This window comes from Zosterops lateralis (genome assembly GCF_965231275.1).
Source record: "Zosterops lateralis genome assembly, chromosome: 2".
NCBI classification, from domain to species: Eukaryota; Metazoa; Chordata; class Aves; order Passeriformes; family Zosteropidae; genus Zosterops; species Zosterops lateralis.
This window is the reverse complement of record NC_139763.1, coordinates 38,542,659-38,686,837: the sequence shown is the minus strand read 5'-3', so window position 1 is coordinate 38,686,837 and position 144,179 is coordinate 38,542,659. Positions and strand designations below refer to the sequence as shown.

The window sequence follows — 144,179 nt, the reverse complement described above, 5'->3', positions numbered from 1 at the left end:
ATGGCCTGTAAAAATGTTACTCAGTATATTTTAAAACCTAAAAGAATGACCTTTTTAATTGCTGATGAAATTGGCTTTCTCCCCAGGAAGTCCAGTTTTGATGCAGCTACAAAGGAATTAACTGTTTTGTGACAGAAAATAAAAAATGCATAACATGTATTTCCAGGAAATACCACAGATGAAAAAAGAAACTTAGAAATATGATGTGTCTTTTAATTATATATTTTTTAATATTCATAATGAGAAAAAGTAGAAATCAAAGTTACCACAAGCCACCATTATAAGCATTAATTCAACTGATTAAAAATTATATTAATAATTTAACCAGTTTTAATAATAGAATAACAGACTAAGTTTGATGAGCTAATAATACAAAGATTAATCTACAGACAGAAACACATTATGCACAGGGTACATCATTTCTCATATTCATAGAAGATCCTTTTCTTTTATAATGAAAATATTGTAAGATTTCATCTACTGAAGCATCATAGGATACCACAGTGTGACTGATGTAAACCTATCAGGGGAGCTATGCCAGACATGTTGATTCGTATCTTATTTTAACCCTGTTACTTTTCAAATAGTCATTTGTACAGCATGACATGGGGCTCAATGCTACTTCTTTAAAACCTTTTTTCTTTTATTAAACACCATAAAAGCATTTTCTTGTGAAGAAATCATAGCTCATTTAACATTTCTCTTAACAGCATTTACTTAACGACTTCACCACTTCGGAGTTACAGCTGGGACTGACTCATAAGATATTTATATAAAGGACTATTTTATCTTGTAGCTAAATTCCCATATACAGACAAACGCTAACCATAGATAGAGCAGGACAAGATTGGTACCAAGGAATGTGGATTTATATTTAGGATTGCTGAAGATTCAATTTTACAAAAAGCCTCTGAAGTGGTCCCACTATTTATTCATTTCCTAATAGACTAACCTGAGCTTATTTCCAAGCCAAAAGTGCCTGTGAATCTTGCAAAAAGAAGCAGCTTTTACAATCCATCTGCTGCCCTCTTCTACCCAGAACATGTGGGCAGTTGCACAGCTGTATTGATTTGTTCCTATCATGGTATGCTCAAGGAGGCCTCTCAGTTATTTCCTAACAGAGCTAACTGACAAGTGTTGGTTCTTTTCAGACAAGCTCTCTGTTTAAATTGAAGTCACATTTTTTTATTTATCCCTGAAAAACAAAACAAGAACATTTAATGCTTTGACAAGATGCCTTTTCTTCCCCACAGTTTTTCCAGTGAAGTAAATAAAAAAAGATAACAATAATTATAAATGACTGAAAACCCCAAATGGTAGTAAAGACAGCCTTAGAAGTGAAAGGCTGAGAAAAGAAAAAGTAATTTTGCAGGGAAAAAAAGGATGGTTTTTAGTATAAAATAGTCTGGAAGTTTTGAACATTCCCTGCTGCTAAATCAGGGGAGACAGACCTGTGCTAGTATCTGATATTCAGTATAACTGAAGCCATTACTCTTAACAGAGGCAGACTGCTACAATTATCCATTGACCGCCCAGCCATATGCTCACTCTGAGGGCTCTGGGGTCAGCCTGGCTGGGCACCTGCTGAGGCTCCCAGCCCCATGGGGCAGGGGTATGCTTGATCACAGCCTTTGCAGGGAGACAGCCCCATTCTTTGAGGCGCCTCACCCACTGCTGAGGATGGTGCCCATGGTCAACCACTCTCAAATTCCACTGACTTGTGGTGTTATGAGTTTATTCATTCTCATGGGCTTGGAGAAGGATTGGGATTTCCTCAGCTCTTGGGAGACCCTCACATGCTCCCTTTCAGTTCCATCACCTGCCTTTGAATGGCTGTTTTCAGTAACTCTTTCTCCATCCATGTCTATGTGTCCCTGTAGACCCCATTCATGCAAACTCACACACAGGAGACTTTTATGACAAACTGGATTTTATTTTTGACAGCAGGAAAAAGAAGGGAGGAATGGCCCTCCTAACCTACAATCTTAAAATGATAGTTGTATTTTTCTCCTTTGCAAAAGCAGCTCTGGTTCTCTGCTTGATCTTGTTCACCACTGAGTTGCTGTGGAAAATGTTGTTTTATGAATGTCTCAGATATTATGGTAGATACGTGCTTTTATTTGTAGTAGTTGGAAAGGCTTGAAGAAAGCCAGCCAATAAACTTGCAGATAGCACATCACTACAAAGGGAAGAGCAGCAGTCCCTCTGAGGTAGAGTTAGCTACCTCTCTTAGTAGCTAAAGCCCAGGGGTTATGTTACAGTTTTACTCTAAGTGTTACATTCATTATGCCCTCCTCCACCCTAGGCCATAGCCCATTCATATATATTAGCAACATACAGATGTGGCTGACTGCACAGATAACTGTTAAGCTATTTCTTGCAACTTGGAAAGGGAGAAGTCTCAATCACGTGGCATATCTGTGTTATTTCCTGGAAAAGAGGTGGGGGATCACATCAAAAATGACAGAATTTTCACACAGAAATCCCTAGATAACAGTGTGCAAGTATGGAACCCCATGACTTTTTCGTGTCCTTTTTCACCTGGTACCTTTCCACATTAGAACAAAGAGAGGAGATATTCTCCTCTATTTATTACACCAGAACCTGTTAGGAGATCCTCCTAGGAAAGATGAAGACAAACTTCCCTGGGTCTATCAGAGTGCACAGCCAAGGCTGTCCCACTCTGGAGCAAACATTTGCTCTGTTACTATCTATGTGATAGAAAAGTGGGGCAAACTGGCTGTAATTTTATTTTTTAAAAAGAGCTGGTCATGCTTTATTAGGTTGGTATCTTCAAAGAGGACTATGTGGAGTGGAATCTAAAGAGGCAAAGTCATTTAATATTTTAGTCTCTGTGTAACTAATGAAGAAAGATAAACATCTGACTTAGTGAGGTTGCATCTCCCTTCCACTGTCTTCAGAGACACCTACCCTGCACCATTAACTCTAAAGGAAATCCAGGCACTCTCTTTTCTCCTGCCAGGCCAAATACACATTAGACACATTGTGTTTTGCTTGCACAAACTCCCCTTCAACAGAACTTATTATAATAAGTACTTTAAAACTCCCATTGTAAAACCACTCTGTGTCACTTCAGATGGCATATATGTGTGTTTGTATATATATGTAAATATGCTTTCAGGATACAGTGAAATGATCCATTGACTTCCAAGGAATCAAGGAACCAACCTGACTGTCCACTACCTGTACTTTCTTTAGCCTGTTTGTACAGCACAAAGTAAATATAAAATGCTATCTACCAGACTCCCTAGCTTTTTTAAGCTAATGCTCAAAGAATTATAAGTGTCTGTGACATGGCAGTATTTTATTCAATGTTCTACCCGCTGTAGCTCAAAGGAGTCTCGGGCAGGGAGTGGAGTTCTGGGATGCTATGACTAATGGGATTGTATACGAGGGACTGTTTTTTAATCTCAAGATGTCTTTTTTTTTTTTGTTTACCCTGACTGAAAAGTCTATTCCAAGAGGATTTATTTTGGATCAAATTTTGAAAGCATGACCAAAAACAAGGAGTGGGGTTTTGGTCTTCTAGGAAAAGGGATGGAGAGCAATGCCTCAAGGTGAGGCTGTGGTTCATCCAGATAAAACAGGTCTTGTACAGTTCTGGGGAGAAGTGATAAAGCAGATCTCATTACCAATTGTTTAGTTTTCTGATACAGACATGCTAAAGGTGCTGGAGACCTCTTCCCTGTGTAAGAAGGATTGTTCCTGTGATTGCTTGTATCTTCTCCATTTATCTTTGCTTTATGAATGTATTTATAGCTTCTGGAAGCTCCTTTTCTTGGAACCATGAGGACAAGCACTCAGAGTCTCTTAGCTGCTGGGCTCTTACTTTCTTTTGTAGAATCAGAATATGTTGAGTTAAAAGGGATCCAGAAGGATCATTGAGTACAACTCCTGGCCCTGCACAGGACAAACAATCCCAAGATCCACACCATGTGCCTGAGAGCATTGTCCAACCACACTTCTTGAACTCTGTAAGGATTGGGGAGCCCAGTGCCCAACCACTCTGTGGGTGAAAATTCTTTTCCTAATATCCAACCTAAACCTCCCCTGGCACAGCTTTCTGCCGCTTAATTTGGTCCTGTCACTACAGTGAAGAGATCAGTGTCTGTCCCTCCTCTTCCCCCTTCAAGGAACTTGCAGACTGCAATGTGGTCTCCCCTCAGTCTTCTCCAGGTTGGACAGACCAAGTGATCTCAACTGCTCCTCGAAAGGTTTTCCTTCAAGGCCCTTCACCACCTTTCTTGTCCTCCTCTGGATGCTCTCTAATAGTTTAATATCTTTCTTACATTGTGGCACCCAAAACTGCACACAATATTCAAGCTGAGGCTGCCCCAGTGCAGAGCAGGGTGGGACAATCCCCCCGGTGCTGTGCCTGATGCTCCCAGGACACACTTGGCCCTCCTGGCTGCCACAGCACTGCTGACTCGTGTTCAACTTGCCACTGACCAGGACCCCCAGGTCCCTTTCCATGGCACTGCTTTCCAACATCTCATTCTCCTCTCTGTACTGTATGTCCAGGGTTGCCCCATCCCAGGTGGCTGGTGGTTGCCCAACCCTTGACTATTTCAAGGTCTCTCTGCAGAGCCCCTCTGCCTTCAGAGGAGTCAGAAGCTCCTCCCAATTTCGTATCATAGACAAACTTAGTAAGTCCCATAAGATGTGACACTCTTTTCATGGTCATAGCTAAGACTCTAAATCCTTTGGCTTCTGGTGGAGATACCAGTTTTGGGATGATTCTGAGATCTTGTATGCTATCTCCAGATGTTGTAGAAGTCATGCATGGCTTAGTGAACCAGTTCCCTGCACCTGGCTGAGAGACCCACTGATGAGGAAGAAGAGAAGCTCTGCCCATCCATGGTGGCAGGGTGCACAGATTGAAAGAAGATGGGATTAAGAAGGGCCCAAAAGGCTCTCAGTAAGCAAAAACATTTAGGATAACAAATGACACGAGATGGCTGAATTTGATGCTGTATTTATGAGGGAGATCAATTAAGAGAAGTAGTGATTTCACCATTTCATGGAGTATGTCATCTTCAGAGGCCAGAGATGACTGTTAAATTACTTAAACTGACTTCTCATGTATTAAAGGCTTGTAAATGTCACCCACACATTCCATTCTGAACACAATGACTTCAATTAGACTTAAATATTTCAATCCTCAAGCAACTAAATGCTTTTTTACCACCGAGTGGGAACAGACAAGATTGAGGCATCAGTCTACAGCAAAGGGAATCTACTACAACTGAAAGGACCTCTCTTTTACTTAAATTGCAAAAAGTGCCACGAGTCTTTTCAGTATGAATATATTTTTCTTCCCAGAAGCATTTCTTTATAATCCCAAATCAGATGTTCAGTTTGACTTTAAGTAAATGTCAATCATCCATCTTTTGACAGGTGCATTTCAGAATGCCAGTTCATCTGTTGTCCTGCTCCAGTCAAAGTCTGATGTCTTAGAATAAGGGAGGAAAATGGAGAAAACAAAATTTGATGAAAATTTGAAATGAGGAGCCTTGGGAACAGATTACAGTAATATATTGCAGACCTGCCATTTCTGTGGCACTGCACAGGCAGGACTGTTGTACCTTCCTTGCCCTAGGAATATGTGGCTGGGAGTAGATGGCAGAGTGGTATTTAAAGCCACAAGATCCCAGGCAAGAAGGACCACAACCTCTGAGGCTTACTTTGGTACCTGCCTGTGCTATCTTCACCCTCTCAGAAGCTGGATCGAATCCTATCTTTAGGACAGCAACTAACGTCACCTTCCAATTATAGTGACTGCACCACCCTCCAAAATCAGTGTTAATTTATCATCTTCCCTGTTAGAAAACTGCATCATATGTCAAGGTGAATTTGCCTGACTTCTGCTCATTGGATCTGGTTGTCTCATGTTATATAATACTGAATCGACTTCCAGTTTTACTTTCTTTCCTAAAAGCCAGAACTACACACTTGTAAGATCTTTTTTTTTTCCCCTACATGTATGAGTAGCTACGCAAGATCTTATCTCAGTCTCCTTTTTATAAACTGAATAGGAACAGCTTCTCATCTGAAGAGTTATTTTTAGCAATTTCATTTTATGACTCTTCCTCTGGAAGCGAGGATAGCAGAGCTGCTATGGTAGTCCAGCATATTACAGTAGCACAGCACATTGCTGCAGCACAGAACCACAGCTATTGTAGAACTATTACTGTGGCGTGTTGCTCCTTTGTGCAAAGGCAATATTGAATCTCTCCTCTGCACTTTGATGCTCCCTCTTTTTTCCTCAGTCAAGGAGGAACATCACCTTGATCAAGGGTGATGCTGATATCTCTAAGGGCAGTGTGACACTGAAAGCTGAAAGGAAGGTGATGAAGATGGCCATTGAGTAAGCAAAAAAAAACCCCATTTGTTTCTGAGTTCTGGAAAAAGATTTCTTGAAATATTTGGGGGGGTTGGAAGAAATTCCATTTGTAGTCATTGTGAAAGTGGAGAATTAGGGTGCTTTTATATTATATTTTAAAAAGAAACCAGAATGAACTACATAACTGATACCTGTCATTGTGAACCTATTGCAGCTTCTCCAAAAAGAAATTACAACATTTTAAGATTCAAGGACAGGTCAAGGAAAAAATCAAACAGAGAAGAAATATGGACTGCCTCACTTTTCTTCTTAGAGAGAGGCTCAGAACCAAAAGGAAGAAAAAAGCTGAATACATGCCATGTTTGATAGCAAAGATTTTGCCAGAGGTAGTTTCGAAAACACATTTGAAACCTGTAAAGTGCACTACTTACAGGGAAATGTGTTTAGCTCTCTGACAAAGTAGGTGACTTAAAATTTAGATGCAAAGCTCAAAAAAGTTCCAGTGTGTCCAAAACATATCTCATCAAATTGGTTTGAAGAAAAACAGATTTATGTTGCTAGAGATATTTCTCAAGATTATTTATAAAATTATAGTTTTATAATAATATTATGTCAGATTAGAGTAAAATATTTTTAAAAGCATGTAGTTAACAAAGCAAGCTTATCTGAGCTATGTGATAAACTGGATATATTTTACTATATCACAGAAAATAATTGGACATTGCTTCTCCAGGAAGGAAGAAATATTAAAACTCAAAGACAGCCATTTATGATAGATATTTCAGAACCTATTTATCATCACTTCATTAACACCTATATGAAATGTAAAGAACATGTTTTTCCTCCTTTAATAATCATCAGCAACTACATGAAAGGAATACTTCCAGATTTAAAAATTCATATAGTCATATATATAATTTGCAACCATTTCAGGTTTCAGTACAATATGCTTGCCTAAGTAGATCATGAAATTGTTCATCTATGCTGGCAAATTGAATAACTGAATATTCACTGAAGACGAAAATTTCAGAAGATACAAATGCTAGTTAGACACATGATTTCCACCATCTCTCTAGAGAAAATAGGTCCTTAAATGATTTTTGCACACTTAAAAATCTTTCCTGCCATCATATTATCTTAAAAGGGTGGGGTTTTTTTTAGAAGAATACATATTCTTTCTACCAAGCTATCAGTGGGGAGTGTAGCTCCACAGGATTTTGTATTTCTGATGATTTTTTTCAGTTCTAAATGATGTGTCCCTACCAGAAACTCTCAGAATGAAAACTTATCATCTCAAAAGGATCTGATCTCTGAAACCAAATAAAAGCAAGACAAACCAAAATGACAGAGTTGTCTCTACCACTCAAATTTGAAGCTGAAGTATTATAATTGTATTCTGACTTTATTTGAGGAAGTTAAACCAAAAGTCATAGAATTGCAGAATCTGACAGAATGGTTTGGGTTGGAAAGAACTTTTAAAGATCTTTGAGTCCAACCTCACTGCCATGGGCAGGGACCCCTTCTAGTAGATCTGGAGTCAAAGTCTCATCCAGCTTGGCCTCAAAAACTTCCAGGAATGGGGTCACCACTTCTCTGCCAAAGCCTAAGGAATAAAGTAACCCAGGTAATTAATATTAGAGAAAGTATCTATCTATGGATGCTGAGAGTTGAAACACTGCTGTGAGTCGATTGTGACTAAGCTGGACCTGGATGACACATGGGATTGCTCAGGAACAGGATTCTCTTCCCTGTGACTTCAGTGTTCTGAGCTTATTGAGTATGGTCCTTTAAAGTGGGTTTACCTTTGAAATTTTCCAGTCTTCATAGCACTATTACTCTTGATTCTTTCTGTTTTGCATTCCCCAGAAGCACCTGTCACAGGCTCTGTCAATGTCCTGACACTGTAGCCGTTCTCATAAATTGAGTTTCTTCTTATTATGTAGGAATCTAAAAACTGGTGGCGAACTAGACTGCATAATTAAATGTATTTATTCTTATGACAAATTCTAACACCATTTAGCCACACATTTTTCCAAACACATGAATTTTGTGCAGTTCTACTTCAGAGAAACTAAATTGATTTTTTTCTTCATGGTCACTTGGATAAGCAGCAAAAAGATATATGACAGCAGCCTGTGTTTTAGCCATGGAGACAATCTCCTGTGGTATCAGCAAATCTGACAAGCCTGACCCTGAAGGTTACTCCAGTCCCAGCAGACCCTAGAGAAGGTCGATGTGCTATCTTTGGCCTTCAGCTAGTGCCAGGGAGACAAGCTACTGTTTACCAATCTGGTATCTTACAGAAGAAAAAACAGGTCAGAAACTCAATTTTCGTCTGTCTATGCTCTATTTTTGTCTCGATAAAGAATGCTATTCTCCTCTTTCTTATCTTCTCCTTGCTTTTGTGCAGGGACTTCTCTGTCTCAGCCAGTTCTGACACAGTAGGGACCTATACAAGAGTAACTGAAAATAAGTATCTTCAGTGTTCCTTGAGCTGCAAAAAAATTCCTCTAGTTCATCTTTCTGAGAAGCTCAAGAAATAGAATTAAATTTTAATTTTTAAATTACTGAAGTGTATACTTTTGTGCAATGGTTCCTTTAGAAGTTGAGCTCAGAGATAAATCCAGAAAACCCTTAGTACTTAGTTTTGGTTCAAACTTGCCTTTTCTCTGGTCATCTTTCCACTTGAGAAGTGTGTATTTCAGTGGAGGAATCTGCCCTGACTGCCTCCACCTTCTTGCTTCTTTCACTACAGATTCTCCACTCCTGACCCTTTGCTTCTACTCAAAAAAACCTTTTTCCTTGAACGGTTTTCCAGATTCTTTCTGAAAATTGAGTTTGTTTCTGTTGCATGCTGCTGTGCCATATGGACACCAGGAAATGTTCAGAGTAGCTCTGTTTCTAAGAGCCTAAAGGTATTCTGGCTTATGCTGTTAAATCATCTGCTGGTAGTGTCTAGGATTTGCTTGGGGAAAACGGTATGTACAGTCCCACAGATGAAACTCATGCACCATTTGTTCCTCTGCTACTGGTGCGGAAGTGCAATTTAAGAAACTACAGGCTACAGAACTTCTGAATCTGTTCTGCAGGGTTTTGGACCTCTTCAGCCCTCCACCAGCTTCCAAGGAGTGAAAATTGATGTTGATAAAATGAGGTAATGGTGCTGTTGCAAGAAATCTCACTTGATCATGTGGATTTTCTTTTCTTCTTGCAGGACTGTTGGCTTGAATTGACTAACACAGGTGGGTGTAGTGAATTGCCATGTGTCACTCCAGCTGGGTACTATTTGATCCTTTCCATTCTTAACTTCTCTGATAGCCAGTTCAACAAGCATTAGCAAGATGTAAACTGAGTGGAATAAAAATTGTGAGTATTTTCATATTTACATGTGTTTCTTTATTTAAACAGTAGTTGAAATGAAAAGAAGATCAATTTAGGAAGGCTGGAGCTTAAACAAAATACAATGAAGGAGTTATAAATAGCTTAAATAAAACTAATGGCATTCATGACCAGCAGGAAATCACGTTTCCTGTGAATGAATGAATTCTGACTGCTTCTCAGTTTTTGCCTTTGCACTCAATGTGTGTGTGTGTGTGTGTGTGCATGTGTGTATTTGGGAATGACACCATCTCGCCTGTTAAAGTTACTTGCAGTAGCACCAAGTCACACCTTTCCATGAATTTAACAGAAGTGACAACACCAATTGTTACGTGACACTCCCAAGGTGGATGAAGGTATAGGAGAAGGCAAAGTAGTAGGACACAGGTTAGTGTTTTGGTTTATTTTGCTAATTAAAACTACATTTCTTCTTCATAGATGCTCTTTATCCAGGGAGGAATGGAAATTCGCTGTTTTGAAATGTGATTATCATCTGCCTCTAGTGGAATTAGCACGGCGAGTTGAGTCTTCCAATGACTGTGGCTAACATTAATTATTTTCTAATTTGTTCTTATATTGAATATTCATTCATCCTCCTTTTGTATATTCTTTGAAAAATAAAGTAAGTCCCCACATGTTTGATATTGATGTTGGGTCAGACTTCAGGTTTTGATATTTATCATTTGTTCAATGAAACAGAACTTTTTAAAGACAGTTAATAAATTACTTTGTCAGCTGAAAAGTGAACCACCAAAAATAGAATGGAAGTAGTAAAAAGGCTTTTTAAAATATCTTACACATATTCTGTAACTTCCTGTGAAAACTGTGGGAGGAACCTTTTCAGTGAGTTTCCTTCAGTCCATTCCTGATTGCCCCCTGAAATTTTTTTTTCATGCAGGGTCTAGCATGAATACATATGTGCACATGCCAAGGTGAAAGATTAATGTAGCTCTTTTTTCTCACTGTTTCGTCTGGATAAATTCAGTATATTGTAATGTAAATACCTGCAGGAGCTGCAGCTCACCTCTACAGGCTGGTGTGAAAAGATATATATCAGAAACTACCAGAACCAATGTGGCATTTCTAACAATAGACTAACACCAACAATTGATCAGTGACATTCTCAGTGAGGTAATTTAATGCCCATTTCACTTGAACATTTTTCTAAATGACAGACAGTTCAAAGCATGAAGTTACATGATTTGTGCAGTATGAAGAAAGGGAGCTTCCCTGGGATGGGCAGAGCTCATCTGGGGCATGTGGGCAGATGATGGAATGCCACCAGGACAAGGGTGGTCCAGGACCCCTGAGCTGAGGGGTACAACTTCATCCTTTCATCTGGGCATATCCTCATTCTTGCATGGTCAACTCTGAGGACTTCTACACCACCCAGTGTGAATTGAACCTTTACTTAAAGCTTAAATACAGACTCCACTACCTCATGTGTGAATTTGCTCAATTTCTGCTTACAAAATAATTATACAGTAATCCAACAGTGAATCATGAAAACCTTGAAAACTTTTTTTTTAAATTTGCATCTCTTCTTCATGTAAAATACCTTATCTGTGAAAGGGTTTAGTGTGAATTCAATATTATTGGTTAAATTTCCATATATTATTAAAAAAAATGAAAGTTCAACAGATGTAGAAAATTCAGAGGCTGGAGTGTCTTTAATGACTGTTACTAACAGAAATAATTATATTCTGCAGCAAAGTCAATTTATTCAACATTTGCTGTATTGGACAACAGGTATCTTTTATGCATGTCAGTGAGTGACAGAGTATAGCACCTTAAATATTCAATTCTTTTATATGAGTGACTGTTATGGAGCACGTGATTGAGTGTGGTATTCATGTCACCAATTTTCAGCTATTTTCTCCAAAGCCTGGTGATTGTTATTTTGTAACAGCCAAAAAAGCAATTTCACTTTACTGGAATCTGTCAATGGACTGCTTTGACAATTACAGGATGTCCAACACATGCAAGATAAGGACAGGACAAAATTAGAACTGCTGCCCTTCTTTCAATTGTGCTGTCATCAATATTTAGGACTTCAGGCAGTGGGACATTGTGGTTTGCATGGTTCTTATGTTTAAATGCCTTCATAAAGCCAGAACTGAAGATTTAAAATCTAAAGGAGAGATGATATATATAACCAACATGAGGAACCTGTTAAGATGTTATCAATGCACTCTTGACTGACAATGTTACCCTAATCATAGCAGATTAACTCCACTTATATGTGCTACTTCAAGAAGCTGTTTCTGACCATAACAAGCAGCAATTGGTCAGCTAGTGTTCTTGAAATGTGGGGCCTAAAGCCATCCTGGCAGAGGTGTGTGTGTGTTTCATTCCTTTGAGGAAAGGATTGCAGAAGAATGTAGATGCTCATAGTCTAATTCTCATTTATAACAGCACTCACACTGGCCTAGATGTTCATACAGGGACTTCAGAGCTTGATGAAGGTACAGCCACACTTTTTTTTATTCTCTCATACCATGAAAATGGAATTTACAGATTCTTGCCCTGATGGGCCAATGATGGCAAATAGTGTTCACCTTGCTTGCACAACTAGCCTCATTGTCTCTATACGGCTTCAACCCATGACTAAAGAGAAAGGATGGCTTTTAAATTGCACTGAATACAATATAAAGGACTCTGTAGAGGATAAAACTCAGGGTTCTGATCCTGCAAACATTTTCTCCTTTGGGGACAAATTATTTTTCCTCTTTTATTTCTCCTTTGCTAAACCATCTTCTAGAGTCAACCATTAATCTCTCATGGGAAGCGCAGCATCCCTACCAAGACCTTGGTTTTGGGGTTGCCCATCTCTCACATCCTCCCATAAAATGAGCCTTGACAGACATCTAGTTTTATCTCTCTCAAAGGTCCTTGAGAAAGAAAAGTAATGAGCAATTCTGCTCACTTATAAAATATGATTCTTATTCTCTGCATTTTTTTCTTTCTTTCCATGTTCCCCCCTATTTATTACCAATGAGGTTCATTGATTAGTTATGTCAAGTAAGGATGTAAGCTCTCCCAAGCATGTGCCATCCTTTGTGTTTGTGTAACACCTGATTCCAGGATGCCAATTGCAATGGATGCCAAATACATATTAGGGCTGCTCCTACTTGCCACTGCCTTACAGACAATAACAACATTCCCAGTAGTCATAAGAACATATGATTAGTGTTGCATTCTTGTGTGTATAACCACAAATTACTTGACTGTGTGTTTTTTCTATGAAAAAAGTCCTCTGATTTCAGCAGCAGTGTAGGCTGATTTCATGAGCTGGTAGTACAAGAAAAATTTATCTCTAAATTCTGATCATCCAGCAAACCTTTTGCTTTTGATTCTCATAACACGATTCCTTTGTGAGGATATGAATTCTCTGAATACTTATTTTAAAGGAATAACTCTTTTTACTGGGCTGCAGATGATGTGAAAATATAATAATACATTATTCCAACACAAAGCCTCAGTTAGGTTTTCAAGAGAGCTGTATAACCTTGATTTCAATTGCTTCAGTTCATTCTATATTTATTGAAGCTCTGTATTCTCCAAAATGCTTCCTCCAACCAATGAAGAATAAAACCATTTCCATTAGTTACTTTCTTCTCAAAAAACAGCAGCAGCCTTGGTAGTGTTCATGCTCTGCTATTAAGGGCTAAGAAACCTTTTCCTTAATTATATTTTTGCAGACAATGCCTTCATTTCACATTTCCCAAGGCAGATAATGCCATGCTGCAACATATCAAGTCCTGGCACACCAGCCATACACCTCATTATCCCAGGTCATGAGATGGAATACAACAAGCCTGGTACAAATGGATGTCATGAAGCACAATGTAGGATGTCAGGGATGAATCCTTGACATGCAGCTCTTCTCTGCAGAATGTAGCGTGATGAAAGAGTGCTTTCTCTTAACTCTCCAGTGGCCAATGGTAACAAACTGAAAGTGTGTACAAGAGCATAAAGAACTCCAGAGTTTGCTAAAATGCTCCTTTTAAAAATCTTCTAAGTAGAGGTGATTAACTAGTTAAAGTTGCAAGTAAAAATGTTTCAATACAACAGGATCTCATACAATAGGAGTCTCTTCCTGCTTTTCACTCAGGATCCAGGCAATTCAGCTCTGAGGGACAGCATCTCTCTCCCTCTGGAAATCATAAAAGTCAATGACACACCTTAATTGTCTATACAGGAAAATTTGGCACTTGCTTGAGAAGAATTGCCTTTGTTAGACACCGAAGATGTATGTACAAGCAAATTGCTAAATTAAGCTGACTTAATGCTCCCTTTTATTTCTTATATTAAGTACATTGGCCTCATTAATGGCTAATTTATTAAATGTATGGAAATAGTTTACTGTTAAGAAAATAATTACAACCTCTAAAAATTATTTTTATTGTGTAAGAACAGAATCCAATGATTTTAACAAACTAATCAAGGTATCTGGGTCAATCATTTATAAAAACATGTAGCTAAAACTTCCTGTAATCTGAATGAAAGCAGGAATTAATTTTGCAACCAGAATCCATTTTAAGCACCATACATCCTGTAACCAGTATGGGCGTGGTATGCATAACAGAGGGACTGAACTGTAATAAATGCAAATAGCTTATTCTTTGAGGGGAAAAAAAAAAAAATTAAAAAAAAAAAAATAAAAAAAAAGAAAATAGATCAGCTTTCCCAGGAAGTTAAAAAAAAAAATTTGAAAGAGCAGGGCTTCTCCATCTTATGTTCTATTCATCAGCCTTTCATTACCTCTGGCATTCTTGGGGCCTATTTCCATGGTGTTGTCTCCAGACTTGAAATGCATTGTAATATTTTGATGGCATGTGTAGTGTTCTGAATCCTGTAAGCAGCATTTGTTCTCTCAAGGTGATGCAGCTTGGAGGCAGGAGAGTTTGCTATTTGTAGCAGCAAAATTGAGGGAGAAAAGGATCACTCAGAGCAGTCTGCTCTGAGAGTTAAAGTATTTTGAGCAAGAACCCCCAAAATTGTCCTCTTTCAGCTTAAATAGGCCTTTATTTTTACAGGTTTCATTGTGTTTCACTGAAGCCTGAAGTACACAAATGGAAGCAAATTTTAAAACAGTTTTGCTTTCTGGGATTTTTTGTAGCTATTACATGAATTATTTAGATCTATCAGATAAAATGTGGTAGAGTGAAGAGAGTTCAATTGTTGTTCAGTGCTCTTCATTGAAAGGAGTTGAAACTCCCTCCCAAAACAAAAGCGCAATTCTTTTGAAGCTGTGTGACAGAGGAGTGTAAAGCTCTGTAAAATCTGAAGTTACATGTCCCTTTGCACGCTGTTTTCTTCTAAAAGAAAAATGTTTGCCCTACAGTTTTCAGCTTTATAAGCCTTCTTCACTTCTCAAGATCCAAATCATCCACTGATGCTCTTGTAAAACACCCTGCCTAGGCTGGTGCCACCATCTCCTCCTGCTCCGCATGCAGGCAGGGCGCTTGCCTTGGCTTCGCTCCCACCAGGCTCCTTTGTGGGGGCTGACCTGTGGTCAAAGTTGCTGTGAGAGCATCCCTGAGCATTAGAAGGCTCCTGAGCTCTCTCTACATGAAACACTGAGTCAGGCACTTCAGGATTATCAAGTATTATATCAATAGAAGAGGTCTGTGTGCACACAGTGTGAGTCTGTTTGTCTTCCCTAAAATTTACTGGTGTGACTCATGACTGGATTTCTTTTTGCTGTTAATGGCATAATTGAAATACTTTTATAGTGGTCAATTTAACATGCTTAAAACCCAACAGTAAAATGAGAGGAATGGCAATTACACTCCCACACACATTTTGTAATTTTTAATATCCATGGGCTGAGTAGAATATATTCTTGTTTGCTAAAGGTATGGCAGGTTGCTGGTGTGCACCACATCACTACACTCTCCTCATGGCTCATACAGTGTTTCAGTTGGCTATGGGCTGTGGCTGGAATGGGATCAAGTATGCCTGCATGTTCCTCAAGCCAAGATGGAACAAAGGTAAGGTAAAGCAAGGGTAAGGTAAGGTAAGGTAAGGTAAGGTAAGGTAAGGTAAGGTAAGGTAAGGTAAGGTAAGGTAAGGTACAGCAACAAAGTAATATGAAGGGACATGGGGAAGAAATGCTATTAATGACAAAGCAAGAGAAAAATACACAGAGAAAGTGCAGGATGACACTCCACTGATAGATGGAAAAGAGCTGATCCCATGCAGAGGGATAAATGAGGAGGACAGACAGCTGAAGTGAGAGATAGTGAAGTAAATTACTCAGGCCAGTACAGAGAAGGGATGCAGGAGTGTTGTGAAGCATTTGCTGTATGGAAATGAGAGACTGAAGGTGTCCCACTGCCTTTCCTTTCATTACATGACAGGATTTGCTGGTTGCAGAGGATCAGCCTCTCAGAGAGTGCAAGTATTTGTTCTCTCTCCAGAGCTGGCCAGCCCCAGGCAGAGTTGCAGGCATTTCACACAGCAGAACTCTACTCGTATTTGTCAGAGGTCTCAGCAGTCAGGTTTGTGGTGGTGACAATACACCCAGAGGTCAGACAGCCTTGTCACACAGGCAATGCTCCTGATGATTGAGCTGTTGGGTTTGGGCCTTGCTAAGAATATAAAAGTTGCAAACCATCACATTGGTTGTCTGAATAGTAACTCTTTCTCTTTGAGGCAATAACCTTTGTTTCTGCAGCAGGGACATGTCTGGGACACCATCTATGGCTGAAAACCTTTAGAATACACATATTTCAGGGGTGAATTCCCTTCCTGGGACTAAGTAAGTTACAAAAGCTGCAATATATAAAGTATTTTTCTGATGCAATTTGGTACAAGACTCTGCAAAATGAGAGACTTGAATTACACGTGATTCCTTAGGGTTGCTGGCAAATTAGCCAGTTCCGGGCTTCCCTTTTTCTGCAGTTTTTCAACATTGCTCAGTGCAATCACACACACAAGTGCTTGAGACCCTTCTCAAACTGTTGTTTGGGTGCAGATAATGGTAGTTTGTACTAGTGGGAGATGTGCTGGTATAGTCATACACCTTTAGTTTGCATGTGAGTCCATTCAGACCCAGATCCAGACTCTGTGTAGGACAAATTTTATTTGACTCTCAAAATTTCCTCCTGTGTCAGCAAGGTTCATGTGTAGGTATTAATGGGAGCTTTATACAGGAGCTTTGCTGGGTAAAGAACTTCACTTAGGGATATGGAAGCTTCTTAGTTATATATTAAAATAAGGACAGAAGATTTTAAAAAGTGAATATTAATATACTTTGAAATATATTGGAAAGTATTTTTTTATAGCTAGATGGAGTGATTATAGCACTTTAAAAATCAATCACTGCTCTCTTTTTAAAAGGTTCTTTGCATTTACCAAACTGATGAATAGCCTAATTAAATTCAAAGGAGTTAAAAAAAACAAGTTCATAAACTGAAGCAGGCTGAAGTGCTATTTTGGGGAATACAAAATATGACTATGTCAAAACCCTGTTTGGTGAAGCAGCATGTGATGAAAACTGTCTTACTCAATTGCTCCCTTTCTGTCTCTGATAAAGGCCTTGAATGAAGAATGGCAGTGCTGTTCTTTGAGCATCAGAGTTGCTGTTTCAACCTCACCTTTTTCACTTCCAGTAGTGATGTAAAACAGGAGGAAATAATAAATGCAGTACTGTCGATTACTGCTCTCCATTTTTATTCTGTGTGGAATTATGGAGGCCTAATCATTTTATTTCTTATTTTAGTGTCCAGGCACAGCAGAATTCTGTTGCATGAGGCATTGTGCAAGCATAAAGTGGGACAAGTGTAAAACAGCCATGAAAATTTAAAAAAAATAAAATCTCTCTTGAATTGGGAGATTTAAGGGATAGGACTGCATTGCTATAACTAATATATTTAAAATTTTGTATGTTTAGCTATATAACTGATGTATAGCTAATTATTATGTATTTATACTTGCTTTTTTATCAATTTACGATCTATATTGAATTTATGTCTTCCTTTTTCCTAAAACTTCAGCAGAGTAAAGCAACAGAGGACTGCTACAGACATTTATGTTTGCTTGTTCTACATTTCTACTGAAGCCTTTTTGGTTTCTCAGGCTCATTTAGTTTTCAAATACAACATCAGGAGTCAAAATCTCCTTAAAAATGGTCAGCAGATCTCCTATATGAGAACTTAGCTAATCCAGCACTTGGATACTGAAGAAACAAACTTCTTTTCTGGTCATGGATTGGTTGTTTCCCCACCTAACAGGCAACACTTGTAGGAACCTGCTGTCTTCAAAATGTTGAACAGTTTTCTCAATTTAGATTAGGTGAAATAAACAAATGGGAGAAAGAGTATTAGGGGTATTGTTTTTTTCCCAAGTTTGAAAAGACTGGCTGCAAAAGAAGAGCTTTGGTAGAGAAAATGTTAGAGAAGAAAATATGATTGCAATTAGAAAAGGTGTACCATGCAGGAAATAGAGACAAGGTCCAGAAAAAAACTCAATGGGTAGGTGAAAGATAAAGTTGGACTACGGCTGGGACTGACACTCAGCACAAAAGACAGAAGCGGTGCAGCAAGGGAGGAAAGTCAAAAGACTGAAAGAAATGAGAACTGCAGACAAAGTGCCAAGTGTAAGCAATATCGAGAAGGAAAGAGAGCAAAGAGCTTATTAGACCAGTCTAGTGAGGGAGATAGGAAGACATAGTAGGCATGGCAGAGTAACATACAGCCCTGTGTTGATCTTAAGTGTGGAGTACCACAGTTCTGAACAACGGTCAGGTGTCAGCTAATGGGAGGAAAGGGACAGAGCACTTTGCTACAGTGATAGATTTGTGGGTTTTAAACACTGTGCTCAGTGAGATGTGAGTTGGCTTTTCTTCAGACTGTCAGCTTTTGAGGCATGTTCAAGATTACCATTTTTCTTGGTGGAGTGGGAACAAGAGCTTACTCTGATTTTCTAGTTGTAACTCAATGATTTAACAAAATAAATAGAACTTCAAGTGAAAAGAAAACTACCAGTAGCTTCTTTTCTTGTTTGGATTTCGTTTTGCTAGCACATACTGGATTTTGACATTACTTTTTCTTTGCTTCTAGATGCATTAGCACACACTATTCTCCAAGAATAGTGTCACTGTCAGGTTTGGATTGACTTCTGCCACTGACTGACTTAAAAAGTGAGGCTTTCTGGAGGAGATAAGCTTATAAGTAGCTCCATAAAATTTTTACTTTTCTCATTTTTTATATTGTGCGGAGGTTATCTGGCAGCTAAAGTTCAGTCACTTTCAAGTGCAGTTCATGGCTCAGGAATATACAGGTGCCAGAAGAGTTTATTGCAGAGAGTGGCACAGTCTGATTTCAGCATGTGAACGGTCCCTCTGATGAAAGCACATCGAATCTGGACTTTCCAAGAAGAAAGTCTTTCTTCTCACAATGAAGAGCTGAAACCTGTGATAAACTTTATGGTGTTTGCTAATTTTCTGCTTTTGTAAAATTCATTTGTCTGGAAAAAATCAATCTCCTAACCATTTTATTTAGACATTGAAGCTGTTAGTCAAATCCTCAATTTCTTCTTCTTTTTTCTCTTCTTTTCTTCACAATTTACATTTGCAGTTCAGTAGACTAGTGCTAGCATCTAGGGCTATCTAGGTCTAGTATGAGCAATTGCTGCAGCCAGTAGCTCCTGGCAAATAGCTGATGTGTCTCCATTGAGTACAGTTGCACATTTGGTCAGCTAAATTTCAGAAATTTGTAAAGTCTTTTTTCATGTATGCTACGCCATATTTGCAAAGCTGTGTGAGGGTACTCACGTTAACAGAATGATTCTTGTTCTCTGCTGCTGCTTTGTGCTGATCCCACAGAGTGTCCAGGCAATATCTATGTACAAACAAGGCAGAGATTATTGTTAAGATCTGAATAGTGAAAGATGCCTCTGCCCAAATTAAGGTGCAAATGAGACCATATGATGAAATCAGTAGTACAGATCTTATTTAAAAATAGATGAGAGGTAGAGGGATAGAGGGAAATTAAAGAGAGAGAGGATGGAGAGAGATGAAAGAGAGAGAAGAAGAAAAAGAGGAAGAAGGAGAAGGAGGAGAAGAAGAAGGAAAAAAGTTGCCACCCATGGATCCAGTGGCATCCCATTGGGGTTTTTTTGCCCTGGGCTTCTTGATGCTGGGCCATCCAATGTCACTCAAAATTTTTTGCTATTTATATGATTTAATAAACAGAGGAACTAATGCACATTGAGTGCATAGTTCTTTTATTCTAGTTGTTAAATGATTCCCTCACTTCTAATGCTAATTCTCTCATTCTAATGCTAATTAGTCCACACACTCAGTCTTTCTCGTCTTTTGGGTTGTTTCTTGGGTTGTGGGCTGTGAGTCACTGGTCACAATCTCCCACAGAATTACATTTTACCCATAAGAACTTATTTTAGCACAGTTCCTGAGTTGGCTTTCTTTGTGGCCCATAAATTCTGAAATCTTTGTGTCCATTATCAGTGACAGATTCTTCTTCCCAAGCTCCCCATTACTCTGAGTCAATACCCGGACAATAGTACCACGTATTTCTTATCTCAAGCTCTTGCTGTGGCTTAATTTGCAGTCTGAGGTCCAGGTATCCACAGAAGCATATTCTGGGGGGCTTTGGTGGTCATTGGTGGTTGCAGATGTCATCTACCTGTCCCATAACTTGGGGTGATCTTTATTTGAATGGTGATATGTGTATGAGCCAGTGCTTCTTTACATATTTTGCCACAGTGGGATTTTTTGTCCAGGTGTGTTAATCAGGATGAGCTAACCAGATCTCACCTCCACCAGGCCTGGAGGTAAGCCATCCTGTCACTCCATTCTCTGCTTATCTCATGGCAAACTCATTCTGTGGCCTTAACAGTGTTTGAGAGAGGCAACTGTGCTGTTTAAGTCCTTAGAATTAATGTTTTTCCATATTTGACTTTAAGAGGTATGTGCTGTTTGACAAAACTGCTTCTGTGTTCCTGTATTTTTCTTTCGGCTTGCTTCACTTGTAAAGCCTATGCTCTTTCTGTGTCTATAAGGTTTAAATGATCTCTAACTTTAGTTTCAGATATCTGAAGATCCCCTGCAAGGTGCCCAGTTTCATCAGAGCACTTTCATTATTCAGCTCTTGTGTGGAAAGAGCCTCAATCTCTCTTGACTCTCCCAAACTCCACACTTCTGGGAGAAGCAGCAGTGACCTGCAAGACCAATGGTAAGTTTCATTGGATAGTTGCCTGGATATTTGGACTTCTGGTATGTTTGGTACTACTTTCTCTTGTGTAAATGCTTGTTTTAGTCTTTTTCTAAATCTAGGTTGCATTTAAAGTTCATTATGGCTGCCAACCAACCATCTCAATGTGGGTGGGAGAGTTTATGTGCTCATGGTATGTGCTGCTATTTACATCAGACCACAGTCTTTGCCAGGAAACAACCAGGATAGGTGCTGCCCTCGCAGGCAGGGAGCTGGTGGCAGTGAGGCAGGACTGTGACCCACCTGGTAGAGACCCATGGCGCTCACAGAGGAGCAGAGCAAGTCCAGGAATAGTCACCCAGGTCAGACCAGTGTTCAGATGGCCAGGACAGTTCACTGCAACAAGGCAGGATCAAAGTCCATCTAGGAAGATAAGTCAGCACAGCAAGGCCAGGCCTTATGTGGTACCAGAGTGAGCACTGCCTTTCCCATTGTGTAGATCAGTCACAAGCATAAGGTCTTAACACTTATAACCCCTTATAACCCCAGGCTTAAAAGGGTTAAGCGTAAGGTTCAGTTAACCGTGGGCTTAAAAGCAAAGACCAAGTTAAGGGGTGGGTAAGACCACTCTCTGTGACCTACCTCCTTCCCAGCCATCTTCTCCCAGATGACAGAGCTGGGCAGCACCGCAAACAGCTTGAGCATGTAGAGCCAAATTCAAGGTAGATGAGAAGAGAAAGTGGAAAAGGTTTCAGAGTCTATTTGCGCATGCAGGGACATGAAGCAGATAATGATTCAGAGAAGTTCCCAATTCTGCTTCCTGATCATCACATCAAACTACTGACTATCCTATGGTTCTTACCCTGACTTTTCTTCTACAGAAAATGACCCTGTGGGCAGGGAATGGAGGAAACACAGAGAGAGATCTTATCTTAATGCAAAGGCCAGACACAGCTGGATATGAATCTGCCACCTGGAGCTGGAGGGAAATCTGGTCTTTATTGCTTTGGCATAGACATCTAGGGGTAAAGTGGTATCAGCACTACTGATTTTGGTGCTCAGTCTGACAAAATCTGATTATGGTATTTCAAAATTGTTACCATTTTGCAGCCCATGACATGCAGGTATTGCAGCCAGCTTCATAAAAGTTAATGTGAGATACTATTGAAACAAGTCTGGAGTGCTAGCCAGAGAAGCATCACAGTGCTTGTTTTGGGTTCTCAAACTCTTTCTAAAGTGAAGCCACAACACTCATTTGTGGGATGCAGAGAACCCCTTAGATCCCTCTATCCAGTGCATTGTACAGGTAACATCTTCAGCCACAGCAATGATAAAATTTGATTGCCTTACTACCAAACAAAGCATGTTTGGTGATTTTCTAAATGTTTAAATTTGTATAGATCCTTATGGGAGAGAAAACACACTCTGCCAATAAACTTGAAGGTACTTCTTTACAGTGTAGGAGCATTAATAAACTCTTCACAAATATCATTTTAATAGCAGAAAGACAAAGATCATGTCTCTAGGGTCATTCTTACATAAAATCTTGTAAGAAACTGTAAATTCACAGCCTGGGGGAAAAAAATTAGTCCAGAACTTTGGTTAATCTTTGGTAAAATTTTAAGTAACTGGAAACAGACTCTTCTAAAGGAATGTGTCAGGAAAATTGAACTGTAGGAGGGAGTGTCAGCTATGCCTACAATTCCTTATATACATCTCCTGTTGGTGATAACCCTATATAAAAATCTTAAAATGGTTAGTACGAGCACTGCACTTTCCTGATAATTTTCCTTATTTGAGTCTGATAATTGTCCATTAGATCACTGTTACTGCAGTTAATCATACCCACATTTCTTGGCAAGGTTTGCTTTCTTGGGAGTTAAGTTTTACCTCAACTTACAGCTCTTTTTAGTATCTCCTTTAAGGTCTGGAAGCAGCCTACTCTTTGTTTCTTGCATCTGGGTACATGCAGATAATATTTATGTCTTGACCTAAATCCTGGAGGAAATGCAATTTAGACCTTTTGACACTACCTGACTGACCCTTCTGCACATGTCTAGATTTTGAGTGTCAGAATTTAGGCAAAATTAATCCCATCCCAACTAGAGTTATTCACTATTACCCTCCTCACTCTCAGATGAAGGGCAAAGAAACACAAGCAGTTCCAAAAATATTCACCTTCATTCGCAGGTGTCATCTGACACTTTAATGTCATTCTCCAAGAATAATGAGGATACAATACTGAATCTGAATTCATAGTAGGCAAATCCGAACCTGTGCAAACAACTAAACAAAAGGTTAATAGTCCGTTCACATCTGCCAACTCTGTGGACTGGGCTAAAATTTTCTCATTTTTCACATTTTGTATAAAACTGATTCAAAACAAAGCTCTTATTGGTCTGAGGGAATATCAGTGTAACACATGGATTCTTAAAAAGCTGTTGGCTTTTTTCAATGCTGGAGAAACCCTTCATTTGCATTTTTCAGTAAGAGTCTGATAAATAAGAGAAAGTCCTTCTGTCCCATCAACTCTCCCAACTGCTTCAAGCCAGATGGAGCGTTCTCTTTCTGCTTCTCCCACCTTTGGTTTTGGAAATGCAAAACTATTTATTGTTCAGCAGGAAGCCACAGCTTGTCTTTCTCTTCTCATCCTATTTTGTATCTCCTGGTGCTGTAAATAGTTCCAGACTGTGACTCTTCTTCAAAGCTCCTCCAAGCTTATGGAGGATGATTCTGACCCAAGTTTTCTCAGTTGTCCCCAGGGATCCCGGCATTGCCACTGTCCACAGCAATCCTGGCAGCACCAATTCATCTATTCTAAAATAGACATCTAGGACACATATAAGCGTCAAGGACCTCATCCAACCATAACACTTGGGAAATCTGGAAGTTGCAACACAAGCACAGGCAGCTGTGTGCTTGTAACCTTAAGGAAGACAGCATTGCTCTGGTCATTCTTGCTTCATGTAAAGAGAGTTTTCATCTAAATTACACAGACTTGAGCCTGTTTATTTCCATACTGATATTTAAATAAAGTTGAAATTCTGCAGAATTTGATAACACTTGTTTGGAAGAATTGAGGTTAGAGAGGAGCTGTTTCGTCAAGTCTTACATATTTAGTAGCTGACATCTTCTACTATATTTAGCTTGTGTACTGAAGAGCAGATAGCTGATTATGCAACAAATTGAACTTTTTCCGGCCTCTTTGCAATGAGCAGGGCATTTAGCAACCTGATTACAACTGTAAACAGTTAATAATTATTGTAATAAGGACTGTTAGAATAAATTTAGCATTAAACTTCTGATATTTTCAAAGCATTTTACAAAATCCTGGAGACTTGTAACATTCCTGTGAGTTAATTAAGACCTGACATTCTTCTTGTTCTACGAGGGATCTCAGGATTAAGGGTCCCATCTGGAATGAAATGGAGATGATATTGACTCAGGTTTCAGTTTTAACATAAATAATACTGATAACATTTAATTGAGTGTTTAAGCTCATGTAACTTGTATGCCTTAATACAGAAACTGCAAAGTTATACTAAGCTACTGCTGGCTCAACTTTTCCAGAAGTTTCTCTCACTAGTTATAACGAAGCTACAATTAAGCCCTCTGTTAATGAACTTACAAATCCTGCTACTGTAACATTTGTTAAATGTGTGAGGAAAAAGAGGAAGTCTGCAAGAAAACTCACGCAGCAGAAAGCCATTCCTTTTTTTTTAATCCCCAGCTAATGGTGAATCAACTCTGTAAGTATCAGACATAAGGAATTTTTTTTAAGAACAGTATTTTTGTCAGTGTTTAATTTCATGTAGTTGGCACTTTCCAAAGATTACTGAGGAAATGGGTGGCATCAAGACTTCGAGATATGAAGAAATTTCCCCAAATATCCAGGCCCTTCAACTCTCAGTAATCTCTAAAAATTAAATCCTCATCCATCAATGAAAGAATGAAACAGATTTCTGAAGCATCATTACTGCACTTTATAACTCCACAACTAAATCAGAGAAGATGCTTCACAAGAAACAAACATCTCAAACACTTTGGTTTCTCACAAAGTGCTAACTATCAGTACTATGCTGTATTACTCTTTTTGTGATCAATTTTCTAATTATTTAATAAAATACCATGATAAAAGGATGACTTTGACAGGTTAACTGTGCAGTAAATTGGCTGTTATTATTCAGCAACATTTCATAATATTATGTTTGTGCCTATAGCTGTAGGTAAATTGTCAAAGTAATATAACACGTCAATAAGGAAACCTGCAGTTTTTCTTCCTAATTTCACCAAAAAAAAATTCATGTTTGACATAAAAAAAACCCCAAACCCAAACAAAAACAAACAAACAAAAACCCAAACACCCACTTTCATAGCTGATTTTATTGACTTACTGTTGCTTGATTCATTCATGCTGATGCAAGGTCTAGCCATGGTAAGCCTTCTGATACTCACCCATTTAGAGACCACAAAAGTCGTGTTGGTTAAGTAATGTACATTTCACCATCTGCTAAAGTTTCAGCCCTGGGGAGAGAGATGAATTCACATTCTGTATTCCCTAAGGAACCACACATTACCTGTGCAATACCACACAGTGGAGACAGCAAGGCAGATTGGTTTTATCTGGAACAACCTGTATCTACCAAGATAGCAGTATTTTGCGTTTATATTAATATATGCTTGTGTATTACTGCATGCAAAATTAATAGATTACTTTTGGTTTTCTTCTGATAAAGCCACAAAGTCTCACTTTCCATCTCTGATTTATTGACATTTTGATGTAAATTTTAATATGCTATCTTTTATGTTCTTTCCCCTTTTAGTAAATCAACTGCCCTTATATTTTGACATTCTGATTAACCATGACAAAAAGTAACCACAGATTCAGTTGAACTTCAATTATTCTCCTTTAAACATTGATATTCCATGATTTTGTGCAAGCCACTCTTCCAAAGGAAAATATATCAGATCTAGAGAGGCAAATAGAATTACCCATTTTTCATGTCATACCATCCTATGTTAACCATTTAATAGCACCTATCAGGCTGTAAGGAGGCAAAAGCATGGCCCTCCAAATTAATGATAAAACACTACAAAATTCCTGTCCCTTCAGCTTTCCAGTCTCATTCAGCCTCACAGGAAAAATAATTTTTTTGCTCTTCTCTTTTTCCATCCATAGATTTGTAGAGTTTTGTAGGCTTGTTGGGGGTATTTTTCCCCTAATAGCAACTCTTGGGATTTGAAGAGTAATTAACTAATTCGTGGATAAGTTTCCTGAATTTTAACATTTTTTCTGACTAGATACAATGGCTGATGTCCTGTGTGCTTTGTGACATTAACTGGGAAGCTGTCACAACCATCAGCTCAGACTAGAAGCAAATGTGGAAGTGTCAGTGCCCCAGCTCAGACACAGCCACTATAACAGCCAGGTGGCTGAGCTGATACACGTGCCCCAGCTCAAGACAAGTGCCATGCAGTAGTATTCAATGTAGCCCACTGTGAGGAAGGATAGCAGCAAGGGGCTTCCTGCACATTGCCATGGAATGTGGGCATCCAGGAATGTGTGCACCAGTGTCTCTGGCTTCCCAGCAGACAGGTACTAATGTTGTACCCTGCAGCAGTCTGGTCATGTATCTGAGCCTCGTGCAGGAGGCAGTGAAGAAAGGGCCAGCTTAGAAAAGCTCAGCTACATGTTGCTGGCAAAGGAGGAGAGAGTATTTTGTCCTAGTCACAATGTGATTGAAGAGTCACAATAGGACATGAAATAAAGATGCTTGACTCCAGTCAGAGGCAGTAGAAATCAGAAGGCTTTATTTACAATTCATTCAGCCCTTTCATAATGTGCTTCACTAAGAAGACACGTTATTGGTCCATGGGACTGACACCTCTCCCATTGGCCAAGAAACAGCAAACAACACCTGTTGTTATGGGAAAAGAATATTGTTAAGACAAGGTTGTTTTGGGAAAAAGAAAAACTATTGAAAACTTTTCCTTGAGAAGACCTAGCTCTTTTCAAGCTCAGAAAATATCGAGTCCACAATTGAAGTATTGTTAGAGGTGTTTATCATACCATATTTGGCTTCTGATCTCTACACTCCCAATTGTGTTCAAAGTTTTGATTAAAGACTTTTATTTAAATTACTGAGCATTAGGAGAGTTCAAAATTTTCTGGGTGACAACTCTATAACTTATGACAGAGTGCTTAGTTATTGGTTAGTGAAAATATAATATTTATATGACACCAGTGTATAAATTATCTAGAAGACCATGGATCCACTTGGGAAGTCACTATCTCAGAAGCTTGCTGAGATTAAAACTCAGCTCTGCAATATTATCTGATAAATAAACACCAACAGGTCCAGGAAGTTTACTCCTTTTGGGATCACTGTAACTAGTCAATTTTTGGTTTCTTATGAGGACCTCAACACATGTTAACCAACACAGATTAGTACAGTTTAGTATCTTCTTGTTCATCATTCCATTTTTCAGCCAGTATGTTGGTTATGAAAAGTGCTATATTACTTTTCATCTCTTGTGCTATTTTAACCTAGCACAACCCACTGCCTTTTGTTCACATATGTAGCAGAATGTCACTATGGTAATAACTGTGCTATTTTTTTCGGCTGTTTTAATGGTATGATAATATTTGTTGGAAGCTAGAGATTTGCTGGGGTACTATTTCTCACATCTGGAGAATATTGCCTACTGAGGTTTGTTCTGTTGATTCAATTTCTGATTATAATTCCATTTTAAATAAATTTTATTTGTTCTCCTTAGCTTCCACTCAATGATCTAAATTTGTGGGTTTTTATTCTTTATGTGTAATTTTCCTTAAGACATCCTGTGAAAATCTCTATTCAAGCACAATTCGTGCTGCATGATGTTATTAAGTATTCTCTTTTGAGTTGTACAGTGAAAGAACTGTATAATTCATTTTGTTGTAGCTTCCCAAAGAAATATATTTAGCTAAAATATTTTTGATTAAAAATTGATGTGTCATTTAGTTACTTCCCACTGATTTTAGTGAACACAAATGGGATAGACTGGAGATTTTTTGAAAGGTGTGTTGATCTCATGTATTTTCTTCAGGATGAATCTAAAAAGGCTTCCACTGATAAAATACTATTTCAAAGCTATCACACCTAATTTCTTATGACAATGTTCCTATGGAGGTCAAGACTTTAGAGTAAAATAATCAATAACATATGTACTTCATAGTTAAGGCCTCTCCTTTCCTTACTCTTTGAATTTTAGTATTACAGATCATAGCATGGAGTACCATGGTATGCAGTATTGCTTAAAATATTCTGCTGGTGAGAAGGCAATGTGAGAACTGCTATTATAAATTTAAAAATCCCATTTTTACGTCAGAGCAGGATGTGATTATACACTGCTACTTTGCAGTTCACCATAACAGTAGTGAATAGTGAAAACTGCTGTGAAAACATGGTAGACTGACTTTCTCAACAGATTTTAACCAAACTGCACTTCCGCAGGAACCATCTCTGATGCATTAGTTTTCTAACAGGTTTTTTTGTGGGGAAAAAAAAATCTTGCTTCCTTTAGAGAACAGTTCTTATAGAAGTTGTCTTTGATGATTTGCAGAGGGGTAGCTTTGTCTACAGAACTGCAAACAAATTTTACTCTCTAATCTAAATGATCAGCTTGCATTTATCTTCATAGTATTGACAAATGTATACATGAACTGATCAAATTGATTGTAAGTGCTATAGCTTACACTGACAAAATAAGCTCCATTTCAAATAAATCCTATACATCCCCTTCTTTAATAAGCATTAAATGTGAATCAAAATGCCATAAAAAATTATGAATATCTCCAGATGTCAATATGCACTGGAGTTCCACTCAAAGTAATAATGCTACCGAATCAAATCCAAATGGAAATAACCTTCAAAGTGGGCAAGGGAAATTTAGAACTGGATCTGAGTTTATGTGACTCAAACCTGTCTTTAACAGTTGAATTACTAAGGTACAACCATTTTTTGCTTAACTGATATATCTAGGGCACCAAAAAAACTTGGGATCCTCTGTTAAGCTCTACTGAAGTCAAATTTTGACTTGTTTTTGAAGGTATTGTCATTCTTCTGGGTAACTGAGGTACAAAAGTATCTCTTTCTGCTCTTGCCACTGACTCTTTTCATCATCTTCTCCCTGTTTCATCATTCCTCAATGTCATATCCTCTCTGCTCTGCAGTCTTTCTATTCCTCGGTCAGATTATTGCTGGCATATATTTTTGATTTTTCTTCTTTAGTGGAATCTTGCTTCATAGACCTATGTCTACTCCACTGCCCAAATATTGGGGGGAAGAGGAGTGGAACGAGGTACACAGATCTAGACTGAATAAGTCAGAAACCAGGTTTGTGCCTCAATTTTTTGCTCCTAGCTCATCAGTTCTTCTAAATTGTATATCTCTCGTATATCTAGTGGAGTGAAGAGTGTACTTTTAAAAGCCTTCAGGAGGAGGGCCTATGTGCCTAAATTTTAAGTGCAAGATAAAAGCCAGCATTAGTACGTGGTTTGTCATACTCTGTGACCCTCATGATGGAGACATGGGAATATTGTTTAAGCCTGTATTTCCTTAGCTTAAGACAACTGAAACTGAATTTTCTTTCTTCCTCTCTCTCTTTTATGTAATTGTCACTGGCTTTCAGATGTATTTCCAGTAATTTAAATTACCAGCTGTACAGTTCTCTGACCTGTCTTAGGCTTCTCATGGTCAACTTTACTTTTCTTTACACCTCCACCAGCAAAACTTCATGAACATTTTTAGTTATTTTGGGGTTTTTTTTGAGTTTACAGTCTCTAGTCTCTCTCACTGAACATTTTCTTCTTTCAATTGTTCAGCTTGAAACATTCATTCAATTCTACCCCAAACTACAGTTAACATGAGATCTGATATCCTTGACTGAGTCCTTATCTCTTGCAAGATAAAGCATTAACTCTGCTCTCTCCTTTCGAGAGAAGCAAAACCAAGTTTCTGTGTAACTGTCAGTCTTCTCCTCATTCAAGAGCCCATCTGGCTTGTATTCCCTTTCTGTTGCTCTCCATCCATTTTCATACTTTGTTCATTTCTCTGCCTTTCTCCCCCTTTTGGGAGTTTTTAATGTAGCTCTTAGATTAAGGAATGGAGGTGTGAACAATGCAGAATACACAATGGCATGTTCCTGTTCCCAGCTGGCCTGGAAGGACCCTCTTCCTCTCTCCATTGACTATGGAAGGAAGCAAAGACAGCTACCACTGTTGGGCCAGCCACCTACTGTGTTTCCTTCTATACTCTTCCCTCTGCTTCATGATTTTCTTAGAGTGCCTTAAGGAACATGTGTCCCTATAACTCCAGCCTTCCAGTCCAATAAGGATTCCCTGGGTCATTTCCTAGTGGACAGGAGCCATAAAATTTTTAGGTTGCATTGCTGTGGAGAGCAATTTGTCCTTTTAAATCTGAAGGATATTGATAATTCTAGCACTTGTACGAGATGGTTTCTGTGTTTGCTTCAAATTTGTTTGATACAAATTGTATTTTTTCATATAGCTTTTATTTCTACAAGATTTATTTTTAATATCAAAACATTCATGTCATGAGATGATTTTTAACCTTCCTTGGTTCTATGTTTAAACTTCAGTGAGAATAATATTGTGATTAAAATATTTGTCTTAGACTTAAATGACAGAGCAAATAATAATGAGTGGTTCTGCACCACAAGAGCTGCAGAGAATGAAACAATCTTTACAAAACACATTTTTTTCCTGCTCACTTAAACACCGAATGACTATTCTACCTTCCTGAGAACAGCACTTTTTGTCCTAATTGTACTTTTAGTTCTCAGGAGGGAGTCATACAGGACAGAAGACACCCATCCATTTTAGCACTTGTCTGTTCTAGTGGACTTCCACTCCACATGAAATAGATTGAGCTGATCAGTCGTTTTCCCACACAAGCTCACTGCAATTCCATGCATCTACTACCATGTCTCACTGACCAAAACTTCTGGCCTCATCAAATTTGTATTCTGTCTGGAATACTATTGATGGCAAAAAGCAATAGATTTTAGTCACCAGCATCTTCCTTTTAATTCACAAAAAGTCACCTCTCTTTCTTCACTTTCTCAATATGGGGAGAGGGGTCCGTCTAGTATTTATATTCTAGGTTAAATATGAATAAAGAATTACAAGGTTTACTATATGATCTTTTCATCTTATTTTTCTGCCACTGCAGAACTTTATTGCTGCCACACAAAACTTGTGGTGCTTGCACTGTCTGACTTCATATGATGGATTACTGAGAATGAAAAATTATTCAGTGGTAACACCTCACATCACTCCAGTGCAATCTCACATGATGATAAATGCTTCAAGTTCTCTGAGCTCAGACTTGTAGAAGGGAAAGATTGAGGATGTTCAACAAAAACAAAAGCCAACATGAATGGGCTTTCAAGGAAAGATGAGAGAGCATGTATAAAGTAAGATGTTACAGAGCTCTGATAGAGGGGACAAAGCCACATTTGTGTCTGATTGGTTATTCTTGTAGTCTGGAAATGAAAGGAGAAGAAACTTGACCATAAGACAATTTTACTTGAGGAGTGAAGTGAAGTAAAGTAAAACTAAATATTAGATATCCAGTTCCCTGGCAGAGACTAACAGGACTGACATAAATCAACTTCCTCAAGATCTTCTCAGCACTGAAAGTTTCCTTTATATAAATAGCTTCTAATAGAGACATTTCATGTTTGCTCCACTGGTGTCAAAAGTCTTGGCCTTACAAACAAGTAACTGAGTCTAGAATTTACATCTCCTGTGGTCTGTTCTACTTCACTGACTGGTCTGGGACATCTCAATGGTAGACAGGGTATAAAGCAATAAATCTGGCTCAGTTTTATGCAGTGTTTCCATACTGACATCAGGTGATAGCCTAGAGGTCTCTCTCAGAAATGCATAAGCAAAGACGGAAAGTAGGTTGCCGGAGTCAGAAAACTCTGTATCCCAAAAAGCTGTCTGAAAGCGAACACTCAGAAGTTGTTTCTTCTCCAAACATCTCTTTGCACACAGAAGTTTCCTAGATTTAGCAGCTTACATGTGTCTAAAAGGAACTAGAATTTGGCACAGGCTGTGAGCACGTATAGACACAGGAGTGTCTGAACACTCCATTGATGGGAGAGCTTCCTTGCACAAACAGCACCACAGACTCCATCCATGACTCCACAATGCCTGCAAAGGTTTCACTCAGCTGTGAGCTAGGAGGTGAGGAGATCTTTGAAGACATCCCAGACAGAGAGTGGGAAAACCTTGAGTGATCAATAATTAGGAGCACTGTTCATACTGCTGTTTTGTCATGGGATCTCTCTGACCCCATATGAGGCACCTCCATGGAGCTTTCCCCATATGAAGAGAGGCCTTGCCTTCTATGACTTGGACTTTGCAGGGATTGAAGCATATGTGGAAGCTCAGCTGAAGGGCTGGAGAAGTCTGGCAGGTTGCCAAGGGGGCTAGTGCATGGTAGAAGTAGGGGATCTGAAAGTATCACATGCTGACTGTCCCTTGTGGGGCCATTCTGTGCATGCATCCCTCTCTGAACAATGTTTCTAACACATTTGACAATGTCCATCATGAGTGAGGCTTTAGCTGCTGTAGATGACTGGGTTGTCCAGCATCAAAATTTCTGTGCAGCAGGGAAGGGAAGGAGCCTTTCCTGGCAGTTTACTCTTTAATTAGCATCATTAGCACCCCGAAATGGAAAAGCTGCATCTTGTCCTTTGGCCATTTTAAAAAGATTCTGGCCATGAGGGTGTGGTGGGCCCTGAGCTACATCAGACTCCAGAAGTCCATGAGGACAACCTGTGGGTGTGGGAAGCTCCACGATATTGTGCAAGATAGCACAATAAGTTGTTGCAAGGACAGGAGGCAGGATCAGAGACCAGATGCCCAACTGTACAAAAGCAGCCACTTTTCAACACTCCTACCTCCACACAAGACAGTCTCTAGGCCAACACAGACTGCATGCCATCATGTTCTGAAGATGATCTTGGAAATTCTCCTACCAAATGTCACAGACACAGCCTATACAGTCTACCTCCAGTATTTCACATTTAAATAAATATCTTTCTCAACAGAAGCAAAATCTGAAAAGCATGTCTTTGTCTGCAGTCAATCAAAAAGAAAAAGAAATATGAAAAGGAAAGCAATAAATAACTTCTATTCCTGCCATGCAAGATTGTTTCAGGTGTCAAACAGCAATCAGTTACTGTTCTCCAGTTAGAGCACTTGTGGTTGAAGAAATTTTAACCTTAGATGTCATACTTAAAAAAATGAAAAGCCAACATTGCTATCTCAATTTAGTTTCACAACAAGTAAATTTTAAAATATCTAATCTGACAGTCAAAATTTGTTATATAGGGAACTGATGTCAGATTCAGCTATAGTCAAAATCTAACACTGACAGAAAAGTTTGTTATACTTGGATTTTATGACATGCTAGAGTAAACAGGATTTTTCCTGACAGCTTCTTGGGCAAGCAATCTTACCATTCTTTTATTGTGAAAAGCATGTTAGCAGTAGAGCAGTGTAAGGGGTATATGCCAATATGCAACAAAACCTGTGCAGAATTGTTGATGCCACTTGAAAATATGTGATGTAAAGACAGTGTCAGCTTTGTTTTCATGATGGACTTACAACAGCATTAAAAAAATCATATAAACCTGCTTAGAGTATGTAAATTCCTGAAACTGTAATAATATTTTCCTGAAGTGTTATATTTTCGTTATTTTTGCGAATTTTCAAGTTAGCAGATCTTTGATTTTGCAACATTTTTTTTTTGTCATAGAAGCATCATTGCTTTTTTCTGTTTTGTTGTCCCTCTTTGGATTGTTTGTGCTTCAGATACATCTAACAGTATATCTTAGTTATGATGAGAAGGCCAGAATTCATTCTAGTATTTATCTTAGGGACTTCCTAATATTCAATGGAATGCACTTTTTAATCCATACATTAAAGTTTTCCTTTAGAGAATAGCACTTACAGCTCCACATAGGTAAGTTAGGCTTGTCCCTGTACTGTACTTGGCAAAATGACAAATTGTTGGATGTCTCTATCCATCACCAAAGTGTCACTGCTCTAATACATAGGTTCTGTAGTTGAATGTAATTAAAGTATGCATTATTGATGTGTCTCTGCAAGAAAAGAAGCAGCTAAAATGTACTGTTTTCATCGGTGTAATTCTGAATACAATGGCATCTGTAGTTATTAGTTTTACCTAGAATCTTACAGGAGCAGTACTGTTTTAATTAACTGTCTGAGGTAGTTTTTTCCTCTGTTCATTAAACAGCTTTCTCTGGTTTCCCTATCAGAATAACTCTGTTCACTTTTCTCATTAATCTCCTTCCACATAATCTGATAGTAACTTTATTTTCTTTCCCTGGGTTACTCCAGTCTTTTCCCTCTTCATTTAAACTTAGCTCTGCTGACTATTTCTTTCCCCTTATTCATTCTTCTCCTATGAACTCCTAAATATAACTTCCTTAAAACCATGCTCCTGTTTTCCCAACTGCTACAACTTAGACACTTCCAAAATCTCTTCCTTGTGAAATATCTGGAGCATTAGGTCATTCAGTATTTGAGGGGCCCCATCTGTGAATGCTTTCTCTGCATTCTCAAGTGCTCCAGGGCTACCTAGAAGACTCTGCTGGGCTCAAGGCTCCTTGCAATGCATGATCCATTCTATGAGAAATATAAATGTCACAGTATTGAGGAGTACTGCCTTTCACTGAAGAGCTGAGGCCCTGAGATGACAGCCTGCCCGTGCAAGTTCATGGCAGAGTCTGGAGATAGTGGGCAATTTAATGTCTTTATTACCAAACCACCTCATCCTCGTCACTGGTAGAACTGAGTCATGGTTATCAGTCACAGATGAGTACAGATGATTCAGAGGTTCATTAATGAAGCACTCTTTGATGTTGTTCGAGGCTGAACTAATTAGGTTTGGAGATACAGCCAGAATATTCAAGAATCTTATTGTTTCCCTTTGTTTGCTTGTAATTGCTGTTCTGCAGTACAGCAGTTTTCTGTGCTAGGGGATTTATTTCTAATTTCTACAGAGTATTACATTACCCTTTAATGTAACTCCCTGGTGACATTTTTAAATGATTCATGCACACTTCATATGTACCAATTTATTTTTAAATGGAAGGTGCAGAGGAAAGCCTTAAAAGACACACATCTGCACAGGGAGCTTTGCTGAAGACTTCACATCCAAGGAGTCAGTGATCTTGGATAGGATTCATCTGCTCTGTTAGGGCTCATACTTAGGGCTTGAGAAGCCCCTGTGTTATTATTATAATATGCAACTTATAGCTTTGGAATAGGTAAATTCTGCATGGATCAAGGGGTCGTGTGCATTGAACCTAATCAGGAGAGCACTGCCCATTGAGGAGGGAGTGACCCACACCACACCTGAGCAGGCACAGGCCAGTATGCACTAGGCTAAATGTCCAGCATGGCCTCCAGGCCCTGTTGTGCCATCTACATCCACTGATGCAGGATGAGCTCCACCAGCTCATGGTACCAGAGGAGCCTGCAGGCAGCTCCCACCTGACTCTGCTGATCACAACACCTGCCTGGCCTTGACTTCATCTAAAAAAAGGGTAGAAAGAAGCTAATGTGCGAACCTCCTGTAGGAATACTTTAGTTTTCTTGCATACAGTACAATTATTGTTTTATACAATTGCTGAAATGGCTGACAAGGGAGACCTTCCCTCCACAGGCATGATCAGCTCTGCATAGCATGAAGAGGAAATTCCATTCAGTCTTAGCTCTGATGCTGTATGAAGACCTGTGCCCTCTCTCTGAAAGAATATAATACCTACTCACTACATATATTTATTTCTAGTCTATCTTATTAAAGCAATTATATTATTGATACTTTTGTTGTCAGGTCTTTTCATTGAGGTCCAGGAACAGCCCTGCATGGGCTTGTTCCCTCTCTTGCCCTCCCCCAGAATAACCTCTCCATCACTCTTAATCAGTACAAAGTCACTAAGGACCTTAAATAAACACTATTCTGATTTTAAAATGTAGCTGAAGAGGGAAAGCTGAAAGAAAAAGAAAAGTGAGGGAGTTTCTGGTAACCAAATTCAGGATTTGTCTCTGACTTATGAATTGTTTTTTGTGCTCACTCTTTATAAACAGAACATATTCATTCATGTAACTTAGTAATGGGGGACAAATCATCATAGGGGAGGAAATAAAATCCATTATATACTTATTTCTAAAGTATTATTCAGCACAGAAAACCAGCACCTGAGGACTTTTGATGTTTAGGCAAGAAACTTAGTGGGATTGCTCTACACTTACAATAATAGTTAAACTTCTCAGTCAGAAAGTCAGATGATGATATGATTAAATCATGGGAGCATAAATCAGGATTCACATCCAGGTGACTTTCATGAGAAACTTTAATTAAACTTTGATTAGGTATAGATTGGAGAGGAGAGGTATTTTTGTCTTGCCTATCCACCTCTGTGTTCACCTCTCCATTTGTTCACTAATAATTTTTGAAGCTACCAGTCAATTCATTATGACAGACTCGGTAAAGTCTTAAATATATCAGATACCAGGCAAACCAGAATCCAACAGTACTGCTGCTTGAAGAACTATTTACTATTTCCTTTTTTTTTTTTTTAATCTTTATGTTGTATAAGAGACGGAAATATTTCTGACCTTTTTGTTCAGTCCATAGAATCAGTTAGCCTGTATTCTATTTCTAGCAGTAACTGGAACAAGAAAAGCACTTGTAAAACTACAGAATCACCTGTCCACAATGGAGTGGTTCTCCATAGTGGTATCTCTATTCCCATGTCCTCTCAGTTAATAGCTGTAATTTGGCCTGAACAGGATTTTATATCTCTTCCCTTTTCTAGGTTGGCTTTCTCAAGGCCAAAAAAATTTAGTTTTTCTGCCTACCTGCTTGTGCATCCAGGTGTGTCTCATACCCACCACAAACCAATGAACCCACTGGGCATTTTTAGCAAAATCTGAAACAATAAGAGAAGTCTAGTAAACCATATGAAAATTGGTGGTTCTGGAAAGAGGCTTATATTCATTTTCATTTTCCCACTAAAAAAATGTCTGGCAAAATTCAACTGCAATACACTTGGTTTGGTGATAGCTTGGGAGCCAACCTTCAGACAGAGACCTGCCGAGTTGCGTCTGGCAAGCGAGCATTGAGAGCTGGGGAATGAGAGCTAGGACATATGAGGGAAAGCAGATGAGGGGACAAGGCATCCAATAAATCGGTTGGATTAGTGTTTACAGACAACTTGCTTCAGACACTGTTGCTTTTGTAATAAGAAAAAAAGGTACAAAACGATTACAGTTTTCACATCAGTCTCTTCATGTTGTTCTGGAGGAAAGAAAAAAAAAGGTCCCTGCAACCATGAAAAAGTTATACAGTGTTTGCAGGGAGTGACTCCATTGTACAAGTAAATTTAACTGAGTGAAGTGTTTATGAATTTTTTAATCCATGTAAACCAGAGTAGTTTAATTACATATAAAAAAAAGGATTGCATAACCTCTGTAAGGTGTTGAATATTTCATGTCAGCCTAAGGATGCAGCATGTTCCATTAGTTGAAAAAGCCCTTGAGGATGTGTGAAAGCACTGGATGAGTGTATCTCCATGTTAGATAGGAAAGCATGCATACATCTATGTGTATATCCATAGGGGAGCAGAGAAAATAGCTATGGGCAATGTACTATTGTGAGCAGTATGTTGTATCTCATTGAGAGGAAGCAGGTATTATATAGAAAGATACAAGCATATTTCATTATAAAATCCTATTTTATTAGTGTAATAATTTTGACTTGAAGCACCATTTTGCTTTGAGACGTGCCTTTGATTTCCTTCAAAGAGAAAAGAGAATGCTTATGTAAAGTCTGAATCACGTTCATATACTCTTATCTGAGTATCAGGATGTTAAATGATACCTTGTTTGTAATATTTGGCATTTGTCTAATGTGTCTTTGTTTTTATGCAGTCAGCTTGCTGCTGAATATTCACACTCCTTGTGGCTATTTGAAGAAAATAAGATTTAATTTAGCAAGGTATTTATTGTTAATTTGTTAGATAATTTGGTCTCCACTGACATAAAGAGACTTGATTCATTCAGTCATTTATTTTGCTCATAGCTTCAGCAGAAGCACACCATAAAACGTACGAATTCCCTTAATTGCAGTTCCGAGATGGTGTACCAGCTCAGGTTCACACCTTCTGAAGAGCAGAGATCTGCAATGAGCTCAGCATCTGTAGTGGATAGATGTAAGTTTTGCTATGCAGCCCTGCTTCATTAAACAAGAACATCTCTCTCTATGTAGATACTGAAAACGGCAGCTAAAACTTGTTTTATTTATCTGTTCTTGCCATGTCTCCTAGATTAACCCATTAATAGCATGTAACAGTTTAGAGTTACATGCTCACTCTCCCACTGAGGGAAGGGGAAGACAATCAGAAGAGTAGAAGTGAGAAATAATTTAATGGGTAAAAGAAAAGCCACCAACACAAGCAGAATAAAACAAGAAATCCATTCATTGTCCATTGCATGGGCAGGCAGGTGTTCAGCCATACCCAGGAAAGATGGGCTCCATCATGTGCAATGTGACTTGGAAAGACAAACACCATCACTCCGAACTTCCCCCTTACCTTCTTGCCCCAGTTTGGTATCCTGAGCGCAATGCCCTATGGTATGGGATATCCCTGTGGTCTGTTGGGATCAGCTGTCCTGGCTGTGTCCCATCCCAACTCCTTGTGCACCCCCAACTTACTCCCTGATGGGGTGAGAGGCAGAAAAGGCCTTGACTGTGTGCAAGCACTGCTCAGCAACAGCTAAAACATCCCTGAATTGTCAATACTTTTTCCAGGACAAAGCAAAGCCAGCCCCTACCAGACACTGTGAAGAGCACTATCTCTATCCCAGCCCAAACCAGCACACAGTGCCATGAGATGGAGATTGCATTGGGCTATTCCCCAGGAAGGCCTGGATGGACCATTCTGCTCTGTGTCCATGTGACCCTTCCTCCAGTGGTGAGATGATCAGCAAACCCATCTAAGCCCACCAAGTCTGTACCTTTAATGCTGCAGGAAAGGCAAAGCCCATGCTGAGGGGCTGCAGGGGTCTGGGCCTTCCCCTTTAACAAGTCCCAAAGCTACTTAAAACCCTAAGCCTTCAAGTCACATTGGGTTGTTGCAGGTGCCAGACAAGCTTGGGTCCAAAAGGATGAGGGCCTTAAGTGTCAATTTAATTTTTTCGATCAGGATAACCTCAGAGTCTTATTCCATTTGAAAAGTTTAAACAAGGTTTTTAATGAACCTTGGCATAGGACTCAATCACAGAGGCAAGCTTTTCTGACATAAGCCTGGGAAATGACATCAGTGTGCACACATGACAGAAACTCTCTCTTCTCTCTTCATGAAGGGTTGGGAGTTGGAGGTCTCAGTGCTCCCAGTCAGCATCTGCCATTTCAACACACTCAGCAACAACTATGTCTCACTGGACTTCATGGGTTCATCCCCCCTCCACAGACACTGCCCCCATTAATGGCTTCTCACCACCAAAATGTTGGTGGATTTGCTGTTCTGTCCTGCTCCCTTCCCATAATAAAAGAGAACAAACCCCAAACAAACAACAAGCAAGCAAACCAACAAAAGAAAAGTCCTGTTTGCTTTGTGCTGCTGTAGCAAAACAAATTTGTTTTCAAAAGCTCAGCAGGAGTAGCACACATGCTGGAAAAGGCAACAAGGCAGACTGAAAAAGAAGCAAGACTTCTCAGTCAGCAGTGGTGGCTTTAAATCCGTTCACCCCATCCTGTGAAAACTAAGTTGAGAGTGTGGATAGTGACTGGCTTCCAGCCAGTGGCTTTAATACCTAACTGAAATTCAAGGCAATTTAGCCACAGCAATTCAGTGCATTCATTTAAAAAACTAATTGCAGAGAGATGCTTCTTGAGATTGCTCAAGGCAAAGTTCATCCATGTTTTAGCATTGCTTTGACAGAGCTTCACCCAGTCCACATAAGGAAGACCCCAAATCCCGTTTCTCCAAAATGATTTTAACTCTTATTTTTGTCTTTGAAAAGTGTCTTTATCTCCTGGTTATCACCTGGAAGATGTAATTTCACTCAATGGATTTTTACTGTTCCCACAACTCCTCCAGGCATATTTCAAGAGACGTCTCAGCTTTAATTCTCTCACTGTCCTCTTTCCCCTAATAATTTTCCTTAATGCCATATAATCAGGCAGAACATGATCAGTTAGTCAAATTAGAGGACAGATGACATGCCATGAGCCAGAAGGAAGGAGAGGGATTAAAGGCTGGTTCAGACACATGGCAATATCTAATTAGTTGACATCTTGTGAAATCCTGTGAGATTTTTGGAGAGTGGTGGTAGGCAGCAGAAGAGTTGCTAATAGGTGATGGTGATAATTTTTCCCATACTGTCCAAAGGAAGTGATTGATTACTCTGAATATTTTGAAAATTGTAAATTTTTTTGACAATTAGAGCATTTTTCTACATCTAAACAATTCACTTGAGCCTTTTAATACTGTCCACCAATGGGAAGGTGGGTCATTTACAGTAGGACTTCAAAGAGTTTGGTCACAGGAATGAGAAAAACTATGGGGATGCTGAGATTTTAGACATTGCTCTTGCCGGCATTAAAGGGAAAAAATCCCAAACTGGTGACTGAGCAGACTTCACAGCACACAAGGCTGGAAGATCCTCAATGGGATACTTGGAACTTTAAGCTACCCAAAGGGAGATGAAAGGTAACCTTCCCTGCAAGCTCTCTTACTACAGGCTCAAAACCATGTCAGAAATAGAACCCAGTATTTTGGTGTTTGAAGCCCAGGGACTGCTAATAAAGTTTGAAACTTGTAATAAAGCTGTAGTGAAACTAGCACCAAGAAAGTTCATCTCTCATAGCGGTGAGAAAAATGAGATCAACATTTGGTTTATATTTTCCCTCTGTTTTCATTAACTAACCTGTTACACTAGCAATTACTAACCTGTCATTAACACTAGCCTGTCACAACCTGTTACAGTAATTTATACCTGCAGTACTAATGTGAAAAAACTCCAGTTGTACTTCATTTTATACCAAATTACATAAGGGACAAAAAAAAATATCTTTCAGTTTGGACCTCAGGAAGAATTTCTTCACTGAAAGGTTTGTCAGGCATTAAAATGGACTGTCCAGGAAAGTGGTGGAGTCAACATTCTTGGGAGTGTTCAAGAAACAACTGGATGTGGCTCTTTGTGCTATGGTTTAGGTGGCAAAATGGCGTTTGGTCCAACGTTGGACCCCAGGATCTTGGAGGTCTTTTCCAGCTTTTATGATCCTACTATTCTATTCTATTCTATTCTATTCTATTCTATTCTATTCTATTCTATTCTAGCATAATTTTTAACCGGCAAAGAAAAACAAACATATCTCTTAAATCAAAAACTGGGGCAAACATGAGTGTTTCTCATGAGAAAAAATGTCTCTTTGTTGATAAAATAACATAGGTTTTGATATTTGGCTTGTATTTTAATCTGGAAAAACTGAAATACAAGATGATTATGAGACAAAAAACCCCAATAGCAATAACATCTCACAAAAATCTGAAATGGAGTGACTCTCTTAGGAGAGCAGACAATAAAAGTTCTGAAATGTAAGGACATGCAGAGGTAAAGATAATACTGCAAAAAATTTAAGACAAAGAAACAAAAATAGTGTGAACATGTGGAATATTTATTTTTAAAGGACAATTCGAACCTCCTAAGAAAAATATATAAATTCTTTGTCTGCAGTGCAAACACTAAAAAGGACGAACTGGATCAAAGAGTCTTTCCAACTGATAGACCAAACTTAATCATATTTGTAGCTCTTCTCTGAAGCTTCTTCCACTTCTGTCTTCTTATTTCTCCCCCATGAACATTTTCCCTTTTTGAGATGAAGCAAGCAGAATTGTATGTAATGAACCATACAGCTATGGCATAATGACATTCTGCCTCACTCTCTGTACCTGCTAATGATTTAATATTTAGGTTTTTTCACCTCTGTCAGGCATTGATTTAATGTTTTCATCAATGCATCCAGAACTTCTCAAAATGGCACTTCTGAGCAGATATACATACATATATGTACAATGCTGCATTTTATATATGATACACTTTTTCTTTGCCCTCATTGCCCTGAAGGATTTATGTATGATACACTCTTCCTTCATTTCCCTCAAGGATCAAGCATTATCTGAAAACTCTTACTTTGCCACTTCCCTTCTCCAGGTGCATGTACATGTTTCACACAAATCCATGCAGAAGTCACTTATGAATTCCTAAAATCCAAACAGCTGAGAACTTATTCCTATGCTGTGTTTCTTTTTCCAACCAATTACTTGAACAGGAACCACCAGCATTCCCTGGCAGCAGAGACTACCAAAGGCATATGGGGCTGCATCCCTGAAGCATAGCCAGGAGATCAGGGAGGCACTGGTTGTCCCCTTCTGCTCAGCACTCACTAGCTACATCTAGATAATGTTCTCCAACACAGGAAAGACACCAATAAACTGCAGCAAGTTCAGTTATGGTCAGGGCTGGAGCAGTGTCCCCGGGACAGGGGGCTTGTCCAGCCTGGGGCAGAGATGGCTTTGGGAACACTACACAGCTACCCCAGTATCTATAGGAAGCTTGAGGAGATGGGAGTCAGGCTATCCAATGTGATGTGCAGTGGGAGGATAAGAGATAATAGGCATGAATTTAATCTTCTTTGAAGATTCACCTTTGCTGTTAACAAAAAATATTTTAAAATCTGTGGACAGTCTGGACTGACCTAAAAATCAACATGTAATGCTTATCCCTCACAATCTCTTAAAACTCAGGTAAAGTACCTCCTTTATTTCTGAGGATTTTAAAGTTTTTGAGTCCCATTCTGTACTGGTTTTTACCTCACAATGATTTACAATTTTCCTTTGTGATTACACTTTGCTGACCATACATGTATTCCCCACTAATTCATGGGCAGGAATAAATAGAAGACTGACTCCAGGAGACATTTTGGGCTCGTTATCTAGGAAGGAAAAATAGGCATCTCATTGGTTTGATGGGAAAAAAAATTTAAATTATTGAATGTATTTTTAATTAGCTCTAAGGGTTATTTTGGAGTCAGAGGAAATAATTTGGCATATGAAGAGACATGTTTTTCACTTTTCAGTTATATCTAAACTGTAAAATATTTTGAGCATCTAACCAAACCAAAGAATAAAAAACAATCTAGCAGATCTTCCATGCAAAAATCTACAAATTGATTAACCAGTTTATTTTTCTAGAAATAATATTTTTCTTCTTATATAAAGATCTAATTATATAAGGCTTCAAAATAATAAAATGATGTGTTTTCCTTGCCTTAAAAATTCTAAGGTGCAGTTGTTAAGAGAAATTATGAATGCTCAATGTATAACATTAAGGACAGAGCACTAGAAAGCCGTAGAATTATACCACGGATTTTTTTAGGACACTACGATTTAGAGCAGTGATGCTTCAGCCATGCATATACAGAGCAACATTGACATCTAGTGGCCATAAGGTTAATTATTTCTATATACGTTGCCTGGCTTATCTCAGAGACATTTTTTATATTGAGCATTAAATGCTATTATTTTCGAATTACATTGTAGGCACATCGATAAAATTTGAAATATCCATATAAGAAAGGCACACATATATCAGTGCAAAAATCAATACTTTTTGATTCTGAATTATGTTAGAGCAAAAAATGCTACAACACAAGTACAGGTAAGAAAAAACGGTCAGAAAGCACTTAAAATACTCATACGGGTAAAGAAAGTATACCATTTTTGCATGGTATAGTGCCATGCATTAATCTAGTCAACTGTAACACGTAAAATGGTAATATAGCTGGAACAATCAAAGATCTGAGGTTTTTATCTCCTTGAAAGCAGAATCTTGCTATATATTACAGCAAGCAGACACATACAACATTTCCTTAAATTAAATCTTCAGGGCATGTTAGAGAACAGAGACAAAAATCTTGATAAGTCGTTCTTCTTGCAAAAGAGGGATCTACCTAGACAAGGAAAGGGAAAAAGAAACCTTTTTTCACACAGCACAGGGGCCCCATGGCCAGCATTCTGAAGGATTTCATGGAGGCAATACTGATTTCCCCAGCTTCCAGCACAGTCATCTACCACAGCACCTGGCTTTCTGACAGCTCCAGGGCCATCAGTGCCTTAATTTCCAATGAAGAATGACCAGCAGCATCCAGTCTTTGAGTAGCTCAACAAAAGAGAGTGTATAGCACTCTGTACGGACAAGGGATGGTGCAGATCCCCAGTCCAGCCCTGTGCAGGAGGAAGGGATGATCCATCCAATCCTGATCCTGCCCTTGGCCTCTCTTCCAGGCATAGGCAGGAGAGGGCTCCATATGATGGAGGCTCGTCTCTCTAACCAGCCTAGATGCAGCTCACCCTGCACACCATATAGAATAACCTGCAAGGTCAGGGCTCCTTCACCAGCCTGCACGGACATGGACACCCACTGTCTTTCACTTCATTCACAAGTTTTATTCCTCTGGCCTACATGATATTCCTTTGAGATCTTTTTTCCCTGATTTTCTCTGTGTTATCATGAACTCTTCAATATCATAATGAATGAGGAATTCAAATACATGTAACCTACTTGGGAATTTGAGGTATGGGATTTCGGTAACACATCCAGAGTATACGTTCTTGCTACAAGACTGCAAGTAAGGACCCCTTGAGAGTGTGGTTTGGTACAAACCAGAAATACCACACTGAGAATGATATCCAGCTTTCCTGGGAGCTGGAAGTAAGCCAAAGAACAAGCAGAGGAGAATCAAACTCCTTTCATAATTCCCAGGATCTCTGTATCACTCTCCAAGTTTAAAGAGCATTATGTTTTTTAACACCTGAAGTAAATTCAAGGGAAGCAGGTCATTCTTGGCTCAGGCATATATTCTGGGTCAAAAGCAAAGAGAAGTTCTGAAACAGAGTTATTAATAAAATCTAGGCAATGATAAAGTGAGACATACCAATGGGTATTTGTAGCATTGCCAGTAGTAAAGGTTACACTTAAACTTCTCTCATTTAACTTTTTATCTAACTTCATTCAAAGACTACACAGAATTCACACTTATTTTCAGTGCATTAGTTCAAAGTATCAATTTATTAACTGATGAATGAGGAAAGAAAGACTATTTCTTTACATTTGCCTTGAATTTGCCTATGACATTTGAGTTTCCACAATGAAGTTGGTGCAGCACATTGACCTGTTACAAGAAGTAACAAGTGTTGTGTTGAGGTGCAGAAATACTTCCTGAAACCTATCACAGGCTTACTGACCACTGCAATAATTTTTATTTACTTGTTTTGCAGTAGGAGACCTCACTGAAACACACAAGAAATAAATAGGCAAACCCACAACATATGTTAGTAGTTTTTGCTGTTTGGTTGGTAGTTGTTCCCTTTTCTCTGTTTGGTGATATTGTACTGTGTCCATGATAAAGACACAGTAAACAGAACATAGCTACAGGTGTCATTCTTCTTGGGTGGGCATATGTGAATATGTTCATGAATCATCAGAGATGTCCAAGTGTGGTGGTGCTTAAATGAAGTCTTATTGTCAGTCCGAGTTGTGTGGTTTGTTTTCTAGAATGTTCTTTGTTACACGCTATGTTCCTTGTACCCCTCTCCTGTTCTTCCCTTTTGGTTTCTCCATTAGCTGTTTTCTCTGCAGGTGTTCCTCATCAATCATTTGTTGTACAACCCCCTGGTCCTGTCCATCACTCCAGGGCCTCTCCCTGCACCCAGAAGGTTCCAGGAGAGGCATCGAGTGATTGGACAGGACCCAGGAATCCCCTTCCCAATTCTTTATGATTAGTTGTTATGTTTGTCTATTATGATAAGAGCCACTTGCTGTTTGCTGTTCATTGGATGTTCACTGTACCCTACCCTGAGATCCTCCCCCCTTTATAAGCTGCGTCCCTCAGGTGCTCAGGGTCTCTTCTGAGGCAGGCCCTGAGGTGAGGATCCCCTGTGATCCAATAAACCCAGTTGCTTTCACCCTCACAGGAGTCCTGTCCTTTCTTTCCTCTCGTCTTTGCCGGGCTGCTGCTCCCGGCTAACCAAGAACCGCCGTGTTGCCGTGGTGCCAGGGCTGGCCGAGCCGAGCAGCACAGGAGCACCACGACATCCAAGGCACCTTGAGCTTCTCACACCAACTTCAGTCAAGCTCCATTATTATGAAGTCATGTTGAAAAGCTCCTTTTAAACTTTATGACAATAACTGGTTTTGGATTGCTATCAGCTTTAGAGGAGAGGTAGGTGAAGCGAGAGAGGAGTGCATTACAGAGTAAATTACTGTACATTACAGATTTACACTACTGTAAATTACAGAGTGTTTTGATTGTACTGGAATGGATGATGATGAAGATGACAAGGCTGAGTGCATATGGGAAAAGATCATGGGAGAAGTTCAGGAGGACATATATCATGGTGGGAGTCTGTTATAGACCACCCAACCATGATGAACAGGCTCATGAGGCATTCTATAAGTGCCTGGCAGAAATCTCATGATTACTGGCCCTGGTGTCACAGAAACACATTTGCCAAATATCTACTGAGAATACAGCACACCAGAGAGGAAGTAGTCTAAGAGGTTCCTAGGGTGTATGGGAACCAATTTCCTAACACAACTGATGAAGGAGCCAACTGCTAGACCTTTGTTTGTGAACAAAGAAGGACTAGTGGGTGATGTGCTGGTCAGTGGGCATCTTGGACATAATGACCATGAAATATAAGTGTTTTCTATAAGGGGTGAAATAAGGAGAAGCACCAGCAGAAATTTCACTTTGGACCTCCAGCAGGCAGACTGTGGTCTGGTTAGGACATTGATTGACAGAGCCCTTTGGGACTCAGTCCTGAAGGGCAAAGGAGTTCAGGAAGGCTGGGTATACTTTTAAAAAAGAATTGTTCAATATTCAGGAGCAGGCCATCCCCATGTGTGGAAAGATAAGTCATTGGAGGAAAAGGCTGATCTAGTTTAACAGAGAACTTAGGCTGGAACTTATGGATGGTAGGGATGGGTTGACAGTTGGGCTTGATGATCTTAAGGGTCGTCTTAAGGCTTCTAGCCTTGATGATTCTATGATTTTATATGTTTCTTCTTGGTTACTTTTTTTCTCAGCTGGTTTATGAGGTGAAGCCTTGATTTCATACGCTGTGTTTTTCACTTGAACTTTCAGGCTTCGTAAAAGAATTGTAGAGCTGTAAGTGAATCTTTCTCTAAACCATGAGAAGCAAGAGACAAGCTAACTCTGGTCTGTTTCAGATCCAGGATATTCTTTATCACACCATTAAGAAACATGAGCGACTTTTAGTTCTGAATAGTTGCTGCCCTCAAGAGGAGAACTTTAACAAATATCTAATTTATGACATTACTCCAAAACAGTGAATTGAGAGGGTGTTGTTTTCATGTTTTGCAAAACAAAAACACATCCTAACCATTAAACCTTCCGATGACATTCTTGAAGAGATTGCAGTCTGAAAAACTTTGCTTTATTGATATTTTTTAATCAGGTACAAGTTAAAAATGCACACTAAATAGCTGTCACCTCACCACTGTTAACATATCATTTCAAGTCACAGACTTGACTCCTGATGACCCTGAACAGAGACAGAAATATCCCCACTGAGGACTAGTAATGTGTTCAAGTAGTCACTAAAAAAAATTAGGGAAATAACTTGCCAACGTGAAGTGTTGCTACATGTTGTAACTAGTTTGTATAAGGTTAGTGGCTTCTGCTTTAAAAGAGAGGTAAACTGGCACTGAGTATTTATACTACTGCATGGTGCACAACAAAGAAAGAATTAAGAAGTGCATAGGGAAACCACTATAATCAAGGAAAGAGCTGCTGCCATTTGGAGAGATTTCTCACAAAAGGCACCTCTTATATTACAGGGAATTCACAGTAATTTCTCTTACCATGATTCAGATTTCTTTTTCTTTTATTTCAGGGTATGTTGGTCCTTAAAGTACATTTGTTAATCTGACTACCAAAATCCAACAACTGCTGCCCACTTCCTATTTGAGTAAGCCAAAAAAAGACATTTGATATTCAAATTTATCCCTTAGAGATCAGAACTAGAACTTTAGATCTCAGATGATGTCTCCATTTCATTGTAGGCTCACTAGCTTAAAAACAATATAAAATACCAAAAATATTGCCAAAAAACATTGTAAAAGTGCTTACGGGAAAATCTGGAAATATTCCTAGCTGTCATATTGTGTAGTTTCTGACTAAGAAAACATAACTTCAAATGCCTCCTATATTTAGTTCCAAATGCATAAAGCATTTCTCAGACAAAAACTCCTGAGTTCCATTATAGGGAATATGAACATATTTCATATTTGTGATGCATTTTTTAGCCTTTCTAAGGTGGGGTTTTGGAGTTTAAACAGATGTAGGAAATCTTCAGAAAGAGCTTGTAAGCATTTATATTCCATCATAAATAAGCATTATTTGTTGTACTTAAATTTGTAAAAGTCTGTCGGTTTGGGCTGGGGTAGAATTAATTTTCATTTTAGTAGCTGCTATGGGGCTGTATTTTAGATCTGTGCTGAACACAGTGTTAATAACACAAAGATATATCAGCTACTGCTGAGCAGTGGTTGACAGTCAAGCCTTTTTTGGGAGAGGGGGGTTGTCCTGTGCAGGGTCAGAAGCTCAACTTGATGATTCTTGTGGATTCCATCCAACTTGGGAGATTCTATGAGTCTATAAGGCCTTTTCCTGCCTCTCACCCTACGCCACCAGTGAGCAGGAGGGGGGTGCACAAGAAGTTGGGAGGGGACACAGCCAGGACAGCTGATCCCAGCTGACCACAGGGATATCCCATACTGTCTGGTATCTTGCTCAGCATGCAAAGCCTGGGAAGAAGGAGGAAGTGAGGGACATTTGGAGTGATGGTGTTTTTTTTCCCAAGTCCCTCTTGTGTGTGATGCCCAGCTTTCACCTGCCTGCCCATGAGAAGTGGTGAATGAATGCTTCGTTCTCCTTTGCTTGTGTGCATGGCTTTTGCTTTACCTATTAAATTGTCTTTATCTCAACACACAAGCTTTCTCAACTTTACCTTTCTGATTCTTTCCCCATCCTAGCAGTGAGGAGTGAGTGAGAGTCTGTATATGGCTTAGCAGTCAGTTGGAGCCAAACCATGACATAATTTTGTCTGCATAATTGTGTTTGTATTTCATAAATTAAAAAAAAAAAAAAAAAGGCAATTGTGGTGTCTTATCCAACTAATTAAAAGCCTAAAAACCCCAAAGTGACTTTCATGTAACAGAACAGCACTTGAAATAATAACTGCTGTGGCAATACTATTAGTACAGTACTCCTGACACTGCAAAATTTTATAACAACAGAAATCAGTGTGAAACCAGCTGAAGGAAGAAGATGCTACCTATGTTAAACAAAACCAATTTTGATCATTTGTATTCATTATCTTATAGATTGTTCTCCTGCGTTCTCATGTTCACTTGCACCAAGATGTGTGTGTCCCAGTGGTCTGGCCAATTTCACTTATACATTACACAGGGACAAGGGATATTAGCTATCAACTTCCAATTAAACCTCTCATATTCCTCTTGCTAACAATGGGGTTTAGACACAGCTTTAATTCACTTTGTGAGTTAGTCACTATGGCATAAACTTATGCTTCAGAATCTTGTTTAAAGATTCCTTCATATACTTCTTGGAAGGTTGATATCCATGGACTGTGTATCCTCATTTAAGCATCTTTGTGGCTAAAACTTTGCTGTCATCCTCCTGTTAGCAGAGTTTGAGTTTTCTACTTAATTGTTGTTGTGCTGTGGCCCCATGAGAACTCAGGCCTTCTGGTCTTGCCACAAACAAGAGATTCCTTGTTGTTTACCCCTTTGAGTGATGTTAACTGTGTCCTTGGTTATCAGCATATGATGTTCTTTAACCTTTGTTTGATATTGTTTCTCTTGGTGCTTTTATATACACACAATTCCATCCATAATTCATTCTACTAATCTTTGTATTTCTATCATAAATCTCTGCAAGTTATACAAGGCCAAGTCTGAGAAAAAGACTGAACTCTGTTTTAAGCTTCAGAGAAACACAGAAAATGAATATGCATGATCAGCTCTAGAAATAACATGTATTTATATTCAGTAATTTCTTTGCTCATTTCTGCAGCATAGTTAAAGAGTGACTCTGTTCTCACAGAAATATGTGTTTAAAATGCAATCCTATTAACAACTCTGCCACAGAAAACCACTACATTTTCAAGTACTGAGCTGCAGATGCAGTTTTGCTGAGGCCAGTGCTATGAACGCTACCTTCTTGAATTTTCAGGACTAATAATTTCTTTGGGCAGCATTATTGAGAAAGTGTTTAAAGCAATATACCAAGTTATCTTTATTTTTATATCTTCTTATATCCTCTCCATATTGATATAATTTCAGACAACTTTAAACAAGTTTTTAAATGAAAACACACCCTAAAGACATTAGCTAGGCCTCAAGAGTCCATGACAGAGAACAATAAGAATTCATTCTGGTAACTCTGACAGGCATATTTGAGATATGATTATGTTGGAGAGTAATGCCAGCTGCTGCTTACTAATGATCTCACAATTTTATATGTATGCAATGATCTTTTCTTTTTATATTTATGAAGGGAAGGACATGACAAACTGATCTAACCAAATAAATAACTTCCTGAAGACAAAGCTGAAGATACATTGTCCATTAAGGAGGATTAGTTATCAAAATTAAAAGATAAGTAGATGTTTTCCTCTTTGTAAAGAAAGAACATCAAACAGTTCACTCTGCAGATTTAATACCGTTGTCCATGCTGAACTGTTCAGTAGTAAACAAAGAAAAAAGAGCTGGGATGGTGCCTTCTCTGAAAATATTTATTAAATAGATGCACACAAAATAATTATGCAGGCTCATAGCTCTCCAGGTGTTTCGTAGAAGTCTCAGTACAGGACCTGGTAAAAAAACCCAAGTTCTGTAAACCCAGTTTCCCTGACAGAGTGTGCTGTGGGCCACATGCAGTGGCCAAGTTCCCTCATGTAGTGCCTTAGCTCCATGGTGTGTTTAACTGAGGAGTGCTGTGCTGGATCCTCTCTACTCTGTACTAGCATAAGCATGGAAGGGGTGGTTCAGGAGCCTGTCTCAGGTATCAGCTCCCAGCTGCTTATGTGGGATAGTTTTCAGCCAGATTTATTCCTTTATCAGTTCCATCATGAAGCCACACTAGCACAAGTGACTGGGGAAGCAGAAGAATGAGAGTGAAGGGCCTAGGATCAGACTGGGAAGGAGTGGGAAACTGCTTCTTCTGGAGGATTAGTGTTGGTTTATGTTTACACAGCAAAAACAAGAGCCAATGGGAAAGGAAGGGAGACAGAAGGCAATGTCAGGAATTAAGTCAAATCTGGACATCCATCTCATTCAAAGATCATCTATCCCCATTATCCCCTGAAGCCAGTCCTCTCTCATAAAAGGGGAATAAGGAAAGGTCTCTACTGAGCACCTTGGTAATTAATGACCTCGCTCAGAACACTGAAGTGCCTGCCTTGCCTAATACAATTTGATCAAACACATCCTCTCATGGGCTAACTGGTAGGATGATTCCTCCTCTCCACATGTTGTAACTGAGGCAGGGTTGAAAGAAGGAGTGGGTGAAATCTGAAACATAGTGACTAAGGTAATTGCTGCAACTGAAATTTAAAGAGTTCGTGCGCAACTCTAATTGATACTTTGAATAGAATAATTTAACATTAATTAGAGAAAGAATGAACAGCGCAGTACTTCTACATTCATGTCAATGCCTGTACTAGAAAGATATTAGGTCATGTTGTTTTGGGTTAGCTTTGGGATGTTTCCATGCAAAACAGAACTGCCTCACTCAGAGAGAACCATGCAGCAGCTAGAGCATTTAATTTGCAGAAAGATGCATGCTCAGACAGAAAAGAGATTTGAGGCCCAGAATGGGACTTCTGGATGTAACATCAGGCAAAAGATGCAGCAGGTATCCTCAGCCTTCTCATCCACAGTGCATTAGGCTGCACATGAAACCAAAGGTGATTGCTGGCCAGTTCCACACCCTGACAGGCCTGACATATGAGCAATACGAGGAATCACTCATGGCTGTCAAGACCAGAACAGCTTTGCCAGGTCTCAGATGCAGACCTAGAAGCACATCCATATTGGGAGTATTCAGAGAAGAATCTGTGTGGAACATCACACGCCCATGGGAATCTAGCTAACTGGTCAGATGTTCATAGAATCATAGAATGGTTTGTGTTGGAAAAGACTTTAAAAGACTGTCTAATCCAATCTCCCTGCAATGAGCAGGGACATCTCCAACTAGATCAGGTTGCTCAAAGCCTCATCCAATCTAACCTTCAAGGTTTCCAGAGATGGGGCATCCACCACCTCCTGTGGGCAAGCTGTTATAATGTTTCCGCACTCTCATTGTAAAACAAACTTTTCTTGTATCTAGTCTGAATCTACCCTCTTTTAGTTGCCTTATTGCTACAGGTCCTGAGAAAAAGTTTTTTCCTATCTGGACTAGGCTGGCCATGATGGAAGTGGTTGAGTCACCATCCCTGGAAGCATTTGAATAGATGTAGATGTGGTGCTTAAAAACATGTTTTCGTGGAGGACTTGGGAGTGTTAGTCCAACTGTTAACCTAGCACACCAAACATAAGAAACCTGAGAAGAGCAGGATTAAGTTTAAAATTCCAAAATTCTCAGTATGCTCAGGATCTGCAGTCTCAGTAAGATGCACAACTTTATCCTCAGGCTACACTACAGTTGTAATTGTACAATTAATAAAATAGTTCCATTTTGAAGACTGCCACTGGAATTAGTTTTTTCTTTTTTTCAAGTCTGTTAAAAGTTGATTGGCACACCTTCCCCAAATCCTGGGTGTTCCTGTAGAACCTGCTCTGCTACTTGGCACTGCACACAATTTATACATATCTGAACAATATGTACCTGGTAATTAGATGAGTTGTTTGTGGTGTAGCTTTGAGACCAAGGCAACGGAAATTCTCAGGGCTAGTAATAAATGTTTCCAAAAAATAACATACAGCTTTTTCATTGAATGGGATGTGAAAAATTTTGAGAATTTGTTGTAGTTTAATGTCTCAAAGTATACTAGGAATAGGACAAATGAGACTTCTGTTCATGTTAACATGCTGCCAGAAATACAAGCTTCTCCCATTGAGATGCACTGGCAATGATTAACAAAAGGAAAACTAAACTCAAATGGGCAGAGAATTAGGTATTAAACAAGTGAACAACCATCCTGTCAGAATAATCCTCTCCACTGTGGTAATATCAGTCAAAGTTTTATGTAATTAAAACAAAAATCTTATTATGGCAGACAGACACCATCAGCATTCGAAGAAAGTTAAGCACATGGTATCTAGACATCAAAATGTAAAATTTTGATCTATGATTGAAAACCAAAGTGGTGAGCAGATTGAGTTACATACTACGTTCCTATAGTACAGCTTTCACTTATTTTTTAATACTGTGCCTTTTTAGGGCCGTGCTCTTCAGGTTGTTTTAGTACTTGCATAAAAATCATGTGGATCTCTAAGGCCATTAGTGAGCTGGAAGACAGTGCTGATGGTAGCTGACAAAATGGGAAAAAGAAATTAAATCCCCCTATTCCCACTTCTAGAGAAAGAACAAATGCCATCTCAATTTCAATGAAGATTAATGTCTGACAGACATCCTATAATAATCTCATCAGACTTGTGAAACACAAATACATACACAGAAAAACTTTCAGAAGTCAAAATCCCCATTGCTTTACAGTGAACATGTTAATTCACAAACACCTTTGTCTGCCAAGGTGACTCCAAATAGAAACTTGCCTGAAGAAAGCAAAGTGATCCCCCAGAAATCAACCAGGTTTACACATTTACCAGCTAAAATGGTTGAAGAGGCACATGTCAGCACTACAAATATGGCACCTTGCCAAAAGATATTCTATGTGTATGTTTTCTAGTACTCCAGAGTTCAAGTTCTTTTGCAAGTTTGTATGTGAGCATGAAAGCCAGAAAAACACCTTTGAAAACTCTGACCTCTGTTCAAAGTTGAGATTTTCCCTTAACAACTTCACCCAAATTTTTATTTGGAGCTCCCTATAGCCTTTAGCTAGTCTTTTTGGTTTGGGTTGGTTTTATTGGTTTTTTTTTTTCCTTTAGGTAGTTTTTTGTTGTTGTTGTTGTTGGGATTTTTTGTTTGTTTTATTGGAGTTTTTTTGTGTGCTTCCTTGGGGTTTGGTTGGTTGCTTGGTTGCTTCTTTCTGTGGGGTTGGGGTTTCATTTGTTTGGGGATTTTGGTTGGTGGGGTTTTGGTTTGGGAGTTTTTTTCTGCTCTTTGCCTAACAGTTGCACTGGTACTGCCACCACGGGACCTGTTTATCCCGAACAATGAATCCGCAGAAGAAGAAGAAAAAAGAAATCATTAAGTAAATGTTTGCACATGGGTTATTTGAGTAAAGGAGGCTCAGAGGTGACCCGACTGCTCGCTACAGCCTCCTGACAGGAGGGGTGGCCTCTCCTCGCAGGCCACCAGCGACAGCAGAGCAAACCACCTCCACACGAGCGCCAGACGAAGCTCGGTTCGGACACCAGGAAGAAATTCGTCCCAGAAGTGTGATTAGATATTGGAATGGGCTGCCCCAGGAGATAGCGGAGTCACCGTCGCTGGACGTGTTTAAGGAAAGGCTGGACTTGGCACTCAGTGCCGTGGTCTGGTTGACATGGTGGCGTTCGATCATAGCTAGGACTTGATGATCTCAGCGGTCGTCTCCAACCTAAGTGAGTCAGTGATCCCGTTTTCGATCCGGAGGACCCCGGGCTGCCGCGGGCAGACCCTCAGGGCGGGGAGCCCTGGGCGGGGCGGGGCGCGGAGGCCGCCGGGCCCCGCCCGCGGGGAGGGCGCTGGAAGGTGCCCTCGGCTCCCGCCGCCGCCGGACGTGGCCGCCACAACCCCGGCGCGTGGAACACGTCCCTCCCGTGATTGGCTGTCTCCACAGCAGGCCCCGCCCTCCTCGGCTCTCTATTGGTCGCTTTAGCTCCGGTGCTGCTCGCGCCGCGGGCCGCGAGGGGGTGCGCGTCCCCGCGGGCCGGTGGGGCGGCACCGCGCATGCGCCGCGCTCCCGTGGCCTCTCGCCGCCCGTCCCCCCCCCGCCCCACCGGCCCCGCGCCCCGGTCTCGCGTCATGGCGGCCGCCGCCGAGGAGCCGTTCCCGTTTCACGGGCTCCTGCCCAAAAAGGAGACCGGCGCCGCCGCCTTCCTCGCCCGCTTCCCCGACTTCGACGGGCGGGGGGTGCTGCTGGCCGTGCTGGACACCGGCGTGGACCCCGGGGCGCCCGGCATGCAGGTAGAGCTGGGCGGCGGCGGCCCCGTGTCACCAGCGCGGCCGGCGAGGAGCTCCCAGGGCCCGCCGGACCGACCCCGGGGGGACGGGGACGAGTGTGGGGGCGGCCGTGGCATTGGGGCGGCGAGGGCAGGGGAGGCCCCGGAGGGCTGCGGCGGGGACTGTCCCCGCGGCGGGGACGCGTGGCCGTGTGCTCGCTCCCCGTTCCCGCCCAGCCCGAGCGGGCCCGGTGCGGGAGGGCGGGGAGGTGCCGCAGCCGGGGGCTCCACCGGGCACTCCGGGCGCTGCTCTGAGGATCCTCCTCCTAAGCCGTCCACAGGCGTGTTATGGCACTTAAATCTCTTGGGCTGCCTTCTCTCGCGCAGAGCTCATTACAAAAGAACGCTTTGTGTTTTTGTTAAACCTTAGCATTACTTCGGCAGTAGGTAGCTCGAGGCTACGCACAACCGCCTAGGTCTTTTACATGAGAAGTGTATTTCTGGCACAATTTGCATACTCGTCTTTCTCTTTTTATTTCTCGTGCGTTTTATTGCCATAACAGCCTGTATCAAATTCGATTCTGCCGGCTCTTTTTTTTTTTTTTTTTTTTTTTTTTTTTTTTTTTTTTTTCCTGATCTGGCAACTTTGTGTCTCTGTGTCGGTTTTGTAAATTTCTGTGTGATATCAGTTTGGCATTTCTCAGCACTTACTTCTTTTAACCTTTGTCTCTTAGCATTTCCTTATCTTGTAAGTTTGCATGTGGCGTTTTGTGTCACTGCTGCCTTTGCCTTCTTGTCAACATGTTTTCTCTTGAGTGATGGCAGAAGAGTCCGTGGAAGAATGATTCTGAGTTGTATGCAGCTCACTTCGACGCTGAACCCTTTGTTTTGTTTTTTTGTTGTTGTTTGTTTTGTTTTGACTAAGCAGGGCTTGTGTTGGTTTCTACCCTTTCTTTGGTGTAGAATTAACTCCTAAATGACCTCATTCAGGGACCTGACCCGGGCAGATCTTTAGTTCCGTGTTCTGAAATGACTCCTTATGGGATTCGGTTAAACTAGAGGATGAGGTAGGAGGACAGGTTCAGTGGAAGGAAGGAATGGGCAGCTGTAACTTTGATTGATTTAAGCTGAAATGAAGCTGGTGCTTTTGGCAAGAAGTTGTGGGTATGTGGAAGAGTAATTGGTAAGCTTAATGAAAGCTAGCCAAAAGGAAAGCATGATAATACAGTGGGCAGAGCAGAAAGTAATGGAAGACAATTAGGAAGATGTGAGTATAAATTGAATGATGTGCATAGTTCTGAAGTGTCACATATGAAAGCAAAAACCCCTTAGTTTCTAGAGGTTATGAATGAGTAGTGGTCAACAGCAACAACAAAATCCCAATATGAATTTATTTGCAGTAGTGGGAAGCTTTGTTCTGATATAGGTAACCCAAGGCTCATAAGGGGTATTTATAAAGCATCATGATCTCCATGTTGACCATATCAGTTTTCTCCAACCTATTTTCTTTATGCACAGGATAAAATTTCAGGTAGCACAGTAAAAGATTTGTAAAAGAAGTAAGAGATTTGAAGGGCACAATGTGGAGTTCATGTTGCAGTGGTTGAGAGAAGTAAATTTGCAGGGTTGTTAGAAAAACATGTAAAGAAGTGTGATCTTTCCACACTTCCCACTTACTAGACTTGGCTTAAGGGTCTTTCTAAACTACAGCTTGGGGAGACTTACTGCACAGGGAGTTATAAAGGAGGCATAGACAGCACAGTCTAGAATAGCTTCGTAGATGTTTCTTCAGCAAGAGAATGTCCTCACTCTGTGGAGTATTTGCCAGTTTACATTTTGCCTGGATGCAATGAATCAGTGTCCTGGGTACAGGCAGTGACACAGCATAGCTGTACTGCAAGAAGTAGTTTCCAACCTTGGGCAAATTTCTGGAATTTTCTTTTTACACTCCTGTCTTTGCTGCTACTGATTTTTCTTACTGTCAGTCTTCTTGTCAGTTCCTGGTATGGCATAGAGTTAGATCTGTAAGAGTAGAATGAGTTGCTTAGAGGGAAGAGGAGACATCTGTAGCAAGGTTAATAGGTATTACAACTTTGAGTTCTGGTTAATGACAATAGTTATTACAGGCTAAAATGAGCTACCCTATTTTGAATATAGTGGTGTTCTTAGTCAAAACAAAGCAGTTAATTTCTTTGCTGCTTCCTAGTGTTTCATTCCTGGGTAGGGTTCCTTTGTTTGTTGATTCTGTGACCTGGTTTGTAAACATCGATAGCACTGTTTGTTCCCTTTCGAATGGACAGAAAGATTTGGGGACAGAGTTTAACAGGGAAACGTTTCTATTCTTGCCTGGGTGCTTGCTGCTATAGAGAGAATAGTTGTTAAGCTTAACAAAACTTATTAGATCTGTTGCCTGTTGGTTGGGGTTTTTTTGATACATAAAATGTTACTTTAGCTTGTACTAATTTTCCTTTTCTTTATGACTCTTTTGTAACCACTGCCCTCTAGAGAATTCCTTTCACCTCCTCTTCCATTGCTTTTCCACCTGTTGGGACCAATCGTAAAGTTTAATTTGTTTGCTTCTTCCATGTGAGTTTTTTTCCCTTTTCAGTCTTCATGGTCAAATGTATTTCCTACTGTCTGCTAAGTCATGGTTTGTAATTCCCCATTAAGGCACAGTGACTGATGGAATATAGGTGTGTTTAATGGAGTGTTGTGGTTGTATATGTATAGTCCTTGCTCAGCTCCACCCTGTCCTTTCTGTTCCTGTTGTGGCTTCTTATGTTTCATGATAGATAAGTCAGTTCATTTCACTTCTTGCAAATTTATTTTTTGAAGTGGCATTTGGAATTATTATTTATTTGCATTAACTTGTACTTTTATGCAGCAAATTTTAGCAGTAGTTTGGTTTTGCTTGCTTTTCAGTACTGAGTTGAAAAAAATTAGTTTGGAAATTATTTTATTTGTGATAATGATGATCAGCTGTCCCATGACCAAAGTGCTGAAGAACTTGTTCATCTCTTGTGGCTGCAGTAGCTGTCAGTTGGAGTCAGTAATTGTATGGGCCGGCAAAAACATGCTCAAATGCATCTGGCTTTCCTTTTTCTGTTGTGATTGTCATAGATACTGGTGCTCCTCTACTTCTGTTTTGACTGATGAGTTGCCAGGATTATGCACATAGGTTAATTTTAGTGTTTTCAGTCTAATTTACCTGCTTTACAAAGTCAGAACTAACATGTAAGTGGGATTTTCAGACTTCAAGCAGAAATGTATAAACAGCCAAGTAGTTTTAAACTAATAATTTGTTTTTCAAATGCCTATAGGTAAGCCATGATGATGAAGGCAGGATTGGAGATTTTTTCCTAAATACAGTATAAAATATTTTTAATTGTATAAAAATTCTCTTTTTTAAATTTTAATGCAAAAGGTACTAAAATGTACCTTCTCTCTGTAATCAATTCATTACTTCAGGACTCTTCTGTTCACACAAGGGCATCGATCAAGGTCACTTGATTATTTTTTATTATGATTTTAAACTCAGAATTACAAGATTGGCGAAAGAAAACTGAGCTGAACTCTTGAGTTTCAGTCTGGCGTTGCTGCTCGTGGGCAGTGTGCCGAGGAGCTGTTGTGGCAGCAGGAGCCGCCGTATCGGTTACTTGCTCTGAGTTACCGTGGACCTGCCTGGATTGCTGCTCTTGGGAATTGAACCTTAGACCAGCTGCAACTCTGAGTTTCTTGTGTCTGACTGAAACACTCTGATTTGTGGTTCTGGCAGTACGAACTCACGTGCATGTGTGGGCCTGCTAGGTTTCAGCTAGGAGGGAAAGAGCCATAGAGTGTAGGAGTTGCACCTTGTCTTTCAGGCTAGGAAACAACTTCTAAAACTACCCAAGCTTGCTGCACCATAAATCTGTGTTCTGGCCACCTGTTGCTGTATAACTTGCCTCCTTCAAACAAGTCACCTTGGATTACATTTTCGTTCTTGTTTTCTTGTACTTTGAGCACTGAATAGTTAACTTTGAGCAGAGGCACATTGAAAAATGTCCAGTGCTGCCAATCTCAGGTTTGGTTTGCAGTTGCTTTAGTATTGGAGCAGCTCTTGACTTTTGTGTGAATTGCAGCCAACATTGGAGGCATTAATTACAAATGCTTGAAAAGTATATGGTTTAGTGCCTACGCACTGTTCCCCAAGTAAATTGTCACTACTGTGTAACTGTTGTTCAGTCAGTGTTTCACCAGCTTAAGATACTCTAAAGATTTTCCTCTGTGAACTTGCATTTCTGTGAACAGAATAGAGTGTTGGTTTCTGTCATGAAAGTTTTTCCCTAGCAAGTCTATTCAAAAGCAGTATTTGTTACCTTCTGGGAAATGAAATTGATGCTGTTTTTATGGTTGATATGGGTTTAGAATATTTGAGGTTGGTTCTTTTTATTTTTTAAAAGCTCTTTAAGCATGTTTTCATTGGGGGTGTTGCTTGTCACTTGTCTGGGTTGGTGTCTTGCTGTTGAGTTTTTGGGAGGTTGTTTTTTGGGTTGTATGGGTTTTAGTTGGGTTTTTGTTTGGTTGGTTTTTTAAGCCATGAGAATTTGAGACCATGGGAGTAACCATCCTTGTGTGCTGAGATGTGATAAGAACCTGACTCTTGTCCTTTTGGCAGCATCAGAGTGACTTTTATGAAACAGTTTGAATGTGTTGATAGCTCCCAGTAGCTGAATCCACAATTCCAGAGCATTATTGGAACAAAACAACCTTCCACCCTTATGTCTAACATCAAAATTATCAATAAAGAATAAAGGCAACAATACCATATATATATAAAGGGTAGAAAAACCCAAATGTTGCTGCTTTTCTGAGTATGAAGCTTTTTTCATACATTAACTTTCAGTGGAGTTAATGTATAGGGGATACTCGAAGAGGATTGATTTATTATTTTTTTTTTTTTTAAATTAGTCTTTGATACAGAACTTGTAAAAATATGGATATGTGATCAATTCATACAATCATAGAATGGTTTGGTTGGAAGGGACCTTGAAAGGCCATCTTGTCCAACCTCCCTGCAATGAGCAGGGACAACTAGATCAGATTGTGCAGAACCCCATCCAGCCTGACCTCCTGACCTTGAATGTTTCCAGGGATGAGGCTTCTCTGGGCAACCTGTTCAGTGTTTCACTGTTCTCACAGTGAAAAATTGCTTCCTTATAACTAGTCCGATAGTCTCCTGTAGTTTAAAGCCGTTCTTTCTTGTCCTATCAAGACATGTGCCATGTAAAAAGTTGCTTCCAGGTTTCTTATAGGTGGAGGCTGCTATAACATCTTTCCAGATTCCTTATAGCCGTAGCTACTAACAGTTCATCAGTTTTAAAACACAAAGCAGAATCTTTGAAATAGGAAGAATAAGGTAATAGTAACTTATATTACCTTTGGGCTCAGTTCAGAGACTTCAGCTTGTGAGAGCTTGTACTTCAGCACCTTTCATTTTCTTACTTGTGCTCTCATTACTATAAAATTTGTCCAGAATGAGAGGTCAGAGCCACACAGCAAATAATATGAAAACAAATAGTAGTTCTTGCAAATACGTTTTTTGCAAATTTAGGCTTGGTTTTAAATTGAGGCTGTCTCCGCTTTGTTGATACATAGCATATATTTTTACTTGTTTCTCTTCTAAATCCTTATTTCTAATAAGTGGATTTGTATGAACCAGAAAGATGGACATGTTCGTCTTAGTTCTTTGAAAATTTGTCTTGATTTCAACTTGGTTTTATGTCCTTCAGTTAAGAGTTGGATGTCTGAGAAAGCTAGTTGATATTTTTTAACAGTGAAACTTTCCTGGTGTGCTAAAGGGTAATCAAGTACATTTTCAATTTTTCTGTGCTCATATTTTCAGATTACAACTGATGGGAAACCGAAGATAATTGATATAATTGACACTACAGGCAGTGGTGATGTAACTACGTGTACCATTGTGGAACCTAAAGATGGGGAAATTACTGGTCTTTCTGGAAGAAATTTAAAGGTGAGTATTTGGTGGTACAGAAACACCACTGGACATCATCTTCTTTGCTTAATTTAGCACCTGTTTTGGTTTTTGCAGAACTTACTTTCTTTTAACCAGATGTTGTGGTTTTAACCCAGCTGACAGCTAAGCCCCATAGAGCTTCTCAGCCTTCCCTTGGCAATATGGAGAGAAGAGAATCAGAAGGATGAAATTGAGAAAACTTGTACATTAAAATAAAGTCAGTTTAATAGGTAAAACAAAAGCCTTGCATGCAAGCAAAGGAAAACAGGGGATCCATTCACTGCTTCCCATGGGCAGGCAGGTGTTCAGCCATCTCCAGGAAATAACTTGACTATAAATGCCATCACTCTGAACAACCCCTCTTCTTCCTTCTTTCCCCAGCTTTATATGCTGACCATGATGCCATATGCTATGGATTGCAACTGTGCTCAATTGCAGTCAGTTGTCCCAGCTATGGCCCCTCCCAAATCCTTGTGCCTCTCCAGATGGTGCAGTGTTTGAGATGTGGGAGAGAAAAAGCCTGTAAGGGGAAAAAAGCTTTGACTCTGTGCAAGCACTGCCCAGCAACAGCTAAAACATCCCTGAGTTATTAAGAGTGTTCAGCACAAATCCAAAACAGCCCCATATCAGCTGCTGTGAAGAAAATCAACCCTAGTCCAACTGAAACCAGCAAACCAGATCTTACCCAAACCTAATGCTGCATTTGCTCATCTTCATGAAGATTGCTTAGTGTTTCTTACATTTTTATATGAGTTCCCTCTCCCTGCCATCCATGGATGCTCCTACAGTCTTGATATCTAATATTTTCTGTAGCTGAATAGGGGTGTGTACAGGACTTTTGAGGGGAGGGGTTGATAATAATTTAATTATTTGTTTGAAACAGTACCTGATATAGCTTTGGAAATGGGCTGAAGAAAACGTGCTACTATGTTTTGTAAATATCAGACACAGCTATGTCTTTAAAAGTGCTAGTATTTTCCACATTTGCATAGCTACAAGAGGAATTGCGTTAAGCTTGTGGTGAATAGATTTAGGGACTGAAAAATAGTGAGAGCCTAGTTGTAGACTCACTGAATTCTCACTATGCATAGAACAGCAATGGTGTAGGTTTTCAGAGCGGACACTAAATCTAGTAGAGGTCTTGGGTACACAGAACTGATGTTGCTAACATGTTCTTGATTTCCTGATTGTATTGATGATGTGCTATGGGGGCATCACATCTTTGGATCTTTCCATGCTGTCAGCTTTCTTCTTAATTTTACACAGAAGATGATTGTAAGGCTGAGTCTGTTGCTCTTTTCCTGTTGTTACTAGGATGAGCAGATCCCGATATACTGAGTCTAAATTGCCGCAAGACGTGAAATGAGATATTCAGATGTTTGTCATGACTTCCAGCCGTACTTTCCCATGTTAGGTTTCATTTATAGTACTATCATCTCCCCAGACCTCTGCCCTACTGTAAATTCAGAAAGCTGTAGCTTTGTATTTTAAAAGTAGACTATCAGAGGAACTAATGCTTAAAGATGTTCAGTGGCAATGTCACATGAACTGATACTGATTTTTTGGGAATTGGATTGAAAATGCCATGTCATGCTGTTAGAACAGTGCAGTAGTTACTGTTAATGAGACAGGGAATTAAATTGGCAGTATTTGCAGGTTTGTTCCGCTAAGCTCTCTTACAGGGTTGGGCTTTTTTATTTGTGGAGTTTTTTTAATGCCATTAGTTAACCTATTTGTAAATATACTTTCCTGTAGATTCCAGCAAATTGGGTAAATCCTTCAGGCAAATATCACATTGGCATAAAGAATGGCTATGATATTTATCCTAAAGCTCTTAAGGAGAGGATTCAGGTAAGGAGGAATTACCTCTTCTTTCTGGTATATAGTCATATTTTACAGTCCTGTTTCTTAATTTTGTTAGAACATCACAGCACGTGATTTGCTAACATCCTTAGGCTGCTAGCCAGCACCTGAGTGCTATTCTCTCTGATTTTTATTATTTACACGATCCCTTTCTTCTGTGTTTTTTTCAGAGCACAGGGAGTGGCTTAGTGCTCCTCCTCACAGTGATCCACTGAGGTGAAAAGTACAGAAATTACTGATACCCTTTTTTTTTTTCTATTGTGTGGCAATTTCTGCTTATTTATGCTATTATATGGAACTTTTTTAGCCATTGCCTCAAATCAGAATTTTCAAATTATCTTTATATACTTCATACTTTGAAATATATTTCTTAATATATTGAGGAACCTCTGTTTTATTTCACAGAAAGAGCGTAAGGAAAAGCTCTGGGATCCTGTTCACAGACTGGCTCTAGCAGAGGCCTGTAGGAAACAAGAGGAATTTGATGCTGCTCATAGCTCTCCCTCGCAGGTTTACATTAATTCTAAATTTATAAATTTGTTCTTCGCAACAAATTATTACTGGTTGACAGGATTAGAATGCTTCATTAGATGAGTGAAGGAAAGGTACTTGTGAGTATTTTGGCAGAAAACTTACCAGTGTATCTTCTCATTAATTTTATAAGGCTTTGCATGCATGGTTGTTCAGTTTTCTTAGTGTTGTTCACTTTTGAGAGTTGGTGTCAAATATGAAAATTATAGTACTTCAAAAAATTTGTTGGATATTTTCAGTAAGTTTTAATTTAATGTGCTATTTTTTGAGGCCACCATCTTTGCTGTGTTCAAAGATGGAATTTTCTAAACATATTCTTTCTTTTGTAAACTGTGTACTGTTTCAATGAAGTACCAGAAATGCCTCAGATACTACTTTATCATTTAACAGTCTTAAAGAAAATAATGGCTTTAAATGTTAAGTTTACAGAAATTAGACATAGTTGTACATAATAGGCCAAAAATGGATAGTGCGCTGTTGAAAGCCATTGAACTTCTAGATGTTTGTGACTCCTAGGATAGTCTAACATTCTTGACAAAGTAATGGAAAAGATGTATTTTACTAGAAAAGAATGTAGAAATACCTATCTTGTAATAATTTTGGAAATACTCTTACTGAATTTTGTTTGCCTTATTAGGTAAATAAACTAATAAAGGAAGAACTTCAAAATCAAGTGGAATTATTGAATTCTTTTGAGAAAAAATACAGTGACCCTGGCCCAGTATATGATTGTGTAGTGTGGAATGACGGTGAGACCTGGAGGTAAATGACTAAACTTGTCTGAAATATCGTCTTCTTTACATAAAACAATAGCTTGCATCGAAGACTTGTTACCTTTTATACCTGGCCTCTTTATAGAGGTTTTAAGTATTTTTCGCTCTAAAATAATCCTGCTGTATCAGTTGAGTTTCTCGACAAAATTCTGTTCCCAAGTGAAGATGGGGTGCAATAAAGTCTTACTGAAGACCGTATAAGTGTGTAAGCTTATGGGATCTTTCTTCTGAAGCTGAATAAAGCTGTTCTCACTACCCATTGGTGATAGGAAAAAAACCCAACAAAACAGGTGTATGTGCACAGACTTCAGGATGTAACATGGCACATTTCTTGACTGATAATGTGCAACAAACAAAGCAGTAAAGCTTCAAATATTTGTGTACCAGCACTGAACTTCTACCTTTAGTAAAATTTCTTCCTTGAACCTGAATGAATTTTCATACTCTTGCTTTTCAAATAGATCTCTATTTGAATTTAGTAGTGTTTGAAAATCAGTTTATTTAGATAACTTTGTAGTTTCTAAATCTAAAGTATAAACAACCAAGTTTTAAAGTAGATGCTTGAAGAACTATTTAAAGATACCATAAACACAGAACCAAACTTCTTGAAGTCTTTGTGCCATGCTCAGCTGGGGAGGGCAGGGAACCCAAGTTTGCAGAAGCTGGGACATTGCCTTTTTGTTTGTTCGTTTTTGTCAACAGAGCCTGCATAGATACAAGTGAGAGTGGTGACTTGGGTAACTGTACAGTGCTGAGAACCTACAAAGAGGCTCAGGAATATGGATCTTTTGGAACATCTGAGATGTTGAATTATTCTGTGAATATATATGATGATGGAAACCTCCTTTCCATTGTGACAAGTGGAGGTAAATGAAAGTAATCTAAAGAACATTTTGCTGCTAAGTAGTTATCATGAGAAGCAGTCATTTGTATTGGGTCTTGTTTCTGATACTTGGGATAGCTCGAGGCAGCTGTCGTAGTGCAGCATTTGTTTTAATGGCTTTTAAGACCAATACTCATATTTCCTGAACTAAATCTATGACAGCTCACTACCAAACTTGCTTCCATTTTTGTTTGAAGTATTGTCAACTTTATGTACTTAAACATGTATACATAGAATGTGCATACTAATGAGAACCTTCTTTCAAAAAACCTTTTTGGTTTTGTTTGTTAAATATAGAGTGATGATTGATTTTTAGTTGCTCTCTTTTGTACTTGTATACTTTACGAATCTTAAATATAATATCCATGAGAAAAATGGGTATTGATCTTAATTTATGTTTATGCAAACTTTTGTTGTGTCACTATTGCTGTAGCTCCAACCACTCTGAACCTGTTTTAGAGTATTCTTTAAATAATTAGAGTTTGTTTTGGAAGCAAACTGAGTGGTTAGAATAGTATGGATGCATTTGCTTTGAAAAATGCTCTTAATTCCTTTTGAAACTATCCCGTCTCAGTAGAGCTACATAAGCAGTTCAGATTTCTAACTAGATGGTAACTTTTTTGAGATGTTCCTTTCTATGTTTCTGTGCAGTTCTGTTTTCTGTTCTTAATCCCTGCTGAGTTGTTTCAGGTGTAGTATTCATAGCTTTGAGTAGGAAGTGTTGAGCCTTCAAAGTAACTTTTATTAGTGGAATTAAGTTAATACTTTGTTCCTGTCTTCCTGCTGCCTCCTCCCCTTTAAAAGCTGTTGGCTTTGTTGAACCTACGATTGGCCTCAGCCTATTGATCCAGCCTGTCCAGATCCCTTTGCAGAGCCTTCCTGTCCTCCAGCTGATCAGCACTCCTGCCCAGCCTGTTGTCTGCACAGACAACAATCTTTCAATCCCCTTGTCCAGATCACCAAAAAAATATTAAACAGAGCTGGCTCCACTGGCTGAGTCCTGGTGACCACTGTCACCCTTTCAGTATCAGCAACACTGGTGACTGGCCACTGACTGGGTTTGTGTGCTTACAGCTCAGTAAATGAAAATTAATTGAACTGTGGCATATTGAATTCTTATAAATGAAGTCCACTAAAAATACATACTTTTAATTTGCACAGGAGCACATGGAACACATGTGGCTAGTATTGCAGCTGGATACTTTCCAGAAGAACCAGAACGAAATGGTGTAGCTCCTGGAGCTCAGATTCTTGCAATCAAGATTGGTGATACAAGACTAAGTACAATGGAAACTGGCACTGGTCTAATAAGAGCTGTGGGTATTTCACTGAATAAATGATTAATCTCAGCAGTGTGACTTAAGTGTAGAATATTGTAAAACTTCATGCCCTACGTGTTTATAGGCTTTATTTTTATGGTTCTACAGTATTTCCAACAAAAATACCAAAATACCAAGTTAAAACAACCAGGCCACCCCCCCTCAGAAAAGAACCCCAAACCCTCAAGCAGAAATAACATATCAAAACCCCTAAAAACAATTAGAATGTATTTTAAAGCATATTGTAAGACTAGTGTGTTAATATAAAACAAGACTTTTGTTGCGTATAGCACTTAGTTTTTCCAGACTAACAGACTTGCAGTGTCTGACTAGTTTGATGCCTGAAAGAAGTTACTTGCATACTTGCTTAAAGTTCTTTGTGTTGTCAGTGTATCTTTTATAGTTACTGAGTTAAATATAAAAGACATATAAATCTAGAATAGAGACGAGTATCTACCTATGTTGCTGTATTTGTGTTAACTCTTTTTCTTAAGAATGAGGAAAAATATAATTCTTTTAATGATGAAAGACCTAACAGCTTTTCTGTATAATGAGTTGATAAGGAAAAATCTTGCACAAGAATCTGAAAATAGAAGACTATATATGTGGTCCATAGGATATTTTTGATGTAGCAACATGAACAATAACTTTTTTGCAACTTTTTGGAGTTTAACCAAAATGCACAGGAAAGAATTTTATGTTCTTGAGACAGTCCTGATGATGTCTGCTGTCTTCAGTTTTCTCTTTGGGTAATGTCTTAATTTATAGCTGGGGACATGGCAAGAAAAAGGCTTTTCAGGGAATAGGTTTCTTAAATTTTCTTTGTTCTTTAGGAAAATAGTACTTAACTGGCTGCAGTAAATTATTTTCTAGATTCAAGAGATTTATCTGTCTTTCTTAGATATGTAGCAAATCAATTTAAGCAGATGTTTTCTGTCATTTCTGAAGTCACTTACATTCTTTAACTAGTACAAATTTTGACTTCCATTTTTACTTTATCAGATGATAGAAACAATAAAATACAAATGTGATCTTGTCAACTACAGCTATGGAGAAGCAACACACTGGCCAAATTCTGGGTGAGTAGTACTGTCGTTAAAGAATTTCAATTTCCCAGAGGTGGAATTGTCTTTGTTGAGCTTTCTTTAAGTGGCTAAGAGTGAATCATCCAGGCCCATGTGATTCATATATTAGAAACCATGCAGTATAAATTTTAAATTGGCTTTGAAAGAAGTAAACCCATTAAAAAAGCTTTCAACTTGTGTATATATATATATATGTACACAAATATATAACACACAGATTTATAATACATATACAAATAGTATTTCAGCAAAATAAAGAACTTTTATGGTTGCAACACCACATGATCTGTGGGGTATCTTTTGAAGACCTAGGATCACTATGTAGTTGTCTCTCCTTTTTGAAACCAGAAGATACTTTTGTGGTCAGCTTCTGTGGTCAGCTGGAAACGCCTCTGCTAGGTGTGGGAAGCAGGCTGCATAATACTCCTTGTTTGGTGAATGGTTAGAGGTTGTACTAGAAATGGGAGCTTTGTCCTGTGGAAGAAAGCAGTATTGTTGAGTAAATGATTGATTTCTTTCTCTTACTTCAGGAGAATTTGTGAAGTGATTAATGAAGCAGTGTGGAAACACAATGTAATCTATGTTTCAAGTGCAGGAAATAATGGTCCTTGCCTTTCTACAGTTGGATGTCCTGGTGGAACTACCTCTAGTGTCATAGGTAAATAATTCATTTAGAAAAAAATCTGACAGTATTCAACTTTTGTCTTTTCAAACTTTGTACTTTTGTTACATGTTTGATTGCTGAATTTAATGTAAAAAATTGCCTGCTGGGCTACAAGGTTAATTCTGAGAGAGGCACTTGCTCTAGGCTTAGGTATACAAATTTAGATTGTTATCTTCTTACCATTCAAGACCTTACTGATGTAGAAAAGAGGTGGGAGGCAAATGGTCTTGATTTGATGTGGCTTTGAATAAAATTTACAAAAGAAATCTTTGGTCTGACTTATTTGATTATTTCAGGATTAGATTTTCAATTATAACTGTTTAAGCACACCGCTTTGCTCCAACCAATAGCAGCTGGTAAATGCAGCTTATAAAAATGTGATTGTGAATTGGATTTTAATAATTTTCTGAATTGTCAGAACTACAGTTTTGGGTCATCTATGTTCATCAGATACTCAGACTTTTATTTTTAGTGAAACAGATGTTTTTAATTTGGATATAAAATAATCCCATGTCAGGATCTAGACAAGTCCTTGTAGGGGAGGAATTTTTCCAGCTGCAGTGCCACTGATGTGCAAGTCTATTACTGTCATTAAAATTCTTTTTCTGGTGGACTAATATATGATTTTGATATTTTAGTGAAAGATTGAGTTATAAGATTTAGCATAGGGGTAACTTCCTTTGTCTAATTTTTATATAAATCCTTTATTGTCTCACTAGTGCATTACACAAGATGATTTTTAAGTCTCAGAATTCTTATGCAAGGAGACCAGTGTGTAAGGAGACTAGCATGAAGCCTTGGAAGCTGGAGAGCTGCTATTCCAGGGCAGCTAGTAGAATTAATGCTGATTACTTTCTGAAAGTTAATCTGCTATTAATTCACTACTGAGACTGGAACTAACAAGCTCTTTTCATGTCTGCACTAGCTTTGCTCTTACAGTGCATCTACTCTGTCAATTCAGTGATTATGCACTCCACATGCCAAGTAGCTTGCTCCTGTCCTCCATCTGGAGTGAACCAGATAGAGGTTTTTGTTTTTTGAGGGTAAAGCAAAATACATCTGACAGGTTGGCTTAGTTCACACAGACACAGACATGGGCCTTGCCAAATTTGTCAGCTTGGTACTATGGTAGTTCTGTACCACCCTGGGAATGCTTGTGCTGTGAACAAAGTGGAGTGTTACCATTTCAAATAGGTAGATGAGATAGTTGCAATATGCATCCTTGGCCTTCTCTTCTATTTCATCAGGCTTTGATGTAATCATTTACATACTCTATGCACTTGTAGCTGATACACAGTAAGGACTGTCTCCTGACTGTTTGAGATGTGTGGATGTAGTCATTTGCTCCAGGGGGTGCAGCTGGGAGCCACCTGAACATGAACTGATTCACATGGATTGCTCTGAAGTGCAGTTGTAGTTTGTGGCAGTGAAAACAAAGGAAAGGGTTAGAGAGAAGACATATACAATTACCTGTTGTGAAAGAAGGTTATGTTCCAGCTGAATAAAAGTGAAACCTGGAAGTTTGAATGATATTTACTATTATACAGTGGTCCTTCAGTATTGTTGCTGCATAACATGATGCTTTATGGTTGTCTTGCAAAAATATCTGGATTTAATGAGATGGAAAATGTGTGTTTCCATTTTAAATGTCAAGCAAGAATTCTTCTCATAAAGAATTTAAACCACTGAAGTATTTTACTTCAGTTTTTAATAAAAATTCATATTATATCTAAAATGTTTAATTTTTTTACAGGTGTTGGTGCCTATGTATCACCTGACATGATGGTTGCTGAATACTCTTTGAGAGAAAAACTGCCAGCAAATCAATACACTTGGTCATCCAGAGGGCCTAGGTAGGTTATATTCCAAGAACAGTTTGATTACTTTGAGATTTAGATGATATAATTCAATATCTAAAATTGGTCACGAATACCAAAATAAAAGTATTGCTTTCCTGTGAAAAGAACATAACTAGCATGCTGGTAACACCTTTGTATGTTTGGCTCTAGAACTCCTGGAGGGGAGGGAATGGCATGAAATTGCCTCAGCACAGTGTGTATTTTCCAGGAAGGTATTTGAATGCAGATCTATTCAAAGATGATAAAAGTTACTGAAAGGTTGTTTGGAAATTTGTTTTGAGGTTTTTTTTAATTTACTTTTTTCCGTAGCATTTATTTCATAAGGTTGATGTCGTGCAATTGAATGTGCTATAAGTGATAAAGATTAAAATAAATACTGTTACTCCAGTGGTGGTACTTCTGGCTTCAGTGACATTGCTGTGATGGCATAACTGAAGGGTTTTGTTTGAGTTCAGTAGAGGTGTGAGTAGGCAGAAAAAAATTGCTTTATTCCTTACACTACAGAAAAAATTCTGAAATATCTGTAAAAGAAATTTTAAGGGCAGTGTGAACTTCAGTTTCTATTTCGTGTCTCAGAAGCATCTGATAGTAATGTGATAGACAAACAGAAAAAAATAGTAACATCTTCTTGAGTTCTTGCTTGTGTTTATACTTTGGAATTGTTCTCTAGCTGTTACGGTCTTTGTATATTTACAGGTAAGTATATTGTTTCAAGGATCTTACTATGAAGAATTCTCATGTTTTGTGTAGGGAAAAGAGAAATGTGCTCTCTGCCTTCAGCTGAGAAAGGGAGCTAGAGTTGTAATTAATTTTGATAGACATATACACACACACACATATATGGATTTCTTTTTGTGTGCTTAGTTGCTGTGCCCTGGAAAATAGTCTGCTGGAAGGCCAAGTCTGGCCAAAGGAGGATTCTCCTTGTTTAGGGTCCAATATGCAGGTGACTGGAGGGTTCCTGAAGTTTGCTGCAGCAGTCTTGATGTAGGGACCAGTCTGTCCCTCTAAGCAGTAGAGGCTTTCAGGCAGACATTAGTTAGTATTGCTTGTCCAGAGGTGTTGGGATGCAGAACCTTTTTGTGGGTTTATATACAGCTGTCATAAAATACCTCCAAACATCACATTGCACTATCATATTTGGAATAGTCTGATTTCAGACAGATTTTAGACCTATGAAGCTGTTAGTGTAAGAAATAAGTACCCTAAAATACCTTGCCTCTCTACGGAATCTAATAGCTCAGGCACAGTGCTGTCCTTATTCAAGCAGTGCCATTTTTATCTGTCCAGAGCAAGAAAGATGGAGCATATCTGGCTCACAGAGTTGAAAACTAGATGCTAGTTTAACTGTGCCATAGGCACACAGTTGCTCTGTTCTTAAATATGCTTGTGAAAAAAAAAGTGGGGTATAGAGATCAGGCCCAGCTGATCCTGACCTACCTCTTGACATTACTTTCTATGTGTTCCCTTCTTGTCTCAGGCTTCTAAATCAAAACTTGACCTGCTAGTGAACTGTCAACATGCAAACTTAGAAGTCTAGTTTTGGATCTTTTCTAGCCTTCCTCCCCCTTTTATTCTTTTTCTTTAGAAGAAGTAACCATTGAATAGGCTATGTGGAATACTAATTTATTTTTTCAAGTGTTTAATAGGTTGGTTTGTGTGCATTTTGTAATTCAAATCCCAGAAAGCATTCTGCTGGCTAAACTGAACCCTACTGGAGGATATTGAAGGAGTGAAAATTTAGAAACCTCTCACTGTAAAACAGGCACAGCTGATGATTAACATGACATTTTAAATTGTTACTTGGTGGCATGCTTTTTCTTAGGTTTAATGGGTTAATGGATTTAATGAAGTAAAATGTAGTGAATATTCTCTAAAGCGAACCTTTTTTTAAATGTACTGACAACTTTATCTTAAGGCGTGCAAAAAAAAAAAGTTGATGTTTTAACCATTGCTTTTTATCATTAGCACTGATGGAGCCCTTGGAGTGAGCATCAGTGCCCCAGGAGGTGCTATTGCTTCTGTTCCCAACTGGACTCTGCGAGGAACACAACTCATGAATGGCACATCCATGTCTTCTCCCAATGCATGTGGAGGCATTGCGTTAGTATTGTCAGGTAAAGTGCTACGGATGTTAAACATAGATGCAGCATCTAAAAGATACTTTTTCGTCTTAGAAAAATTCTATTGCTTTCAAACTTTTTATTGTATCCAGTAACACCCTTATTTTTAATTTCAGGACTCAAAGCTAATAATGTTCATTACACTGTTCATTCTGTCCGAAGAGCATTAGAAAATACTGCAGTGAAAGCTGAAAACATAGAAGTATTTGCACAAGGACATGGTATTATTCAGGTACTTGCAAGCAAAAAAACCCCCTGTATAATATAAATAATTGCTGGTGAAAAACTAACTACAAGAAAAAAAAAAAAAAAAGGCAGCTTTTGAGGTGATCTCACACAGTTTGTTCCATGCTACTTGATTCTCAAATCTCACTAGGGGAGAGGAAGGGAATGTAGTGAGAGGGGAGGAGGAATGAGAAGGTTCTTCCAGTTTCAGCATGCAGTTACTGTAAAATAAATACTGTAAAATAACTGGATGCATTCTTAGACTGATCGAAAAGATACATGGACATAGAAGTGGAATGTGAGTTTTTATCACCCACATGTGGATTTGGGTGCCTAAATTTTGTCCTAACATCCAAGAATGTTTTGATGTATTGTCAGAGACAGCTAAACTTGTTCTTTCCAGATGAAAACTGGGACTGAGTTGTGGACGGTGAAAGCAGATACCCACACTGGTTCGCAAAGAAGTACAGCTGCAGTTGTACAGTGACTTTGCTGCAGGCCTGCACTAAACAGTCTGAGTGCTCATTGTTTCCTGTGGGCTTCAGAGTAGCTTGGAAATCTGTGATGTGGTCCTCTATATGATGAGGGCACACTGACTGAGTGTCTTCCTGTGCATAAGCTTATGTTCTTACAGAGCCGGGTCTGTTTTTTGCCTGCAGTCACTCCTGTCCTAGTCTAATAGAAGTACTAAGATTTTTTCTTGTGCTTTAGGATGCTGGATATTAAATGCTTAGCCCAAAACTGACATTGTGGAGATGCTAGAACCTAGTCGGTAATGCCTGTTAAGCCCATCTGTAATGCTGAGTTTGATACAGAAGGCAGCAGTGGTGATAGCCATATCAAATAAAAAATAAAATGCACTAATCATACTTGGTGTTTTAGTAGCCTGTGATTAAATCATGTGTTAAAATGTGATTAGAACTTACCTGAGAGATAAGATGTTGTATAGCCACTTTTCTCAAAGGAGAGCACCCTCATCTTCATTGGTGAAGGTGCCTTGCTGTCAAGTAGAAAAGAATTTAAGATTTTTATAGTCACTAAAATAACAATTGAGGTAGAAGGGTGTCTTTTTAAAACAAGAAGGTGAATTTGTCATGTGAGTTTATTATGACAACTCTTATAGTATAAAAGATTTAAATGTTTTAACTAGTGTTGCTCCACCTATGAACAGGTCACCTAAGTTAGAATAGTAGGTTTGGGCCTTGAAGTCCTCTTCTTCAAAGTCATCTCTGAATAGGAATCTTTTGATGGATTTATAGCAGAGGAGACTTGGCCTTGTTTGGGTTTTTTAAATGTTGTTGGCTTTCTGGGCTCTCTGTGGCCGTTGCAGACTGGTAAAATTGCCTCATTTTCTGTAATGAGTATCGTGCTGAGCATGTTGCTCAGGTACATGTGAGGTACTTCACTGTTGCTGTGCTTGCTCAACACTTCATATTGAAGAGAATATGCATAAATTGCTATTAAGTTGAAATTTAATTTAGAACTTGCTCTTTCTAACAGGTTGATAAAGCTTATGACTACCTCATTCAGAATTCATCATTCACAAGTAACATTGGCTTCACAGTTACTGTTGGCAGTAACCGTGGAATCTACCTCAGAGATCCAGCCCAGATAGCGGCACCATCTGATCATGGGGTTGGCATAGAACCTGTCTTTCCTGAGAATACAGGTAGGGAAGAGCTTCTGTAGGTGGAGATGCAGGGAAATACAAATGTCAACTTGAAACAAAAAGTCCTGATTATGAGGAGTGAGAGGAAGCTGTACTGTAAAAGGAGTCAGTGTAACCCTAAGTTTCATGGTAAAGGAAGATGTGCAAATAGACAACTTTTTCCATTCCAACCTTACAGTTACATCTGCAAGGTTTTCATATTGTTTGGGGAGACCGTTGTTTCATGCTTCCTCTCACAGAAAAAAAGATATCTCTCTTTGTTCTGTAGAAATTTAAAGTTGAGGGGCTCGGGAGAAACAGAACAATAATCATGGATCCCTCATGCTTCATAAAACTATAGAACTTCAGGGGTTTTGTTGTTGGTAACTTTCGGCAAAGATTGATACCCAAAAATTAGATAAACTCCAAATCTAGAATTTATAGTCTTTAAATAACTGAGAAACTAAGTTTTCACAACCTGAGAAAAATCTTCTTTAATGAATTAGACTTCCATTCAGTATCTAATAATTAATAAATATATCTAAAGGCAGTACAAGAATTTATATGGATTTTATTACTAAAAGGGTAAAAATAACTTGTGTAGATGAAAATGAGTCATCAAAATGACTTTTTTTTCCACGAACCTTTTTGTCCTGCTTTATTTAATAAATATTGGAACTCACTGAGACTGAATTATGTTGTATTCAAAAAGTGAGCAATGTGAGAATTTGTTACAGAGTTTATTCCTTTCTTAAAACCAGTGATCAGTAAGAAGGTTGGCATGTGACAAAGGGATGAGTTTATTCAGGGGCAGAAAGGGCATGAATTGGGGCAGGTTACTGACTCTGAGTATCTTAATTGATTGACAGCTTACTTTACAATCAGTGCATTTTAATTTTAACATGTGACACAAAATAATTATTCACTAGACTTCTGCAGAAAATAAGCAATCTAAAAACAATCAGGCATTTGCAATGGATGACTGGCACATAGTAGTTGTAGATGTTGTTTCCCTAGTTTTCCCTAGTACCTGTTTTCCCTAGTTATATTTGTGCTGTGCCTGGTGTCTTCAACTAGACTGAGTTTGAGAAACTGTAGATAAGAATTTAGGGAGGCTGATTGCTCGGTTTGTCTGTTGAAGCTCTCTTCAAGCTTTTATTGCTTCTCCTGTAGTAATAATAGTGTTCTTTTCTCTACTTAATCTAGATGTGATGAAATGTCTGAAAATTAAATTAAGGTTAACTAGGACTAAGAAACAGGAAAAAGAATTTTCAAATTGTCATTCATCTTTTGAGCAGGAGGAAGCTGCTAATAAGTAAAACATTTAAACTGCCCTGAATGCTTTTCTGGAAGCTGTGCTTTAATGCATAGCATTTTTGGCATAGAAGCTAATTTACAGAATATGCCAGATTGACTGTTTACAAAATCTGACTAGATTATCATAATAATTTTAGTTGACTTTACTTCTTGCTTACTATGCTTTATAATGTAGTTTGGTAATTAGCATAGCATTCAGAATCAATGTGATTGCTTTTTTATTGTATTTCTCTGCATTAGGCAGCACTTTCTCTATAGAAGGAGGTTTATAATTACTTTCAGACTATGTTGTGGGTAACTGAAGCATTGCTTACCAGCCTACCTTTGACTTTGTCAGGTTCGACTGTTTCAGGGGAGAGGAATTTCAAAGCTGGGTGCCACCTTTATTTTACTGCCCACTGCTGCTATTCTGTTTTTGTCAAGTTAAAAGAAGTAATATAGAACACTCCCTTCGTGCAGAATCAGATCCAGGCCCCTAAGGAATTGATTCCTATTATATTTTACCATTGTGTATATTTTAATGGGGAAAACTGTTACAGTGTGCATATATTTGTGTTACTGAATTGTTTTTATAATTTGTTTCCTGACAGAAAACACTGAAAGAATATCTCTCCAGCTTCATTTAGCTTTAACTTCAAATGCACCATGGGTCCAGTGTCCTAGTCATTTAGAACTCATGAACCAATGTCGACACATAAATATTCGTGTGGATCCACGTGGCCTGAGAGGAGGAGTACATTATACAGAGGTATGGAAGTACTGGTGTTCTTAGCAAGACTTTTTGCCCTTGTGTGCCCTTATGGGGTCTCTATCAACTTTATAGAAATAATTTTTTAAGAAATAAAATCTATGCGCTTTACAGACCAGAAAATTATGCCACACTGTATTTCACTATACAGACTGAAGCCAGGGTTCAGCAATAGTTGTGCTGTATGATGTCGTATAGCACATGCCTGTTGAACTTTTGAGTATCTGTGTTTGAAAAATAAAAGCATATAGAGAACATAAGCCAAATAAATAACTATTGATTAAGTTTTTTTCTTCTGGTGTAATGCGTCAAAATGGGACAAATACTTTTTCCCCTCAGTGATTGTTGGTGTTTCATCATTTCTACGGTGACAGTGCTCAAATGACTCTTTCTTCTCAGTGATAACTACAAAGATTCAAAATACTCTGCAACTATTTTAAGTTGAATGTTATCCTCTATAGTTTGATTTTGACCAAAGATTTTGAGTTGTTGTATTTAATTTGTTAGGTGTGTGGATATGATACAGCAATGCCTAATGCAGGCCCTCTGTTCAGAGTTCCAGTCACTGTTGTTATACCGACAAGGTGAGTAAATCCAGAACTCTGAGAGTTCCTGAACTTTTCTGCAAACACCTGAAAAGACTCTTCACAGCAGACTTGTGCAGCTGGGACATTTTTTATAGTTTTGGTCATGACAGCACTGTGTCCTGGTAGGCTCACAGTGGCAGCGGCTTCCTGGTCCATCACCATGCAGATGCCTTCTGGCTTGTTGCCAAAGTATCAATAAATGTACTGTTCTTGCGTGTTGGTCGGCTGGAGTTTGGTTTTTCATTTTTGTCTGATGAACTAGAGTTCATAGAGCCAGAGGGGCTTTATTTAGCCATTGTATACATTGGGATAAGCTTTGATCATGACTTCAGTACAATGTTGAATACCAGCTCTTCAGTAGTTGGTATTGCACCCATTGTTGGCTTAAACATAAGACTTAAGTGATGTTGATAAGGAAGGATAATGTTTTATTAAACCACTTTGGTGGACAATCTGTCCTGAGGGGGAAAGACAAAGTAATTGTTCTCTAAACTCGCTCATGGAAATACTGCTACTGCCATACCTTAGTTCACTTCAGTGGCAATTCACTCAGCCAGGAAAAGCAGATACACTGAAAATGAGGATTTTGTGATATTTCTATTTAGACACTGTAATTTCAGGGAAGTGGGGAAGGTGTTTACATAATGTGGTGGAGCTGATATTTTTAATCTTTTGGATGTATTGTACTGTCAGATTCTTTATTAGTAGGATTAAAATAATTGGTGTTAGAGACTAAGTATCCTCATTGTACACATTTTTAGAGTAGTTTTGTATTTTGAAATGCTTCAAAAAATGGCTTTACAGCTTGTTTGACTACTATTTGTGTTTTCCTTTTGGCATACAGAGTAGATGAATCATCAAGTTATGACCTGACATACACAGATGTTCATTTTAAACCTGGTCAGATCCGAAGGCACTTCATTGATGTTCCACAGGGAGCTACGTGGGCTGGTAAGGAAAATAACCATGTTAACTAAATAAAAAATAGCATCTGTCAGATGTGACAAAGTTTAAATAATTTTGAGTTTTGCCTGAATAAATCCTGAAGATTTTGGCCCATGAGTATGTAAATATTTGTTTGATTTTTAAGGTCTTAGATTAGTGATTTTGAGTTATTTCATGGTTTTTGTTGGAGTAGGATCTTGATTCTAAGTCTTAAAGAAACCAGCTAATAACAATCTGAAGTGGTTGTGTATACCTGGAGGAATGTCCCATGTTTATGGAAAAGTATCACTGTCTGAGGCTTACCTAGTTTATAAGGTATATGGATGTAGTGTTGAAAGAAATCATAACTGAAAAAAAAGTGATTTTCATAATGGGTAAAAAGGTCATAATTTTGCAAGAAGGAAAAAAAGAAGTGTTTTTCCTTGTCTTTCTTTGTGAGATTACTAAGCAATAATCCTTTCAAAAATCTTTCATTTAGACTGAAGTTAGTGGTAAGACTCTTAATTTGGAATTCAACACTCTGTCCTATACAGATGATACATCTGTACTCTCTGATTAATTTTGACCATTTAATTGAGACATATTTCTCTTCACCATCCTCTGAACTTAGCTGGTTTTCCTTTAACCTGAAAGGGCTTTTGAGATGAACTGATATATAAGCATTTTTCACATTACCCACTTGGGGTACTGCATAACTTCTTAAATTATGAATGACTTGTGTAAGTAGTGTTTCTCTGGTGAATCTCTGTTTCTAAGGTTCTTGTGTCTTCAGATTAAATTTCTTTTTCTTTAATCTAGAAGTGACAGTGTGTTCATGTTCAGCTGATGTGACTGCCAAGTTTGTACTTCATGCCGTTCAGCTCGTAAAACAAAAAGCCTACAGAAGTCATGAGTTCTACAAATTTTCATCCTTACCAGAAAAAGGCTCAGTGACTGAAGCATTTCCTGTCTTAGTAAGTTACCTCAGGGTGGGCTAAATAAAGTAATCTATCAGTGCAGTATAACATAGCTTATTTGGGTTTTTTTTCCCTGAGAAAAACCCGAAACTCAAGACATTGTGTGTTTGTTACAGTAGTCAACACATTGGATTTTCAGTTTTGAAAATATCTCTAATAGCTAATGTTTCTGAGCTATTTAGTAATACAATACATATTAATCTCTTCAATTTATTTGTATGTGTTTATACAAAGCAGTTTGTTTCCTTTTCAAATAGGAGCCATGACTTGTTGAGTAGTTGAGCATATTTTGCCTTTAGTGGTTAATGCAGTAGTCTGGGACATCTTCATTTTGAAGCCTGGGTAACCGACTGGCTCACATCGACACATCCTAGGTACAGGAGTCTTAGCTTGGATAGTGCTAACTCAAGAGTCCAAAACAGGGAATGAACTAGCAGTTCAGGGGTATGGATAACAGTCTCCTTCTCAGGTTTGTCCCCTGCTTTGCTCAGTTTATTTGTATAGCTCTTATGCCCAAAGAGTAGTTACAATTTCTGTGCATTTCAGTCCCTTACCCTCTGCGGAAATATCAGGTGGGGGGACCATAAGCTATGTTGGTCCCATTGATACACTATTTCATCATGTTATTTAAAAACTGAAACAAGAAAAACCCAGAAAACCCCACCAACCAGGCAAAACCAAAGCTAACCAAAACCTCTCAAGTTGTGTCCTCTTACTTAGGGAGAGAGTGAAATCTCTTTTACATGAAATCTCTAATACGTGATTTTTAGGGGACAAACATTAAACTGATCTATGAACTAACCTGTCTGCCTAGTTTGAGGGATAAGAATGGAAGACAGAACGTTTAAAAGCAGTACATTTCTGTGTAGGGTGTACCCTGGGACTCTTTGTTTTGAAGCATTTGTCAGTCATGCTGTTTTGTTGGAATTGTCTTGTGTTTTCTGAACCAAATAATGTTTTACTTGGTACTGTACAAATCTGTATAATTGCAGTTAACTGGACATAAAAGGTCTTTTTTGAGTTCTACTCTGATCTTTTTTTTAGCTCGGGTTTAGGGAGGCTGGGGTCAATAGAAAAGGAAGATGGGACCTGGAGTCTAACTTTGTGCTTTTGTTACCCAGGCTGGAAAAACCATTGAATTTTGTGTTGCTCGGTGGTGGGCAAGCCTTAGTGATGTTAGCATTAATTACACCATTTCTTTCCATGGTGTCCTTTGTGGTGCTCCTCAGCTAAATATGGTAAGTTTTCCAGAGTGCTTATGTTGAATTATTGTGAAATCCTATTATTTCTCAGAAAAAAAAAAAAAAACCAGCTTTCTTTCCTACTTGCCTGTATTTAGAAACAGTGAAAGTGTTTTTGTACATGAGACTTTCATGTTCTCTATTAAAAAATGTTAAATAGGAGTTCAGTACCAGAGAAATGCCAGTTACCATTATTTATGATTTTTCTTCTATATCTTTTTATTATAAACCAGTAGGGAAAAAAAACCCAAACAAAAAATGTGAACTCAGCACCAGTAGAAAAAACATGCTAAAAGGCTGAAAATATAAACGTACTTACAGTACCAAGTGTTTTATGTAAATAAACTTTGCTGGGACCACAGTTTTTGAACTTGAGTATCTAGACTACCATTGCTAAAACAACAGCACTCTCAATCCCATATTCAGAGTAAAATTTTGTTAAAATTTATTTTCTATTCAGTGTTCTGTTTAGATATGGTGATTGACTTGAGATTCATCACTTAGGGCAGTTGAAGGTACAGTGGGTGGGGCAGCATCATGATTCCTAATGGTCTGTGATACTAAAGGATTGAAAAACTTGCTTAAAATGTTAGTGTGATATCTACAGTACTTTTGTCTTGGTTCTGTGTTCTCTGCTGTCCTATGCAGCCTGGCTGGGCTTGTCACTGCCTCCCTCAGGAGAGAGCTCTTTGAGAGCTGGTACCTACAAGAAGCAGCACCATACTAATCTGTCTTGGCTCCTGCCCTTTTTCAGCTAAAGGCCAGAACCAACTGTAGCTGTCCTGTGGGTAAATTTGGATGTGTTCAGGCTCTAAGAGCTGAATAAACTGAAGAAGGAAGAGTGGGGGCAGTGTGTTAAGGTACCAGGTCTTGAACTGGTAGAACAGAAAAAGAAATAGCTGTTGGTGATGATGTGCACAGAAGCTGCCCCCAGCCCAGCAGGATTATACTGAATAAACAATGGACAGTGAAAAATAAGAGAATACAAATAGTCTTGCTGTTATTTTATGAGCACCAGTAACTCATGAAATAAATTTCAATAGCACTCATATACTAGTGTCTTTATCATGGGACACTGCTAGAAATAAACTTTTTGAATTATTTTGCCCATCACCAGGTCTATGTATGCAGTATTGTTTCTCTTTTGCAGAGTTAATCTATTTGGTAATAATAGTCCTAGGAAGCACCATAAAATACTTGTTTTAATATTCTATATTGTATATATTGAATTACATATTGAAAGTAAATCATCCTAAATGCACAAACAAATGCAATCCTGCCTGAAGTATGACTTACTAGTTCTGCACAAAGTATTTAAATTAGGAACAGAAGAAAATGAACACAACCGGAGCTTAAGTTTTATTTATATAAGTTTTGCAAGTCCCAGTATTACATGCTGTTATAAAATAGAGATGCATTTGTGACACTTTGAAAATTATTGTTAAAGTATAAACAATTACAGCTTATATTGTGTTTTGAGGGTTGTAACAGGTGGTCCCCATCTGATGTTGTAAGTGCACAGAAGTATAATTGTTCTGTACTCTTCTCGTAGCACGCTTCAGAAGGCATCGTGCGGTTTGATGTTCAGTCCCTGCTGAAATATGAAGATATTGCTCCGTGCATAAATCTGAAAAGCTGGGTTCAAACACTCAGGTAGAGTTTCCGGGGAACTGTTTGGGGAGACTGGGAAAACTCATATGTAGAGTTAAAACAGTAACACATTAGCAGTGAAATTCAGGATTACAAAAATATTCCTGTCAAATTCAAAGTAGCTTTGAAAACACCAATAATTTCTCAGCATTCTCTTCTTTACAGTTAATTTCCCAATACAAATTACTTTCCTTTAGCCAATTTGAAAGAAGAAGAATTTACGCAAATATTCCACTGCTTTCAAACACTTAGAGGCAAAAGATACTTAATATCTAAAGAAAAATACTGTAGAGTTACTGGGGTTATTACATGCTACTGTTTGTTACCTTGTTTTTTTCATTTTGTTTTGGTTTTTTTGAGGATTTTCTTGCCTAAGCAGCTGCTTGGGATCCTGCCAAATTTTGACCTGGGAAGACTGTGCTCTCTGTCTTGCTTGATTAAAAGTATTTCTGTAGAATCTGGTGCAGATTTATTTATTTTTTTATGCTGATTTGGAGTAAGAACTGTACTGGAAAATTTCTAATCAGTGCAGCAGTGATTAAAGTTGGTCACTTCAGAAGGACAGAGAAATGCCATGTGGTTCAAGTGGCACTTTTGAGATGTAGAACAGACAATTTCATAGTGGTCATTAATCCAAAATTTTCTATTATTTGGACCTGTCAGTGGAGACCTTGGTGTAACTGGAATTGAGGTTGCCAGGAGTTCAATGAACATATCACCTCATGTTAGATTCAGAAATAATCCGTTTGATGTACCCTAAATGAGGAAATAAAGCAGTCCTTTAATGCAACTTTGCCTCATTCTTGGTTGGAAGAATGGAAATACTCTTTGTTCTTTGTAAGGCACTCATTTGTTCATAGTAAATGAACTGCAATTAAGTAAACTATGGAGAAATATTTATGTATTTAAATTCAGGCAGGAATAGTGTCTCTTGAATGAAATAATGAGTCATAACATAGAGGGAAAATTACTGAATGGTTTTTCATTCTGTCTCTTATTTCAAATGCTAGGAGACAGGGTGAATGTTAGGGAAGCATATCATGTGTGGTATTACTCAGTTCTTAAGGCTTCTGTCAGCAGTCTATCTAGTGTCTGCTAGACAGGGAAACGTGGGTTAAATGGACTTGTGGTCTGAGCCAGCACCCGTATCTTACGGGGTGACTAGTCTGTGCCCTTGCTGATGGAAGAGCTGGCAGAACCTTAGAGACAAATTCTGATCATGCAGTTAGAGGTTATCTGATCTAATGAATGAAATGTAAACTTAAATGATACCAGACCACCCTGATTCTACTATTCTTTATTTCTGAAGCTTAGATTTTTCCTATATTATTATTTTGTTTGTATTCTTTGACATTTGAGGTCGAAGGTGTTTGGCTGCCCTGAACTTTGGCTACTTTTCCCAACTGTATCTCAGTTAACACAGACTTTCTGTAGTGTACATTCTTCTGTGTCAGAAATCTCAGATTTCTGTAAGGCTTTGTACATTCTCTTAAAATACAACCTTCTGTAACAAGGAATTATCAATTGTTCTGTCTTCTAATTGCGGTCCCATTAATCTTTCAGTTACGAATACAAGTACTGTTTTCAGCACGGGTATTAGAAGTGTAACCTGATTTTTTTTTTTTTTTTCCTTAAACATTAGCGGCCTTTAATTTGGAGCATTTGGGCATGCTTACTACATTGTCTTCTATTTTTTTTTGGCAGTGTCTGTAGTGCTGCTAAACCTTGTTTTTAGACTGACATAAATTTTAACTGAGGAATTTATGCTGCTTGGATAGTTAAACTAGATGAGATGTTATGGCATGTGCTGAATTCAGTTGTACCTCAGAACGTGTTTCTACTTAAGCAAGACAAATGTTGATAGAGGATACTTGTTTCTCAAGAGAACCTTTTTTTTTTTAACTGCAGACCAGTGAGTGCAAAAATAAAACCTTTGGGCTCCAGAGATGTTTTACCAAATAATCGTCAACTGTATGAGATGATTTTGACCTATAACTTCCATCAGGTAAGGGTTATTGTAGTTGGTTTTTTTAAGTTATTAATAAACACAGCATGTTTTCTAAAACCAGGCCTTAATTTAAACTAGCTTTCTCTCAGAAAGGAGGTCTAGAGTCACATTCTAGACTCTCTGTAGTTAAAATTCTGATTTGGTCCACTTTAAAAGTTACTGTTGTTTGAAACAGGCTACAATTCAGTTATCTTATTGAATATGCATGTAAGGACTGTACCTGTTCTAATCTGTAGTAGATTAAATGCCTTTACTTTTCTTTTAATAGCCTAAGAGTGGAGAAGTAACTCCAAGCTGTCCACTTCTTTGTGAATTGTTGTACGAATCTGAATTTGATAGCCAACTCTGGATTATTTTTGACCAGAATAAAAGACAAATGGGTTCAGGAGATGCCTATCCACACCAGGTACATAGTAATGTATTTATTTTACCTTTTGTTTACTGCGAACTGTGAAAGTATTGATTCTTTTTCACCTCCCAGGCCTCCTGTTGGCTCTTTACATTTTCTGACGCATAGTTTTCCTGTTCTTATATATTCACAGGAAGACATACAAGGTTCAATGGTGATGTATTTGTATCAAAAAAAGGCAGATTTGTGTCCATAAAATAGAACGTGATTTTTTTTTTCTTTCCTGAGGGAGGAGAAAAAGGAAAAGCTGTTAACTTCTGATTTCCTGTGATTTTGCCTTGTGCTTTTCAAGAAATGAATTTAAAACCGTGTTGTTCTTTGTTTCAGTTTTTTTACAAAGACAATAACTTAAACTTCTCTGTGCAGGGTGGAAAGGATCCATTATTTTTCCTGTAGTTTGACTTGTGTGCTGATAGAATAGAGGCTTCTGTAGTCCTGAATGCTGTCCTCTGTGCTGTTGATATCTTCAAACAGCCTCTTTCATGCTTCAGCTTTGTTTGCTTCCTGTTGCCATCTTTGAAAGGGAGTTTTTTGCCCAACACTTGTGGGTACTCTATCCTTTATGGGAATCTCTTTCTGTCTTAACAGACTGTGTGTCTGGATCATGGAGGAAGTAGAAAGAAATTTAAAAAAAAATTAAAAAGGAAAAAAAGACATAAGACACATTTTTCATAATTTTTTGTTTTGAAACTGTTTTTTACCAATCTAAAATCACAGTTGAACATCATCAATGTAATGGTAATTTTGATAGGTTGATCATTCTGGAAGTGTATGAAAGATAGTTTCAAGAGACATGCTTTAAATATTATAAATTATTTTCAGAAATTGCATTGTGTAAACTTCTGTTCCTTAACCTGCATTTTTAAGATGCTGTAAAATCTAGACATCACCATAGTGCTTTGATACTTAGACATGGTGGACTATGATGCTGTAAATCTCTGGTGTTGTACATCGTATGACAGTTCTAAAGCAATTCAAAATTATTTAATCCAGGAAGAAATACCAACAGGAAGCATGACTAGCCCAGGAGAAGGAGGTTCTGGGAGCAGGGTAGTTCTGAGTTACTGTTCCTTTCTACTCGGGGCTGCCTTCTCTGTTGCTGCAGCAGTATCAGAAAGGACACTTAGCATCCTGCTGCTCAAAACAGACACATGTTGCCCTGTTGGTTGATAAAAATGAAAGAATGTTTTCAAAACTAAAAATTTCAGAGTCTGGAGGTTTTTTTCTTGGGTGATTTGGGATGGGGAGGGATTCTTAGTTTTGTTTTTGTTTTTTGGGTTTTTTTTTTAAGTAATGGGGAGATGATGTTTTCTACATATTCCTGAGTAACAAGCTCAGGCCAAAGAATCTGTCAGCTCCTTTAACTGCCTCTCACAGGAATACTGGGTCCCTTGGTGTGAAAATTGGTACAGTATTTGAGACAGCAGCAGATTCTGTGATCTAAACTGCAAAGCACCCCAACATAGTAAATTGATAGCATATCAAGGCAAACCTGCAGAAGTTTTCAAGTGAAAGCTTAACGGGAGTTCTGATTATTATTTTAACAGTTAAATTAGTATTAAAATAGGAACAAATTATGTCAGTCTGTTTTGTTATCTGAAAACTCAATTTTTTTTCAGTCAGTACAAAATGCATTTTGGCTGCTATGATGTCTTGAAAGCGCTCTTGTTTTCAGGACTGATTGCAAAACCAAGCAATCTAGTATAGTTTAAATGCCTAGAGCTGTACGGATCAAGAACACAACAGTCTTATTTCTGGGGTTTGGAGGTTTATTTATGAATGGCGAAATATTTAATCGTGACATTTATGAGAATTTCTTTCTTTCAGTATTCTGTGAAGCTGGAAAAAGGAGATTACACTATTCGGTTACAAATTCGTCATGAGCAGAACAGTGAGCTGGATCGCATCAAAGACCTGCCATTTATTGTTTCTCATAGGTTGTCTAGTACCTTGAGCTTAGATATTTATGAAAACCATAGCCTTGCACTCTTAGGGAAGAAGAAGTCCAACAGTTTGACTTTACCACCAAAACACAGTCAGCCATTCTTTGTTACGTCTCTTCCTGATGACAAGTAAGTTACAAAGTGTTGTTTTTCTCATCTGCATCTAGGCAGCTGCTTCTGCACCTCCCTTAAATAATACTTTAACAGTGTCTGCCTGTCCAGGCTTGGTAATTCTTCATGTTGCTCTTTTCCTGTTTGGCTTCTTTATTGTACTTTCCATGGAACCGTAGTGAACCTGGTTATAACACTGAACTTACTTTCTTTAAACAGGATACCTAAAGGAGCAGGACCGGGATGTTATCTTGCAGGAAGTCTTACTCTGTCTAAAACAGAACTTGGAAAGAAAGCTGTGAGTATATGAAATGGATGACAAGGATTTTTTCTGAATTTTTTTCTAGCAAGCAAATGGCATGCCAGAAAGTGCTGAATTGTATGGGGTTAGTACTTTAAAGAGCATTAGGTTTGGTAACATAATACATTTTAGAAGCAGTTGTTTCATTATAAAGTCAGTGTAACTTCTAAGCAGTTCTGTTATTATTTTCATCTTTTAATTTCAAATATAATTGTGTTTTCTGAATTTTGAGTTTTAATTATTTTGCTCTGAAATCTTTTATTTCTAGAAACAACTGCATTCTTGATGTGGAGCCTTTAAAATTGACCTTATGTAACTCCCTAGCTTAATGGAATTTTTGAATGAAAAATACGTGCATATAGTGTTATGTGCATGTTGGTTCTGTAATACCCTTCATTGCATGTGTGCAATATTCAGCAAGAACACGTGTTTTCTAAACACATATGTTACTGTTACCAAGCAGTAGAAATTTTGCTGACTCAGGTGCATAAACAGATTTTCTTACCTGCTGCACACTGATGTTGTCAACCACTAGTATGATTGTATGCTTCAACAGAATGGTATTAAGATCTGTGTTTGAGGCTAGAAAAAAAGAGATGAAGGATCTTTTTTTGCTCATTACACAGTATCCTGTGAAGTTTTTTAACTTGTATAGCTACCTAATGCAACAGTGATTATAGTAACTATATCACTTTTCTATGTATCTGATGCTACAGTGTTTAGAAGATTCACTTAGCTGTTTTTTAAACAGATTTTAAGCCTGAGACTAAATTTTGGTCAATCTTAGTGATTGTTAGTATTCAGAGGTAGTTGAGCTATGTCCATATATCACCAGATGTGGCTGAACAATTTATAAAACTAGTAGTAGTATCTTCATAGAAGATAAGTTTCTGTGAGTAGGTTGGCATGTACCTTTAGATCTTGTTGAGCATAAACGTTTAGTTAATTCAGTCTGAATTGGTTGTACTTTTGAGGCAGAATGCATGTAACTGCAGGTGAGAATGTATCAGGAGAATTTATGTATCAGGAAAAACCCAGTAACTAGGAGCTCTGACATACATAGTTTATATTTCTTTGTGATTCCTGTGAGGTTGCAAGTGTGCTTTTATGAAATCCATGATTAATCCATTACACTAGTGTAATTTAGTTTCCCTAGCTAGAACTGTGCACTTCCTTGAACAATTGGTTGCAATCTTGCATGTTTTATTTTAAAACCAGACTAAGTGGCTATGTGCAGTGGTTTCTGGGATCGGAAGCAGGAGATAGGTAGATACAGCCTGTCAAATTTAATGTGATGGAGAATACTTAAGATCTTACACAGAAAGAAATTCTAGCTGAGGTGTTTCTCATGTCATAGCCCAAGGCATTACTGTTATGGTCGTATTTCAATGGAAAAAGGATGGTATCAAATAGCATCTGATACTTTATGCTGCCTTTAGTGAACCTCAGTATGTACCAGGAGACAGCAAAAGAGGACTAGGCAGCAAAGTTGTCTAAGTCAGTGGATGGATGCAAGGTAGGGGAAAATGTATTTAATTTGTCTATGTTTATTATGAAATAGAACAATGCCACTAAACAGTCAAAAACCTAAAATTCTAAGTGAATTTCTGTAATTTATTAATTGAAGCTAAGTGGTTAACAACACTTGCTTATATTGCAGGAGTAATGGAGTGTATATACAGTGATGCATTGGTTTGTTAATTTTAAAAACCTGAAAGAGCATGCTTTAAGAGCATGTTTGTTTATAGATGTGAATCTCTAAAAGTTGGAAATCTATAGGTTGGAAGTATAACTATAACTGTACAGAGAAGGTGTCTCCATCCTGTGTGGTGTGTGCATGTTTTCTTACAGTATGTTATTCTAACTCCCAGGGGCAGTCTGCAGCAAAGCGACAAGGAAAATTTAAAAAGGTACTGAATGTTAGTTTTTGAAAAAGATATACTGAAGTCTTTTTGCATATGACTTAAAGAATTTGTCTACCAGTCTTGGTTTTTAATTTGTCTCCTTCATCTACTTGCTTAGACCTGAGTTATTTACTTCAGCACCTTAAATATGCTTACTGGTAGAATGATAAAACACTCCTGTAACACATAGCTGAGAGGCACGTGAGCATCTGTATACTACAATAAGTGCTGTAAAAATGCATGTGGTGTTAGTGGTCTGCAATTTTTCTTGATATTAAATACTCAGGAATGTTCAGTGTTTGTGGTAAAGACTTTTTGTGGCAAGTGTTTCCGCCTATTCTGTCTGCAGATTGAGAATCAGTTGTGAACTTAACACTTGGAATTGAATCACTGAATATCTAAGTGTATTCCCAGTCTACTAAATTGAGAGTTATCTTCTTTACAGTCATAAAAAACATACAGTAGGAAGCTAGAGTTTATGTACAGTAATGCAGCAGTAGTAGTATTCACAGAATGAATTTTGGAGCATGTATAAAATATTTTAGAAAGGGGATGACTTTTAGTATAACACTTTAATATTGTGCTTTCTTGTATTTTCACATCAGGTAATACAATATTTTGCCAGCAGTCAATGTGAAATAGTTTATTTAAAAGAATGCAAAAATACATTTCACTAGACTACCTACATAAGGTTACTGGGTTTTTTCTTATGTTGTAAAGGTATTTACTTACTGTTGATTTCAAGGTACTTTGTTCTGGAGTGACGTGCAGATTAGTCAGGATTCTTGTCAGAAGACCTGAGAACCATGAATAACATAGTTTATAGTTGTATTCTGTTATTGTGTGAAGAGTAAGCTGGAAACTGAACCTGCTAACTTATTCTGGTCCTGGTGTCATAACCATGTGGGAATGAAATTAGGCTTTCCAAGAGAGATTTTAGTGTATGTTCTGAGTTTTATTTTTATACCTGAAAATCATGCAGATCACTTTCAGAAAGATAATTTGAAATCCCATATGAATGTATGGCTTCCTAGTAAATAGAGTATAAGATCTTCACTAAATGAATCTCTAACAAGGGAATTAAATTCCGATAATAATACAATTTAGAATAACAAAACCTATTAAACAGATTCCAGAGGTTGTGGGTTTTGGGGGTTTTTTTTTTGTTTTGGGGTGTTGGTTGCTTGGTTTTGTTGGGGTTTTTCTGGGAGAGTTTTTTTTTGTTTGTTTGGTTGGTTGGTTGGTTTTGAACAGAGATTTGTATTCAGATCTGAGCAGTAAAACCACCCAAACCAAAATAAAAACTATTCTTCTTGTTACTTCCATCTATTACTCATCAGTGTACTAACAGCACATAAACTAGTGGATTAATGCAGGGCTTCATCTTCAGCCCTTTGCTCTTCAGCATCTTCATAAATGGCTTGAACACAGGACTGGAAGGGATACTGAGCAAGTCTTCAGACAAGACTAAACTGGGAGGAGCTGTTGTCTCCCTTGAGGGCAGGGAGGCCCTTCAGAGAGACCTCGATAAATTAGAAGGTCAGGCAATCACAACCCATACGAAGTTCAGCAAGGGGAAGTGCTGGATTCTGCACCTGGGATGGAGCAACCCTGGACATACGGTGCAGGGAGGAGAATGAGATGTTGGAAAGCAGTGCCATGGAAAAGGGACCTGGGGGTCCTGCTTGATGGGAAGTTGAACATGAGTCAGCAGTGCTGTGGCAGCCAGGAGGGCCAAGTGTGTCCTGGGAGCATCAGGCACAGCACCGGGGGGATTGTCCCACCCTGCTCTGCACTGGGGCAGCCTCATCTTGAATATTGTGTGCAGTTTTGGGTGCCGCAATATCAGGAAGACATCGAACTATTAGGGAGTGTTCAAAGGAGGGCAACAAAGATGGTGAAGGGACTATAGGGGAAGCTTTATGAGAACCGGCTGAGGTCACTTGGTCTGTCCAGCCTGGAGGAGACTGAGGGGAGACCTCATTGCAATCTGTAACTTCCTCATGAGGTAAACTGGGGCTACAGGCACTGGTCTCTTCTCTGTGGTGACCAGTGGCAGGACCTGAAATGACCTGAAGTTGTGTCAGGGGAGATTTAAGTTGGATATTAGAAGAAGATTCTTCACACAGAGAGTGGCTGGGCTCTGGAACAGGCTCCCCAGGGCAGTGGTCACAGCACCAGCCTGACAGAGTCCAAGAAGTGTTTGGACAATGCTCTCAAGCACATGGTGTGATAGTGCAGGTAGTGCAGTGCAGGGCCAGAAGCTGGACTTAATGATCCTTCAGTCCTTTCCAACTCAGCATATTCTGTGAAACAAAACGAAGTGTATTTCAGAGTGTTGTTCTGTAAAAGCTCCCTCCAATAATCAATGCATTTTTCTGAGAATGCAACTCAGAGGCCTTCCTAGTTTAAAAATTTTGGTATTTACCCTGCCCTGTCATAAGTTTACATGCAGTTAAGATGTATTCCAGCACAGAAAACTTGTTTATATATTTCTTCAGTGATTCAGTCAGTCAAGAAAGTATATGTAGATTTTTCAGACACGGGTCCAGGCCCTCTTGAAAGGTTAGTAGCCCTCTTTGCCACAAGGGCACACTGCTGGCTCATGTTCAACCTGGTGTCCACCAGTCTGCCAAGCTGCTTTCTGACTGGATTGCCCCCAGCATGTACTGTACCTGGATTAATTCTTTTCCACATCTTACACTTCTCTTTGTTGAACTTAATGAGACTCTTGTTGAGCCAGTTTCTGCAGCCTTTTGAGGTCCCTCTGGATGGCAGCAGACTCCCTGGCATACGAGCCACTCCTGCAGTTCGGTACCACTGGCAAATGTGCTGAGGGTGCCCTCTGCCCCATTGTCCAGGTAATCAGTGAAGGCATCAAACAGGGTTCAATCCAGAATTGACCCCTAGGGCACACAATTAGTTAGTGACCTCCAACTGCATGTCACTGATGACCCTCTGGGTCTTGGACGTTGAGCAGGTTTCAGTCCACCTGACTGCATCTCTGTTTTGCATAAAAGCAGTTTGTGGTTATGGCAGGAAATAGCAGCCTAGTTTTCCAAAGACAGTTAATTCTTTTATAACTGTACAAAAATGTTAAGGGTTCTCTCCATATAATAAACAAGTATCTTTGTTTTCATTTGTAATGCAGTTACAATCTGATTACTTTTTTTCCCTTGTCTCCAAGCTTTGTCCAGAACATAGTTAGAATGAAAAATATATCATTGACTTTTTTGGGTCTGTAAGAATAATTTTTTGTTGGTTTACATAATGCAGCATTTGAACATTTAGCCAAGGGATGGAAGGTTTCTACACCTTTTTCCCTATTCTGCTGTTCTTTCTTCCAATTTAAAGCAAAAAATGCATTATGCAGATATTGATAAGTACTAGTGGAAGACTTCTAAATACCGTTGTGAAGTCAGATGTAAAAGGATGACTTCCTTTTAGCATTAAGACACTATCCCTGTTTAATCATGAGGCATTCAAAACTAGGATGAAGTATGCATCTGATACAATTTTGTGTAAGCCTGCCTGGTAACTTCAAGAAGCTTAATTAATTTCCCATTAAATGAGAGTTGCCATAAAAATAAGCAACACTGCACAATATTGTATGCATCTTAAAGGAGATTCAAGTTCCATATGTATATTCATCTGTATGTGCAGATAGACATTAATAAGAAGATACTTACTAAATGGAAAATGAGACCTGGGATGTGTTACTGGAGGGAGCTTTTTTCTCTGCGGTTAGTTTTGCTGTGAATGCTTTGAAGTACAAATAACAGTAGTTTTAAATGTGCTTTATATGTAAAGTACTAGAAGTTGAAACACCAGACAGAAATCTAAATTGAAATCTCGAAGCCAAATTAACTGTTAATTAAGCTCTTTTAAGAGGTGACTGTTTGGATGGCACTGTGCTTGTCTGTAGTTTGTAGTTCAGTTAAAAATAAACCCAGTGAAGCTTACGAGGCTCCACAGAGTACACTAACCAAAGTACATATCGTGTATGCTTCCCAATTTCTCAATACTGCCTATCTTTTTAGAGGATAAATTTGAAAGTTTCCTTAAAGTATTTTTTTCAGTGGATAATATGCTCACTTGCTGTCTGTCTATAGCTCTCTATTTTTTTATAGTTATATATAAAATTGAAATCCAGTACACTACTCTAGGAATTCTGTTCCTGTCAGTGAGAAATTGGAATAAGAACAGATTGGAGTGTTGAACTGTGAAGAGCTGCCTTTCTTCTCCTTAGTCTGTAATGATGAATGTTTCTGTATTGGCAATGACTGTGCCATTCTGAGATCTTCTGGTGCCTAGGGAGTTGCCAAGTGTTACAAATGATCCTAGTGTCTGCAGATAAAATAAATAAAGAAGCCTTCAGTCCGTCTTAATGCCCTGTAATAGTTAGTTAAATGTGATAATAACCTAAACTTTTTTTATCCCATGAAATAAGTTTTAGGTCTGTGGAGAAGTCTGCTCTGTAAGCTCCTTTGGGAGGAAGGTGCCTGAGTCTGAAGTTCATTGTTTTCCTTTCAGTGGTCATAGCTTGTAAAGCTTGCAGAACCTTGTGAGACCAAAAGTACCTCCATGAGAGAATGGGGAGATGACATTTTATTGTTGATGGTTTAGCTACATAGGGTTAGTCTCTGAAAATGCAAGTGTTCATCCCCATAAGTGAGGGTTTGTTAATCCAATTATGTTTGGTTGAAACTTAAACCAGAGTTGTAGAGCTGCCTTGAAGAATTGAGAGGTCATCTAGATATGTAACTCCAAAAATATGCTGCCAAGTGAAATGAAAATGGACTTTCAAAAACAAAACCCTCAACTACTGGAAGAATATTTCTTAGAAAGGCAGGTTTCTTTCTTAGGAAATACTAGTCTCAATAGAGGACATCTTCTAGAAAATATTGTAAATTAAGATTTTTGTGCCAAACTAGCTTCTTAGACTTCTTAAAATGTTTGGTGTGCTTTAGTGAATTATATTGTTGCTTTCTACTATTCTAATTACCTTAGTGATCTCCACACCATGTTCCTGACTTCTGTATCTTCCTGTGTGTATTTACTTCCATCACCTGTTTTGTCATGCTGGTCTAGGTCTTGCTGGAGGCTCATTTAGGTGTATTGACTGGTTGTGCACTTTATACTTTATACTGCATGTGTGCAGGATGGTCCCTGTGAAAGCTACACTTTAATGCAGATTAGTTATCTAAACTAGTTTTCAAAAAAAAGTATTTAAATGTCCATGTTGGATTCTCTTATTACATATTAAGTAGCTGTAAAAATTGTTTTAAGGGAATATTGAAATCACTTTTACCAGTATTGTATACAGGAACCCACCGCAAGATGGGTTTGAACTATAAGTTCAAATAAAATTTTTCTGCAGCATGATTTTTGAATGTTTCAGAAGTTCAGTGTTGAAGTTCATTATTGCAGTTTCTGTCACCATTTTACTTGCTATTTAAGTAACTTTAACTTCATCTTGTACACAAGGGTTCATTTTACTACACAACACTGACCTGGTTTATGGGAAGCATTCCCACAAATATATTCTGGAACAATTGGTAAGAATAATGATATTGCCACAGTAATTGAGCGTGCAACTCAATATTTTGCACTCAATATGTTGCAACCAAATAGTGGTCTCTAGAGGATTTAAATTTATGTGATCTTTGTGGAGTACCCTGTATGTAAAGTAAAGGGACATGTGCCCTCACTGTTTAGGGAGAGGCATGTTTAAAGATTGCAACATTAAAACCAAGAGGAACAAATGGCCTCACCCAGCAGTTTGATGTTTGAGAAGCAATGGATGGAATCTAATGCTACCTTATTTGCAAACTTATATGTAAGTTGTCAGGAAATGGACTTCAAGAACATGGTCTGAGTTAAGATTTTCCTTTTAAATAGCTATAACTGTTTTTTTCATTGTGGTTATTGACTAGTATAACATGAACTCAAACTATAGTGATATTTCTATGCTACCATTTAAAGATAAAAAAAAAAGTCTTGCTGTTGTGTCTACTTAATTAGAACTGAGAAACAGGTGAAACTGGAAAGTCTGTGGCAGCAAACAAAATCAGTTGACTGTGGATACATCAGCTAATTCAGTATGCACATGGAATAAATAGTGTCTTGGGAGGAATAAACATATCCTGTGACATGTTTCATGTTTATCATGCTGTGGTATTATTTTTTAGAATTCAGCCATTTTTATTAATTTGGTTTTTTTGCCAGATTTGTAGGATAGGAGCTCTGTCTTTTTTCACTTACCCTTTTAACCAAGTTATTTGCTTTTTTATCAACAAACAAACAGAAAACCACCTTCCTTATTCCCTAACTAATATTATGTTAAATTTTGTGAATGTAAAAATGTCAAAGTGGCTAAATTTTAGGCTTTCTTTTCTTATACCTAGTGTGCTGTTTTAATATTTACATCCTTGCATTGCTTAGAATAAAAGCTTAAAGCAGTTCCTGAATTTTTACTGTCTAATATCTTTGCTCTCAGAACCCTTACTCACTATGCATAGCTCAGAGTAGTTGCTGGCTATGATTTAGCTTTCATATGGCATGAAAAAAGGTGTACTGTATCCCTCTGAGTATGTGTCTCTTCTCCCACCTCCAGGATGTCCTTACTGTTCATTATCATCTGATACCATCACCATCAAAGAGTAAAAATGGCAGCAAAGAGAAAGAAAAAGAACAGGAAAAAGAAAAAGATGCAAAAGAAGAATTTGCTGAAGCTTTAAGAGACCTAAAAATACAGTGGATGACCAAGTATGTTTGCTATGATTACTACACAGGCTTGAAGCAGCTTGAAGTTCACAAAAATACTCAGAATCTGTACTTTCATGCTATATCCTGCTCTCTTCTAGGCTGGATACCACTGACATGTATAGTGAGTTGAAAGAAGCGTTTCCTAATCATCTTCCTCTGTATGTTGCAAGACTTCATCAGCTGGATTCTGAAAAGGTTATTTAACACTTCTTCAACTTGATTTGTCTCAATACACCCATGTAGCCTAAACAACAAAATCTTTCTTTGTGTACATTTGAACATGAAGTGACTGTACTCAGTATTAAAAAGCAGAAATTTCTAGTTAAAGGTGTCTCTCTTGACTGTGATTTATTTAACCCCATAGCAGAATAAAAGAAAGTATGCCTAACCAAAGTGTGTTTGCTCATCAAGTTATGCTTTGTTCAGTTAAACACATTTTAAGTTTTCTTACTTATTTAGTCTATAGCAGTTTTATTCTGAATAGTGGCTACTGAGACAAACACACATCCTATTCTGTTCCTCTTCTGGACTGGTAATTTCTCCTGGCAGCATGACTCAGACAGCTGAGGACAGTAACCCCCTGAACTGACACAGCTAAATCCAGCTTCCAACATTGTCCTCAAAAATGAGACATTTTTTGAAAATGAAAATTTTTCTTTTCATTTGGTTTTGATTTTATATTTCTGAATATTTTATTTTCTGATTTTAATAACTAATACATCATATAACAGTACTAATTTGTACTGAAAGGTGATTTTCTTTCTATAAACTCTGCATTTTGCATATTCCAACCTCATATTTCACAGTTTGTTTTCAGTTAAATGGACTAAGTACGCAGGAAATCTTGAAGACTTTCTGGGGTGTTCTAAGCAAAATTTGAATGAAGTAGAGAAAAGAATATGTTGAATTATCAAATGTTATTTTTGCATAGCTTTGCAATCTCCCTAATGTTACTAGAATCAGCAATGGCATAGTGTGATTTCAGGGTGCTGAACATCTTTTTATTCATCTTTTAGGAACGAATGAAAAGACTTGATGAAATCGTTGAAGCTGCAAATACAGTAATCTCACATATTGATCAAACAGCATTAGCAGTATATTTTGCCATGAAGACTGATCCCAGGCCTGATGCAACTACTATAAAAAAGTACCTACCCAGTAAATAATTTTCCTGCATCCTATTTCTGTAGTCTATGTACTTTGTCTCTGCATGTAAGAAATGGAATGACTGTATCTTTTTTTGATAACTTGTTTTATTTTTTTATGGCACAGGCAGTTTAAAATAATATGACTACACAATTCTTGTGTTCTCTTACTATATCTCCAGAAATGCAGGGACACTGAAACTTCCAATCTTTTATTTATTCAATAAAATAAACAAGGGTTCTTTCAGGATTTATATGTATGAGAAAAATGGGATATTAAGTTGTGGTGTCAAGTTTAATCCCTCCTTCAGATGGACCACAGGAGTATCAGTAGAAGTATCTGCTTTGAATGCTGCTTGCTTTCCTTTATATTTTGCAACCTATCCCATCTGTATTTGAAGACAAAATTTACGTTAGCCTAAGAAGTAACTGCTTGCAAGAGATTTCATTTGTGAAAAGCACGGTGACCATGCTTCAGAGTATTTTTGAGACCCATTGTTCTTTAATTTTAGATTGTTCCTCTGTACTATCAGTATGTATATCCTTAGGAAGACAGTATTTTGAAGGTGACGCCTTAGTCTGGAGGATAAGCAATGGATTTTGCTGTGTGTAGCATGGTGCTGTTTTAGTAACAGAACAGCAGATCTGAATATTAGGCCCTTAAAATGGGAGATGCATCTTTGTTGGTTATCTATTAAAAAAACAAAGTTCAGTTGTAAAGCTACGGACGTCTGTTCTAGCTATCCTGAATCCAGATTTGTATGTAATTCTAGAATTGCTGATATAAAAGGAAAGCCTTGACATAATAAACTTAATTCTAAACGTTTCTTGGTAAGTTGATCCACTAGGTCATGTGTTTTGAATATAACATCTGAAATTAAACACCAAATTCAATGGTGCTTTAAATGGATGCAATTCCTTTGAAGTCAGCAGAATTATATCTGCTTATGTTAGTAGTGGATTTGGCTCTCTGTTTATAATGCCAGGAACTATAAAGCTGTATTTCTAGAAGCTGACTTACTTTCAGAGTGCTGAGTTGCCCTTGCCTTAAATCATCTAAGGCATTTCATACTTGGAAGAATGATTGGGTCTCTTTAATGCATAGTGTCTTTAGGTAATCTTTTATGATTAGTTTAATTTATAGTAAATAGCCTTGTGTGTACTAATTACTGTAAACTTTTTAGCTTAAACTGAGTTAGCACTGTTTCTGTTCTTGGGGAGGTATCTGCAAAAGATTCTGAATATTTTTTGTACTGTTTCTTTTTCTCCCTAGTGAAATGGAGAAACAGAAGAGTACTTTAGTGGATGCACTTTGTCGAAAGGGAAGTGCGCTGGCTGACCAACTTCTTCATCTGCAGACCCAAGAAGGGGCTGCTTCCAGTGATGCAGAAGGCAAAGATGAGGATCATGAGAGCTGCTCAGAAGCTTTGACAGAGACATTCTGGGAAACAACAAAATGGACTGATCTTTTTGACAGCAAGGTAAGAGACTAGAGCTGGTTTTATTTTTAATTTGCATGTTGGGTTTTCTGATGGTTTCTTCTGGAATTATGTACTGCCTTTGTGTGCACAGCCTTGAACATTCCTCCCTTCTACTTTTCCATGATGTCCCTGTTGTTTTGCTTCCTATATAACCTTTTTCCACAGAGATTTTGCCAAGCCTCTCAAATCCATGGTAAGCCAATCTCTGTTCAAGTCAATGTAGAGGTTAAGGAAAGGGTGTGAGACAGTACCAGATTTCCACAAAAAGTTGTTTCCTTTATTGAATCGCTTCCTTCTGTACTGTCCAGGGAATATTTTCGATTAATCTCTCTCTGTGCTCTTGTAGCTGTACACACAGAAGTGTGCAGCATCCCTACCCTGTTCAGTCCTGCATGCTGTAAGCCTCTTCCACACTATGGACAAGAGAAGTTTTGTATTTTGCTGTCACTAATGTCTGTAGAGGTAAAGGAAGAAACCCTTGGAAACAATTACATATTTATTAGCACAGACTTTCCTGATATTTCAGAGTTCCTGATCCTGAGAGCTGAATTTTTTTTTCTCCTTCATTCAAGACAGCAATTCCAGAAGGGAAAAAAATGTCCATTGTAGGTGATTAGTTATGTAGCTTTTAATTTAGAGAGGTTATGACTTTGTATTTTTAACCTTTGAGCTATTGATGTTAAATAGTTTCTGAGCTTAACTGTCATATATGGCTGTGTTTTAGTAGAAGGTGGAGTGACCAGGGTATTTGTTGATAATTATGTAAAATTACCAATGCATTTCAGATAGTTACAAAAGAAAAACTTCTAAGGGTGGAGAAAAAAACCAAAATAAAACATTTAACTTCTTGACAATAGATAAACTTTCAGTAAGAACTTGTGCTTTATGTGGAGGCCTGGTCAAGAAGGTTGATGCTGCTTATCCTCCTCACTTTAATGTATATGTCCTTGTACACATGCATCTTTTCAGCATATCTCCTTTAATCATTAACTAATGATAATACCATGTGGTAGCAGATTTTGTGCTTGAATCATATTGTTTGGCACATAATTTTCTTGCTGTCTGTTTGTAAATGCAGTATTTTGTTCCAGCATAGTAACACCGGGTTTACTTCTGTCTCCTGTTTTTTATTTTTTAAAACTGATGGGAATAATTTCAGTGGAAGAGTGCAAATACAGACATTCTGTTGGGAGTTTCACTCATTGGCTTTTATATCAAGACAGATAGCCTTGTTGAGCTGTGTGTTCTGGCCTGGAATAAGTAACTCTGATTTGAGTTCTGTGGATTAGGAATTGAACCTCTCTCTTTGACTGTCTTAACCATGGATTTGTTGAAGTGTATATTCAGATTTTGTTCTGAAAATTGATTCTTCTGTATTGTTAAATTGGTACTAAAAGATCAAAACTTCTCTAGGTTTTTGTAGCATTTCATATGGAAATACTTTCCATCCTGTTCATGTAGCATGTTTGTCCCCTTTTTCCTACTTTTTTGAGTTTTATTACTCAAATGAAAATCTAAACTGATGGACTGTCGTGAGACCTACAGAGCTACTTGCAGGCTGCAAAAACGACAGTTCAGTAGGTACAACAAAAGCCTTGCACACAAGCAAAACAAAACAAGGGGTTTGTTCACTACCTCTCATGGGCTGGTAGGGGTTCAGCCATCTCCAGGAAAGCCAGGCTCCATCATATGCAACCATGTTTTGGGAAGACAAACACCATCACTCCAAACCTCCCCCCCTTTCTCCTTCTTACCCAGCTTTATATGCTGAGTATGGTGTCATGTCGCTTTGGTCAGTTGGGGTCAGCTGTCCTGGCTGTATCTGCTCCCAGCCCCTTGTGTACCACCAGCCTTCTCACTGGTGAACTGGGATGAGATGCAGAAAAGTTCTGGACTCTTCACAGCAACAGCTGAAACGTTTGAGTAATCAACACTGCAGCACAAATCAAAAACACAGCCCCATTCCAGCTACCATGAAGAAAATTAATTAGCCCGTCCTAAACAGCACAGATTGAAAATGGAGCAGTCGAGTCAGATAGAGGATAGACCTGTGTGTGAATGGCCTTGAAAGGAGAGATGCAAGAGACAGACAGCTTATTCTGAAGCAGTATGTCGGAGGTGAAAATATGAAGCTCTTCTTTTATGTAGACATGGCTGTGTAATACTGGCACTTCAAAGATGGAACATCTGGGTGAGAAAGGGTGGAAATCAGGCATTTAAATTCTGCACTGATCATTCAGTTATATGCGTGTATATATTACTTCAGACAGAAGCATTGCTCTAAGTGTGTTTAGTTCTAAGCTTCCTATAAAGTTCATGCAGCTGTCAGTAATTAAAGGGCTAAGTGAATTTTTGAAAACCAGGAGAGACCATGTTTTCTTTTAGGATGTTTCTAAAGCAGAATCAGGAGCATCATCACTTTTCTGTGTGTTTCTTCTCACCTTCTAATAAATAAAGTACTGTCCCTTCTTTCCTCTCTCCTTTGCAGATGTAGCACCTGGGCACCAGAGGGCATTTGGTAGTTCTTTGAATTGTCTGTTTGTCATTGAAGTAACCCGCTTGTCTTGCCATATTGTAGCAAGTATATAGGGAAGTAACTTTAATTTTAATAGTAAGTGTGTTTGTTCATACTTTCAGCCATTGTCTGAAGGTTCCTTTTAAACTAAACATGGAAGAAGAAATTCATGTCTCCTGTGTACACAAAAGCATTTCAAATAAACTCCAGTAAAGACAGCTTTATTCAGCAAGTATTTGACTGATGATGCTAACATGTTTATGATAGCATTTTAGTTCTTTTTCCAGAGCATGGCTTTAAATTTTGTAGGCCAAAATTCTCAGTTTTAAACACAACTGCTACAGGAGAGTAGTAGGATGTTGTGTGTTTTTGATTAGGAATGACCAATCTGTAAAATGTAATGCCCTTCAACCTTTATTAGCCATGGGGGAAAAGCAAAAAATCACACTTAAAAATAAGTTTAAAAACAAGCGAAAGGCCCATAACTTTCCAGCTTAGCTTTTAAGCATCTTTAGCCTGGATTGTTTCTCCTGATACCATTTGCATTGTCAGATGCAACTGTCTCTTCCAGCTGATTTTTTCAGTCGCTGCCAAGAATGTGTTGCTGGATATTTGATTCTCTTAACTCCCCTTGCTCCCGTGAAAATTAGTATTTTTTTTTTATTAGTGTAGTTTTTATTTGTAATAGGGCAGTTGACAGAACAGAGAAAAGTCAACAAATGTTGTTAAGAAAGCCTAGTTTATTCTTATAGATGTATATGAAACTGAAAAGCTCATTTGTTGGGAAATGTAAACATTACAACTTCAGTGTTCTTACAAATAGCTGGAGTATGTTACCTAGAGATTGTATTGTTTAACCTGGTACTATATCTACATGTAAATGTAAGTTTATTTAATCAGCTCTTTAAATGATTAATTAATTTATTCTACAAGTCTATTTCCATAGGTAAGAACATTGGGATACTAGAAAAGTTTCATTAGATGTTTTAGTATTGCTGGATTCAAATACTCTTTTTTAAAGAGTGTTTTCTAGCTTTGAAGTACTTCAGCCCCACAGATGTCTTCAGAGAGATCATTTCAGCATTTTACTGTCCTAAATATGCATCTTAATAGCCAATGGCAAGTTAGGCAGTTAAGAGGTGGACATGCAAACACTTTGATGACTCTGGCTCCTAGCACACCTAATATTCCAGGCCATTAGATTGGGAAATAAAGTATCGAACAGTGATTTTTTTTTTTCCCCCAGTATCCTAGAAGTACACATTGCCTTTTCTCGATACCCTTTTATTGCTCTTTTTACAATTTCTGGCCCATATTGCTTGTTATGCAAAAGCTGGCCTTCATTATACTTATAATTTATTATTTCATTATATAGTTATGAAATAATATTAAATACTTTGAAGTCATTACTGTTCTTTCATCTAACAGTTTGATTTTGGATACTACAAATAGGTTTAGTTCATGGTTTTATACATTCAGATAGCAGCTGTTTTCTCTGTTAGATCTTAATAGCACTCCAGTTTATATATTCCTTACACATATCAAGAAATCATAACCTTTACTCCTGGGATCTTATAACGCTTACAGTATTTTATCTATAAGGCTTAATTGGGCCAATATGTGTACAAGTTGTAAAGTACTATTTCTTATCTAACATCTTTTGTTTGTAAACAAATTCTGATTGTAAAGCAACTCATGCATTGTCCATAACTTCCAAAGTGCTAAAGAAGTTTTAGTAGTTTTGCTGAACTTGTATGCAATTGATTGGGGTTTTTTTCTGAACATTAAGACAGAAATTATTGTCTTATGTCAAGAGCTCTTGGAGCAACGTTTTCAACCTTTTGGTTCAGCAGAGAACCTTTTTCTCATTTAGAAATACCCAACCTTTTATTTGGCCGGGGCAAGGGTATTTCGTAAAATGCTTTGTTTTCTTGCCACAAAAACTCTAGGAAGCCCTGTTACGAAAGAAATGCTGTCAAGTGGCTTTCCTCCTGCCTTTATCACTGATGTTCAGTAGCCATTCAAAACTTACAGGGTCAGGTAAGAGCTTTCTTCATAGAGCAGTGACATTATTTCTGGTTAGCCTCTGAAATGTTATATTTGCTGAGAGCTCCAATGCATTTTTCATTTGATTTTGTTTTGGTTTGGTTTGGTTTTTTTTGTTTTGTTTTATGGTTCTATCATCTTTTACAGAAGAGAATTTTTTTTTTTTTAGTTTAGTTTAGCCAGCTAAATCTGCTAATGGATCCACTGAGCAGTTATTCAGAAATGTTTGCTAATCTGTTTTGCTTTAAGAAAATATCCAAAATAATTGGATTGAGAATGCAGCATGCGGAGTATTTTTCCAATAGCAATATTTGGAAAATTGTATATGTGAATGGTGCTGTATGCTCATTGTTGCATATGTGTGTGTGTTGTAAGCTACAACAGCTTAAGTGAATACTTCAACACAGCAAAATAAGTATTTGAAGAGAAAAGAAGAATGAGCAGCTCTTGAGTACTTCGGCATAGTATCTTGAACCTTCAAAATTACATCTTGACTTGCTTGATAATTAAGTTTATTTCTTTTTTATGTTTTAACTGTTTATTGATCCTGAAAAGAGTTGTGCATGTGATTAACATCAAGTGGAAGTGTTCAGGCTGCTAAAACTAGACAGGTTCTTCATTCCTTGCAAGATTCAGTTCTCTGGTCTTTAAAGTTCATGTTCTTGAGAAATATTTAAATTTTTTTTCTGTAATGCAAAACATATTTCTGAACATCCTTGAATGGTTTTTGTTAGCTTTTCTTAATGGGATATTTTAAGTGGGAAATCTTCAACCTTTTTTGTGGAGTCAGAGCAAAGGAAAAACGTTGTAATGAATGAGGAGAAATGAATAGCAGACTAATAAAAGATTTCATAAACATGGCCAACAAGAGACACACCACCATATTCACCAACTTTACTGCTATGTCACTCTTCAGTAAAAAAAAAATATCTTGTTTACTATGAATGTTCCAAAGGGAATAGATGAAAGTGTCTTGATTGCTCTAATTCTTAGTGCTGCAGCTGGTGAAGTGGTTTGGACCGTCTTGCATCACCCTGAATGTTGTCAGTGTTCAGGTGTAAAAAACTTGATTTATTTTACACTAGGTCTTAGGTAGACACATTAATTTGCTCACATGAACTACTACATTGGTAAGGACTGTAAGCTGGCTTTTTAGAAATAATATCATCAAGGAGATTTTTTTATAATATCTTCTTAAAAAATTACCAATAGTGAGGAGCTGACCTGAAACCTGAGGCTTGTCTTCATGCTTACCTGTCTTCATTGCTTGTTTATAATTATGTACATTTCTCTGTCTTTGTCTGTATATATCATTCACTGTGTTACATTCATACTTGTTTCTACAGTAAGTTTGTGACTGCCTAGGAATTAAAATTCTTAATTTGGTTTTTGATTCTCTGGGTCAAAAATATACCTGCCTGGTTGGTGATTCTTTAATTATCTTTAATATGCCATACAGTTGCCTGTAGAGAATGAAAATCCAAAGAAGCTAGAAATGTGAGAAAAAATATAAATAGTGACATCTGTGTTACATAAGTTCTGAAGTCAAATATGTTTGTGAAGTCAGAAATAGTCTCTAGGAAGTACATGTTTATTACTACTACTGTGAATCATCTGTTATACTGCAAATATCTCATGTAAATATTTTACTTTGAATCACTTCTGCTACCTGAACAGAATTTGATGTTACTTGAAGCCTTGCAAGATATGAAAGTACCTAATTTGCTTTGTTGTTTTTTGTTTTTTTTTTTAATTTGCATTGTAGGTTTTGACTTTTGCCTATAAGCATGCATTGGTAAATAAAATGTATGGAAGAGGTCTCAAGTTTGCAACAAAACTTGCAGAAGAAAAGCCAACAAAAGACAACTTAAAAAACTGCATTCAGGTAAGGAGTGTTTGGTCAAGTAATGGGGCTGCATTCATGCTGCATAAGCTTTCAGAAGTAAGTTATAAGTCTTCTGGATTTTTTTGTACTCTTCTCATTTTAGAAAGCACTAAATGTAGTATTTTAATTTTAACTCAGCCTTTGTTTTAAATGGTGATTTTTTTTCCTTCCTTTTTCTAGAATATCTTGTTTGTGAGTAACTGCTGTTTTTAGCAGATTCACTTTTTGGAACTTACTTTGGGGCATAAAGGAAAGTAGAGACAACTTAATCAAAGCTATCTGCGTAAAAATCCCCTTATGTTGCTGTTTAGCCACTGTTAATTTTTACGATTATTAATAATAATTACTGCTCGTAGAATTTAATGAGAGAAGTAATAGGATTTCCTAAGATTAAATTTTTGTGCATTACATTGAAAGAATGTGGATCATGTAAAATGGGGAGGAGGGGTCCCCCTTTCAGGACTGAGGAATTCAAAGCTTACCAGATCTCCAATCTGTTGTCTTTCTGATAATAGACATTTTTAGTAAAATGTTGATATTAGGGCAGTGTTTGTTTAGATTTAGATGTTAAAAAGAGTAAGACTAATTTTCTTAATGTGTGCTTTTTTTCTTCAGCTAATGAAGTTGCTTGGATGGACTCATTGTGCAACTTTCACTGCAAATTGGCTTCCTGTCATGTATCCACCTGATTACTGTGTATTCTAGAGAATCAACAATTGTAAAATTGAGATGATTTTATATGGGACACGATAGGAAAAGAGAAGTTTGACTTTTTATTCGAACGCATGTTTTCATTACTGAATGCTGATTATTAAATTGTGTGTATTTATCAGTAAAGGCACCTGGGTATGGCTTAATACCTGTTAACCTAACTCCTGTCATCAGGGGGTTTCCTTATTGTGCATCCCATTGCTGGCAATGGATGTGCCAGAACTGCCAACATCAAGGATTTGGAATTTGTTTGGAAAGAATTACTGCATGCTTGTTATGTTCTGAACTGTTACTTTTAACTGCAAACCTGTAAAAGTTCTGTATTTTTTATGGTACACTGAATTTTAACATGTTTGATCTTAATTTCAATTGTATGAAGGCCTTAAAGCTACTTCAAGAGTAGCTAAAATCTTACTTATTAGATGAAAATAATGGACACCTGTATTGTTTGCAAGAGTTTACATTTAATGTTTTTAAGAAAAATTCAACCTCTCAAAATGTCACAATGTTTCTCGGAATTGCTGATGCATAGGTACTCATGTAGATTTTCAAAACTCTTCATTTTGGAGTGATTTCAGGCAAACTCAGAAATCCTGATGAAGCTGAGTATCAGGACAGGCTGATACATATAATAAAGTGCCAGACAGTTACATCTTGATCAGATATTGTAAAGCTATACATAGATGTTTATTCATGTTAAAAATATAAAACACAGCAGAATAAATGTGCAAAGTTGAAGATCAAAAAACCACCATGTTCACTCTGATACTTTAAGAGATTTTTATAATGAATAAAAATGCTGAAGCTAAAAATTGTATTGGTTTCTGGATAAGTACCTAAATAAAACTTGCCGAAAGAAAGCAGCTTACAAACAGCAGAAGTTCAGTGCAGCCCAGAAGATCAATGCTTTTTGTTAAAGCCTTCTTACTACCGTTGTTCCTTCAGTGGAGGGGAGTTGGTCAGTTTGAACAGGTCATATGTATCAACCAGAGACAGACAAACTGCTATATCTTTTGCCTTGCTGGTTCTTTTAATACTTGCAATGCAAAACTCAGATGCAACTGCAACTTTATACCCAGATGCAACTTCATAAATGCACAGAAGGTGCAACATAATCTTGGAAAGCATTCCAATCCGTGAGGTGCTGCCACTAAATCAAGATCAGTAGTAGTTCTCTCTTTAATTCTTTCTTACTGTGGCTTTAAGCAGCTTGACATTTGATTCTGGAAATTCTGCTAGAATGGTTGTGTTAAATATATTGCAAACTTTTTCCAAAAATTCATAGTCTGTACTGAATCTGAATTTATTTGCCCATAGTAATACTGTTCCTGGCTTACAAAAGTGCACCATTGTTGCTAGCAGGGGGTCCAGAGCTCCGTGATGGTACACAACATCAGTTGCCAGTATGAAATCATAATGGTAAGTTGATACAGGAAAGTCTTCATTGAGGCTTTCTCCCCATACCAGTTTTCTCACTTCAGGTTTGCGCATGTTCAAGTTCTTTGTGTTTCTTGAAATATTATATGAGAGATTTTCAAGAACTTCAGGCAAATCAGTAGCTGTAACATGAGCTCCTAAAGAAAACATGGGTTTGTTTCAATTCACAGATTCACTAAGGTTGGAAGAGACCTTCAAGATCATCTGTCCAACCATGAACCCAGCACTACCATAATCACCCCTAAACCATATCCCCAAGTCCCACATCCAGACACCTCTTGGATACTACCAGAGACAGTGACTTCACCACCTCCCTGGTCAACTTATTCCAAGGGTGTCCAGCCACCCTTTCTGTAAAATAAAAAACTTTTCTGATATCAAATCTTAACTCCCCTGGCACAACTTAGGGCTATTTCCTCTCATCCTTGCACTTGAGACAGGGCACAATTCATAGGTCTATGTAGTTCAACATGTATGAAACTTATCTACATAACTGGTCCAACCTGCCCCTCCACAATAATTAGGGTAGTTTAGTTAACAAAACAGTATTACTATCATTTTCATTAAAAACAAACAGTGACAAAGTTTACTTCAACTGTTGTTTCATTGCCTTAAAGTGACAATGGCAGAGCTAGATCATCATTCACTAGAAATCCAAAAGGAGATACAAATTTACCAACCTAAGATACAGGCCACAATGGAAAGCAAGCCTGTTCCAGCACCAATTTCCAAAACCTTTTTATCTTTGAGGTTGAATTGTTCTTGATTTGATTCCAGATATTGAGATAAAGCCAGTGCCTAAAATGGTTAACACATATCCATGAGAAGGTAACAGCTAAGTTGCACAAAAATTCATTAGATGTTTTTATACAAAGGTGTTGGATTTTTTTAGTATAATGAGAAACACTGAAGAGTGTAACAAAAATGGGAAGAATTGTGATGTATCCTGTTTTTTTTAAATATAAGAAAGAACTAAAGCCGTTTATTTTTAGTTTTAAGTTTGTGATACGGATTATGTGATACGGATTTACTACACACTTCTACATGAGTCCTCTGACAGCTCAAGACAGAATCACAGAATAAGCTGAGTTGGAAGGGACCCACAAGGATAGGCAGTGTTAAGATGTGAACCGTACAGTCAGAACAGCAAAGTTAAACAATATGTAGGAAGTAATTTTCTGGTTTATTATCATAATGTTATGCTATACTACCACTATCATAAAGTAAATTCAGGCTTCAGCAGAGATTTTTGAAAAACCTTTTTTTTGTTTCAATTTTTTAGCAAACAAAATATTAAAAATTGGTTATTTACAAACTTGACATTTGTTTATTGGTAATAGTATAACCTTCAAAAAAAAGGCACTGTATGAAAATATTATCAGGCCTTTGTAAAGATTTTGTCAGTTAGTAGAATATAAGTGGGCTGTTTATTAACAACACAAACTGATGCCAAAGAAACTGTCTTCCCCTTTTGCTTCTCTTTAGAATTGTGTTACTGTTTTAACTCCTGTGCTTTTCATAATGCAACACTGTCTTCCCACTCTGGGAAAGCTGACAGCTAATGAATCACCGGTCCAATTTGTGCAACCTCTCAATTTTCTTGGAGAGTTTTACCATCTGCATTCTGACACTTGATTAATGTGCAAATTGATGATCTGACATTTCAAAATAAGATACTGTTTCACCCACCCATATGCTCGCTCTCTATTGTTTTGAAATTGTCTGCCATTTTCTTGTGCGCTTTTTAAATAAATGTGGATCTAAAAAATTTTGAAATCCTAATTTTCTTGTCTTTATCAGTTGACCCTCTCTTCCCTCAAAGGCAGTTTTCTTAGTCTGCGTAAAATTCTGTTTTTAAGAGTATGAGAAGCAGAGACTGAAGAATTGCTTACAAGTATGATTTTCCATACTATAATGAAACTGTCCCAGCCTTTTCTTTAAAAGAAGCATATTTTTTATCATTATAATGTCCTTTATTTTTTTAATCTCTCACAGTTTTCTTTTTCAGCCTCCTTTTTGTACTGCTGATTATTTACTTCCCAGCAGTGACTGATTGGAAGCAATGGAGGATGCTGAATGTTTCTTACTGAGTTCCCTTACTGAATTTTTTTTCAATGCCAACATCCAGTGTACAAATGCTTTGATGCCATAGCTCTTTTGGCATGAACTTGCAAATTACCCTAAGGCAGAGCTTTCTGCTGAAGAATTTCATTCTGCATAGGGAAGCTTCTATTGTCAGAAGTGTCATGTAAGAAAGCTTCCTTAATATTTGTGTACTGCTGTCCTGGTTTGCTCGTGTCATGTGAGCTTTCTCTGTGTTGTCTTGTGTACTTACCCCCGGCCATACCACAGCTCCAAAGTGTTCTATGGACTCCTGAATGACAATCTGATGGCCAACATATGTATAGTGCTCCTTGTCAAAATAGTGTGAAACTCTAGGAACCCAGTTCTGCAGTATTTTAAGAGTTACTGGTGAGCCTGTGAGAGAAAAGTTGAAATTTCATGGGTTCATGTGCAACTTTTTAAAGGGCAAAAAGTATCTTACAAAAACAGTATGTGGGCGCATGGACTAGAAAAGCTCTGAGGACATTGGTCTTGAACCATAGAATTGTTAAGGTTGGGAAAGATCTGGAAGATAATCAGATCCAACCATTAACTAATCCAGCACTATGTTCATTGCTAAAAAATGTCCCCAAATGCCACATCGACACATCTTTTGAGCACTTCTGTGGGTGGTGATTCTACCACTTCCCAGAGCAGCTGTTCCAGTGCCTGACCACAGTGAAGTGAAGACTGGTTGCTGTCCAAAACCAGACAGTCTGGGTGGCCAGGGAGTGAAAGGAACAATGGTTATTTCCTGCCATTCTAAGTATTCACATGAGCAATTTAGAGACATAAATGAGCCTTTTAGGAAAAGCTATCAATTCAAATATAAAACTCTGCTAATAACAGCTAGAAGACTTTCAGGACCAAGTTAGCTTGTATTTTGGTGTCTGTGAGATTTCATTTGTGAGGCCAGCACTTCTGGAACAGCAGGCTGCTTTTTACATAAGGACTCAGGATTTACGTCTTACATTGAAGAAAACCTAACTCTTTCTTAGTGGTTGTTTTTTAACCAACAAGTCAGTGCTACAGTTGTCCTAGGGTGTCTGTCTCATCATAGCAAGGAGGCTCGTGGGTGAGGTTTTTCATATCTGTGCTGAGGCTGTTCCACCTGATCTCACTGAACACAAGGACACTGTTGTGAATGACTGAAGTTTTGTTGCATAGAATTAACTACAAGGCAAAACTTTGCTCTGGCTTGCAGGGATTTCAACTGATCCCTGCCTGGAATCCTTGGTAGCTGTTGGAGCAGTTTAACTTGTTGAAATCTGTAATACCACAGCTTCAATAGTGCCAGCCCAATCAATGCATATTATAACCATATCTCTTTCATAAGAGATTGTAATTGTGAAATAATTCTTAGATGTCTAGGTAAAATCCAGAGACCTTTTTAAATATATTCTTAATTATGGAGATAGAGGGGTATTTTTTGTAGATTTGATCTGATAATTTGCAAACATAAGGGGAAATAATGGGGAAAATTGGATATCAAAGGAAAAGTTAAATTATGACATCTACTATTTGAAGACTGATAAAAATGAAAGTATGATATGCTAGCATGCCATAGAAATTGCAGTATTTAAATTTGATTAAACCTGCATCAGATTCTGCATGCTCAGAGCTGCAAGTGCAGTTTTCAGAGTCATACTGCTCTTCGCAGGTTTCTTCTTCCTCAGATTGGCAGTCCATTGTTCTTTGAATTTTGTTGGGGAATGGTGGCTGCTGTGCAGAGATCATTGCAGAAGAGCTGAAACAGAAGGGGAAAAATAATGTTACAAAATCTTGCAGGCACTCTCTTATATGAAATATGACTGGAAGAAGACAGTGAGTAATTTAGCCTTTGGTGGCCTTTTGGGGTTTTTTTTCAGTGATGAACTGAAGAAACGGGATGAGATGTGACATCCCCACTCCACTGGGTGGTATGAGCTGTTTTCTGGGAACGTAGTAATGCTGTCAGAATTTTCATTCTCTCTCATTTATAATTTTTTATTGTGTTTATTTTATCATTTATGCAGAAGCTTAGCATTATGTCACTGAATTGACACCAGTAGTCTGCCTGAAAATTGAGATACTCTTATAAGTTGAAGCAATAGCTGAGAAAGATAACTCTTTTAATATCTGTTACTTTTTATTTGTAATTTATTATTTTCAAAGAACGTGGGACTTATGATACCAGAGATAAAACTTTCATTTGCTGCAGCCAGTGCTCTTGATTTTGTCTCCTTGCATAGAGTTGCCTTCTCTTCCCTGTCTTTTCCTGCAGAACAACTAACTCAATTACAGTGAAATGCAGTGAACTGCAGAATATGCAGATGGCAGTCAGGAAATCATTGCAGTGAGAAGATTGAATCCATAAGGTTTTTGGGATAACTCTCTCTGTGCATTCAAGTGTACAGGGCAGCACCCAATCTAAGAAGGAATGGATTGATTGATACCAGCTCACATCAATAAAACCGGAACACGACTTGATATAGATTTGCTTGGAGAGATATAGATCAGTGAAATTCTTTGCTTGACTACAGTTTTCTTCAGTGAAGCACCTATGTATAAGCATATATCTGTGAGTGTGCAGAAATATATAGATATAGAATATATAGATATATACACAGACACATCTATATTTAAAGAGCAAAATGTTCATAACTTGCTCTGGACAGAGGCTGTACAAATTCACCCTTCCCACATAACATGATGGCTGGAGTGAGCTGTGTTTTTATCCATGATAAAAACATTTATCCATTCTGCTCATTTTTGAGACTGCATATTTGCTCTCTCCAGCCATAGGCACTGTAGATGAAGTGTTGTATCATTTGGATTGCATCATAGAGCAGCAGGCTGTTTTACATATCCTCACTGGAAGGGGTAAATCTTTGGCAGTGGCCAAGATGTTTAGCAATGCCTGCAGGTAGTTTATTAAGGAGCAATGTGACTGCTGACTTATGTGAGTGATTTAATTTGCACATGATATTGACACTATTGCAATTCTACTGATACCTGATATATTCCTTATTGCTGCTCTGTTTATTCACAAAGGCAGGATTTCTGTTCTAATTCTCTAATTCCTCTCATACTGCATTTGCTTTGTCTTGACAGTGATTTTGTAGTGGTACAGTAAAGAGTGCTTTAAAGTGCTTTTAATTGATACCTGCACTTTTTTTTTTTTTTTTTTTTTTTTTTTTCTTCAGAGGGCCTCCATCTGGCTAGGAACAAGATCTGCCTTTCCCCCGTGGTGTGTGATTTGAGGTACGATAATGGTAGGTAAGAGACTGGTGCAGCCACTGCATTCTTTGACATGAGTGAGTGCATCCATGTTCATATTCCATGTCATTGTATGCCTCCTTCCGACAGCAATGGATTTTTTTAATTTAATCAAAAGTAGGCTTATGGATTTGAGCAGTGTCTCCTTTTCGTGCCTTAAGCTAGAATAAAATCTGCTCATGTTTTAATGTTTTAGGAACTCTCTGTGAAAAATATTTTCCGACTTGTGTGATTGGGAAGGTACATAATGAAAAGAGAAGAATCTGTCAGAACTGGTGATGGTTACAGCCAAGAGACATTTGGTTGAAAACATAGTCTTCTGGATATTTTATGTTGAAATCTGCAGGGCACTACATTCTCATATTTGGGGGTTTTGGGGTGAGTATTTGTTTGGGTATTTGTAGGAGTCTTGTAGCATGATTTGTGCTGTTTAGGTGTAAAAGCCAATTCTGGCAGGAGAAAACTTTAACTTGTCCAGTACTGTACTATGTATAAAACCAGAAGGCTTGTTTAATGAATAAACTGTTAATTTGTCAGTTTGGGTGGAAAGTGATCCCCTTGTATTTTTTTCCTTGCTTAAACAAATTCTTACTACAACAGGCCAAAGATGCAGTTGGCTGTGGGTGGCAGTGAATTCCAGAAAATAGCTTGGAAACATGCTTAATAAATACAACCTTGTTGATCAGCTATTAAGTACCTGCAACAAATAAAATTGTATCTCTGATCCTGATATATATGTATACCCTATTATCGCTCATTCAGACTGAGCTCTAACTCAATTAGACATGTTATGTTACATTTTCAAATTAAAAATCATTATCCTTTCCCTCACTTTTGTCCTTTGAGTTCCCCTAAAATGGGAGTCTGCTTAAGTATTTATAAAGAAACCTTGCTGGCTTTCCTAAATCCATTAAAATGATCAGGAGGCCTAAAATCCACACCAGTGGTTACCCTGCTGCTGGTGTGGTCCTTAAGTCCATAAGTTGCCTGAGCTCATAGGTGGTGATTTGGGGGGATAAACACTATCCACTCTGTATTTGTATGTCACCTGACACACTGGGCTCCGGCTTTTGGCTGGAGTTTCTGGATGCTGTAATAATATCTGGTAGAGGCGTAGCTTTTGCTAAACAGAAAGGACTTTATAAGTGTGTATATCTATGAATATATATGCATGTTCATTCTATGGCCGTTATTATTCAATGACATATTTCATAGGGGTTAAGAATAAATCTTTTTTTAACTGCAAACTACAGGACTGTTTCAGTCTTATAAATTCAAGAATTCAAGTATATTAGCATCTTGGCCATAATGATGCACAGCTTTATTTATCATTTCAAATGACAAACTGTTCCTGAAGGCTACAGGCACAAGTGAATATTGAGAAGCTGTTTGCAAATAGGTGGTGTTTAATATTATTGCATTCTCTATGTGTAATATGTTCAAGTTGCTGCTGTGCTCCTAGAATTATAAAAAATAACATTTCTCACTGTTTTGACATTATGCTGATCCATATTTTACTAAAAGCTATATATCTCTAAAAGAATTTCGGTTTGATAATGTTGCAAGCAAAATCTATTCCCTTAGAAAATGTTGGCTCTTTCTGAATATTAGCAGCCAGATTTTTTTCCAGATTAGTCTTGTTGGAAAATAATTATCTAAATTCTTTCAGAGTTGTTAAACCAGTATTGACTTCATTAAATAATCTTAAGCTGTTGTGAACAAAACTTAGAAAATCACATTTGATTTCTTCAGAACCTAAGGAAGAAAAAATAATTCACAGAGGTGTATCTATTTGACAATATTACATAAAATTAACAAGGAAACAGGAGCAAATTGTAAGATGATGATAAACCTTACAGTAACAATTTATCCCTTATAAGAATAAACATGGTGCCTCTGAAATCAATTTCTCAGACAGAATTTTTAATATCCAGTTACATGGCCAAAAAAAAGTAGGTTAGTGAGCAATGCTGTGTCACTGGATCTTCAGCTATAAACACAACTCTGCTGAAATGTGTTTCATCTCAGCACAGAGTTGTTCAGTGTATTCTGTGTTAGTTGAAATATTTGGGCAAAAGCCAATTTCATTTGCTGACATGGAAAATGCAATTGCAGTCTGTTCTTTGCAAGATTGGGCTTAACCATACTTGTACCATACATTAACATCTGTTTCTTAGAGCTCATGCCATTTTCTCATGTTACTGTGCACCAAGTTTAAAAAAAAAACCCACCAACAATACCAATGCTAGGAAATAAAGGAAATGTCAATGTTAGGAACGTCACTATAGTAAATCCAGGTGATTTTTGAATCTATAAGGTAAACCCACCCAAATACCGCAAGCCAGCAGCAACTGTCACTCTGCACGAAACAGAGAGCTGGATTCTGTTGGCTCACAGAGCTGACCTGAAATACAAGAATTCAGAGAAAGGTAGTTCTGTTGTTAGCAGGGAACACAAAGGCACGTCAGACAAGGTTAGCTGGGCAGCTGTGTGGGTACCTGATGTGGCAGAAGGCTTGGGAAGTTTCCTGTGGGTGGATGCATGCTCCAGAGGTTTTTTATACAGGCGTGCACCTGAAAAGAATAACTTTCCCCTCCAGCCAGTCGGATTGCAGGTTATTTAGAGTAACATTACCCGACAGCGCTTGAAGAACTTACCGAGTTACGCTTAAGTCTTCCACTTGTGCAGTACAAAATCACAACTCTCTTAGACTTTGAAGTCCCAAGCACACGAACCTTTCTCGGCTCCTCCAGACTGGTTCTGTTTTTGCAGACGACGCGTTCCCTGTGTTCGCCTTACGTCAGCGGAGCTGAACCAAGCAAGCAACTCACTGTGGGCAAACCAGTGCATAAATAATGAATGTGGCAACTTGGCAGCAGCCCAAGCACAGGGAAAAGTTCATGAAGCTCCCACTACCAGGAAAAGGTCAGCTCTTCCTTGCCCTGCTGAGTGAGTTCTGGGTACCCTCCCTGCCCTGAGTCACAGACAGAATGGGGAAGTGTCAGTCCTAAGGAAAAAACAACTTTCTCATCATCTTCACTGCAGGTCATAACCATAGGAAATATTGTATCCACTGAAAAACAAATGAAAATCGTGAAAATCCAACTTTTACCAGAAGATCTTCCAGCTGATTATTTTAAAACAGAGGGATGTCATAGATGTTGAAGATGAACCAGATGTGTATTCCTTACACATTTCAAGAATTGGAGAGGTTTATATGCATTTATTCCTTTGCTGCCCTTCTGCCCTCCCTTCCCGTTCTTTGCAAAGATTCTGCCAAAAGAAATTCAATCCCATTATAGGACAGAAAAAATTAAAAGCCACTTTGAAAGTCATAAAGCTAGAAAATAACCCCTGGCTAGTTAATAGATGAAGGCTGGCAAAAGAAATGGGGGAAGCAGAGGAAATGTGGATTTTAACTCAATTTATAGGCATTTTCATTTTGGGGTGAAAAGCTTTTGAATTTAGGTAATGCTCTCCTGAAGACTGGCAAAATTTAAAAAATGAACCTTTTGTGTCACAGCAGCTGTTCCATGCATGAGCTGCTGCATGTCTCTAGGAATCACAGCAAGGATAGGAAACACTTGGCTCCATGTTCAAATGCTCACCAGCTTCTTTCCTCTGAAATTTGATAGTTAAAAGATACTTTTAAATTTGTACTTGAGAACTAGTATTAAGATACCAACTATATTAATTTGATATTGTAAACTTTGCATTCCACAGACATGCCTGGTTTTACAATCAAGTGCAAGTGAGTGGTCCTGAGGTAGGTGAGTAGCTGTTACTGGAAATTAAGATAGGCTGCTGTTGGAATGACTGCCGTGGCTTTTTTTAAGATATGGTCCTTTCAGCAGGCATGTTCCTGCTCTCATATTTATTGTATTTGTCACCAGGGATGAATGCAGCTCAGACTAGAGCTGCTGTCAGGGCTGTCTCCTAAGCTTTGGAATGGGACTGATGCTGGACATAAACAGTTTGTTAACTGAAATCTGAGGAATTGGCTTACTCTGTCTCTCGTAGCAAGGGTGGAAACTGTAGGGACAGTGAAACTGCTTATTTATGAATCGTGTAGGCATGGCTTCATTTCTTGTTTACAACTCATGGAGGAATCAACACTGATACTCTGAAATGTAGCTTTTTGTTGACATATATTTACTATATACTTTCTATAAATACTTTTGATTCCACACTCAATCTCCAAGTATTTCTTGTTTAACATTGAAAATTACTCTTGTCTGGAGGGGTAGCCCCATGGAATTAAAATTTCTCCAACTTCTGTGAATGAGCAGGCTGAGGGCAATACAGCACCTCAGTTCTATGTGTAAAAGGGCATTTTTCAGTTATCAATTCAACATCCAATTCCACAAAGCTCTGAATTATCTGGTTGTCTTTTCTGTTTCTCCAAATACTCATGGGAATTTTGCCATCTAGACCATTGGTGGAAGACAAAATGCAAGAGGCTGCCAAATGTGATGAAGTAAAACAAACTTAAAGTATTTTTAGAATTTTAGTGTGAATTGTGTAGCTTGCATAGGTTTGGGGGCATGTTAAGTCTGGTAATGTGAAATCTAATTGGTAGTGTGGGTCTTTTTCCCATTCAGTGCTAGCTATCAGGAAAGCTGGGAAGAGTCTTTTTCCTGACTGTGTCACTGAATTCAGCAGTAGCATTCTCTTCAGTGTACAGGCAGAGTAAAACTACATTCCTACTATTGGATTATAGATGGCAGTGTTTCAATTTGAAAACAAATTTAAAAGTTTCTCTGCTGTTAATAGTACCAATTACAACATAAAATTTATGTAAAACTATCATAACTTTAAAAGTTTGTGATAAACAGGAAAGAAAATGTTATGGTTATTAAACACATCAGGAGCAAGAAGCATGCTGGATTTGTATCAAAAGATAGCAGAGTTAAACCAGAAAAGTTAAATTATGTTCTTGTCAATTAAATCAATAACCACAGATGAAGAGGACCAGATGGTAATTACTCAGAACTCCACAGTGGTATTCCCAGCTCCAGACCAAAGTGTGGTGCCTGCACCTGAATTTAGGCTTGATACCCAAGCACAGGATATTGTACAAATGTGAGCTGTATTTCTAAGGGAGTCTTGGAGGCATAAAAGGAACAGTGGGGTAAGTAAGTCTGACATCTGTGCTGGTTAAACTGAGAGGAACAGCAATGCTGGTGATAAATAAGAAGTATTGTAAAGATTTTGTGTGTTCTTTGTCAGTGTCTACAGGCAGGTCATGAATGGTCCTCCAGTTTACGGTGTACATGGTTTTCCACAAGCTTTGCATAGCTCACTCACTAAAGATCCTTACAGAAATTGAGTTTTGTCAAGATGAGGAGTTTTATATTTTGTTTTAATAATTTAACAGCAAGGAGGCCATAAATGTCCAGGTTTTCAATGACCCAGAAGAACCTGTGCTGCTGAGTGTATTCCCAAAAGGTAGTGGAAAATAATGTGGTGACAATAATTTAGAATTATTCAAGACAGTGCAAAGAAAAATAAGCTGCAGAGTTCCAGAAGGATCTCTGGCATGTTATGAGAGGTGATAATATGATATATGAAATTCAGTGCTGACAAGTACCACATAATACACAGTATCTTAACTCAGTAGCACCTAGGAAAGAGATCTTCATGGAGCCAGAGACAACTATATGCCATAGCTATATACCTGCAAAACCACTAATCAAAACCACAAAGGGATTGTTGCATTTTTATAAGGAAATGGGAAAAAATCCAACTAACCAACCAACCAAAAACTGAAAAAGGAACATTGTTTTATCCAATACAGGAATTCAGATATTATCTCATATTTTCAGTGTGTGCCTCAAATCTTTGATTTAAACATTCATGGTCTTGGAGCTCCTGCAGCATTTGCTGGAGGGCCTGGGTGACCTGGTGAATGATCGATGAAAAATGGCAGAGTCACACTTCTAGAGCAGATTCTCCTCATTCTTATTGCTGGAGACATCTGTCAGCAGCCAGCTAAATGTGTACAGCATGGTCTTGGCATGGTCTGCTGAAGTATAAACAACTGCAAGGTGAATTTGTTCCGGGTTGAATCCCTGACAGGGAAACACCAGTGAAATATGTCACAGGAATGAAGGGATGTTTCTCTAGGAAGATGGCACAGCCGGCAGCTCAGCTGAGGTGTCTTTACACCAAAGCAGGCAGCATGGGAAACAGAAGGAGTTGGAAGCCACTGTGCTGCTGGAAATCTATGACCTAGCAGCCACTACTGGAATTTGGTGAGATGAATCCTATGACTGGAGTGCTACTGTTGATGGCTACAGGCTGTTTAGCAGGGACACGAGAGGACAGGAGAGAAAGGAGAGGTGGTGGGGCTGCCCTCTGCACCAAGGATTGAGTGTGGAGAGTTGTCTCTTAAGAACAGATGTGAGCAGGTCAAAACGCTGGGACAAGAACCAGAGACCAAAGCAGCAAAGAGAAACTTGTGGGCCTACAGCCCCAGATTAAGGGGGGCCTGTTGATGAAGCCTTCTTGCTCCAGCTACAGGGGGCATCGTGCTCACAGGCTCTTGTGCTGCCTGTCCAAGGGAGACTTGAGCCACCCCAAAATCTGCTGGGAAAGTTGCATAGTGGCTGTAGGCAATCCAGGAGACTCCTGGATTGCATACAGGATAACTTCCTGACCTGTGTAATAGCCAGCCCTATCAGAGGGGATGTGATATTAGAGCTGGTGGTCACCCACACAAGCAGGCTGTTCTGGAATGTCAGTATCGAAGGCAGCCTTGGCTGCAGTGATCATGTGCTGGTGGAGTTTGCAGTCCTGAGAGACATGGGTCAGGTCAGCAGTAAAGTTGGGCCCCTCATCCTTAGGAAAGCAAACTTCAGCTAAGCCAACTTTCAGCTCTTCAAGGAGTTAGTAAATGGGACCCTCTGTGAAAGTGCCCTCAGGGACAAGGAAGCAGTACAGACCTGGTAAATCTTTAGGGACACCTTCCACTTCCAGAGTGCAAGATACTGAGATTCCCAGGAGCAAGAAATTCTTGCTCAACAAAAAAGGCAAGAGACTGGCGTGGCTGAGTCAGGATGTGCTGGTTAAACTAAAGGGCAAGAAGGAAACACACGGGCAGTGGAAACAAAAGCATGTGTCCTGTGTCTTGGAAAGAGTACAGGGATACAGTCTGGCTGTATAGGGATGAGGTGAGGAAGGCCAAGGCAAAGCTGGAGCCCAGCTTTCTAAGGGATGCAGAGAATCAGAAGGGCCCCTGTAGACATCTCAGCCAGAAAAGGAAGGTCAAAGAAACTACCACTCATTACAAGCAAGGCTGACACACTGGTAACAATAGCTGAAGAGGAGGCTGACAAAGTTTCTGCCTCAGTCTTCACTGACAGCCTCTCTTCCCACACCTCTCGACTGAGTGGACCACAAGACAGGAACTAGGGAGTAACAATCTTCCCACTGTTAGCGAAGATCAGGTTCATGACCACGTGAGGAATCTGATTGTGCATGAGTCTGTGGGATCCCAGGAGATGCATCCCAGAGTCCTGATGGAAATGGCTGATGTAGTTGCCAAGCCACTCCCCATGATACTTAAAAAGTCAGTTGAAGTTCCAGGTGGCTGGAAAAAGGGAAATATAGTGCCCATCTTTAAAAAGGGTAGAAAGGAGGACCCTGGGAACTACCAACTGCTAAGTCTCACCTCTGCCTGGAAAAATCATGGAGCAGTTTGTTCTAGAAGCTCTGCTAAGGCACATGGAGGACAGGGAGGTGATTTGAGACAGCCAGCACAGCTTCACCAAGGGCAGGTCCTGCCTGACCAACCCAGTAGCCTTCTATGATGGAGTGACTACATAAGTGGACAAGATGTCATTTATCTGGACTATGGTAAAAATAAAATCTCTGACAGGGTCCCCAACAACCTTTTCTGAATTGGAGAGAGACAGATTTGATGGGTGAACTGTTCTGTGGCTAAGGAATTGGTTGGATGGTCACATCCAGAGGCTAATGGTCAATGGCTCAATGTCCAGATGGACACTGGTGACAAGTGGAGTCCCTCTGAGGTTCCTCGGAGGACCAGTGTTATTTAGTATCTTCTTAATGATACAGACAAAGGGATCAAATGTACTCTTAGCAAATTTGGAGATGTCACCAAACTGAGTGGTGTGGTTGACACACCTGAAGGACGTGATGCCATCCATGTCCATGCCGAGGGACATGGACAAGCTTGAGATGTGAGTCCATGGTAGTCTCAAGAGATTTAATCAGACCAAGTTAAAGATGCTGCACCTGGGTTGGGGCAACCCCTGGTGCCAATACATGCTGGGGGATGGACAGATCCCTATCCATGGAAACATTCAAGGTCGGGGTTGGACAGAACTCTAAGCAACCTGATCTAGTTCAAGATGTCCCTGCTCATTGCAGGAAGGATTGTATTAGTTGACCTTTAAAGATCCCTTCCTACCCAAAGCATGATCTTCAGTGTTTGGCTTTTTTTTTTTTCTCCAGTTCATTATGGCTGTGGAATGAATGCTCAGCTTAAGGTCACTAACACCCAAAGTTAACTCTGGTGGCCTTCCTGAATAAGGGCAGTGAAAGGTGTAGGGTAACACTGAATATGAACCTCAAATCAAACACACTGTTTTCATTATTTTTAGAACAAGAAATCCATTCTCCTAGGTAGATGCCTTCTTTTGCTTGCCTGGCTCAGAGATGGTGACTCCACCACTTCACTGGGCAGTCTGTTTCACTGCTTGACAAATTTTTAAATTTTTTTCTTTACTTGATTCAATGTTTCATGTTCATCAGGCTTAACCTTATTTGCACATACAGTGAGATGACACACATCTCAAAAAAGGGAGCAAAGCTGTGTGTTGCTAGGTAAGTAACCTGGAACAAAATGCCCCGAGAAGCGGTGGATGCCCCACTGCTGGAGGTGTTTGAGGCCAGGTTGGATGGGGCTCTAAGCAACAGGGTTTAGTGAAAGGTGTCCCTGCTCATGGCAGCAGGGTTGGAACTAGAAAATCTTTGTGTACCTTCCAACCCAAACCATTCTGTGATTCTAAGTAATAATTTTAAATTGCACTGACACATAGGGGATCTTTATGTTCAGGAGCATGAAGGAGTGAAGAAATGCTCCAAGATTTTATGCTGAGAAGAGGGACACCAGGCTGTGGCCACCTTGTCACCAGCTCCTGGCTGCTGTTAGCTGTGTATAGTGCATTTAATGCCTGCTCTGTCCTTCCCTGGCAGTGCAAGCACCACAGCTCATTAGCAAACCTGTTGGGGAAACCAGTGCTGCATCACTTGGACTTATCACAAAAGCCAAGATAGTGAGGAATGGGACCCTAAAATGAGTTTATTTCCATAATCTAACCTTCCTCTGTAATGTGGGCTGCTCTGGATTAGCCTAAAGAGCCTCATTCATGTGATGATAGATGTGTTCTTTACCTTCTGTGTCCATCTGTGTTGTCTGTTGAACCAAGAGCTCTTCCTATCTTGCAAGAAAAAAAGGGGACAGGTGAGTCAAAATCTTTTGGTGGGCTGACTAGGACCTTCCTTAATTTTTCTTTAAGTGAAGAACCCTTGAGTATTATTTAACCACACACTGTAATACCAGAATTAACAGGCTGTTTGGGGTTTTTTAACTAGTAATTTCCTTGTTGAGTTTTTTACCCAGCTTCTGTAAGTGTCTCTTACCATGCTAAAGATCATTTAAATGCCATGCAATTGCATGAAGAGATTGGCTAGAGGTACAAATGCAGAGAGAAGGCAGGGAAGGAACAGAGAGGCACAACCTGTGTCACTGCTGGATGTGAAAAGTGCATTTTACTGCAAGAAGTCAATGGCAAATCAGATCCTTTGCTCTCATTTTCATATCTGGACAGCAGAGGCAATGTAACTCATCCATGAATTCCTTTTTTAATACTGATTAATTCCTATTTAATTATAAAGTCACACACTTCAGCTTCCCTCAGCAATGAGTTTTGAGGATATATTCAAGCCTTCTGTAGTTGTTTTTTCAAAATCTGAAGCTGTTTGCCTTATTGTTTTAGTTTGAATTTCGTTATTAATCTCAGTTCTTCTCTGGTTTAAATAGGGACAGATTTTTCCCTTTAGTACCACCTCTTTCTCACCTGCTTATTCATCCCTCCTGTTTGGAGAGCTGCTGCTCCCAGGAGAGAAGTCACTAAAGCTGGACTTGGATCTGAATTCTCTCAAAGCTCTTCACCGAGGAGTCCCCTGCCTTGCCATGAGGTGTTGTCTTACCTCCTGTGGTGCCTCTACCATTTCTCAGCCAGTCATTCAGAGAAGGACTCAATCCCATCTGCTATTTTTTCCTAATGGCAAGGAAAGATCTTGAACTAATTCCATGTGGCTTTTTATAGAGCTAAGATTGTGATGGTCTTAATATGCTGAACTGGAAGTTTAACAGCAGAGGCTGCCCTTACTCAATCTGTTTGGGGCTGGTTACTATATACACAAATGAGGGACCAACTGAAGCTGGCTGTGTCAAGGATGAACACTCCAGGGCTACAGGCTTTGGCTTACTTTTTTGTTTTTCTTGGACTCTTTGATTTTTTGTTTTGTTGGGTTTTGGGGTGTGGTGTTTGTGTTTTTTTTTTTTTTTTTTTTTTTTTTTTTTTTTTTTTTTTTTTTTTTTCCCCTGTTTGTTTTATTGTGTGTGTGTGTTTTATTGTTGTTGTTTTGTTTAAAGTTGGGCTATAAATTCAGTGTAGCCTTATCTGCTTTATCTTGCTGTGCACCTGCTGCATAGATGTGCTGTGCTGTCCATCTTGTAGGTAGGAATAGGATGCTGATTTGGCTCTGTAGAAGTTTAAAAGGATTGCAGTATGGATGTTTAACAAATATCTTCAGTCAGAAATGATCATTAAGTCCTTACTAGCTCACTAAAGAGGGAACTGCTGGCAATGTACGCATCATGATTTCTTTAGGACATCAAAATTAGTTCCTGGTTTTAGTCCGCAGAAGCCCAAATTAGAGACATAAATCAAAGTCTGACTGTTTGAAGGGAGAGACTTGGCTTTTTTTAATTCATGGCTGAATCTTAGTTTATTTCCTCAGCTTCCCCTACTTCATTGGTGTGTTTTGTGAAGGTGAGAGGCCAGAAGGCCCAGGAACTCGGTGCCAGGGTGGAAGTCAGCCTTGGCAAACCTTTTGTTGTGCTGCTGCCTCTGCAGCCATGCAGTGTGCCTATAGTATGTTAGGAATGGCCCAGAAAAAGCAGAATTACGTTATCTGGAAAGTACCAGTCAGGCTTAAAGCTATGAAAGATTTGCCTGACAGCTTTTGTCATTCAAAAATGATATTTTGGTATAGCTATTAATCAAGGTTAAAATAATTCCCTGCCAGCACCACCAAAAAGATGAGGGGTTACTTTATACATTTCATGCCAGTGATGAGCCCCACAAATACTTTGTTGGCCTCCTTCCCCCCAGGATGTGGTTCCAGGCCTCCATTTTCATGCCCATTGGTCAAATCCACAATTGTTTTAAAAGCCCTTTAAGGACTGCAATTGCAGCAGTGCAGCACAGACAGAAGCTCAGAGGAAGGGCAGCTGTGCAGTGTATGAAATTATCTTCAGGAGAAATGTATGCCATGAGTAACAATATCGTGCCACAGAGCACAGGTTAATCCAGTGCTACAGCAGTAGCAATCCTGGACAGTTACATCTGGTGTTCCAAACCCGGTTTTTTGTCACTTGCTCATCCTCTCCTCCCTCCCAGAGCTCCAGCCTTCTGTCCTGCATGCTTGCTATCATTGGCAGGTGCTCTGCCTTTCTGCTCCTGTGTCCTTGGGTGGTAGGGAGTGATGCTCACACTTGGCTGAGTGTTTGTGACCTGCCCTGCTGTCACTGCTCTTCATGAAGCCTCTCTGTGGGGAAATGATTATTCACTTATCTCCACAACAACTGTGCTGTTGTGTGGATACTTTTATGTTGCTTCTCTTTCTGATCAAATACTGGAATGGACTGTTAAAACTGCAAGGAGTTCTCTCCAGTTGTTTCAAATGGAAATAGCTATTGTGTATGTTATGCAGTAAATGCTTTCCTAGGCATTTAGTCATGCAAGAATTATGAAATCCAATTAGAAGAATAGTCTTGCTTTGATTTTAATTATCACTTCTGCAATGCAGCTCCTCTAAAGAACACTGTTAGTGGTAGTGCCATGAAAGCTAAACAGTAAACTCCTCCACTGATGGAGTGGCTTCTCTCTGCATGTGTTTCAGGAGGCAGTTAGCAGCCTGGGGTGCCTGCCCATTGCTGATGGATGTGATTCTCTCTCAGCTGTTGGTCCTCCTGCCGTGCACTTGCAGAAGTATCAGTTGCAAAGGCACTTGTGATGAGGTTTTTCAGTCCTCACTGACCAGATTCTGCAATGTCACGCAGGCAGAGGATGATGTAAGAGCATGGAAATGTGCTCTCAAATAACAAGTTTGCCCAAACCTTTTTAAGTTTGGGTGTCATCTTTGCTCTCCTGCATCACTCATGTGCTTGTGTCAAACTGACAATGGAAATCTTTCATAACCTTGGCAGGGAGGTTTCATTTCACAGAATTCACTAAGTCGGAAGAGACTTTCAAGATCACCGAGTCCAACCCATACCCTATAACACCTCAACTAAACCATGGCACTGGGTGCCACATCCAGTCTTTTTTTAAACACATCCAGAGATGGTGAGTCCACCACCTCCCCAGGCAGACAATTCCAATACTTTATCATCCCTTCTCTAAAAAACTTTTTCCTAATATCCAACCTATATTTCCCTTGGCACAGCTTGAGACTGTGTCCTCTCATTCTGTCAGTTGCTGCCTGGAGAAAGAGACCGACCCTCACCTGGCTACAGCCACCTTTCAGGAAGCTTTAGAGAGTGATAAGGTCACCTCTGAGTCTCCTTTTCTCCAGGCTAAACACCCCCAGCTTCTTCAGTTGTTCCTCACAGAGTTTGTGTTCCAAGCCCTTCACCAGCCTCGTTGCCTCCTCTGGATGTGCTCAAGCATCTCAACGTCCTTCCTACACTGAGGGGCCAGAACTGGACACAGCACTCAAGGTGTGGCCTCACCAGTGCCTAGTACAGGGGAAGAATGACTCCCTGCTCCTGCTGACCACTCTTTTCCTGATCCAGACCAGGATGCCATTGGCCCTCTTGGCCACCTGTGCACACTGCTGGCTCATGTTCAGCTGCTGTCACCAGAACCCCCCAGGTCCCTTTCCTCCTGACCACTGTCTGGCCACACTGTCCCCAGCCTATAACACTGCAGGGGATTATTGTGGCCAAAGTGCAGGACTTGGCAGTTGGACTTATTAAACCTCATCTTATTGGACTCTTCCCACCCATCCAACCATCCCAGGTCTCTCTGCAGAGCCCTCCTACCTTCCAACAGATCAACACACATTCCCAGCTTAGTGTCATCTGCAAATCTACTAATGAAAGACTCACTTGTTCTAGACATCCATATTTAGGCCACTGAATCCTGCTGGGAGGAGAGATTCAATAGCAGGTGAGAACATCTAAACTCAGGCATTGATGTGGGAGTTCAGTTCACTCCAATCCATGGAGATCTATTCTGTATAACTATAGAATCTAGAAATAATTAAGCTCTCTAAACCCAGGATTCAGTAGCCTAATAGCAAGTGTCTAATGCTATTTTAGGTGTTGTGGAGTATCCCAGTTGGCATCCACTTGCTTCACCAAAAAGAACGTGGGCTTTCTGCATCTTGCATCACGTCTACCACCCCTGTGCAGATGTCTCATCTGCCCTGGAGTATCAAATGGCAGGAAGAGCCAACATTAAAGAGCTGAAGCCAATCAGTGCTGGTAGGACATCTAATTCCTCCTCCAGGCTCTCTTGACTGCATCAAACAGATCTCTGCCGATTAAAGAAGGAGCCAAGATACTAAAATTTAAGATAAGATACAAGCCTGATTCCCCAAAATAAAGCTATCTCCCTGGAAAAATAACAAGATTTGGAAAATGAAAGCAACAACTAGGTGATTTATGGGTGCAACTGTCTCTATTTTATCCTTCTCTTTTCTCCTCAAATGACAATCCAGCTTACAGGGTGATGATTATTTTTAAGACAGTTTTTAACAGTCCCTCTTGTTGTAATTGCACCCCTGATGTGAAAGAGGCTCGAGAATCCCTTGTCACCTAGACAAGGATGTCACAAATTTGTTCAACTAGGGATTCAAAAGCAAAGTATGACAGGAGGCAAGAAGTAGACTTAAAATCAAGTCTTTCTCTTCCAAGGTGAAAGAGGTGGTAAAGTGTCTCTGGGAAATTCACCAGTGATTTTTTTTTTTGTGCTCAGACAAAAACAGTTGGATTTGACTAATGGCATCTATGGCAAACATCTGATGAGATGGAATTTTTACCACAGAAACAAGCTACAGGGCAGATTTAGCCAGAGACAAGCAACAGCTTAGGGTGGGAGTTCACGAGATTGGCATTTTGGACTTGGCTGCCCAAGAGGCTTATGATTGCCTATTATGATCTAGACTTCTTTTCTGTGTCAACACTTGAGAGAAGTGATGGGTAAAATGGGATGGAAAGTATGTCCTCTAATCAGTAATTTGAAAAGCATTCTCTTTCCAACCGGAAAACATTCTCTTTCCCCAAGTCTTTTCCTCTTGGAAGTGATACCTAAGTAAAGTTAGAAAGGTTTAACAGCTGCAGAAAAATCTGAATAATTAAGACTTGTTTTAATTTTGGCTACTAGCTAGTAGCTGTAGTTGTCATCCATCTAATAGTCTAACCATCTTAACTAGGTGGTATAATTTTCTAGAAATTTCAGAAAATTGGGTTGCAATTGCTTGTGGAAGGCCATTCTTCCAGTCCAAGGCAGGAGAAAGTACACCTGAGCCATTCCTGGTAGACATTTGATTAACCTGCTTTTCAAGACCAGCCAAGAGGTGCACTCTTCATTTACTGAGGTCTGTGAGTAGCAGAGTGTCACAGGTGCTGGGTGCAAGGGTGACAGCAGGTTTGCACAGTTTGCTTTTGTGCAGCCTCTGATTGAAACTCCAAGTCAGATGATTGCACAGCTGTAGCACATTGGGGACACTCCAAATCCCATTAAACCCAATAAGATTAAATTGAAAAATATATGCAAGCACATTGCTGAATGACAACCACAACTGTGTTTGAGCATGAGGTGGCATTACTTGACACCTTTCCATATCCTTGGTACCTCACTAGACTGAGACTTACATGGCAAGAAGTTGCTCCAACCCCTTATGAGCCAACAAGTTCCACAGTTGAGAGTCCTCTGAGTTAAACTGTGCTTCTTAGCAAGATTAAAGGGCAAATGCTCATTTAAAGAGAAAAAATAGCATAGGTAGGCAGACACCCTACTCCCATCCACACAACATTTCAAAATGTTTGTAAACTGAAAGGTGTGAGTGTGTGACTCACTTGGTGGGCACAGATATTGCAGCCATCTATGCTGAAGGAGGACCACATGGAAGAGAACTACTTTGGCATGTTGTTTTTTCCAAACTATATCACTATGAAGACCGGACAAGAATGTACTTACTCCTCAAAACTGGAATGAGAGCCTGCAAACAGAGCTATATCCAGCAAAGTTTTATAGTCTCAGAATTATCTCCAGCATCTGTGCAGGAAACATGAGAAAGGACATTCATGCAGTGATTTAAGATGTTGCTAATGAGGATAAGGTTGCCTCTACCAACTCTTTCAGCTTTCCCATGCACATTTAAGCTATTCCATAATTTTAAGCCCTTCTTTTGAACACCAGATTGCTATGGGCTCTCTTCTAAAGGCTACCACCTAACAGGTCTCATGAGCTCTGATACACCTGTACAAGCAGGAAGACTTGTCTAAGAGCATCCTCTTAGAGTGGCCACTCTTCTGCAGAAAGCCATGTCCCTGGTTTGTGTGTTGTCTGACTAGAAAAACATTTCTCTGCTGCTTGACTTATGGGTGAATTCAGGACTAGCTGGTCATTGCCTTAGTTCTCGGTGACAAAACCCATCTTCCTAAGAGCAATGCTGCTGGCATGACTATCTTGAGCCTTGTAGCACAGCTCCTTAAAGTCAGCTGCTTCCTAGGACCACGACAGCAACAGCTGAAGCAGTATAAAATCCCTTTAAAGGAATAGCACTTTCAATTTTTTATATGATTATTTTTTATGACAAAACAAATATAATCTCAGTTGTCAGTTGAAGGAGACAATTTCTACCAAACCACTTCTTATCCTGCAGTGCTTTAAAGTTTTTATCCTGCACTTCTAGCTTAATGTCTGGCTATGCTGCTCTGAATAGAAGAAGCTCCTTTAATAAGGATCTTTGATTTGTTGATGCTTAAGTACAGCTCTAAAAACGTCGGAATTCTTATCTGCTACTTCAGAAGTATGTAATAAACAACAAAAGCAAAACCTGCATACATCTAGGCTTGTGGTGTGTAATATTTATCTTTTCATTTAAATTCAGCAGTGAGTAATAGTGCCGTATTACTTAGGAGAATGCCTTGCCAGTGTTTGCTAATAACTCTTCCTAAATGTAACATGTATCCATGGTCCAACAGATATGTACGGTCCAACAGATTGTAAGTCAATCTTCAGGTTCAGTGAAAGGCAATATCCTGAAAGAAAAATCACTTTGGCAGTTTGTGACCAGCAACTTGAGTTACAGTCTTGGTACTCTCAGCATCACACTGTTTCGTTTAAGAAACATGACCGCATATTTTTAAAGTGAGGACTGGTTTTTTATTTCATTGCAGAAGCCAAGTTAAAAATCATAAAGATGGCAAGAGAGCAACAGCCTGTCTCATCCAGAGGAGGAAAAATCAGAAAGTAGCTGTGAAGTGTAAGAGGGAAATAATGATATATGTATAATAGTTTATGTAATATATATATAATACCAATCATAGCATTGGGCTGATGGTTGTTTAGTAAGAGACTTCTGTACTTACTCCATTGCTCTGATCTCTGGATACTAATGTGGTATTAATTTTTCCATTGTGAGTACCAATTTACCAGAAATATTGAAATGCCTGGTGTTCCCTGTCTCTGGAAACATCCCCTTCCTATACTTAGGGCTCTAAAGCATTGCTGAAAGGTGGGACAGAAGTGAAGCAAAGGCAGGGGCTGTCTCACTTCATGTCTCCCCCAGGGACAAGAGGGAAGAGGTGGTGGCCCTGCAGGCTCTGCCTTTGCTGCCAGAGCTGTCTTGGCTGAGTACCTGGGATTAACCCAAACAGTGCCCAGCAGGTGCAGGGAGAACCTGTTCTGGCTTTTAACCCAGGAGAACAGTGATAGTAGTTGAACACAAAACAATAGGCCTTTTGGCAGAGCCAAAATAACTCAAGAAAAAGCATTTAGGAAATCCTTTATGCCTCACGCCTCAGCAGACAAGGCAGGGCTGGACTGGAGCCAGCTAAAACACACCTCACGGCATGTGCCAGGCAAGAGCACAGAATGGGAGAGATGAGCTTTCCTCATCCTTTCCCTCCATGACACCCAGAGCCAGATAGGTTATTTCTGAACTGCTGTCTGAAGGGACTAATTACCTCAGGCTTAGTTTCAAATGAACCGTCTTAAGTCAAGCATTAAAATTCCAATCACTCGATTGACTCCAATCACTCAGGCCTGACCTACTCAGGTCTCCGTGAGGCAGGAGTGGACAGCCTGAATGGGCACCTGGGATGGTTCCCACTAGCTCAAGGGTTTTTCCACAACACAGAGCCATCAGCAATCCAGGTCTGGGGGAGCTTAGCAGAGCACTCATTTATTCACCCAACTCCACATCAAAAAGTGGATGCTCTTGGTGCTCCCACTACTGCAAGCAGGAAGCTTTGCTCCCATGGCTGTGCCTGCCTCCCCAGTCACCTCCCAGCCTTTGTGTGGCCCTGGCACTCACTGGCTGTGACATCACTGAGCTTGGTAAGCCTCTACCCACAGGAGAGGGGTCTTCTCTAGGAGAGTGTTTGTGTGTGCCACAGTGGCTGATCAATACCCAAGGGCAAGGACCCAGTGGCACTGTGGTGGGAAGCAGTGGGAAGAGGAACAGAAGTTAAGAAGGAAGATGACCCATATTCTCATTCCCATTCACTGTTCTGTGCTGCCATAGAGGCTCCCAACCTACCAAGAGTCCTGCAGCTGCCTCATTTAAATCAATCAGTGGGGTATTCACATACCAGGAATGAAGCCTGTGGTTTGAGGGCTTGTCCTGTGCAGGAGTGCTGCAGCCCCTTTGCCAGCCAGATTCAGTACAGATACAACATATTTGCATTGTACATTGACAGCAATAGAGATGTTGAGAAGTCACCTCACTTGTCCATTTCTTCCCCATCCTTCCTCTTACTCTGCTGTGTTCCTAGAACACTCTCCTCATTTCTTGGCTAGAAAATTCCACTGGCACAGTGTAACATGAGCAAAGACTCCTTTCACAGGAACAGCAGCTTTTCTAATCTTACCCTCCCCCTGCTTTAAAGGCCTGCATTTTGACCTCTGACCAGATGCCCTATCATAGGCCATGTCTATTGTGGCATTTCTAGTGCAAGAGGACAGTGACTAAGCCAGGCTGCCTTTTCTGCTGGGCTGCCAGACTAGTCATACCACCTCACCCAGGTGGCATGAAATTCCAGGCACCAGGATTACCAGTTCTCTATGGAAAGAGAACTGTAATTTCCTAATGGAAAGCCATAACTAAAACTTCTCAAAATGTAATTTAAAAAAACCTGAAAGGGCACTACTTATTGTACCCACAATGCAACCTCGCCTCAGCAGACCAGAGACTCTGATTCTTCCAAGACTGCTGAATCGGTACCTCAGCAACTGCATTATTCATTTTCACTTTCTACTGTCAATGACTTCTTGGGTCACATAGTGTTTAGTTTTCCTCGGTAGTGACTATGTCTGTTTGCCCGTAAAGCATTCAGCATAGTGAGCTTGCCACAGCCAAGTGTCCTTTCATCCCATGCAGCTGTCACCTCTAGACAGGGATTTCCTCTTTCAGACAGAGGCAAGGAGGGAAGTGATGAATCCTTTTCATTACAGACTTTAATATACATGTGCTGTAGCACCTCTGATTCAAAGCCTCCTGGGCAGTGGGACATGTCTGTGCTGGAATGGAAACAGTCCTGTTAGAATAAAGCTCACTATACAAACTAAGCCACTTAATTCCATTATTTTATGTCACTAAGCCAGCACCCCAAGTTGTAATTTGACAAAGGTCACAGTGGTATACATGTAGCCCATGACTCAAGCACAAGTAGCCATAACCATCACATAATGCGTGGCATGTTCAAGTTATAAATGTGCCTATGAGCTTATGTTTGACCTTGGCCCCCAGATGTGAACTCCTTTGCATCTGATGTGGATGTGATGTAAGTAGTTGCTTCTCCAGTTAAATATGGCCTGGAAAGCAGCTGTTTAATAAACTGCAGATGCATTTAGGGGTCTTCACATTTAAGGTTATTTCTCATTTTAAAACAGCCTGTTAGTGTTTATTTCTATCACAGAGCGCAACTATTCCCAAGTAACTATTCTTGCATCCTGGAGCTTCCCAGCCTCCCTCAGCAACGTCTTCTAAAATCTTTTGACTTTACTGTACAGAAGGATCCTGAAAGTGTTGGGAATAACATGTTTCCTTATCTCAGTGTGCTTCAGATGCATAACCCATGTGGAATAGCCCCACTATCCCATTCAGTGACTGTTCATACACCTAACAGAAATCAAGTTTAGGTTGAAATACATATATCCATATGTGTGTACATGGACTCCACACACATACACACACACACACATTTCTTTAAGAAAGGGCTGCACAAAGTCTTTAACACACATGAGCGAACAGCAGGAAGCTGTGTCAGGAGAGGTTTAAGCTGAACATTGGGAATGGAATTTTCATGGCACTAAGCCTGCTAGATTTCAGGAATGGTTTGGAAAATGCACTCAGGCACATGGTGTGACTCCTGGGGCTGTCCTGTGCAGGGCCAGCAGCAGGAAATCAGTGATCCTTGTGGGTCCCTTCCAGATGAGGATACTCTACGATACCTCACTACAAGCACACCCAGATATCCATATCTTTTAACTGAGATGCTGCGTCCCTGTGGTGCCAGGAAATACACTGAAGCTGGACACCTGAGACAGCCAGGCACACTCCTGATGCTGCTCCCCACACCTCTGAGGAAAGAGGGAATACCCTGGCATGGGCCTCCCCTGGGAAACTGAAACCTGAAGTCAGAAGCACTTTGCAGCCCAGTCATGAGCTCAACTACCAACCTGCCAGTTCAGTGCCAGAGCATTGCCTTGTCAGAGGTGTTAATATCCAAGTATAGCAAAAAATGTGCTTTGCAACTAAAGAAAAACTGATGCTGTCTTTCCATAAGCTGGGAAATCTTTGTTCCTGGGAGAGAGGGGTTTTTTTAATCAACTATGAAATATATAAAATCATGGTGAAATATGTTTTCATTAAATTGAGGATGAGAGCTTTTTTAATGCATTGCTGTTCTTCCAAAGTAAAAGAGGCATTATACACTGAAAGATTTTGCTAATATATGAGCAGGGAAATTAAACTGTCTAGCACTGTCAAAGACTAAAGTTATCTTGATCAATATCTGACACCTCACTAAGTTTCAGAAAGACCAATTACCTTTCCCCATTTTTATTCCATTTTACACATCCATTGGTATGGCTTTTTATGCTTGCTTTTTTTTCAGTCTGTGGCAAGCTGCTGAGTGAGTTAAAAAGGCTGACACAAAGAATGGCAGCAGGCATTGCCCTCTGCACCTCAGTATATAGGATCCCCCTGCCTCTGTGGGGATTAGATTTCTGCTGAGTGAGAAGGCCTGCATGGTCAAAAATACCCTGAGAACAGTCCACTTCCTGACTTTCCATAATAAGCAGCAACAAAAGAAAATCTGCCTGTGGACAGTGCTTTTCTCTTCACTCCCTCACATAGGTTTGGGGTGCCCCTGCCTCAGCTAGCTGGGGTGCTTTCACTCATCCAGGAGGACCCAGGAGAGTTGAGGCAGAATGTTTCTTCTCCAGCAACTGAAACAAAGGTGAAACCAGCCATCATCTCTTCTTCCACAGCCATCACAGAGGCCTCAGCACACTGGGGCTGCCTCCTGCCACCAAGAGGTTTGTCATCTCTCCTGACTGACTGTAATGGAACTGAGGCTGATGAGGACAAGTTGGCAGTGCCCACTTGTCCAGAAAAGGAAAGTCCATCCAGGGAGTGGGAAGTGTGGGGTAAGATCCAGTCAGACTTTTTCAAGTGCCACTCTGCTGCCTGGATGGACACTCAACCATAGCCATGATGGATGTCACCTCATGCTTTTGGAAATCTCCCACAGCTGTTTCCAGAACTGCTTTCCTTGTCCTTCCTGCAAGCACATCGAAATTTATAAATCATATCATGACATCTTTTCAAATCCTGCTAGGCCAGGCAGCCTGAAATTACTGTTTGGAATATGCTGGCAGTAGGGTGGGAGGCTCCTCCAGAGCTACACATTGCAAGCCTTAGGGAAGAGGATACTGAGAAAGGCTTTGTGCTACACTCAGGCAACTTCTATCTCAAATATGTCCTCAGACAGTCTTGTATCAGCAGAGAGAACTCTCTCACTTGCTGACCTCTTGCTCACAGAGCTGCCTCTTGGGCTGCTTACCAATGCTATGTATTTCAACCATGGCCTCAGAAATATCTCTGAAAAGTCACATTCCCTGGGGGACACTGATCCTGCAGCATCTGTGTGCTTAAAGCAAGGAGGGCACTGCTGCTGGTAAGCATGCCCTTAACCAGGTTGCAGGGATTTTCCAAAGTTATCCATAAATCCTGTGGGGCACAGGGAGAGGTGCTGTCCTCATCTTCACAGCACTTCTGCCTAAGCTGCAGACCAGATGTCTTTCATAAAGGTAGTGTCCCTTGCACAAAGACTTATTTATTTATATATCCCTGACTGATCCCAAAGGATGCTCCTCTGTAGGTCTTTCTGCCCCATGGACGTGCCTTCCATCTCATTCCTCTAAGCACTAGGGACAAGCTTCCCCCAGAAGCCTGGGTCCAGTCTAGGCTTCAAACCCTATTCCAGAAATGAACTGAGCAGCTCAAGCTGAACTTCAGGGTTACAACATTTTAATGGGTTGATGTTACTGATGTAGCAGTGTTTTTCACAGACTCATCTGAAATGAGGGTACTTCTCAGGCTGTTTACACAGTGCTGGTGCTCTTTCTCTTCTGATGGGTGTTTTGATGGGGATTTCTGCCATCCAGAGAATATCTGGGGAAGAATTTTCTAAAGGGAGCAGCTGACTGGCAAGGGATCCAGCCACCTTCAAAGCTGTCATGTGAGATTTTTCACAGGATGCCAGAGAGGGCACTGAAATCATCAAGATCACAGGTTTTCCAGGCATGGATTCCTGGTCATTCTACCTCTGACTATTAACACAAGCATTACTTCACAGTAAATGATCTCTACCCACTCCCCTTGCAGAGATGTGGCATGAGGCTCCTGCAAAAATTAATGGTATTTAACCTCTCAGACTAGGGCTTTAATGAGACCTAAATGCTGAGAGACTGTCCAGAGAAAAGTTTGTTTCATCCTGCAGCCCATGAACTTGTAAGAATTCTAGTATAAGTTGTTTGGTTTTTTTTAAGTTCTGTTTTGCATATGCATCAGCACACCTGCACATTTGTGTGGGTATTCCCATGTGCAGGTATTTGAAAAAGCACCCCATTAAGTTTTTTGACCAGATTAAATGGGATAAATATAAACATGAGAAGGGATGTTCGGTTTTGGGTTTTTTCCTGCTGTATTTTATCGGCTGCAATAAGCACAACATTAACACTGCAAATGAAGAACAGGAAGTTCCAAGACTGTGAAAATATCCCACCAATGTGCACATATTGCAAATGTCTATTGGTACCTCCTCTGCACAGAACAGAATGCATTAACGATGATCTGGATGGTCCCTTGAGGCTCAAGATGCTCTAACCACTCATTGTGGCTTGGAAAATCTTTTTATCAATTGAAAACAGATTAGTTAAAAGACCTGGAGTGAATGTACATATATCTGCCAAAGATGCAGTCTTATTTTCACAGCTGGTTAGGGACTGGAAAATAGAAGTAAACTTGGAAATAGAAGACCTTGATTAATATTTCAATCATTTTCTTCCCTTGATTTTTCTCAACAGTTTCTCAACATCTGTAACCTGCAGAAGGAATCCTGCAATTACTACACTTCTGCAGTTCTGGCTGAGAAGAACTCAGTAGGCTCTGGGAAGACCATGTACTTCAAGATGTAGATCCAGAAATAGACCATCCATGCAGATGAACACCTGACTTTCAGCTTGTGTTAGCTTTGCCAGTACAACTACCACTGGGGTTGCTTTGATGCTTCTGCTGAACCAATAATGCATTGGATGAGCAGGAATAGTGCAGGCTAAGTTGCCTGCACTTAGCATGGGAACCTGTCAGCACACGTAGCACATGAATAAACCTTCAAGCTGATTAAAAAAAAAAAAAAAAAAAAAAAAAAAGCTACAGGCACTAGAGATTTTAAGGCTTTTTAAAAAAAAGAAAACAAAGAAAGAAGGATAGTTGAGGTGAGTGTCTTTAGAAAACTAAAGAAAAGGATGTAACAGCTGGAGGAGGCAAAGCAACACTTGACATATTTGAGGTATTATCAGCCTCAAACAATAACTAGAAAACCTGTGAAAGAAGGTCAGAACAAGAATCCATAGGCACAGGAACTTACAGGAGTAGATCTTCATGAAACTATGAAGTTTCTGCCTTCAGATTGCCCCAGAATCTGAGGCTCCTGGCAAGGTCTGCAGGTGAAACCTCTTGGTCTCACACAGAGCATATCCAGTAGAGCGGGCAGGCAGAAGAGACACTTTGCTGCTAATCATTTGATTGCCAACTATCCAGTTTCACTTCTTTGGTAGCAAACAATGTTGGGACATATTTAAGAGATGACAATGTGATACTTCCGACCACTCTGCTACTCCAAAATATGGAGATGGGTCTGCAAGTGTCAAGGAATGGTAGAGTGGCAGAAACTAGACTCCTCTCTACAATGCTGCATTGAAACAAACCAGAAAGAGGGAAGAGAGAGAGATCAGTCCATAAAAGACAAGAACCCAAAATGGCATGCCGCATCCTCCAGCCTCTCTTTGAATGATTTGGCTGGAGTCACCTGAGGGCCCTGCCTGGTCAAAAGTCAGCACACCCTGCTCAGGTCAGACCAGTTCAGGTGCCCGCTATGCATGCCAGCCTGCAGAAAATTTGCCTGTCCCACCAAACAAAAAGAGAAATGCTCTTGAGAGCTGAATAAAAACACTATGAATCTCTATGTGCAGGTCTGTATTAAAGCTTGTGAGCCAGCATTCATTACTATGCAGGTGAGATCTAGGACTGGGACCTTGCACATAAACACTTTGTCATATGAACATTAAACATGCACTACCCTGCACTGTTTGTGCAAAGAGAAAACAAGCAATCCATTTCAAAAGATGGCATTTGGTTGGTTACACACTTCCTCTAGGAAGAGGGGGAGAGGACAAACAGCTGATGTTTGATACAGGCATAAACTTACAGGAATGAGAGAGCTGCAGGGACTAAACAGAATTATCTACTGTGCCTGGACTGGCACAGCCTCTTCCATCCCCTCTATGGGCTGGGCCACTGCAAACACAAGGGCTGCTGCCATAATGTGGTCTTAAAAGATCCTGACAGTTGCAAATGTCATATAATGTTGCACTGGCAGGGATAGGGCTAGATGATATAGCTGGATTCTCTCATTTCTGCAGTCCTAAGAAAATGCCTTTGCCATTTAAAAAATATTTAACTGCAGTGATGTCAAAGCATCTACTGAGATATATTTCTGTTGCATTTCATTTCCACTAGTAAATACTGAAAGGAAGATTTTAAGAATTCTAACAGATTGATGCAAAATCAATGCAAAACCATTTTTTTCCTTCCAACTCTTCTTTGACAAATCAACTGACCTACCTCACCCATCAATTGATCTGACCTCCTTTTTTTTGCAGATACAAATCAAATCCTGACCACATGAGGGCCTATAACTTCAGCTCAGCACTTAGACGTGGCCAAGAGCTCAAAGTGAACAGAGCATCTAAGAGAATGACAAGTTCATAAACATAGTTTGCCACCATTGGGTCCTAAGCCTGATTTGGATGCAGTTCTCCTTTTGGCTAAATGTGACCTTGAACCAAACTGAGGGCTTCGAGATCTCACCTAACCTGGTTCATTTTCTTAAATGGCTCATTTTCTTAAAGGGTCAGTATTCTAAACTCACTGGCCAGAAACCCTGCAGTTATTTTCTTTGAGGAAAAACAACAACAACAACAACAACAACCACCAACAAAACAAATAAACAAAACCCAAAACAAAACAAAAGAAAACCCACTAAAACCAAACAGCAACCTACAACCCCAAAATCAAAGTAAAACCCACAAGGAGCATATAAAATTGGAAGGACTGAAAGCAGCAATTAAAGCACAAAATAAATAGCATCATAAATTCCATCCTGCACATGACCTTTCCCTAGGTCATCTTTTCACCACCCCTTTCATTAGCTCTGTCCCTGTCCATCATGCTATCAAGCACAAGGCCAAAACCTTGCCTGTGCCCTGGCACAAGTTGGTATGGGCATGATGCAGTTTGCCAAGCCTGCCTCCTTCTGACTTTATCACCAACTTGCCTCTTGACTTCACAGTGTGCCTGATGTCATTGCTCAGACATCCTCTGTCTGATTTGCTGCAATTGGCAAAGACCTATGAATTCCCCACGAAAACAAGTCCTCCAACTTGTGAATGTAATGTTACTATCCTTAGTGTCTTCCCAGAATGCTGCAGTGTAACGATCTTCTTTTTTTGTATTTGTTTTTCAGTTAATGAGATTAATTGTGGAACAGACATTTGAGAGACCTGTGGTTTTAGATCCAGTCTCCAAAGGGCTTTGGTTGCTGAAGTATTCAGGTGATCAAGATAGTGCTGCATGTCCAAAAGTTCAAAGGTTAACCCTGGGATGACCAATCCCACATAAATAAAAGTCTTGTAATGCTACAGAGTCTTAGGAGTATGCACAGCAGATGAAATCCTGTGCTTCATCTTTCTTCTTGTCATCTTCTTGAACTTATTCATGTCATATAATCTATTGCTTTATAAGAGCTGAGGAGAAGAAGAGCCAGACACGTCTGGGCCTAAAAGCTGTCAAGTGGATTTCTGCAATCTGTTGTCCTTGCAGCATCTTGCAAAAGACCTTCCACTTGGCAATCAAAGCACCCCTATAAAAGAAATGCACACTTTTTAACATGCAACACAACTTCAAGTGGAGGTCAGATACCTGACATGGTTAACTTCACCTAGCAGGAAATTCTCAGAGGATAAATAGGTCAGGACACACTTAATGATGGATCAGAGAAGTACTTATAAGACTCAGCTTTGTTTAAATTATGGATTTTAAATGAGTCCACGTACAACATGTATGTTACTACCTGCACCATTCTGGAGTCTCCCAACCTATCAAAGTCTTTGCAATGCCTGCAAGAGCCATACTCTTATGTTTTAGAACAGTTTTGACCCATTAATTCCCACAAGTTCCAGCTGAGTGACTGCAGGGCATAAAAAGCCCAGGATAATCAGAGGAGTTCTTTCAGCCTTATTGGAAGAGCATTCTTAGTTTTGTCACCATTTAATGTTATAGTTTCCATGCATCTCTGTTGAAAATTTTACAACCAAAACTGCAGAGAATGAACAGGTGTGGGAGAGATCATTTGGGCCATACTTACCATTGCTTTTCAGGAAGCTGTAGAAGATGTGAAGAAATTCTTACATTTATGAGAAACTGAGGTGAGAATACACTTGATCAGGACTGAAAGGTCCTGAAAAGTGTTTCTGGATGGTCTTTCCTTGGGAGAGAGATTGCAGATAAGAAAGAAGGGTGGTCAAATATCATCTCCCCAGATATGCTCAGATTGGTTTTATATATGGCACAAAATGCAAGACTTAAGAATGCCCATTTACCTGGATTTGCAAGAGCATGTAGTGATAGGACAAAGGGCAACAGCTTTAAGCTGAAAGAGAGACTAAGTTTAGATTGGCCATTAGGAACAAATTCTTCACTGCAAGGATGGTGAGGCACTGGGACAGGTTGCCCAGAGAAGTTGTGGATGTTCCATCACTGGAAGTGTTCAGGGCTGGGTTAGATGAGGCTCTGAACAACCTATTCTAGTGGAAGACGTCCCTGCCCTTGGTGGGGGAAGCTGGAACTGGATGATCTTTAAGGTTCCCTCCAACCCAAGCCATTCCTGAGAGGAATTTACTAGTTGGTTGAGCACTGAGTGCAGCTTTGCATTAAACACCAGGAGGATTTAAGAATAGTTGGCAACAGCCTTGCAAGCATTTCTCCACCTAAGACTCACTGAGCACAGTTAGAGGATGTAAGAACTGTCCTATGAACACACAACAAGCTAGAAGACTGCTCTGAGAAGTAACAGTTCTTTAAAAATCCTGCTGGGGGCCACCCAAAGCCTTGTGTCAGTCTTCAGGCTCATTTTCTTGCTTGCTTACACTTCTGAAGGGCATGTACATGAGTATGAATGCTTATATTCAAATGTATATAGCTGGTAGCAAACTCGATCCTGGTACACATGTAAATTCATGACAGTGTGTAAGATGAAAGGGGAAAATATGAAGGTAATAATTAGACCTTTCAGTTTGACTTCAGTTCTAGGCACTAAGCAAATACACACACTCTGTGTACACTGAAATCTACTAACAGCCAAACAATATCCAGAATGGATTTGATAAATTGTGTGAAACCAAATCTTTTTTCCTCTTACACCAGTGTAGTAGATTTTGTGAACAGCAATAGATGTTGACTTTATTACACTTTGCCACTGCTTCTTTCTATCAGACTAAAGTCACAGCATACATTAACTTTCAACAGCACACATGAAAAACCAGAAAACATTTCTGAGTAATGCAACTGAAACTGATACTTTGTTGGAACAAAAGAATAAATGAGAGAGAGAGTTCCTTGCACTCTTTTCTTCAATTCACTATGTTTAGAAATATTTTGGACTCCAGAGTAGATAAGGTATTAAACTGTACAGGTAATGTGAGACTAAAAGGAATTCCTGAAACACTCTGGAAAAGAGAGTTAGAAACATCGTAAGTTAGTCTTATGAGGAGCAGCTGAGGGAGCTGGGGTTGTTTAGCCTGCAGAGAAGGAGGCTCAGAGGGGACCTTCTTGCCCTCTACAGCCACCTGACCAGAGGCTGTAGCCAGGTGGAGGTTGGTGACAGGATGAAAGGACACAGCCTCAAGCTGAACCAGGGGAGGTTCAGGTTGGACATCTGGAAGAATTCTTCAGTGAAAGGGTGGTTAAGCATTGGAATGGACTCCTCAGGTAGGTAGTGGAGTTATCATCCCTTCAAGTGGATGTGGCACTCAGTGCCATGGTCTAGTTGACATGATGGTGTTCAGCCAAAGGTTGGACTCAATGGTCTCAGAGATCATTTCCAGCCCAAATGAATCTATGGTTCTGTGATTCTGTCTGCTTAAATGAAAGAAGTGACCTGGAGGAATGATCATTGGGGAAGGTAAAACCTGTATCTGCAGAGCCTCTGCAGTTACTCATTCTGACAACTTGTGGATAAACAAAGGGTCTAACTTTCTGTGAACCTATGTGGGAATTAAAGGCAAAGAGAAGTGCAATGTCACTTCCTGCATCTCCTAATAACCATATTAAGAGAAGTTAAAATGGCCTAGGATCTTGCAGCAAGAGACAAAATGTACACAGTGCCCATATTTAGGGGCTGTAGTATGATATTTATAATTACAACTATCAATAAAGTACAGATAAGTAACTTACATGGATAATTGATGACACAACTGCAGAGGGTATCTGATTTTTGAACTGAGAATTAAATGTCAAAGAGACTCAAATCTTAAAACAGTGTCCACTGCAAAAGTAACCCTAGCAGCAGCAGTAATATTCTTTACCATCCCTAACCATGCTAAACTTTTAGAAAAGCAACAGATAGAGTGAAACTTCAGAACAAAAACAGACATGGAATTGAGCTCAGCATTCAAAGATTGTACGGACATGCCAAAACTATTAATTCTTTCCTTGCAGCCATGAGAACAGAAAGGTTTGTTCCACTGGCTGCTGGCCAGGTCAGTTCACCGTCAGCCAAGGGGAGTGAATTACCAGAGTGACCTTCTGCCAGCAGTGCCCTGTGCAGTCCCAGCACACACAAGAACTGAAACAGCTGCCACTGCAAAACAAAGTGTTTGCATTTATCAAGAACAATGAGGGAATTCAAAATCCCTGACAAAGACTCTGAGAAATGTATACCATCCAAATCTGCCACGCACAAGCATGTGTTATGATGACACCTTCCTTAATTAAAGTAAGGAACTTCCATTTAGCACCACAACTACAAAGACAGAAATGTTGCCAAAGAGACTTGTGCACAGGGACAGAAGTTTTTATGCACTGCACATTTGTCACCTGATGTTATTTCTGCTCCCAGAGTTTGTGACCTATATAATGCTACAAAAGGCACCAGTTCTCTGTACATGGCATAGTTTCATAAAACTATGAAAAAAACCAGGTGTCTAGCACATACACATAATGTATTTATTATATATTATACACTGCATATCAGTAACACACTAAGTAAGCATGTTACTGAAACATTGATGCTGCTGTATACTATAATGACACAGACTTCCACTTCAGAAGGTTGAATTTTTTTTTTTTTTTTTTTTTTTTTTTTTTTTGGGATGTGATTTTTTTTTTTAATATTATTTTACACAAACCAATTTGATTGGTGAAACAAAGATAAACTTCTTTAATTACATTGGTTAGCCTAGAGGGACATCAAGGAGGAGTCCCTCTTAGGGGAAAAAATGTAAACTAAGTGACAGTTACAAAAGCATGTCTTTTGTTTACAGAAAATTCCCTGGGAAAAGAATTTCAGAAAACCAAAACATCTCAGGCGAAACCAGGGCTACAAAACATTACAGTCTGAATAGACTAAAGCCAGGTAAGCTTACTCCTCCACCCTTCCTGGAGAAAGTCATCCAGTGCCAGTGACCAAGTTCTCCAGATAATCATGGGGATTCACAGATGTCCTGCTAAAGTCCTGGGGTTTTTTACATGTTAGAGTGGTTCTGCTTATCGCCTGCCCATCACTTCCTCCTTCATGGAGGACCTCAAAACTTCTTCAGAACTTCAAGAAGTATGATGCAATAGCTAAAAATTAGGGAGTGTTATGGATATCACCACTTTTTTAAACAGAGGAAACTATACTGGCTAATCAGGTATTAATTTGCTTATCATTTTCAGAAAATTATTAAAAGTTACTTTTGATATCTGTGAACACAGCATGTCTATATGCTGGTGTGGGTCCACATCCTCAGGAAAAGAAATAAAAAGAGGGTTCTTGCTCAAAAATCAAGTTTGTAATTTAGAGGGAAAGCTGAACTTTTAGAACAAATATGTGTGTCTCCAGCCTAAAACAAACAAACAATTTTTTTATGGTCTTCTGTAAAAAAGTTTAAGAGAATTAAAAAATGTTTCTGATCCTAATGTCCTTGAACTGTTATTTATTTTATACGGAAATACAGAACCACCCCCCCCCTTATGTTTTTATAATTTTATAATTATTTTTATACATTCCTCTGAACAAATCTATTCCAACAAAAGATTAACGGAAAAGGTCATCTCTGTTGTTCCCATTGTGTGTTAATCTAAGTCTCTGGTATGAAATGTTGTATTTATAATCCAAAGAAAAGAACAGGGATTGTTCTGATGTGCAACTGAAAGTTATCAGGTCCCGAGTTTAGACTGGGGATAATGTCATTCTTTGATAAACAGCCACTGTTTCTTCACACCCAGCTGTCTTTGGCACATCAAATCTGTCAGAGGTGCTTACAGCAGTGCATAGGTTATTGTAACACAACATATATTCCCACTGAGAAATGGCAAATCACATACCTTCAATTATTTTCATATTTGGTGACAGACTTGCATTATTATGCATTATGTTGTTTCCAGAATAAACTTCTATTTCCAGGAGTGATGTAAGGTTAAAGTTATGAAACGATGCCATGCTCCTAAGACACCATGTTTTCTTAGATGTTAAATTAAAAACATTGATTCAGAAGTTCAGAAAAGATTCATAATTGAGTTTTTTGGAGGAGCTTTAACTTAGAATATTAGAATATTGAAAGAAAATAATAAGGATTTTCAATACTTCTGGAAGGGAACACAACTGGATTTCAGAATAGTTATGCAGCACTCTTGAAAATCAACAAGAATCTATTTAAATGTTCCCCTACACCCAGAAAGACCTCATTTGGAATAATTTGATAGAAGAATTACTTTATGATGCCAAATAAAAAAAAAAAATTGCACATTAATTAATGCATTTTTATTAGATTTGCAGAACTCAATAAAACCCAGAATTTATCCATCATAAAGAGTTTACCCATGAGTTGGAATCTAATATATGGATTTATAATATTATTGCCTAGCCTTTGACATACTAGCAATACTTGGGGTCATTATCTTCCAGAAAGAAAGTTACAGCAGGAAAAGTGTGGCAAAAATGTACTGATCCAACCCTATTGCCACAGACCAGAGGATTAAAAAATGACAGAGTCTCTCCTTCCTCACACATTCATTTCATCACAGAACCACAGAACGGTTTGGCTTGGAAGGGACCTTAAAGGTCATCTAGTTCCAGCCCTTCTGCCCTGAGGATGGACACCTTCCACTAGACCAGGTTGCTCAGGGCCCCATCCAGCCTGACATTTGTGTTGTTCTCAACTCTGCTGGGTATTGGCTACCCTACCTCAGAGACTGTGCTTATGCACAGAGGAGTTTCAGGTGTTGAAAGGAGATTGGGGCCAAGAAAATGAACAGAGAAAATAGAAAGTAAAGTGGTAGCAGCTTGCTCTATGCAGAAAGCATAAGAAAGTAGTTTTCCAGTGGGAAGGGGTTACGCATGGGTAGATTTAATGGGATACATGTTCCTGAAGGACTGACTGCTCTGGAGAAAATATGTGAATAAAGAAAGACCAAGAAAGGAGCAAAACAGCACCAAAAATATAAGCTATACCAGAGCACATAAACACCTATTAGGTATAGAAACTAAAATAGTGATGAAAAAACCTCAGAAATTAATATGAAGGAAGTTTTTCTTAACCTTCTTATTGCATGCCTTTTTTCTAGGTTGAGGTTGTAACTACTTTGGGACAACAAATCTTCTCAGTTCACTTTTGCCAAGTATCTTATTTACACAGGCTTAACTGG

At 39.0% G+C, this 144,179-nt stretch overlaps 2 protein-coding genes across 6 annotated transcripts; one reads left to right on the top strand and one right to left on the bottom strand.

Moving 5' to 3' along the window:
- Positions 1-55,255: 55,255 nt before the first annotated feature.
- On the top strand, positions 55,256-105,145 carry TPP2 (tripeptidyl peptidase 2). 2 transcript variants are annotated; one of them, XM_083855384.1, is made up of 30 exons: positions 55,256-55,439; positions 61,299-61,427; positions 63,186-63,281; positions 63,699-63,803; positions 64,462-64,586; positions 65,300-65,463; positions 66,642-66,796; positions 67,802-67,878; positions 68,415-68,542; positions 70,302-70,401; positions 72,376-72,524; positions 72,647-72,762; positions 74,256-74,424; positions 76,311-76,468; positions 76,976-77,052; positions 77,900-78,006; positions 78,799-78,953; positions 80,078-80,194; positions 81,750-81,850; positions 83,756-83,852; positions 84,124-84,261; positions 86,092-86,336; positions 86,538-86,616; positions 88,491-88,529; positions 95,140-95,291; positions 95,390-95,486; positions 96,308-96,438; positions 97,710-97,917; positions 104,244-104,363; positions 104,979-105,145. In XM_083855384.1, exons 1-30 carry the CDS (start codon positions 55,278-55,280, stop codon positions 105,066-105,068), a joined length of 3,786 nt encoding a protein of 1,261 aa, XP_083711510.1. In that variant the 5' UTR covers positions 55,256-55,277; the 3' UTR covers positions 105,069-105,145. The 2 variants fall into 2 exon arrangements, with proteins under 2 accessions (XP_083711510.1, XP_083711511.1); XM_083855385.1 differs by lacking the exon at positions 88,491-88,529.
- Positions 105,146-105,278: 133 nt separating this feature from the next.
- Positions 105,279-114,680, bottom strand: METTL21C (methyltransferase 21C, AARS1 lysine). Of its 4 annotated transcripts, none has more exons than XM_083855389.1 (6): positions 114,530-114,680; positions 114,200-114,276; positions 110,210-110,361; positions 108,847-108,989; positions 107,192-107,309; positions 105,279-106,648 (listed from the first exon to the last, which is right to left on the bottom strand). In XM_083855389.1, the coding sequence occupies exons 3-6, from the start codon at positions 110,349-110,351 to the stop codon at positions 106,254-106,256; spliced, it is 798 nt and encodes a 265-aa protein (XP_083711515.1). In that variant the 5' UTR covers positions 110,352-110,361; positions 114,200-114,276; positions 114,530-114,680; the 3' UTR covers positions 105,279-106,253. The 4 variants fall into 4 exon arrangements, with proteins under 4 accessions (XP_083711515.1, XP_083711512.1, XP_083711513.1 ...); XM_083855386.1 differs by lacking the exon at positions 114,530-114,680 and adding an exon at positions 114,371-114,452; XM_083855387.1 differs by lacking the exon at positions 114,200-114,276.
- Positions 114,681-144,179: the final 29,499 nt, after the last annotated feature.

Excerpts from the sequence above, each read along its gene's own strand:
- METTL21C (XM_083855386.1), bottom strand. The coding sequence starts at position 114,415 with ATGCATCCACCCACAGGAAACTTCCCAAGCCTTCTGCCACATCAG. Across the intron at positions 110,362-114,199 it reads TGCTGGCTTGCGGTATTTGG|CTCTTCTGCAATGATCTCTG; the intron begins GTGGGTTTACCT and ends CTTCTGTTTCAG. Across the intron at positions 107,310-108,846 it reads GAGCTGTGGTATGGCCGGGG|GCACTGGCTTTATCTCAATA; the intron begins GTAAGTACACAA and ends TAACCATTTTAG.
- TPP2 (XM_083855384.1), top strand. The coding sequence starts at position 55,278 with ATGGCGGCCGCCGCCGAGGAGCCGTTCCCGTTTCACGGGCTCCTGCCC. Across the intron at positions 80,195-81,749 it reads GTGCTCCTCAGCTAAATATG|CACGCTTCAGAAGGCATCGT; the intron begins GTAAGTTTTCCA and ends CTCTTCTCGTAG. Across the intron at positions 95,292-95,389 it reads AAAATACAGTGGATGACCAA|GCTGGATACCACTGACATGT; the intron begins GTATGTTTGCTA and ends GCTCTCTTCTAG.